The sequence below is a fragment of the Aethalodelphis obliquidens genome, unplaced genomic scaffold, assembly GCF_003676395.1.
Source record: "Aethalodelphis obliquidens isolate GAN/ISIS:26980383/991018 unplaced genomic scaffold, ASM367639v1 scaffold6, whole genome shotgun sequence".
NCBI lineage: Eukaryota > Metazoa > Chordata > Mammalia > Artiodactyla > Delphinidae > Aethalodelphis > Aethalodelphis obliquidens.
Window position 1 is genome coordinate 56,477,050 of NW_020837950.1, and position 144,179 is coordinate 56,621,228.

The 144,179-nt window shown below is 39.6% G+C and overlaps 1 protein-coding gene across 4 annotated transcripts; it reads right to left on the bottom strand.

Annotated features, from left to right (window-relative positions):
- Positions 1-552: 552 nt before the first annotated feature.
- Positions 553-82,069, bottom strand: TRPC3 (transient receptor potential cation channel subfamily C member 3). 4 transcript variants are annotated; one of them, XM_027103632.1, is made up of 12 exons: positions 81,471-82,069; positions 61,413-62,184; positions 52,949-53,137; positions 44,579-44,656; positions 41,531-41,747; positions 39,208-39,441; positions 37,055-37,319; positions 32,867-33,062; positions 31,339-31,548; positions 27,731-27,814; positions 4,119-4,194; positions 553-1,423 (listed from the first exon to the last, which is right to left on the bottom strand). In XM_027103632.1, the coding sequence occupies exons 1-12, from the start codon at positions 81,680-81,682 to the stop codon at positions 1,281-1,283; spliced, it is 2,676 nt and encodes an 891-aa protein (XP_026959433.1). In that variant the 5' UTR covers positions 81,683-82,069; the 3' UTR covers positions 553-1,280. The 4 variants fall into 4 exon arrangements, with proteins under 4 accessions (XP_026959433.1, XP_026959432.1, XP_026959434.1 ...); XM_027103631.1 differs by having other exon boundaries at positions 44,492-44,656; XM_027103633.1 differs by lacking the exon at positions 44,579-44,656.
- Between the last annotated feature and the right edge of the window lie 62,110 nt (positions 82,070-144,179).

Below are 144,179 nucleotides of genomic sequence, written 5' to 3' on the forward strand. Positions count from 1 at the left end.
AAACCTACCTGGTTAAAACAAATACTTTGACGTTTTATGGTCTGTGAAGAAAGGAGGGAACTTACCAGTCTGTAACCCCTTTCCTAGTAAAGTCATGAGGCATTGTGGATATTACCAGTGTTCAGCTCAGTTATATAGTAAGTCATACACATACATCACAATCTATTTTGTGTAGCCAGTGTAAGTGAAATGCCTTGATAAAGAAAAGGATGTCAATCATTGTAAGCAATGATGGCAAGAGATGCCTCAAAGGAAAATGAAACACACCTGGTGATGCTTGGACATGGCTTTCCAGGTACACAGCCATTGCTCCTTCCTATTCCTCCCCATAGCATACCCTCCAAAACTCAGAGTGGAGCTAACAGGCAAGATATGAAGTCAGTTGTTGATAACTTATTTAGCATTAAAGCATCAGAGGCAGAAATTAGGAGGTTATAACAAACTAACAACCCTGCATAACCCCCGACTCTACAAAATTCACCACCCCACTGACTAAAGTCACATTACTGAAAAAAACCAAATGAAAATCTAAGACAGTAAGCAAAAAGTATATAATTTAGAAAAATCTTTAATGTGTTGTTTTGAACAATTCTATGAAACAAATATGTAATGTAATTATATTTTCTATTAACCCATTTCATTGTGAAATTCTTCATTCAGGGCTCAAAGGTTCTAGGATTATCAGTGATGTCAAAAATTCTAAGAAAATCTGACCAAGTCATAGCTGTTTGTAAAATTTTTTCAGTTTATATTTTTCAAAAAAAAAAATCTCTTTAGCACTTGGACAAGGGAATATATGCTACATAGTGATGGCCTTTTAATTTTTATTTGTATTTTGTTGGCAGTTCAGTTCAGTTGGTTTTGACAACATTTATTGAGCACCTACTATGTACCAGGCACTGTACTAGATGCTGGAGACACAAAGATGAATAAGACATGGTCCCTGTCCCCAAGGAGCTTACAGTCTCTTAGAGGCAAACAGGTAGTGCAAAGACATAGAGTTTATTCTAAAATGGACAAAAATATCAATAATGTAGTAATATTGGGCCTTTAAATACAATGGCACGTCATTGTTTGTAATGTCAAGGCAGACAATTAAAATGAAGACCATCTGCATGTGATAAAACAGTAAAATCATTAAGACCTAACTTTTAAAGATTCACATGATAAAGGTAGTTAATACTAAAAATTTACATCATAGTTTTTCAAGTATTTCATACTTAGAAATATTATTGCCCACAATTGTGCTACAGTCAAAGCCATAATTCCAGGTTACTGAATCATTCACATCTCAGCACGCTGGGATTCAGTTTCTCACTGAGTTTATGAATTAGAATGGCTAATTCCTCAGTCGCTTGGCTCTTGTCCTCCAAAAGTTCATAGCGAAGGCTGGAGATATCTTGCTTGATTTCTTTTAATTCACCTACGGTATTTGTATTAAAAAACATATAGTTGGTAATTTGCCCTTCGTATTTAGAAAAAAACAAAGAGTGAAATTTATACATGAATGCATTTATCTCATAACATCTCCAACATAGTTACTTTAGGTGTTTTCCTTTAGAATGTTTAAGGAATGTCTGCCTTTAAAAATGTACTGGCTTTTGAAAAAAAGCTATAAAAAGTAGTTCAGCTATGTTTTAAAAGCAAAACTCAGCTAAAGTATTGTCCTGTGGCTCAGCCAATTTTTAACACAGGGTGATTTCTCTGTTAACTGGTCTATAATCAGAGTATCTCCTTTCTATCTTCAGGGAGTTTGTCTGGTTCCCTGAGCCATAAGGGTTGACACCTATATGGATCATCTCCCATTGCTAGGCTGGAAGGAAATCCTAGCAAAATGAAACATTTCTAAAAATGAATCAATCTATGTAACAGGCAAATACATGTAAGAAGTAAACTGAGGTCAAGTTTGAAGTAAGGGAAAGGAAGGAAAAAGAGTAGGGGTATTTCTTAGGGAAGGCGGTGGCAATGAACATGGAGCTAAGGAACAAACAAATTAGTTTCTGTGGCACAGGGGATGATGTATAAGGAAATAACAAGCAATGGTGAAATTAAGGAGTTTAGATGTAGTACCACTGGCAATGTTTACATACGCAGAAGTCTCCATAGGAAACTTCTGGCTATTAAAACACAACTATTCCCATAATTTAGCTTGGTAATACTTTGAGCATGTGTAGATTGCAATTAACAACTGGATTCTCTTGCAAATAATTGTAATGTAGATAAGCCATTGACTTTGAAAGGTAAACCTTGGGGCATGAATTTATCTTGAATCCAAGAAATGATTCTTTAAATCACTGGCACTTTAATAGCTTTCTATAATAGAATCATATGTAAAACATATCTTTCATGGTATTTCCTGGTATCTTTATGATGCTTTAAAGTATAATCTATGTTCTTTTATTATATAAACGTCAGAACCTTTTATTTTAAAGAATTCTAGCTCTTCCTCAAGAATACACACAAAACATTTGATTCTTTTTGTGGCAAAAAAAAGGTGTGGGGGGGGGCTTTTCCTTTCACATTTGGCAACGTAGAGGAAATAAACTGATCAAATTAGAAATCGCGAGGCCAGTCTTTGGTGGAAGAAATGGATTCTCACAGCATTTAATATCATATTTGGACCATAAGCCCAGTGGGCCCCCTTTCACCTCCCTACTACTACATTCTTCTTCCTTGTTTTTGAGTTACGGGAAGCCTACACACTAAGTGTTGTACTTAGTTTGCCAATAGAGGAAACACAAATTACTCAACCTCTTCGGGATTTAGCTTCTTCATTTATTCAGGGAACAGGTTAAATTATATGATATACTTTCTTAGTTAGAACTTTGTTCAAAACTCCAAATTTTCCTTAATTCACTTTCCTCTTTTGTATAAAAGGACTTGGAAGATGACTCCTTGTTTTTGATGCTGTCATGGTGGCCCATTGCCCCCTTCACTTAGTTTTTTTGTTTGTTTTCGGGGAGGTTATGGTACAACAGATAAGGTTTCTGCTTTCTAAACTAAAACTCAATTCCAATCCTGTCTCTCTGAGACTGTTTCTAGGTCACCATGATTGGGTTTTTGCTGGTTTCCAATCACACATTCTTGGATTTCTACAAACACATACCATTGTATTGACTCAAATTTGTAAGAGATTCCTTGTATTAATCAAGTAATGGCTTCAAAGCTCGACAGTTTAGTTTAGCCTTTTCTTATCAGCGTAGCTCTATCTAGTAGCATCTCACTGGTGTTGAAAGCTATAGTTTCTATTTTTAGGGCAACTTATTTCTCCCTGGTTGAATTCTTTCCATCTCTGGACCTGTACTTTGTCTTATACCCCAGCCTTTGATGAAAAACTGTTACAGTCCAGACAGACGTGCTGCCTAGGATATGCCTGGAAAACAGGTGCCAAGAAGAAAAGTGAAAGGCAAAAGAGAAACACCAGATGAGAAAAATGGGTTAGAGATTTCTTTCTGGACAACAAAGTAAAGATTTTTCTGAAGAAATGTGGATTCTGTTTGAGCCAACATTATTCTATCTGCATCACTGGAAAAATGTTAACACTCAATGTGAACTCCCTGAAACAGAAGTGAAACTACAGACTACTTATGTAATAGGGATTAAAAACTCCCAGAAAGATGGCAGACTTTACATTCTAAGAAATCAGGGCATTCTGTAGTGATAAACTGTCTCTGATTGACAATTTAAGTGACGGTTTCTTTAAAAAGAGTTTTAGAAATGTAGCGTAAGATTCTCCTGTCAATCTTGGAGGAACCCAGTTACCTGAGATTGGATTTTTTTTTTCACACGTTTTAATTTTAATTTATTATTAAAATGTTTTGTACTGAAATCAGTAATGCCCCCGTCTTTCCTACTGGGATTAAGTGGCTTAGTCTTGCTTTGATATATTATGATGAGTCAAAATACAAGGCAACTCCAAAATCAACTTAAATTTGTTTTCTTTTTTTTTTTGAAAGCAGGGTAAGAAGGAATTGCACTAACAATAGTTATTTCTAGTTGACTTTTACTTTCATTTCTTACTCTCCCATATTGGATTTTTAAAGTATCCTTCAATATGAAGTTTTCCAAGTTTATTAAATTAGTTGTAAAAGGATGTTTCTCAAGTTGAAGGTGCTTACCTTCATTAACTTCATCATTTTCTTTGTCTACTTGTGCTTTCAAAACATACCGCTTTATAAGTCTTTTCATTATCTGCTGTTGGGCCAAAAAAAAAAAAATTGTATCACCAATGATATACATAAGTAATCTGGATCCTATTTCCCAAAGAGCCTTACATACCTGTAAAGCAAAGAACCCAGGGGAGAGAAGCTGTATGTAACTATTTACAGAAGACTCACCCAGATTTCAGAGCCTCATCCCTTTTCACCTTGTACTGAATTTTACTGAATGATCCACAAACATTGCCCTGACCCAGGCTTCATTCACCCTCACTGCCACCCCACTCCGGGGATGCAAGAAGCTTCGAAAGAAGTTAAGCTAAAAGACTTCAATTCATGGCTTCTCTTTCAAATAATGATTCTCTTTAAGGCGCATTGACACTAAATTATCATCTATAGATACCACCTTATTTCTCACTGTTTAAAAAATATATAAATATATGTGCAATACGGAGAATTTGGAAAATACAGAGAACTAAACAATAAACGAAAATCATCAATGATCCCACCGTCCAAAGATAATCATTGCTGTTATTTTAGTGTATGTCTTTCCAATATCTTTAAATTTTGTATATATACTAATTACTATATGTATTACATTTTATGTTGTCTAAATACCATATATTCTGTTATATGTTTTCCTCTCATAGCGATATATGTTGTGAATATATTTCAAACTAAATAAATGCTCTTACAAGATAATTATTTACCATATGGAAAAAATTAAATTGGAGCCCTACTTCATACCATGCACAAAAAAAGGAACTCCACGTGCATCTTAAATATGAAAGACAAGGCTTTTAAATCCTTTAAGAGGAAGTATAGGAGAATATATTTATAAATTCAGTGTACAACTGGATGTTTTTTAAACAAGATAAAAATTCTAATTATAGTATTTCTACTATAATTATAATTCTATTATAATTTCTACTTTTCAGATTTATAAATTCAACTTCATTACAATTAAAACTTCATTAAAACTTCTGTTAATAAAGGTACCATAAAGAAAGTAAAAAGGCAAGCCACACACTGGGAGAAAATATTGATGATACTTACAACTGGTAAAGAATTTGGATCCAAGATATATGAAGAACTTTAATAAGAAAAACTCAAATAATCCAATAGAAAAATGGGCAAAAGACAAACAGGCACTTCATTGAAATGGAACTGTGAATGGCCAACATGCATATAAAACAGTCTCAAAATCTTTTCTTGGGGAAATACAAATTACAATTAAAAGGAGATACATGGGGGTGGGGAGGAGAATTGGATGAAGGCAGTCAAATGGTACAAACTTCATTATAAGATAAATAAGTACTAGGGATGTAATGTACAACATGATAAATACAATTAACACTCTTTTATATTATATATGAAAGTTGGTAAGAGAGTAAATCCAAAGCGTTCTCATCACAAGAAAAATTTTTTTTTCCATTTGTTTAATTTTGTATCTATATGAGATGACTGATGTTCACTGAACTGATTATGATAATCATCTCATGATGTATGTAAGTCAAATCATTATGCTGTACACCTTAAACTTATACAGTGCTGTATGTTAATTATATCTCAATAAAACTGGAAAAAAGGAAAAAAGTGATATAATTTTATATCTGAAAAGGGAAAAATTAATAAATCTTATAATGCCAAGTGTTGGAAAGGATATGGATCAATGGGACTTTTGTACTTCACTGGCATGAGTACAAGTACAGTAGAGCACTTTGAAAAACAAGTCGGCATCATCTTTTTGTAATTGAAGTACAGCTGATTTACAATATTATATTAGTTTCAGGTGTACAACACAGTGATTCAATATTCTTATAGAGTACACTGCATTTAAAGTTATTATAAAACAATGGCTATCTTTCCCTCTGCCGTACAATATATCCTTGCCGCTTATTTTATTCATAGTAGTCTGTACCTCTTAATCCCCTACCAATTTGGCATTATCTTTTAAAGTTGGACACTTGCATATCCTTTCACTCAGAAAGGCCACTCCTTGGTATAGGCCCTAGAGAAACTTAGCACATGTGGACCAAGAGACAGACATAGACAAGGTTTATAGCAATCTTGCCTGAGACAGCAAAAAACCTGGAAACAGTCCAAACAAATACCAACAGAAGAATAGACAAGTAAATCATGGTATGTTACACAGTGTAATGTCATTCTGTTCACTCATGAAATTAATTAATGCAATTAATGAACCATGGCCACACACAACAGTATGGATGAATCTTAGAAGCATAAATGTTGAATGACAAATTCAAGTTGCAGACTTCACAAAGTATGAAACTATCCTTATAAGGTTACTAAATAAAAGTAAATCCACAAAATGCATTTTTAGGACTATCTATATTTGTGATAAACCTATATTTGAAAAGAAAGCCAAAGGCAGAGGATGAGAAACCCAGACTTCCAGATAGTGACTACCCCTTAGGTGGAGGCAAGGGTGTGGCCTAGGGAGGGGCACCCATGCAGAGGCAGTGGACAGATAATGTTATCCCTCTCACGGAAGTGGTGGCTTCCTAGGTATGCATGTAATTATACTTCATAATTGACGTGCTGCACATATTCTTGTGCATATATCAAGCATTAAAAAGACAATAAAGAAAAGAAAAAAAAGTTCTAACTGAAATGCAGATATAGTGAGGGTGGAAAATGTACCTCAGTTTTAAGAAAGTATGAATTATGAACCAAAGTGACCTACTAGATGCCAAGGTCAAGTAAAAAGGAGAAATCTAGGATAATTCAAAATGTCTGTCTCAGAGAATAATGACAGATTGAGAGGGAGCCCATGCTATCAAAAAGGAAAAGCCCATTTTATCAGTCATAATAAAATATGTATAAAACTTGTTGAGTTGTGTGGAATCTGGACCCCAGGACAGACCTTAGGCAGGACTCATTCATTCATTCACCAAATATTTTTAGTGAGCGCCAGCTCTGTGCCAGGTACCATACTAGGCACTGGAGATGCAACAGTGAATACAATCCCTGCTCCAACGAAACCTCACTGGGACAATTCACTGTGGGTGGGATATAATTAAGTTTTGGGGACAATGCCGGCATATTCCTATAGAAAGAAAAAACAACGAAGTGTTTATCAGTGAAAAGCAGCTTGAAAGGCGGTAATACAAATCAGTGGGAAAGAAAAGACTGCTCAACAAATAGGGCCTAGACAATAGACTATCCTTACAGGGAAAGTTAAAATTAGACCTTCCTCACACCATATATTAAAGAAGAGAGCCAAATGGACGAAAAATCTAAATGTGAAAAGCAAAAACTTTGAAAGGAATATGGTGATGTTTCTTGAGAAAGCTAACAGAAAGGATAAGCCATAAGGAAAATGTTGATACATCTGACCATATTAGGACAATTTAAAACTTTCATACAAGGAAGAATATCAATAACATGTAATCTTATGTCCGATGGGATTTTTCCTGCTGTCCTGGAATTGTTGATAAACCCAAGACTGATGCAAAAGGATGCTAAGTACCAGGTCAGCCACCATGGTCTAAGACCACGTTGGCCCCTGCAGCTGGAGCCATCCACCTCCCCTCAGGGCTTACTGAGACTCACTAGATCAGTTTTGAACTTACCAACTACTTTCTCCTCACCTCACATTAGGAAAGAGAGTGAGACATGGGAGGGATCATGGGCTTTGCGGGGAGAGAGGTTATTCTCTCCCTTACCTGTGTGGAAGGGAGAAGGTGCAGCCCGCCTCCTAGAAGCGAAGGGAAGAAGGAAATCCAAGGCAATGTAAAGTTTAGGGTTGCCTGTACGAAAGGGAGCCTGGCATCCTGCTTCCAATTAGATGGCTGTTCTAGCAGGCTTGCTGGCCTGATCCTGGTAATTTAGTCAGAAAGGAAAAAGAACTATGATAAGAGAGGAACAGCCATTGGGTCAACCTGTACTCTCAATATTTGAGAAACAGAGACAAATTTCCACTATGTTGGGTGGAATACACATCAGTGGGAAACGATAATCTTTTCAATAAATGGGGCTTGGACAATGGGCTCTCCTAATGGGAAAGGTGAAAATTAGATCCACACCTCAAGTGAGAGCCAGATCTCTGCATCAGGGAGCTGTGCATCGCCTTCTCAAACCCTTTAAACGTGCCCCCGCCCAGTTAGACAGGTAGCAGTTTGGTGACGGCCACAAGCAGGACATCAGGATTTGATCAGTGTTAGAGCACTAGTGACGAACAACAAGGAAGAGACTGCAACCTGCAGTTAACTCAAGGGAAAAATGTTTACCTTTCAGCTTCTTCCCCTTGCCTCTCCACATAGCACAGGATGAACACCTAGAAGAGCTAACAGGAGGAGGTGTGGACAAAGCAGACCACAGCCTTCAGCCACTGGAATCACCTTCAGAGGTTTAGCTTGTGCTATAGGAGTGAGGAGAAGAGTGCTAGATTGATTTGGAGAGGTTTTCTTTCTTTCTTTCTTTCTTTTTCTTTCTTTCTTTCTTTCTTTCTTTCTTTCCTTTCTTTCTTTCTTTCTTTCTTTCTTTCTTTCTTTCTTTCTTTCTTTCTTTCTCTCTCTCTCTCTCTCTCTCTCTCTCTCTCTCAATAATTTTTATTTATTTACTTATTTATTTACTTATTTTTGGCCCTGCAGCATGGCCTGCAGGATCTTAGTTCCCCCACCAGGGACTGAACCCCGGCCCTCAGCAGTGAAAGCACCAAGTTCTAACCACTGACTGCCAGGGAATTCTCAAGTTTCAAAATAAACATAACTATCTCTTTAATTACAAACATGAGACTTTCTAATAACCCAAAGTCACTGGAAAGTTATGGAGCCTTGACAAGGTGTTGTAAAGGGCTCCTCCATTCAGTGGAAAAGAAGAGTTCAAAAGAAGACAGTTAGTGGGAAATTACTGAAAACAAAGTCACTTTCATACATTCACAGGCTGCGACTCCTTAGTGAACCATTACATGAAGTTAAAAGACAAACCAAAGAGGGAGACAGGCTGCTTGCAAAACATACTGACCAAGGATCAGTATCCAGGACATGATAGAATTTTGACAAGTCACTAAGGTAAAGACAAACAGCCAAGTAGAATTAGGAAAAAGAATTTAAATTCACAAGAAAGGAAAACTGAATGACCAACAAATGTATGAAAAGATGTTCAATCTCATTGGTAATCAGAGAAGAGTACATTTAAAAAATTAATACCAATTCACACATATACGTTTGGCAAACGTTTTTTCTTTTGAAAAAAATTCAAACGCACAGAAAAGTTGAAAGTAAAATAAAGGGACTTCAGACTTTTCACCTTGATTCACGAATGTTAGAAATTTGCCACATTTGCTTATCTTGCTCCCTGTGTCTATTATGATTATATTGCTAAAGCATTTGAAAATAATTTTCAGACATCATGTCATTTTATCCCTAAATATTTCCATGAGTATTTTCTAAGAATGTTCTCTTATATAACCATGCTACAATGATCAAACTTTAGAAAAATTAACATGGATCAAACTGTCTCATTTTCCCAATCAAGGATCACATGTTGCTTTTAGATGTCATGTATCTTCAGTCTCCTTTAATCTGGAACAGCTCCTTGGCCTTTCCTTATCTTTCATGATGCTGACGTTTTTGAAGTATAAAGGGAAGTTGTTTTGTAGTTTGCAAAATTTAAAAATTCTGATAATACCAAGTTCTTGTGAGAACATTGGGAAACTCTTATACCCTGTTACTGGAAATAGAAATTGATATTACCACTCCCAGGTACACAACCTGGAAAAACACTTACAAATGTGCAAAAGGAGACATTTACTAGAATGTTCAATACAGCATTATTTATAATAGGCAAAAATGGAAAATAAGCTAAATTTTCATCAACAGAGGAATAAACAAAAATTGTGTATTCATACAATGGGATATTATAGAACAGTTAGAATGAAAAACAAGACATATGTGTATCAATATAGATAATTCTCAAAAATATAAAGATAAGTGAAAAAACCAGAATATGTAATGTTATTTATATATATTTCAAAACCACATAAAACTAGTATCAATACATAATGGTATGAATATACTTATGTAAATAATAAAGTATACGTGGGAAGAACATACAAGAACTTCAAGATAGTGAAGATCTCTGGGGAGGGATGAAAGCCAATGTAATAGAGTAGGGGTATTTTAGTTGTATCAAAATTTCCTTACAAAAAAGATCCGAAAAGAATATGGCAAAATGTTAATATTTATTAAAGTAAGATGGTAGTGACATAGATGTCCAACAGGACATTTTGTGATACCTTTCTGTGTTTGAAATAGTCCATAATCAAAATTTAAAATATAATAAAATAAAAACAATTAAAATACTCTTATAAATAGGTTTTTAATGCTGCCTAGCAAATCGATGTGCCTCGCTAGCCTGGGCATTCATTCCATCTTCAGTAGCCAACAGTCATTCAGTCATGATAAACAAATATTTTTCACTTTTACAAACAAAGCTGTAAAAACTTCATGTTGTAAAGAAACTGAGAATAACTCAGGGCTTATAAGGGTCTTATTTAGTACCATTCAGAAGTGCATTATTTAGAAATACTATCTCCAGAAAAAATGAAACTTCTAAAAATGGAAATGAGGCAGAAGTTTGGAGTAAAAAACTTAGGAATTTGAGGGGCTTCCCTGGTGGCGTAGTGGTTGAGAGTCCGCCTGCCGATGCAGGGGACGCGGGTTCGTGCCCTGGTCCGGGAGGATCCCACATGCCGCAGAGCGGCTGGGCCTGTGAGCCATGGCCGCCGAGCCTGCGCATCCAGAGCCTGTGCTCCGCAACGGGAGAGGCCACAACAGTGAGAGGCCTGCGTACCACAAAAAAAAAAAAAAAAAAAAAAAACCCTATGAATTTGAATGTAGGCCTTTATTTACTACCTGAGTGAATTAAAGGTGCTTAAACTCTTTAAGCTTCCATTTCCTCATTTATAAAATGGGGGTAATAAAACTCAACTAATAAGTTGTACAGATTAAATAATCAAATGCATGTAAAAAGCATAGTTCCTGCTTAGAAAAGGACAGCTCTTGTTGGTATTACTTATAAAGTTTGAGGACTAAGATACTGCTACCCATATTCCCTAGCATAATACTCTAAAACATTTATGTAACATTATCCAAAACCACACTTAGAAAGTCTATGAAAACTTACATTTACTGCCAGAAGGGACAATAACAGGAAAATAAAATATTTTAAACATTCATATAGTGTTCAAGTTCCCTAGAAATATCCTGAACAAAACTATTCAGATTAAATTCCCTCATTGAAGGGAAAAGAAGAGGGCATATTCATCTCCATTTCATCTTTAACCCACAGGGAAAATGGTAGTTATAGGCCTAAATTTTTCCCTTCAAAATTTGATGTGGTTTAAGCTTTCCGTGCATCCCACAAAAATGTTCACCTTAATATTTATAGCTTAAATATACTTTTCTACCACTGCACCAAGTTGGAGTCTCTCTAAAAGGCAAGAAGACACCTGCTATTGGGCTGAAATCAGTTTCCCCACATATGACACTACCTGGTAATAGTCCATCCCTTAGTTCACGTTGGAAAGATAACTGATGTGAATTCCAAAATGATTTGCAGCTCAGAGAAGGTGCAAAGTTTAGCCATTTCCATTCTATTAGGTAGCTTGTCTGGTGAGCCCAAGGCAGTATTGTATAGCAGTTGAGAAAGTGGGCTACAAGGACAAATAGCTTGGACTTGAGTGTGTTTTGAGCTATTTACAAACAATCAAATCTTGGTGACAATCTGTGTAGTGGAAATGTTAGCATCTATCTTATAAAAGATAATACAAGTTAATTACATAGAAGGTGCTCAATTAATGTAACTATTATTCCTTATTATCATTTATGTTTCTTTTATAAAGAAAATTTTGATTAACCCATCTTAATAATGCTGGTACTATAGGCAAAGATCATGAAACTTGTGAGTAATAAGTAAAAGTATCATTTAAAATATTATCTTTACCTCAATTTCTGATGGATTCTTTAATCAAAGCCAGTACCACAAATTAAATCGATCAATAACAGAATCATCTTCTTTCCCTCTTGGTCAAATTGCTAACTAATGCAACAGAAGTCTATAAATTAACTTCCACATTCCACATACCTCCAGAAATTATCCATATTTCTCAATATGAGCATGTGAGTCACTGTTTAAGGAAGACATTGTAATATTATTGAGTGGACTATGGATTTCCTCTATCCAAGGTGTGGAAAGCTTGGTCCTAGTTACCTCAAACATTATCTCCTGCAAACAAATCCAAGTTCATTTCTCAGCCCTCCATTAAGACTGGGAGAAGGAATGAGATTCGGATGGTTGCATATGTGTGCATGCCCTGCCTTTCCAGAAAGCATCAAAGCTTTTCTTTGCACGTGCTTATTTTTTACTGATTCAAATTCAACTAACAATTGTTAAGTAATCTATCAGATACTTTTACATTTATTTCCTCATTTACTCCTACAGAGAAACCAAATTTGACTGACATCGGCAGATCCTATAATCTGAATTTTAGCAACCTATAAAGTGTGACTATAAGGTAATAAGATTGATTTGGACAAACACAAAGAACTTGGAAGTAGAGAGCAGAATTTTAGGGAGGGAAGGGTCCTTGGAAATCATGTGTTTTTCATTTTTTCTTACCACTCATTGTGACATACATACCCTGACAGATCACCATTGCACAGCCTCTGAATAAACATCTGTGATTCAGACCCCGCTACTTTTTCCAGACAGTTGGTTTGGTCTATTTTTGGACAATTGTAGCTGTTAAAAAATTCCTTTGTATTGAGTCAAAATCTGCTTCATTGTACTTTCTAACTACTGGTCGAAGTTTTGTTCTTTGGAGAAACAGAGAATAGATTTCCGTCTTCTTCTACTTGATCAGCTTTCAAATATTTTCCTCCTCTGGGTTTCCCTGGGTTCCCATACCATTTTATTTATATCTCACTTATACCACATAGCCATATCCCAAGGTTGTATGAACGTTCACCTACTTTTTTCTTTCCTTCCCTTCCTTCCACCTCCATGCTGCCCTTCCACTCCAGTGGAGAGATCCTTGAAGCCATGGACTGTATATTTGTAGTCTTACAACATAAGACCATGCATAACAGAGGATATCCTGAATGGGTCATGAAGCTTAAGGTGAATTCCTTATATTACCATGTACTTCCAGTAAAATCAAGACTACATGAATTAGATCAGAGACCATCATGTGGGCCGAAGACAGTCTAACACTATCTGAGCCAGAGGTGTTCCCAAGCCAAAGAAGGTTGTTAAAGCAGAGCTGCCACAGAAGAGAGCAGAGAGATAAGAACCTACAGCCCAGCTTTTGTGGAGGCTTACAATATATTCTCATTTCTCAAGGTCATATTAGCATATCTATGTACTTTTAACTTGAATTAACACAGGTATTCATGAGCAGAATTCAATCATAGCTATCCCTCCAAGTCTTTATGTTCTACAGAAAAATCATTCCCAGTTTTTCAAAAAAATTCTTTATATACATAAAAATTACCTCTGCATGCTTGTAATAATTAATGTTAATATAAATAATACTGCCATTAATTAAGGCACCTAAAAATTTTTCCTTTGTTGCCCTTTGAGACACATCTGAATCTCTTGTCTTTGAAGTAATTGTCATGGAGAGGAAACATTCATTTGAATGTAAAACATGTAAGATGATGACCTGATTGGTGATGGCCACATATTTTTTGAAGGTGGATGTAACTTTTTTTTTTGCCGAGCCCTGCGGCTTGTGGGATCCTGGTTCCCCAACCAGGGATCAAACCTGCGCCCCCTGCAGTGGAAGCGCAGAATCTTAACCACTGAACCGCCAGGGAAGTCCCAGGATGTGATTATTTTTGAAAAAATGTGAAGTCAGATGGCACTGTCTTGTTAATAAGGTGAATGATTAGCTGAGTTCAGGACTGAGAAAGTAACAAAGCACTTTTTTGTGTCTTATAAACTAATTACAGAAGTAACTCTTTAGAGATATTCCAAAAATATTCTGATCTGTGATATAAACCATTAGAATTAGTGTATTCCAAAGGTCACCCCTTTGAAGGAAAAATCCCCATTTAGCAGATTAAGATTTGGAATTTCTTTAAGGTAAATCACATAATCATACTACATGAAACAAAAATTCATAACAAATAAACCAATTGTTATCACTCATGGAGTTCATAACAGGTAGATTTTTATCTAAATGTAATCAAGACATTTATATGAAGTTTGGGGTATATATAGATGATTGAGACTTTTTCCCTCAGTTTCTCTTTTTCTGCTATCACTTTTGGGGAGCTACAGAAGACTATGCCACAGGCACAGGGAATTCTTCTCTTTAGAAAATACGAAATATACAGGATTCTGGAATCTCTAGGCATTTAGCAAGGATCATCTCATGCGGAGGCATAGCCATTTTCAATTTAACAATATACTTAGAAGTTTCTCCACTTCTTCCAAATCACTCAAAAGCAATAAGGAGAATAGGAAACAGAAACACTAACTCCCTCATTAATGAGACTTAAAGGAATCCATATTCTTTTTTAGAAAGGTTATATGTAAAGGTCAAATGGGGATATGGAGAAATGCCAAGAGCAGACATTCATGGCTGAGAATGTCCTTGACCTTTTGATACAAAGGCTACAGAAGCTTAGAATTATAGGGCTGAAGGAGAAATTATAAAGAAAAGCCATAATTGCTAGAAGTACTTTGTGAGTGAGGTGGAGAGGGAGAGTCTCCTTGTGAACAATCCTGCAGTGCTATTTTTGACAAGAGATAATAAAGAATAAGTTGAACTCACATACACAATGCTGTGCCTAAAGGCAAATTCCTACTAGTCTGGGACGGGCGCCCTGGAATTCTCTGGCCCGACTCCAACCTCCTGAAACCAGCTGGTCCGAGAAGAACTTACTTCATTCAAAACTGAGTAATAGTCAGTAAGGAATCTATAAAACATATACACTAAGACAGTCCAAGGAAAAAAGGAAACTAACAAATAGCAAATAGAGAACACTCACTAGAAAAATGCTAAAGAAGAGATGAAAACACATAACACCATTATTGAAACATAATCTTTTAAAAATAGGGACCAATCATGTCTTCAAAATAAGAGCACAAGGAAAATATGGTATGTCAAAGTAGGAAATGATATATAAGTTGGAAAATCTCAAGAAGAGGAGGAAGAAAAAAATTAAATCATCACAGAAATGAAAGATATATTTGAAGCAGCACATATGAAGACAGACAGGAATAAAAGACAGGATGGGAAAAAAAGGAGCCAAAGAGAGAAATGGATGAAAAATTCAAAAGGAATAGAGAAAAAAAGATTCAGTAGGCATCTAATTGGTATCTCTGAAGATGAGACCTCAAATAATGGAACAGAAAAAATATTTCAAGGTATAATTCAAGGAAATTTTTCAGAAATAAAAGAAGACTTCAATGTACAATTTGAAAGGACATACTCCATGCTAGGAAAAATTCATGCAGATCCACCTACAGAACAATCAATTGCAAGTTATTGGATTCAAAAGATAAACAAAGAAAATTTGGGCATTCAAATCAAAATCTCAGGTCAACTATATGAGAGAAATAATCAGGCTGGCCTCAAACTTTTCCATATCAACATTCCATTCTAGGAGCATTGGAGCAATGTTTACAAATACATCAAGAAAATAAAGTCATATCTAAGAATTAGTTAGTTATTAATTAGCTAGTTAATATGAATATATAGAAAATAGGAAACAGTTTAGGACATGAAATAACTCAGAGAACGTAGTTCCCATGAGCTCTTTTTTTTTTTTTTTTTCCCCCGGTACGCGGGCCTCTCACTGTTGTGGCCTCTCCCATTGCGGAGCGCAGGCTCAGCAGCCATGGCTCATGGGCCCAGATGCTCCGGGGCATGTGGGATCTTCCCGGACCGGGGCACAAACCCGTGTCCCCTGCATCGGCAGGCGGACTCTCAACCACTGCGCCACCAGGGAAGCCCCCCCATGAGCTCTTTTTGAAGAAACTGGAGGAAGACAAACTTTACCTGACAAAGAGATTAATGGAAAATTAAGGCCAAAAGACTGGTGGTGAGTACTGACTGTTTAGCTGTGGGACTAAAACTAAAACAAATGTGAATTATAATCTTACAAGGTAGTGAAGGGGATCAGAAAATATCACCCTCAAATATATCACTTTGACATAGGATTACTTTGAGCTGAAGGCAATTAAGCAGCAGAAGACACAGAAGGAGCTCACTGCCTTCTTCCCAACTGCCCAAGAACAGGACATAAATTTCCCTTTGTGAAGGTCTTCCCCCTCCCCTCTCCCATACCAAGAGGAAGAGAAACAAGCATCACCACTAGAAACAGAAAGTTGGCTCAGAGATGGCTCTGCACAAACACAAACCTTACTACAGTAACCCTAATCTTCCATTATTTCCCCATATATATACTCACGTTCCCACAATTTACCACCCCTGGGAGCCCAAAGACATCCTCTTTCCTTTGTCTTGTCACTTCTCCACAATTCATTGCCCTTTTTAGGATGATATATAAGCCTCAATTTCTAACTACCCCTTTGAGTTACTCATCACAAAATTCTCCCATGTGTTTGCACTTTGCATGCATAAATAAACTCTGGTTTTTTTTTTCTTCTGTTAATCTGCCTTTTGTTAGTTTAATTCACAGGCCCCAGCTACAGAACCTAATGGGTAGAGGAAAGGTTTTCTTGTTCCACCCCTACAATTCTAATGATTTAACTAGCAAAAGCTGGGAGGAGGAGGGGGAAATGGTGAAAGATAAAATAAATATACTGATTTTTTCATATTTTATAGCTGGAGGGTCAAAAGATAAAACTTGAAACTTATAAATCAAATAACAGATATAAGTATGTGTAAAGCACCAAGACAAATAATATAATCCACTTTGGCAGAGACTGCCAGTTCTCTTCCCTGGTTTTTTAGCTCAGCACACGGCCACTAGGAATTAAGACTTATTTTGTAGCCTCCATTGCAGACATGCTGTTTGTGTAACTTTACAGAAGTTCCTTACAGGAAGGAGGCATCTTTCTTCCCTATCACTGTCTGACTATATTTTGGAATGCAGATATAATAGCCAGAGCTCCAGTAGCTTTCTTGGACTGTAAGATCATGTTAGAATGAAAGCCAATCATGACAGAGTAATATTATAGAAAGAGCCTGGGACCCTGACAGTGGTGGGTACCATACCAGCCCTGGAATGACCACCTCCAGAATTCTTGAAGAGAAGAGAGAAACACATTTCTATGTTCTTTCAGCTACTAGTGGTTGGTATTTGGTGGTTCTGTGTGATTTGCACCACTTAATCCTAATTAAAATGAACACTCTGAGGACTACTTTAAAATGATATTGGGTACACGAATGAAGATCTGAACAAATGGAAAGGTGTGTCATATTCTTGAAAAGGAAGACACAACATTAGAAAGATGTCAATTCTTCTTAAGTTAACACAACCTGTAAAATACCAACAGAATATTTTGCAAATTATACAAGCTGACTCTAAAGTTTAAGGAGAAAAATAAACAAGAAAGAATAACCAGGAAAATTATGCAAAATAATTTGAGTAAGAGTCTCTTCAAGTAAGAGTCTTGAAGTAAGGACATATGTATGTGTTTATGTGTATTTTGTTTGATTTTGTTTTAAACTATAGTAATTAAAACAATATGGTTCTATAGCATATTGAAAGCCCAGAAATAAATCTAAGTAGATATGGGAACTTAGTAAATGATAAAAGTGATATTTCAAATCAAAAGAGAAGACAGATTATTCAACACACCCAGTTCTGTAATCATCTGGAAAAAAAATAAATTTGGATCTCCATCCACACATTGCATCAAACTATATTCTACACAGATCAAATATTATCATGTAAAAAGTGAAACCATTAGTGTACCAAGGAAAATATGGGTAAAACATTTCTTAAATATCCTCATATAGGAGAGGAGCTTTTGAAATAGGACACAAAATCTGAAGCCATAAACAATTTGTAATGCTGACTACACACAATTCTAAACGGTTGGGAAAAAATACCCACAAATATTAAAAAGACACTCAACAAACTGGGGGAAAAATTCTCAACTCCTATCACAGATAAAGGGCTGATTTTCTTAAAAGAATTCTTTATTCTTAAAAGAATTCTTAATTCTTAAAAGAATTCTGCCTAATTTATAACAAAGAGCCCATCAAGAAAAGCAAATAAATATTGGGTCTTAAGCATATAGAAAACTAAGTCTAAAAAGATGGTCAAATTCATTCATTACAAAGAATGCAAAGTAAAATGTGACACTGTGGTATCATTTTCACCTATCAATTTGGACAAGACAAAAACCTTTGGTAACATACTATTGGTAAATTAAGGAGGAAATGGGCACTCTTGTACGTTTATTGTTAAGAATATAAACCGGGCTCAGACGCCGGCCGAAGCCCCTGTGATGGTGCACTCGGGAGCAGAGAAGGTGAGTGCCCAGCGCCCCACATGACTCAGACCCCACGCCCGGCCCTCAGGTGACTGCACCTGACCGGGAAGCCCCTGACAGGAGGCCACCGCTCAGGCGTCTCTGGGACCTGTGGAAAGGAGCCCCAGGACAGGACACCCGGCCCTCAGGTGACTCTGTGACAGGACGGCTGCCCGAGGAGTGAACTTCCATTTTGGAGAGGGGCCCACATGTGAGGGAATAGCAGATGGTCTCTATCAGCTGAGGGCTTGAGCTCAACAACCAAAAGGAAGCGAATTCCAACAACAACCACGTGCCTGCTAGAGGATCTGGAGCCTTAAATGAGCCTCCAGTCCTGACCAGCAGCTCCCGTGCAGCCTCCTGTGTGAGGCCCCGAGCAGAGGACCCAGCTCACCTGCACAGGTACCCACAAAGAAATGGTATCCTGGCAAAATGAGGCAGGAGCAAAAGAGTTGAACATGCGTGAAAAGGAAAGTGACTCATAGTCCATTCGGTCTAGTATAAAAAGGGAAAATTGTTACAATCATTTGAAGACCCAAGAGGATGATAAAAGGCACACTATCAATAGAGAACTGTTTACTCATGAGAAACGGCTACCATGTAGGGGAAGGATAATAAACCTGACCTGGTTGTCTAGGAGCACTCAAGTACTTCCACCCAACCTTGCACAGAGTTAAAGACAGCTTCTTGGTGGCTGGCAGAGAAAACCAAGCAGCTTTGCTGGTGAGAGGATTCTAAGGGAGAAGGAGAAGGAAAGTAGCAGGAAGGAAAACAGACATCAAGAGGGTCTTGGTGCTCTGGCCTGGTGTCAGGCCTGAGCCTCTAAGGTGGAAGAGCCGAATTCAGGACATTGGACCACCAGAGACCTCCCAGCCCCATGTAAGATCAACTGGCGAGAGCTCTATAAAGAGACCTCCATCTCAACACTAAGACCCAGCTCCACTGAAGAGCCAGCAAACTCCAGTGCTGGATGCCCCATGCCAAACAACTAGCAGGACAGGAACACAACACCACCCATTAGCAGAGGGGCTGCCTAAATTAATACTAAGTTCACAGACACCCCAAAACACACCACTGGACGTGGATCTGCCCACCAGAAACGCAAGATCCAGCCCCACCCACCAGAACACAGGCACCAGTCCCCTCCACCAGGAAGTCTAGACAAGCCACTGAACCAACCTTAGCCACTGGGGGCAGATACCAAAAACAATGGGAACTATGAACCTGCAGCCTGTGAAAAGGAGACCCCAAACACAGTAAGTTAAGCAAAATGGAAAGACAGAGAAATATGCAGCAGATGAAGGAGCAAGGTAAAAACCCACCAGACAAAACAAATGAAGAGGAAATAGGCAGTCTACCTGAAAAACAATTCAGAGTAATGATAGTAAAGATGATCCAAAATCTTGTAAATAGAATGGAGAAAATACAAGAAATGCTTAATAAGGACGTAGAAGAACTAAAGAGAAATACAATGATGAACAACACAATATATGAAATTAAAAATACTCTAGAAGGAATCAATAGCAGAATAACTGAGGCAGAAGAATGGATAAGAGACCTGGAAGATAAAATAGTGGAAATAACTACCGCAGATCATGATAAAGAAAAAAGAATGAAAAGAATTGAGGACAGTCTCAGAGACATCTGGGACAACATTAAAGGTACCAACACTTGAATTATAGGGGTCCCAGAAGAAGAGAAAAAGAAAGGGTCTGAGAAAATATTTGAAGAGATTATAGTTGAAAACTTCCCTAACATGGGAAACGAAAGAGTCAATCAAGTCCAGGAAGCACAGAGAGTCCCATAGAGGATAAATCCAAGAAGAAACACACCAAGGCAATATTAATCAAACTATCAAAAATTAAATACAAAGAAAAAATACTAAAAGCAGCAAGGGAAAAGTGACAAATAACATACAAGGGAATCCCCATAAGGTTAACAGCTGATCTTTCAGCAGAAACTCTGCAAGCCAGAAGGGAGTGGCAGGACATATTTAAAGTGATGAAAGGGAAAAGCCTACGACCAAGATTACTCTACCCAGCAAGGATCTCATTCAGATTTGATGGGGAAATTAAAATGTTTACAGACAAGCAAAAGTTAAGAGAAATTGGCACCACCAAGCCAGCTTTACAACAAAGGCTAAAGGAACTTCTCTAGGCAAGAAACACAAGAGAAGGAAAAGACCTACAAAAACAAACCCAAAACAATTAAGAAAATGGTAGTAGGAACATACATGTCAATAATTACCTTAAAGGTAAATGGGTTAAATGCTCCCACCAAAAGACACAGACTGGCTGAATGGATACAAAAACAAGACCCATATATATGCTGTCTACAAGAGACCCACTTCAGACCTAGAGACACATACAGATGGAAAGTCTTTCCATGCAAATGGAAATCAGAAGAAAACTGGAGTAGCAATTCTCATATCAGACAAAATAGACTTAAAAATAAAGACTATTATAAGAGACAAAGATGGACACTACATAATGATCAAGGGATCAATCCAAGAAGACGATATAACAATTGTAAATATTTATGCATCCAACATAGGAGCACCTCAATACATAAGGCAAATGCTAACAGCCATAAAAGGGGAAATTGACAGTAACACAATAATATCAGGGGACTTTAATACCCCACTTTCACCAATGGATAGATCATCCAAACTGAAAATAAATAAGGAAACACAAGCTTTAAATGACATATTAAACAAGATGGACTTAATTGATATATATAGGACATTCCATCCAAAAACAACAGAATACACATTCTTCTCAAGTGCTCATGGAACGTTCTCCAGGACAGATCATATCTTGGGTCAAAAATCAGGCCTTGGTAAACTTAAGAAATCGACATTGTAAAAAGTATCTTTTCCGACCACAATGCTATGACACTAGATATCAGTCACAGGAAAAAAGACTGTAAAAAATACAAACACATGGAGGTTAAACAGTACACTACTAAATAACCAAGAGATCACTGAAGAAATCAAAGAGGAAATCAAAAAATACCTAGAAACAAATGACAATGAAAACACCACGACCCAAAACCTATGGGATGCAGCAAAAGCAGTTCTAAGAGGGAAGTTTATAGCAATACAATCCTACCTCAGGAAACAAGAAACATCTCAAATAAACAACCTAACCTTACACCTAAAGCAATTAGAGAAACAAGAACAAAAAAAAAACTCCGAAGTTAGCAGAAGGAAAGAAATTCTAAAGATTAGATCAGAAATAAATGAAAAAGAAATGAAGGAAACAATAGCAAAGATGAATAAAACTAAAAGCTGGTTCTTTGAGAAGATAAACAAAATTGATAAACCATTAGCCAGACTCATCAAGAAAAAAAGGGAGAAGACTCAAATCAACAGAATTAGAAATGAAAAAGAAGAAGTAACAGCTGACCCTGCAGAAATACAAAGAATCATAACGGATTACTACAAGCAACTATATTCCAATAAAATGTGCAACCTGGAAGAAATGGACACATTCTTAGAAAAGCAACACCTTCTGAGACTGAACTAGGAAGAAACAGAAAATATAAACAGACCAATCACAAGCATTGAAATTGAAACTGTGATTAAAAATCTTCCAACAAACAAAAGCCCACGACCAGATGGCTTCACAGGCAAATTCTATCGAACATTTAGAGAAGAGCTAACACCTATCCTTCTCAAACTCTTCCAAAATATAGAGGGAGGAACACTCCCAAACTCATTCTATGAGGCCACCATCATCCTGATACCAAAACCAGACAAAGATGTCACAAAAAAAGAAAACTACAGACCAATATCACTGATGAACACAGATGCAAAAATCCTCAACAAAATACTAGAAAACAGAATTCAACAGCACATTAAAAGGATCATACACCATGATCAAGTGGGGTTTATCCCAGGAATGCAAGCATTCTTTAATATATGCAAATCAATCAATGTGATACACCATATTAACAAATTGAAGGAGAAAAACCATATGATCATCTCAATAGATACAGAAAAAGCTTTTTACAAAATTCAACACCCATTTATGATAAAAACTCTCCAGAAAGTAGGATAGAGGGAACTTGCCTCAACACAATAAAGGCCATATATGACAAACCCACAGCCAACATCATTCTCAATGGTGAAAAACTGAAAACCTTTCCTCTAAAATCAGGACCAAGGATGCCCACTCTCATCACTATTATCCAACATAGTTTTGGAAGTTTTAGCAACAGCAATCAGAGAGGAAAAGAAGAAGTAAATTGTCACTGTTTGCAGATGACATGATACTATACATAGAGAGTCCTAAAGATGCTCAGTCTTAGAGGAGAACATAGGCAGAACACTCTTTGACATAAATCAGAGCAAGATCCTTTTTGACCCACCTCCTAGAGAAATGGAAATAAAAACAAAAATAAACACATGGGCCCTAATGAAACTTAAAAGCTTTTGCACAGCAAAGGAAACCATAAACAAGACCAAAAAACAACCCTCAGGATGGAAGAAAATATTTGCAAATGAAGCAATTGACAAAGGATTAATCTCCAAAATTTACAAGCAGCTCACGCAGCCCAATATCAAAAAAACAAACAACCTAATCCAAAAATGGGCAGAAGACTTAAACAAACATTACTCCAAAGAAGATATACAGATTGCCAACAAACACATGAAAGGATGCTCAACATCACTAATTATTAGAGAAATGCAAATCAAAACTATAATGAGGTATCATCTCACACCAGTCAGAATGGCCAGCATCAAAAAATCTACAATCAACAAATGCTGGAGAGGGTGTGGAGAAAAGGGAACCCTCTTGCACTGTTGGTGGGAACGTAAATTGATATAGCCACTATGGAAAACAGTATGGAGGTTCCTTAAAAAACTAAAAATAGAACTATCATACAACCCAGCAATCCCACTACTGGGCATATACCCAGAGAAAACCATAATTCAAAGAGTCATGTGGGCTTCCCTGGTGGCACAGTGGTTAAGAATCTGCCTGCCAATGCAAGGGACATGGGTTCGAGCCCTGGCCCAGGAAGATCCCACATGCCACGGAGCAACTCAGCCCGCTTGCCACAACTAGAGAGCCTGAGCTCTAGAGCCTGCAATCCACAACTACTGAGCCCACGTGCCACAACTACTGAAGCGTGTGCACCTAGAGACCATGCTCCGCAACAAGAGAAGTCATGACAATGAGAAGCCTGCACACTGCAACGAAGAGTAGCCCCTGCTCACCGCAACTAGAGAAAGCCTGCACGCAGCAGCAAAGACCCAACACAGCCATAAATAAATAAATAAATAAATAAATAAGTCTTGTACCACAATGTTCATTGCAGCTCTATTTACAATAGCCAGGACATGGGAGCAACCTAAGTGCCCAGCGTCAGATGAATGGATAAAGAAGATGTGGCACATATATATATACAATGGAATATTACTCAGCCATAAAAAGAAACGAAAGTGAGTTATATGTAGTGAGGTGGATGGACCTAGAGTCTGTCATACAGAGTGAAGTAAGTCAGAAAAAGAAAAACAAATATCGTATGCTAACACATATATATGGAATCTAAGAATGGATCTGAGGACATGAGGAGGGGGAAGGGTAAGCTGGGATGAAGTGAGAGAGTGGTACTATCAAATGTAAAATAGATAGCTAGTGGGAAGTAGCCACAAGGCACAGGGAGATCAGCTCGGTGCTTTGTGAATACCTAGAGGGGTGGGATAGGGAGGGTGGGAGGGAGACGCAAGAGGGAGGAGATGGGGATATATGTATATGTATAGCTGATTCACTTTATTATAAAGCAGAAACTAACACACCATCGTAAAGCAGCTATACTCCAATAAAGATGTTTAAAAAAAAGAAGATGCTATCAGAAAACTACTAGAGCTAATCGATGAATTTGGTAAAGTAGCAGGATACAAAATTAATGCACGGAAATATCTCGCATTCCTATACACTAATGATGAAAAATCTGAAAGAGAAATTAAGGGAACACTCCCATTTACCACTGCAACACAAAGAATAAAATACCTAGGAATAAACCTACCTAAGGAGACAAAAGACCTATATGCAGAAAACTATAAGACACTGATGAAAGAAATTAAAGATGATACAAACAGATGGAGAGATATACCATGTTCTTGGATTAGAAGAATCGACAGTGTGAAAATGACTCTACTACCCAAAGCAATCTACAGATTTAATGCAACCCCTATCAAACTACCAATGGCATTTTTCACAGAACTAGAAGAAAAAATTTCACAATTTGTATGGAAATACAAAAGAACTTAAATAGCCAAAGCAATCTTGAGAAAGAAAAATGGAGGTGGAGGAATCAGGCTCCCTGACTTCAGACTATACTACAAAGCTACAGTAATCAAGCCAGTATGGTACTGGCACAAAAACAGAAATATAGATCAATGGAACTCGATAGAAAGCCCAGAGATAAACCCACAAACATATGGTCACCTTATCTTTGATAAAGGAGACAAGAATATACAATGGAGAAAAGACAGCCTCTTCAGTAAGTGCTGGGAAAACTGGACAGCTACATGTAAAACAATGAAACTAGAACACTCCCTAACATCATACACAAAAATAAACTCCAAATGGATTAAAGACCTAAATGTAAGACCAGACACTATAAAACTCTTAGAGGAAAACATAGGAAGAACACTCTTTGACATAAATCGCAGCAACATCCTTTTTGACCCACCTCCTAGAGTAATGGAAATAAAAACAAAAATAAACAAATGGGACCTAATGAAACTTCAAAGCTTTTGCACAGCAAAGGAAACCATAAACAAAACCAAAAGACAACCCTCAGAATGGGAGAAAATATTTGCAAATGAAGCAACTGACAAAGGATTAGTCTCCAAAATTTATAAGCAGCTCATGCAGCTCAATAACAAAAAAACAAACAACCCAATCCAAAAATGGGCAGGAGACCTAAATAGGCATTTCTCCAAAGAAGATATACAGATTGCCAACAAACACCTGAAAGAATGCTCAACATCATTAATCATTAGAGAAATGCAAATCAAAACTACAATGAGATGTCATCTCACACCAGTCAGAATGGCCATCATCAAAAAATCTAGAAACAATAAATGCTGGAGAGGGTGTGGAGAAAAGGGAACCCTCTTGCACTGTTGGTGGGAATGTAAATTGATACAGCCACTGTGGAGAACAGTATGGAGGTTCCTTAAAGAACTGCAAATAGAACTACCATATGACCCAGCAATCCCACTACTGGGCATATACCCTGAGAAAACCATAATTCAAAAAGAGTCATGTACCAAAATGTTCATTGCAGCTCTATTTACAATAGCCCGGAGATGGAGACAACCTGTGTCCATCATCGGATGAATGGATAAAGAAGATGTGGCACATATATACAATGGAATATTACTCAGCCATAAAATAAACGAAACTGAGCTATTTGTAATGAGGTGGATAGACCTAGAGTCTGTCATACAGAGTGAAGTAAGTCAGAAAGAGAAAAACAAATACCGTATGCTAACACTTATATATGGAATCTTAAAAAAAAAAAAGGTTCTAAAAATGGTTCTAGGGGCAGGACAGGAATAAAGACGCAAATGTAGAGAAGGGACTTGAGGACACGGGGAGGGGGAAGGGTAAGATGGGATGAAGTGAGAGAGAAGCCTTGACATATATACACTACCAAATGTAAAATAGATAGCTAGTGGGAAGCAGCCACGTAGCAGAGGGAGATCAGCTTAGTGATTTGTGACCACCTAGAGGGGTGGGATAGGGAGGGTGGGAGGGAGATGCAAGAGGGAGGGGATATGGGGATATATATATACATATAGCTGAGCCTGTGTTCCTCTCCTACACTTGAACAGATACACACTACAAGTTCAGAGGGTATAGGGTATCATTTGGTATTTTGTAATCCTAAAACATGAGCCAAAACAAAACATCTTCCTAAGTATCTTGGAAGTACACTGTGCCAGGTTCAACACTTTGGAGAGAACTGGACTAAGGTATTTTGGCTTTTTTTCTTTTCTCTTTCTTTTCTTTGTTATACAGCAGAAACTAACACACCATTGTAAAGCAGTTATACTCCAATAAAGATGTTTTAAAAAAAGAACATAAATTGGTACAAGCTCCATGAAAATCAGTTTGATAATAGCTAAAAAATTAAAATGCACATATACTTTAACCGGACAATTCTATAGGCTTGCACGTTTCAAATATCATGTATAGAAGGTTACTTACTTGTATTGCTTGTAATAGCTAAATATTGGCAATATCCTCTACGTCCATCAATAGAAGGCTGATAAATTAAATACAACCATATAATGGGACATAACGTAACCATTACAAAGTAAGACTTTGACAGTCAGTGTGCTAAGCAATTTTGCAGAATGTGGTGTTTCCAAGAAAATCATATGAACAGGAGTACACCCATTAATTGACATTACCATTCATTATAAATTCTTTGATCCTCATTCTTGTGATCTTGTACTCAACAGAAACCTAAAGATTTGGTAGTCAAAGTGATCAACCAGATGGGAAGGACTATACCCTCTTCTGAGTTGGAAAATAGTGTTGAAATGTCACATCCAAGATCAAAGGGAAACAGGTATTTTAAAGTAGTACTGATGCAACAGTATAGCCTAAGATTCCATTTGAAAAACAGATTATCTGGCAAAATGTACCAGGTTTTTTTGTACTGTGAGAACATTATTTTCCTAATATACCACATCTCCCACTGCTTTCTCCAGCTCAAGGTGTATGAAAGTGATCTTCGGAAATTGTGCAACACTTCGCTTTCAATATCACAAAGGAACTATTCTTCCTCAATCAAACAAACAAATAAACAAAACAACAGCAAGAAGAAGAAGGAGAAGAAGAGGAAGAACTTGGACTCTGATTTCTAAAGTGCCCTCTAACATACCATTCTCTCTGTTCTGTTCTACCCTCACAGCACATCTGAAGAACAGAAGAATATAATTCTACTCACTTTTCTCACACACACACACACACACACACATGCACACACACACACACACGAACACAGAGACATATATGGAACTACATACAGATAAAGAGATATGTCTAATGAATGCTTACCTGATAACGTGTTGGCGGATTGAGAATGCTGTTAAAACTGTGTGATTCAAAAACTCTTGAGTTAGACTGAGTGAAGAGGTTTAACTAGGAAAAAATACAATTAGCCTAGTAAATTAGAATACATTTATTTGGAAATCATAAATATAATCTACTTTATTCTCCCTGATAACTTTTCTGGAGTCAACATTTCCGAGGGACATTTTGTGGAAGCTGAGTTTTATGAATGACTTCATATATTTCCAAAGGCAAAAATTAATGTGAGCAACACGCTCACATTTATCAAAATGTTGGACAGATGTACTGTAATAGAACTGTTTAACTGAAAAAATATTTTTAAAAGTTGTCTCACGTTAAACATAATTGTTCCTGGGGTCCTTGTACACTTTATCAAAATGTCTTCATGGCATCTAGAAGGAGAAATTGCACAGAAGCAACTCTATCTGCTCCTGAGCCTGTGTTCCTCTCCTACACTTGAACAGATACACACTACAAGTTCAGAGGGTATAGGGTATCATTTGGTATTTTGTAATCCTAAAACATGAGCCAAAACAAAACATCTTCCTAAGTATCTTGGAAGTACACTGTGCCAGGTTCAACACTTTGGAGAGAACTGGACTAAGGTATTTTGGCTTTTTTTCTTTTCTCTTTCTTTTTAAGGTTTAACTTTTGAGTGGGTAAGAACAGAAAGCAAGAGGAGACTGTTGTTGCTGTCTACCCTTCACGTATGTGAACGGGGCCTGCATCTTATTCACAGATAAGCTGCTACCTATACAGTGTGATTCAAAGGCAGGGCCCTTTATCCAAGAAAATGTATTCACTCCACCACCTGTCTTCCCACCATCATAACTTAGGAAGTGGTGGGACACTAGAAGGGAAGGAAGTGGCACTTATAAGTAAGGATCCTCCCGGTTTTGTCCTCTTTCGATTGTGGCAGGAGAAAACCTCAGCTAACAAAGTTAATTCTCCTATTTGCCACTAGAGGTCAGTCTCTGACTGTTGACTGAGGTTAGAGGTAAACGTTAGATTGATTTCTTGAGGTTCCTTCCTGTCCTCTAAACAAGAAAAGCAGAAACATAATTTCTCCAAATGTTTACTAAATTCAGGACACAGAGAGTATCTATAAAGATTAATAAGATTAAAGAGATAAAAACAGCTCATGAACAATTTAAGAAATAAAATCAAAACAGCAGGGCTTCCCTGGTGGCGCAGTGGTTGAGAGTCCGCCTGCCGATGCAGGGGACACGGGTTCGTGCTCCGGTCCGGGAACATCCCACATGCTGCAGAGCGACTGGGCCCGTGTGCCACGGCCGCTGAGCTTGCACGTCTGGAGCCTGTGCTCCGCAACGGAAGAGGCCACAACAGTGAGAGGCCCGCGTACCGCAAAAAGAAAAAAAAAAAACAGCAGGTTTTTTTTTTTTTTTTGGCCACACCATGCCACATGCGGGATCTTAGTTCCCTGACCAGGGATCAAACCTGTGCCCCCTGCAGTGGAAGCGCAGAGTCTTAGCCACTGGACCACCAGGGAAGTCCCCAAATGGCAGTTTTTAACCAGATATGGGGAGACTAGGAAGCCAAGCAGCGTGGCTCCTGAAAGATCAGTGCTCAACCTTCTTCTGTTTCCAGCAACGTCTCTGAAGAAAGCTATTCTTCCTGCTGCTGTTGCAATACAGGCAGGAGAGGACACCCTAAACAGAACACAGCTGCCCCCCTCACATCCCTGTGAGCAAGCTGGGTTTTTTTGTTTTTGTTTTTGTCTTATAACAGGGGTCTAGGTAGCCACAGCCAACTTGAATGTGCTCCTCTTAACCCGTTAGTGTTTCTCCCCTTCTACATTATGACAGTATCAGGAATGAAGTCAAATGTCAGTGAAATCATTTGCCTACAGAAAGAAAACTTGAGGGTGTGAAGTGCTGGAGCTGTGAGTTCCCATGCTTGAACAGCTTCCCTTTTAAATAATAAAGCCTCAGAGAATAATAATCAATCCCCAGAGAAACAAACTGCCTTCCAAACAAAGTCCATCTCAGCAGTAGCAGGAGCTGCCCAGGATGGCAATTAGAACCCAACCCCTTTAAGACACCAGCTAAGCTGCAGCTAAAGGCACAGCCCGTGGGGAGGAGGCGGGGCAGTAACCAAGCCAGAGCCACAGCTGCTCTGGGCAGGAGCAGCCAGGTGGGCAGGAGGCAGCCAGGTGCAGCAGAAGGAGTTAGACCTCTGAGGCCGGAAAACGCCAATTCCACGACTACCCCCACACTGGCTAGCTCTTGTGACCTTGCATAGGTGAGTTGTTTTAATGGCTTCAGTGGTCTTATCTATAAAATGGGAATAATAATACCTACCTCACAGCGTTGCATGAGGTTCAAATGTACGGCAGAGCACTTTGTAAACTGTGAATGAGGAAGGGCACTGATATTTGTTGAGGCTGGAATTTTGTGCCTCTCGTATCCTCCTCACAATAACCCTGTGAAGTTTTCTCTCTTTCAGGTGAGACAACTATGGCTTAGGGTAATGAAGTGATTTATCCATGTTACTTTCTAATAAGCCTTAAGCCAGAATTGAAACCCAGGTCTAATGCCAAGGCTCTCTTCCTTACATTATGCTGCTTCTCACAGTATACAGTGAGATATTATTTGAAATCATAGCCAATCACTGTCTTAAGAGCCTTAAGAGCCCATATTCAGGTCAAACAAAGAAGGTTTAAAAGGCTACCTTCTTAAAGAGTAAAATGTAGAGTATTACAAATCTTGGAAATGCACATCTCTTTTAAAAAATGAGAAATTAAATTGCACTAATCCTGTCTTTTTCCCCAGCATCAACTGAGAAAAAATATGTACTTCGTGGAGGTAACATTGCTATATCGTGGGCTCCATTTTCACAACTGTTAGGCAAAATTATATTTTAATTTTGCTCCTGTCTGCTTCACTCCCTATTATTTGAGGGTCTGCCAATATCCTTCTGTCTCCTATACCAATTCTACCTCTGCAAATTAAGTTCCTGATTCCTGATACTCAAGAGCTAGCATGGAACTCATCTTTGTTAAAATACTTTGACTCAATCAGTGTGACTCAAGAACAAACCATTCTTGATTATTTATAAAAGGGAGCATTTATGGTTAATATTTGGGGGTGCTCTTAAGCCTGTATCAAGTTTATGATATTAAAGGAAAAACGAGTATTTAGCCCAATAAAGGGTTTCTACAAATAAGAATAATATGTTGGTGGTGAACTATATATACAACCAAGAGAAAAATATGAGGATAGAACTATTTAATTTCAGAATAACAATTGAGAAGCATGGAACACACACAAAAAAACAAAGTGTTTTCTAGCAATAACTTTTCTGTTTACTTTTAACAAGTTAAAGAAGTTTTTTGTTTGTTTGTTTCTAATTTGGTAGTTTACATGAAATTCTGACCAAAAACAAGGCATAGACTAAGTGACTTCTTGATATATTATGAAGACATTAAGTATTAGTCTATGAAAGACTATGGAATGGACGGTTACTTTCAACATCTTCTAAGTTCACACATAAAAATTATTGAACAAACGTCAAAAGACAAGGAGAAAGACAAAACATTTATCTTCAGGTCTCAGAAAGCTTTTGATACCTACCCTGGACTTTGAGTTACCCATTCCCATTTCTATATCCTTCTGTAGCCTTCTCCTTCTGCATCTGGAAAAGTTAATGATCCGCATGATGAAATAAACAAATGACTTTGGACTAGGAACCAGACTGAAGGGTGGAGGTAATGTTTTTCCATCATCAAAATACGATAACCAAAGCTTTGAGCGAGCAAACTTCCATTCTACGTCACTGTCATCCTGTGTCACAAAAACAGAAAAAATATAACAACTGATTTTAAAAACTAAAAAGTCTAGTAATTGATTTCAGTAGGATCTTAACAATGAACATACATTATGCTTTTGAAATACAAAAGTGGCATATATACATTTATCTGCATATTATCTCTATTGGGCTATATATCTAAGTAATATCATTTTCATGATATTTAAAATTTTTTTCTCTTCCATATGCCTCTGTCTGTACCCACTGAAATTTAACCAGAATTTCCTGTCCCCTATCTAAAAAACAAAGCATAAGCACAAGAAAAATTCAGGGTCGAGGAAGGATGAAAAGATTAATTCCTCCCTCCCTCCCCACCCCCTCCAATTCTGTGTATTCAACAATAGTTCTCCGTTCCCCTCCTCATCTACACCCATCCAAGCCAGGCTGTAGACACAGCATATTATAAAGGGCAAAGGAAAAACACAGCAGCATTCAGATGAATTGCACTTTGGAGTTTATGTGTCTGCCATATGTACTCAAATGTCACATAAGGCCCCCAGTGGCCTGTGTCTGTCTTAATCTCCTTTTATCCTCAGTGCTGCCCCTGGTGGTGGGCATAAACATTCTATCTGGTAGGAAGAATGGAGAGAAGAAAAGGAGCCCGTCCATGATTGGAAGAAGTTGGCTCAGTCATTTCACACTGCCCAGTCTGCCATTGCTACACCCAAGCAGGTGTTCAGAGTACCAGTTTTCAACTCTGGAGGACCTAACTTCTGCTTGGAGAACACTATCTTATGCGTTTCTAAAACACAGAGAGAAAGACTCGATGGACTTAACAAACAGTAAAGCACTAAAGAGATACAGCACACTAAACTGGAGTACATAAGAAAATATATATACAGTGATGAAGAAAGGCACCAAATCGAGCCCAATCCCAAACAAAAATAAAGTGATTTCTAGAATACTGAAAATTCTGACTAGATAAAGAACATCATCAAAGTTTACCAGGCACCTAGTAGTTCCTCTACTGGGATCTTTCAGATGGTTGGCTGGCCAACATAGGAGAGAATAATTTCCCTATGGCCAATACTTCTTCTAGACACTAATTCAGCAATATACCCTGAGAGAAGGCAGAGTGATGGTAAATTCATGAGGACCCTGCTGTGCTCCTAGAATATACTAGAAGGTGTATTACCACCTATCCAGATGGAAAACACAGAGAAAGGCCCTGCTTTGGTCTAAGCCTCTTTGTTGACGAGATCAGGAGCTCCAGCACAGGGCACAAAAGCAGACACAGTGTGCTATTAGAACGAAATGGCAAGGACAGACACAGTGGGTAGGAAGCAGATTTACCTCAATTTCTTGATAGGAGCTATTAATCATAGCAATGAGCATGTTGAGTAAAACCACCACCATAGTTACATTGTATATTCCATAAAGAACGTATCCAATATTCTCTATGAATTTGTGATCATATTTGAGCACAACGGAAGTCACTTCAGACAACCCAAATATTGACCAAAACAAAGTCTTGAAACTTTCTTCTACACTGTTGAAAGAATAAGGTACAAAGTAAATAAATAAACAGTTTTCAGTATGAAAAAGTCAAAAGTAAAAACAAGTTAAGGTCTGAATACTGCACAGACGTAAAATGCTATTGTATTAAACTATCATCATAATACCCCGATCATAACAATTTTGTTATAATATTTAGTAGAAAATTTTCTCTCAGGTTTTTAGGAACTGGTGATTAAATGGTGCCGATACCTAGTTTTTCTTTAAGTTATCATCAAGTGAAAATTTTCCGAGCTTGGCAGGTGAAAGTTGAAGTCATGCCCCAATACCCATTCCTTTTTCCTAGAAGGATGGAAGTTTGGGGTTTGACTTTGTAGGTGGTTTAGGAATTTAAGTCGGGTTTTCTGGAGTAGAACAAGATTAGGATTAAAATTATATACCCACTTCAAAAAAGAGTATGTACAAACGTATTCCTTGCAGCATGGCAGCAGGGAAGAATGAAAACTAACAGAATATCTATCAATAGAAGAGTGGGTAAATAATTCTGGTACATCTATAAATGGATTGCTATGCAGCCACTGGGAAAAAAATGAGACCTATCTGGCTTTATGTGTTTATATAAAATGATATCCAAGATATATAAGAGAAAAAATGAGATGTAACAAGTGTGAAATAGTCTACTGTTTTAACAACAAAGAGGGTATACAAACTCTTATATTCTTGTTTATGCAAAAACCATCTCTGAAAGTAACCAAAAGAAACCATTGCCTCTGTACCTAAGGAGAACCTAAGAGACTGGTGTCCAAGGCTGAGGAAGGGGACAGGCTCTTCACTGTAGATACTGCTCTACATGTATTTTTCACCACAAGAATATATTACCTACCTAAAAGTTTTACTTAAGTGGAAGTGAAGAGAAGGCAACAGAATTAAAGATTCCTATTCTTTTCCCTTCATTTATATAGTCTACTTCCTGATTCTTCCATCACAGCAGTTAGCACTTAAGCCCTCCCCAGACTAATTACCTACTTGTATCCCTTAAATGAACTATGCCGACTGAATTTGGCTGGTTTTGTCATACAACCGAGTGGTAGTCACTGATCTGTGAACCATGAGAATAATCCTTAAACAGTTACACATGTAGAATTCCAGTAAAAAGGAGGGTTCCAAAGTAAGCCCTTTTTTTTTTCAAGGAAATAGTACTTTTTTTGGTTTGTTACAACAGATGCTAAACAACAATTTTATAGATTTGCAGGTTTTAGTACTAGTTTAATTCAATCATTCAACAAGTCTTGAAGGAGCACCTATTACGTTATAGAAATTGTGCTAGACACAATTTCTATAGAGGGTTCTGTAGAGGATAGAGGGTTCAACAGAAAGGTTCCTGTTCCTGTAGAGTTACTCTCGATTATGAAACATCTGATGATGTGACGTTAAAGCACAGATGCTAAAGGAAGAATAAGAAAGACTATTAGCCTCTTTGTTCCTGCCGTGAATTTAACAGCATCACAAAGTGTCCCCACTCCCTCCTCTTCCTTTGCAAACCTTCCCACCTCTAACGCTGGGAATATAGATTCCCAAGAATCCACACGTGTGGCGAGAGCGGGGGAGGGAAAAGGAGAGGACACTGGCAGTTCCTAAGCTCCTACTACGGGCAAGAGGCTTTACATAAATTACCTTCCATATCCTTACAATGACCTGATTCAAACCTTATTGTGCTTTTTTTTTTTTTGGCCTCACCACGGGGCATGGAGGAATCTTAGTTCCCGATCAGGGATTGAACCCGTACCCCCTGCAGTGGAAGCACAGAATCTTAACCACTGGACCACCAGGGAAGCCCCTACAATACTTATTTTGAAAACAAGAAACTAATACTGAGAAATGTTAAGATACTTAACCAAAGACCACAGCTAGAAAAGAGCAGACGTTGCATTCACAGCCAGGTCTGCCTGATTTTCCATATCGTGTTGCCAGGTCCTCACACAAAGCAGTGACGAAATGTAGTGTATAAGATGAGTTCTCATAGAGGTCAAAGGGGTACTACTGTGTGCAGGATCTCTCTGTCCCTCCCCCCTGGGTTCAAACAGAATTTTTTTTTTCATCAATAAAGTGAGTTTCAGTTCTCTTTCACCCCTACGATCTGCTCTATATTAACTACTTGGAAAAATTCATTTCAAAACAATTTAGATGCCTGGAAGGGCTGGATATTCTACTTTAGTCCACAGGGAACTTACTGAAGGTCTAGTTTGTTTTCAGCTGTGGCATTACAGGGCACAGAGGGTACAAACGGAGGCACGGAGGACCTTCTTATCTCCTCACCTGGAAGGACCACAGTACAGACGGAGGGCCCGCCTCCCTGACCGCTAAACAGCAATGGGTGACAGAGGATCTGGCAATGTGGACTTCTCCATGCTGAGGGAACTTAAAGGGACAATAACTAAAAAAGCTTATTCAAGGAAGACTTCATGTGGAAGGTAGGCCTCCAGTGCAGATGTCAGTATGATCAAAGGAAGGAAGTGGTACTACTGTATAGTGGATGGTACAACGTTTAGTTATAATTTCTTCTTCTTCAACTCCCTGTACTGATTAATGATACATTAACATAAAAGCCAATGCTCCAGGACTTCCTTTGTGGTGCAGTGGTTAAGAATTCACCTGCCAATGCAGGGGACACGGGTTCGATCCCTGGCCCAGGAAGATCCCACATGCCACGGAGCAACTAAGCCCGAACGCCACAACTACTGAGCCTGTGCTCTCGGGCTCTTGTGCCACAACTACTGAGCCTGCGTGCTGCAACTACTGAAGCCCACGCACCTAGAGCCCGTGCTCCACAACAAGAGAAGCCACCACAGTGAGAAGCCCACACACCACAACGAGGAGTAGTCCCCACTCGCTGCAACTAGAGAAAGCCCGCACGCAGCAATGAAGCCCCACTGCAGTCAAAAAAAAAAGAAAAGCCAATGCTTCTTTTTGAAATAATAGTAATGGCTACAAAATGATGAAACTAAATTTAACGTCATACATAATGTAAGAGATATCCAGTATTAAAAATTTGCTACCCAATTCTCTTAAAATAGCTAGTTTTATCTAGAATTTCCCTGAGTTTTGATCCACTCTGTGATCAAACATTCACTAAACTCAAAGAGATGAGCCTTTGGAGCAATGTAATCTCACACAAGCACTGTTTTTGTTTTTTGTTTTCTTAGGTTTTCTCCATCCCTTTCCTTTTTTTTCTTTTTTCGGTATAGCTGATGTACGATATTACATAAGTTTCAGGTGTACAACACAGTGATTCACGATTTTTAAAGGTTATATTCCACTTACAGTTGTGACGAAATGTTGGCTATGTTCCCTGTGCTGTACAGTACATCCTTGAGCCTATGTTACACCCCACAGTGTGTGCCTCCTAGCCCCCGCCCCCCGATTATTACACGCCCCCACTGGTAACCACTAGTTTGCTCTCTACATCTCTGAGTCTGTTCCTTTTTTGTTATATTCACTAGTTTGTTGTATTTATTAGATTCCACATATAAGTGATAGCACATGGTTTGTCTTTCTCTGACATTTCAATTAGCGCACTCCAAGTCTATCCACATCTTCTTCATCCATTCCTCTGTTGATGAACACTTAAGTTTGTTTCTATATCCTGGCAATTGTAAATAACACTGCTATGAACACTGGGGTGCATGTCTCTTTTTGAATTCGTGTTGTTTTTTTTTTCTTATATATACCCAGGAATGGCATTGCTGGATCATATGATAGTTCTATTTTTAGTTTTTTGAGAAACTTCCATACTGTTTTCCACAGTGGCAGCACCAATTTGCATTCCCACCAACAGTGTACAAGGGCTCCCTTTTCTCCACATACTCGCTAACATTTGTTATCTGAGGCACTAACTATGTTTAATGGATTATTTTCCTGCTCTTAAAAACATCTTTATGACAATCATTGAAAAAAATTTTTTTGCTTCATCTAGACTTGTTAGAATTTCCCTTCATCCTACCTTTTTTTGTAAAATGTTTTACTTACGTGGTAAAAGCAGCATTTACTTTAGCCCCAAGGTAGTAAGAATAAAGTATGAACATGCCAATCATAAAAGCAAGAAACACCATAATAAAGAGGACCATGAACTTAAATATGTCCTTCACAGTCCTTCCAAGAGAGATCTGTAAGGGGCCGAAGCTCTCATTCGCAGGGAGGATGTAGGCAATCCGAGAAAAGCTGAGCACGACAGCTATGGCATAGAGACCTTCAGATATGATCTGAGGGTCAGAAGGGAGCCATTTATCTCTGGCTGCAAGAAAAGAGACAGAGATTAAAGATGGAACTTTCTATTCATTGCTAACTACGTGGAATACCTTAAATAGGATCTACCTTGTAGGTAGGTGGTTATTATCTCAATTGAAACTACTCTACATTTAATGAACTGTCCAGGCACTATTTTTCATGTTAAACCAGAAACATATGAATTCTACATTCATATGTTTCTTTTAATGGAGGAAACACTATTATAAAGATACAATGCTGACTTCACATTGAGCAGAAGCAGAATATAGTACAAGAGATGAAAAAAGAGGAGAAAACACTTCATTAGATACAGACTGTGTCCAGGATGACAAAACAACTGACCTGACTGATTTGTCCCCTCAGTTACCAGATTTATTGACTGGCTATTTTATCATCCTATAGGCTCAGTTGGCACAAATCTTCTTTTCCCTAGTTCATGGGAAAACTAGGTCATCTATCAGTTTATGCAAGTAAAATGTCATATTATAAGAAGTGAGAATGTCACTGAATCACAATGGTGCTGTCAATGTGATGTCTGAGCAACACAGCTGGTTCCTGGAAAGTATAAAATGCTACTGAGGTGCAAAAATCTTGGCAACAGATTCTAGATGAGGACCCCCAACACCCCTTTCAAGGTTATTTTAGTAAGTTCACAGCAGACTACTGGATACTCATTTCCCTGGAAGATCAGCAAAACACTATGTGGTTAATTCTGTGAGAACTGGGTCACTCCCAGAAGGATGGTGCACGGCAGACATTTCCAACAACAACAAAAATGAACATTTATTGAATGTTTAATATGTACCAGACACTGTGCTTTCAGTGACTCTATGGATCTGAGGTTATTATTCTCTTCTCAAAGATGCAGAAACCAAGACTTAGAAAGGTTAAAAACTTGATCAAAGTCACAGTAAAGAGTGAAGCCTAAATTCACAAATTTCCATTCCTCCCGGTGATAGTCATTAGACACACACAAGTAAATTTAAATAAGAAGGTACTGAAATAGTCAAGATATATGTTACACACAAATACAATCTAAGCTATTTCCTTAATTATAAGTGGTAATCACTTGCTCATTTGATCCTTAGTATATAAAAATCTTTGCTTGCTGACAATAAGAGGTAATGTGTTTAAATTTCACAATGTGTGAAACGTGCACCTTCATTTTAGAGCATGCACTCAGCCTTCTTCAATAATGTTAACACGCTGCTGGTACGTATCACAGTGTACTTATAAAGAGTTATTCCTTACAATCAGAACGCATTTAAACTCTGTGCCTGAGTTTCCTTATCTGTAAAATGAGGGTTAGACAATGATTGCTAAAATCTTTTCCAGGTTTAAGATTTTGCAACTATATGAAAATTTGCTAATTGCGGCTTCCCAATTTCGCCTCAAGGGAAGGGAAGCTAACATTGCTTAATATCGGTTTGCAGTGGGCAACGAAGGCATCGGTAACCATGCACATCTGATGTCACTGGGGTCTCCTGCTCTCATGATCTACAGAAGCCTGGCTTCTCCATCCCATGTTGGTCGTAGGAGCACAACATCCTTCCCAGCATTTCTGCTGGTTCTGCAAAGCTTACATTCTCACTGTCACTTTAGCTCCTATTTCCTGCCTCTGCTGAATTTTTGTTCACTTCCCTCTACAGCAGTTTAGCACCTTTTATTATTTTATCTTCTCTAACCCAGGCTCTCATCTTCCACATCAAACAATTTAGCAAGCTATTTTTCCCCCCAATTAAAGACAATTTCACGTCCTAAGAATATATAAGCATAATCATGATGTTAGGCTTAAAGGTAATTTTCTCCCTCCTTTTTATAGATGTGAAAACTGAAGCACAGAGAAGTAAACTAATTTGATGAGACAAAAGAGGACTCTGCAGCTGATAACTTACCATAAGTGAAATACTGTATCTCTGGTGGAAGTGTAACTTCACTGAGGTCGCTCTCTTGGACATAACTGTCCACATAGTGTTGCGCTTTTGTCGCCTGAAGGAAAGCCAGGAATCTGGCTGTGAAAGCAGCAATGAAGATGGAGAGCATCCCAAAGTCTAGGACATTCCACAACTGCAAAATGTATTCCCTGGGTCCTTCCAGCCAGAGCTCCTTACACTCAGACCACATCATTCCTGTCACAAGATGCACAGATTACAGACAAGAGTTTACTGCTTGGATAGGGAAGCTACTATTTCGCCCACCATCTGTCCCCACCTATAAAATGCCCCAGTGTAAAGCATGCAACTGGGTACTGTAAAGCACTGATGGACTACAGCTCGGGAAGGGAGGTGCTGGGCAGAGTTAAGTGAAAGAAGCAGCTTCGACCAAAGGAATGATTCACTCCATCAAGTTAGATTTTGGTGAAACATAATTCTACATGTGGCACCAGAAATGGTGCTACTTTTATGGGGGTAGGGCAGGAGGGAGGGAAGGAAATAAGCAAGGAAGGCTCTTCACATCAAGTGATTTTGGCCCATGAAACACTTGGAGGAGAGGAGAAAATTCATCTTTATAAAATGACAATGGTTAATTATCAAATCATGGTGATTATTAGAGAAATAAGCCCCTAATTGAGAACCCTACTCTACACTTTTTTTCTTTTGCGGTACGCGGGCCTCTCACTGTTGTGGCCTCTCCCGTTGCGGAGCACAGGCTCCAGACGCGCAGGCTCAGCGGCCATGGCTCACGGGTCCAGCCGCTCCGTGGCATGTGGGATCCTCCCAGACCGGGGCACGAACCCATGTCCCCTGCATCGGCAGGCGGACGCCCAACCACTGCGCCACCAGGGAAGCCCTACGCTTTTAACAAGAACAGTTTTCCAGTCATCCAGGAACACTTACCTCATTCCCCTACCCTCTCTCCTCATTTCAGCTTCATGCTGAGAAGGTGAGGAATGTCATTGGAAAAAGAAGAAACCCTTAAGCAGGAGGCCCTAGGACATTATGAAGAAACTGAAAGCAGAAAATGTCCTTCTGGGAGAAGAGGACAAAATATGCCAGTTTAACAACTTGTCCTGACTATGTAAGGGGAAAATATTGTAGCGCTTTTAAAAGACATGTAGTGGGGCTTCCCTGGTGGCGCAGTGGTTGAGAGTCCGCCTGCTGATGCAGGGGACACGGGTTAGTGCCCTGGTCCGGGAAGATCCCACATGCCGCGGAGCGGCTAGGCCCGTCAGCCATGGCCACTGAGCCTGCGCGTCCGGAGCCTGTGCTCCGCAACGGAAGAGTCCACAACAGTGAGAGGCCCGTGTACCGCTAAAAAAAAAAAAAAAAAAAAAAGACATGTAGTGGCTCAAAATAAAATTTATAAAATAATTAATTGACTCAGGTTAAGGCCACAGGAGTGAATGAGGAGGAGAACCAACCCATTAATTTGGGAACTGAGAAGATAATAAGAAACATTCTGTGTGAAATAGAATATCCAAAAATGACTTTGGATTAGTGATCAATAGATAAACTGGTTCCAATCTTTATTATTTTCTCATATTGCTTAAAATGTTTACTTTAACATAGCTATTCAAAATGAGCTATTGTGAGGTGAAGTAACAAACATTCTGAAAATGGAAACTCTCCTTAAAAAAACCTCTGAAATGGAAGCAATAAATGTTCTTTAATCATCAGTTAATAGCCACTAGGTTATTTCAGAACTATTTCAATTAAATATTTGATCATCACAATGAGTCACATTTTATTTTTTTTAATTTATTTTTTAACGTCTTTATTGGAGTATAATTGCTTTACAATAGTGTGTTAGTTTCTGCTTTATAACAAAGTGAATCAGTTATACATATACATATGTTCCCATATCTCTTCCCCCTTGTGTCTCCCTCCCTCCCACCCTCCCTATCCCACCCCTCTAGGTGGTCACAAAGCACTGAGCTGATCTCCCTGTGCTATGCGGCTGCTTCCCACTAGCTATCTATTTTACAGTTGGTAGTGTATATATAAAAACGGCATTTTATTCAGTAATTGAAGTCGGATTTCTGAAACATGGTATATTTATAATTAAGCTTATGTTACTCATAAAACTTTTGTTTAGTGTTAAGGGATACCTTTCAGCATTATCAAGCTGCCACGTTATTCCAGTATTTGCTATTCTGCTTATCTTACAGTGGAGATGTTGTCACCATATAACGTACCACAGCATTTTAAATAGAACATGGCAATCATTATATGGATGTTATTTTGGTAGAAATTAGAATACTTGAAATAAAAGGCTTACCAAGAACCCAGACCATAATTAGCATTTCAGTCCATGTGAACTGGGTGGTTTTCACCCTGAAGATCTGTTTGGGATAGTCAATAACAGTGATATTTGGCAACGTGGTGATTCCTTCGAATCTGTCTGAGGCATTGAACACAAGCAGGCACAGGAAGATGATGAAAGAAGCAGCGTGTGCCACAAACTTCATAAAAGGGCTTCGCAGAATTTTCCCCAGCTGTAAGAAGGCAAACAAACAAACAAAACAAACAAAAAACACCAAAACCTTTTACTTTAGGAAATCTGGCTTCCACTTATGAAAACTACTATACAGGATAAAAAAAAAAACAGATAAAATGAGAACACTCTCAAAATTCTGCTTTTGTTTCTGAAGAGTTATACATTGTAAAAATTACTCCTTTTAGGGGATGCTTCCTCTAAGAATAATTTAAGAAGTCTTCAAACTTCATTGTTTCTAAATATCCAATTTGTCTTAGGATGTACTTCATTCACAGATGCATTTCTGGAAATTACAAGGCATATACTGGTTATTCTTATTTTTACGTGAAAGATTATGCAGTGTCAGGATTTTAGAGTCTAGGAAAAGAAACTCCAAATTTGTAATATGTAATTCTTTATAATTGAAATGTTATGATGAGTCTGTGGACTCATTCATTTATAACTGAAATGTTATGATGTTTTTGTAGCACATTACAAAGCCTTTGAAGATTAAAAAAAACTTACTACTACAGAAGTAAATTTTTGTTCTCACTTCTACATATTCCAAAATCAATTTGTACTTTGTATGATATAAAAAGGCAGAAAATATTATAATAAACATAAATATTTTATCTGTTGCTATCCAATAAGAGCAGAGAGATACACAATAATTAAAACCTCTAGGTAGGTTAACTTAATGAAAAGTCATCCCTTAGTTTGGAAAATCATATAAATAGTACAAAAGCACTTTTAAAATTCAGATTATAATGATTTTAAGGTAACTCTTTTTAAATCCCATGTGATATAATGTCCTTAAAAGCCATATGTTCTAGTAGAAATGAAAAACAATTCTTCCTGTCCCAAGAGCTTCTGCAGTCTAAGAATCAGGTATATTTGGTAGATTTATCAGAGAAGTTCTCTATTCTGCATACTCAGACCCTACTTTCAAACTCAGTCTGTGACCTTAAAAAGTACCAAGGTTCACATGTAAAAGACTGTCACTTCAAACAAATGTTTTTGTATGTCCAGAAACTTAATTTGATGTCAACAAATAACCGAAGAATGTCAAGCATTTCTGGGATTGGACATGAATGCACACAGACAAATGTCACATGTTCCATATTAGACACAGAAAAATAAACCACTCATTTACATAACACTGTGCTGTGCCCCAGCTGCCAAGGAGACACACTGGGGTAGCTCATCCACAGCACATCGTGATCTGGGGGGAGCTGCCAAGTCTGTCTCTCCTAAAGGTTGATCTTTGAAAATGTTAAATAACATAAAAAAAAAAAGAAGCAGCATGCCTATCTTAAGAAATGGGATACATGGGGAGAATTCTTACTACATTGTCCTTTCACCACAGGATAAGTGGTATATGGCAGGTACAAATGTGGGCTCCAGAAACGACTCAATTCCCTCCTTTCCCTTCTCTGCTGGGCAGAGTTCACCACATCATTAGCTGCACTTTTACAAGCGAAGAGAAAAAAGAATAGACTTCAAGATGCCTACTTCAAACTCAATATGTTTTAAGTGGGTAAGCTGCCCTAAGAGACAAACATGTATAAATCTGAACATTCCAATTCATTTCCCCCAAGAAGGGAAATTATTTGGGTGGGATATGATTTTTGCTTTAATGAATGCTCTCTCCTTATTTATAGTTTTCAGTTTTTAGTGTTTATGTATTAGCAGAATCTTGAGGTATTTGCCCATGATATATAAAAAAGGAACTTAGCTGAGTCATCAAAATTGATCAAAATGACAACATTTCTGCCTTAAACTGCATGGGCAGCTCAACGACGAAGTGAGATGGATGAATATTCTTACATGTATATGGGCCTGCGGAGCAGGACTCTGCAGGGGGAGACAGATGCGCCAGAGAGATGACGGATTTCCAGGGTCATTTGTGAGTGGCCTTGACTCATTTTGCCTGAAACTGCCTCTGACTTTAACAAAACCAGATTGTAGAATATAAAAATAAGACTAAAGGATCTCAGAACTGTTTCTTCTCCCTGGCAGTGTCCTTTATTAACCTAATACAGATTCTGTTAGCATGACTCCTATTCCTTTCCACATCTTGTTTAGCGGATCTCTTAGGCACAATTAAAATTGACTGTAAACTGGCAAAGTTGAGAGAGGGATAAAGGTAGTGAACGAAATGATTCAAACAAAACTAAATATATGAACAATCTAAAAAATCCAAAGCCCCCAAACCCAAATTCAACACTTTTTAGAATCTCCTGAAGGAACAAAGGGCTAGGGGCACCTGACATGTGCTTTCTTAAAGACTTTGGATAATACCACTGTTCAGAACCTAGCTTAATACACCCAGCCTCAGATCTTTTTGACAGGTTCAACCGAGCTGCCTTTTCAGTTCTCAGGTTAACTGTTTCTTGGAACCACTGCAGTAGGGCTCTTCCTCTTCCACAGGCCAGCCTGGTAGACTATTTATTAAGCTGGCAATAGAATCGGTACAATTGCTACTTCACTTAAGCAGCTTTTCCTCCTGCTTACCATGGGGATTTTATCTTAAAAGCCTAAGTATTATATGCCTGCAAATATGATCTATCCCACTAGTACCAAATTCTTTTCATCCCTTATTTGATCTAATCCAGTCATTAAAAAGCAGAATTCGTATTCTTGAGTCAATTAACATTCAGGGTAAAACTGATAAGAGCCTTAAGTAGGAAGCTTTTTCCTTTTTCATCCTCAAAGGACATGGCACACCAACCACAGAGGAAACAGAGGTGGAAAAGCCGGTACCCTGCTGCAAGGTGCAATCCAGTAGCCGATGGCAAGGAACGGAAGGCCCAAGGCCACGACCAGAACCACCAGACACTTGATAGCTACCGTCTGTTCCCGCAGGCCTGAGAGGTTCTCGTACCAGATTGTCAAGAGCTGCTGCTGGCAATTGGGGTGAGCCACAAACTGTTGGTCGGAACAGAGAGAGAGGGAGAAAGAGAAGTAGGTTACCATGCCATTGTCGACAGCTGGGCTACCGAATGCGTGTGCACCCTAAAGATGTTAGGCGCTGGATATAGGCACTGGAAGGTTTCTGGTAATATTCTTTACTTTCCCTTTGTTTTTCAAAATTGCTTCAGAACTATTACAAGAACTAAAGCGGAAACATGAGGGTAAAACTGACGTTGTCCTTAATCATAGTTCTTTCTCTCTGTATTTACAGACTCCTCTCTGGAATCTGGGTGACATACGCTTTCCTTTGCGGAAACGTGTCCCATGTTGCTGTCTGTCAGCTTACTTGCATTCAGTTCAAAATGGAAAAGAAAATAGTTATTTGGTTTACTGGATACTACAGCTAAAAGAGAAATGTTACTGTTTCATGAGCAACTCCTAAAATGATACATCTATGAAAAATATATACATGATATGTCCCATGTGGATGTATGCCCTACCATAGCAAATATGCAAAAGATTTGCAAAAACTCAGTGAACCTCCAAGTGTTATGCTTGATCCACGTTTGCTCTGCTTCCAGGAATTGGCATCAAATATCATGTCCATCCTATTTTAGTAATCTGTACTCTTTTTGTTGTTTCCTCTATCACAGGTGAAAAACACACAAACATTTATCTCTATCAATTCTTTTATAATTACAGCTCTAATCAGGAAAAACATGAGCAAATTATACTTATTTTAGCCCTGCTATTTTATTTTATTATTTTTTTATTTTATTATTGCCATCTGATTTTGCTAAGTCATCTGCCTACATCTATATAGAAGGACTGGGATTTCATTAAGGTCCTGTCTTCATTAAGGTAGCAGAATATATTTGTAGTCAGGCCCATGTGAAAAGGCCCCTACGTCAAAAGGTGCCTACCTGCAGCTGGATATGCCTTTCTTTGAACGGCCAGCTGCACTTTGCCCAAGCTTGGGAATTATTCAGGGTCATTCACAAATCAGCGACGAGTGTCAACATATTTTTAAAAAAGAGTGCTTAGCAACACAAAAATCAAGGTATAACTGTCTTCTATAAAATGCTATAAACAACAAAGAACCTGCGAGGAAGTACCCATGAAATGTTTTTGCAAATTCTGAGAGGCAAAGGAAGCAGCCGCAGTTCCCACTAAGCAAAGGGGTCAACTTTAATCAAGTTCTAGTTAATGAGCTGAATGCTTCTTAGTAACTCTAGGCAATTCCTCAAGTTACCTGGCTATCTATCAATAGCTTACTTATTTCTTCAAGGAAATGAACAGATTCCACTTAGTGGTGTAGAGTTTACCATCAGCTGTTCTAATTTTTTTAAAAAAAAAAGAAAAGAAAAAACAAAAGTAAAACCTCATCTCCCAGGTTGGGCAGTAGAGGCACAATTTTCCTCAAATTCTCACTCTTTTCCCCAGTGTGCACCCGCCCTCTGGGAAGTCCACTGACTTTGCTATGACAGCTGCCACCACTGTGCAGAAGGAAAACTTGACAATCCATTGACAGAGGTGGTGAGGATGAGTTTACAAATATCAGGTTTGAAATACTTAACTGAATTTTTTCCCAATAATACAAAGGAAATGAACAGCAGGATTTGGGAGATTGAAAGTACTAAAAGGAAGATGCTATTTTTTTCTTGCTTGATGAGTTCAATGTGAAAAAACATATTTTATCTTGTAAGTTCCTTTTAATTTAGTTATAAAAATCCCAGGTCCTGAGGCTCATGGGTCATTGCTAGTGGCTAAGTATACATTAGATCTTCTTTCCAAATTCAAGATTCTGTCACTCTTCCAAAGTTCTGATTTTTGAAAACAGTATTTCAAGATCAATGCAGTCATTATTTGAACTCATGATGAAATAAAATCAAGGTTGAAGGCTTCCTGGGGTCTATGTAACAATTTCCTAGGAGTCTTACTGAGAATTTCTCCAAACTTCCACTTGTGCCCCTGTACTCTATTGGATCAATATCTTTCTGCTTCACCCCTCCTTTTGTGTTAAGAATCTTCATCCCCTCTACGGTTCTTCTTCTTTTTTTTTTTTTTTAAGATTTAATTTTACTTAATTTTGGCTGCATTGGGTCTTCATTGCTGCGTGCAGGCTTTCTCTAGTTGCAGCTAGCAGGGGCTACTCTGTTGTGATGCTCGGGCTCTAGGCATGCAGGCTTCAGTAGTTGCAGCACGCAGGCTCAGTAGTTGTGGCTCACGGGCTCTAGAGCACCGGCTCAGTAGTTGTGGCACACAGGCTTAGTTGCTCCGCGGCGTGTGGGATCCTCCCGGACCAGGGATCCAACCTGTGTCCCCCACATTGGCAGGCGGATTCTTATCCACTGCACCACCGGAGAAGTCCCCGTTCTATGGTTCTTAAATGTCTGTCTCATTCATTCATTCATTCTTCAAAATGTCATAAGCCCCTCCTACACGCCAGGAAGGTATTTGGTACAAGAAAACCAAAACGGGAACATCAGTATTGCAGTAAGTGATAAGTGGTCCCTGTTCTAGAGCACACAGTAAGCTCTGCATAAATGTGAAGAAGTTATTATAATGGAGACTTGGATTCCATATGCTTGCCAAGATAAATAATCAGCATTTAAAATACTCTTAATTTGAAAGTTGGTCCAAATGTCTTGGTGTTTGGAGGATCTGCATTTGTGGGAAGTTGGAGAGATGTAACTAAAAGGCAGTCCTGTGACTCCAGCTAGGCTCAGCTTAGGAATGGGAATGTTGCATTCAGAGAAACCTACAGGTAGAGCATACACTGTCATCAGGTCAGATTACCACTTGGGAAGCCAACACGCACTTGTTTATAGGCCAAGGGTTTCTGTAAAACAGAAAATCCGCATGAAGTTAAGAGACACTTGGACATGTGTCCCTGTGAAATTGATGGACAAACTTCCCTTTTGTGGTTGTCCAGCCTTTCTCAGGTTTTAAACTCTTGAGTACAGAAATAGTAATGTAGTATGGCTCCATCTTCTTGCTCTTCCTCCTTGAGCTAATCTTTAAATTTGAATCTTTAAATGCTTTATGGGATTAATTATACTGTATAAAGTTTACAAGGCCCTCAAAGACTTGGTGGAAATCAATCCTTTCCATATGGCATTATGCAATGATCAATCTTTGACCTGGTGTGACTTGTACAATACAGTGCAGACACTTAACATATGTTAAATACTAGCCAAAATCATGGTGTTTGCACTTCACTTGTTACACTTTAAGATTCAACCTAACAGGTATATCTCCTATACCATTAATTCTACCCTCTTCTTAACTGAGATCACAATACGGCACCATATGGCATTTAATCCATGGAAAGCAAACACAAATAGATATTTTCCTCCAATGATTTAAAATCCTAATACAAGTACACAAGGAACATTTTAAAAAAGAAAATAAAACCAGTATAACAGTAGCAAGTGAGGGCAAAAGAGCTAATCCTTCTAGGAGCTGAGTTTTGCTCTTTTCAATGACTTCAAAATAGGGCAGTAACCTTTATCTCTTAAAACTGATTTACCTCCTAAAAAATGTCCTTATGCTGCCACACCAGTCACGGCCAGCTGGATAAAATTTGTATGCTGTTTCTTAACTTCAGTGGACCAACAAATTGAAACCATTACAGAAATAATACCCTTATTTGAGGTTTTCTGATATAAAGGGAAAATGCTTGACACACAAGAAAATCTCAGTCTTTCAATGGAACAAAACGACTGGAGCATAGAGAACAAACTCTATTCCCTACCAAATGACTGACAGATTGTAAACTGAACCACCAATCAGGGCAGCTGATAAATTTCAACCTAAAAAAATTACACTGTCTTTTTATCAAATTAGCTTTTCCAAGAACTATCTTCATGGGAATACTGTTGTACAAAAACATGGTAGGAACACTCTGTTTTTGTTTTTAATGACATTGCTGGAGCCACAGTTTACAATATTTAAAAGAAAATATTCTTGTGAATAAAAACTAGATCATTCATCTTCTTTTTAAAGTTCTTTGAATTGTGAAATATAAACTGAAAACTCCACTGTGCTGCACAGCAGAAACTGGCACAACTTTGTAAATCAACTCTACTTCAATAAAAAAAATTTTTTTTTAAAACCCCTGAAAACTTACATTGTACACGTTTTCTGGATTTCAAACCCACTGAGTTCAAAGTGCTGTTACCAAGAGCTAACCGACTGTTACCTTTCAGGTGCCTGAGCACAAACATGGCAGAAGCCCTACAGTGCAGGACCCCTTCCCGTGCCGGCTGCCACATGCACGCCAAAGTCTCTGCAGTGGATTTACCACTCTTTCATTGTACTGCTCACTTTCTGGGCTTTCTTTTCACACTTTCTGCCTACACAGTGGATAATTTTATGTGTCTATATTGCTGCATGTCTCATTTCTAGATGATCTTTCTACGGTTAAACCTAATCTCTCTCTGGAGGAAATAGAGCAAGGAGGAAGAACTCAGGAAAGGATTTCCTCTTTCTCAAGAGCTCGGTTTTCCAGATTTGATGATCCATCCAGTGCTAGTATCTTTTATCTCTGTCAGGGGCTTTCTTACAATAGAGAAAGCTCACTTGAGATAGGTAGGACTCCCGTTACTTCTATGGGGGGAGTGGATTGATATTCATCCTCAAGTCAGAGAAGATAGAGGTACAGTCATAAATAGAGCTCAGGACTTTTTGGAGGGCAAATAGTCCATTATTCTAATTGGAAAATAATGAATGGTTTGCCTAAAATTTAATTTTCTTGTACTTATTTTCAAAAAACCAAATTTCACCCTCCACTCTATTCCATTCTCTTTTGTAGAATAATGTGGGTAACTCTACAAACAGTAATAACATTTACTATCTTTCCAGTTTTATTATTTACCTTAAAGACCCCTCAGAAGTGAATCTGGGATGAATAAGCTTCAACATCCACTCCCTGATAGAAGATACATTATTGTTTGTTCCCCACTAGTAGTGTATGATTGCTCATTTCACCAACAGCACTGAGAATTGTAATTTTTTATTCTTTAATAATTTGAGTGAGAGGAGATGGTATCTGTATGTTAGCATGCATTTCTTTTATTACTAGAGGGTTTGAAATTTTAAAATATGTTTGTTAGCCATTTGAATTTTCTTTTCTGTGAATTACCTATCCAAGCCTTTTGCTTATTTTTCTACAGGGCTCTGGAAATTTTCCCTATAAATTTGTTTGCGTACTTTGGATATTAAGAATATCAATCCTCTGTAAGTTATAGTATAGAAAAAAATGTTCCCAGTTTGCCCTTCACCTTTTGTGTTTATGATCTTTCTGATGTACAGAGGTTTTAAGTTGCATGTGGTCAAACAATTTATATTTTTGTTTTTTATATCTTCTACTGCTTTTATATTAAAAAATCCTTTCCCACATAAACATTAAATTCATGTTCAGACCTCTCCTATTCAGATCTTTTATATTTTCATTTTCTTCATTAACTGTCATTGAGCCTCTAAGGCCTAAGGTGAACTCATGGTTATTCCTAGGGAAGACCTGAGCCCAGAAAGAACCCAACAGACTCAGAATCAGAGTTGGGGGTAGGTCTTGGGCAGATGGCAGAAGAGACATCCTGAGTTTCTTATGGGACCTAAACAAATTAACATTAATCAAATTGGCTTCCTTGGTGGAATTATGGGTTGATTTGAACATATACAAGTTTATTATATTATTAGGGGGGGAATTCCATAACATATAAAGTATTTTGAAATCCCAATGCCATGCATATAGCTATGGGCTACTTCAGTGTCACAGTGGGTAGGGTTCATGAATCATTATAACCCAAGAGGTTATTTTACTTGGGGACTAGAAACGAGATGATGGAAAAAGGAAGCAGCAGAAGTGGGTGGGGGTATTTTTGATCCTTGCTAGATGGAGATGGGTGAGTATTGAGTGGAGAATGAAGGAAGCCTTGGAGAGAAAGAAAGAGGAACTAGGGCTTTTGGGGGAGGCATTCCAGAATAAAGTTCTTATATACAGTTATTGGGTGAAGATTCCAAATCAAATATTTTAACTAATATTCCTTTTATGGCATAAAACAGACAAAACCAGAAATACCTGCAAAGTCATAAATCTCCTTTCAGTTCTGAATACATTTTTGTTGTTGCTGTTTCCTGATAGTTGACGGATAGCAAATTTATTATTAATTGACACTTCATACATTGTAACCTACACATCAATTTATTTAAAATCAACATGCAAGAAGACATTCACTCTGCAAGACAGTTTGGTTAACAGAAGCACATCTGTAGATGAGCTGTCTCTGCTAATACGACACTTTCAAAGCAATAATAAAGAACCAGTGACAACTGAAATCAATTCTCTCCTCTCAGGTGCTAAAGAGGAGAGATGCCTATTGCAAGATCTGTGAATAAATGTCCAGACAGTTTTCTAAAAACAGTTTAATATCAATCTTATGCAAAACTATCTTTTTCTTCCAATACAGCAAAACTTCAACTAGCAAGAATACTCTGAGAGGAGGGCAGTTAATCCAATTCATTTACCTTGTAACTGACACTTCCTTGAAAAGTTATTTTACCTCAGCATTTACTGAGAATCTTCACATTTCACTATCTTATAAAGTAGAGGGGAGATCTGTCATTAATGGCTGGCTATAATCTTGTGAACACTACAATGTGGAAGTTTTCTACATTGTGGTAGAACTGTGTATGTGTGTGTGTACACACATAGAAACACACACACAGAGAGAGAGAGAGAGAGAGAGATTCCCCCATCCTCATTTGCTACCAGGGTGCAAACTTTGGCCTAGGTTCCACGGGTCAGAGGCATATGTGCACACCTCTGATTTGGAAGAGGCTTTTTATAACAGGCAGCACTCAGCACTCAGCACATCCTTTCTGTTGGTGGGGAGCTGGCCATCTGCAGCAGAGGCAGAATTGTTCTGTTTGGGCCACAGAAACTCCCTTACCAGGTCAGTTCTGGGCCTGGTTCTGGGCAAGCTTTCTGCAAGCACAGCTTAGATAAGCTTGTTCCTCCACCTCTCCTAATGATTCTGTGAGCCTCCTAATATCCTTTACTGAATTATTTTCTGTTTAAATTGGCTATGGTCTACCACTAAGAACCAGAACCAGCACAATAAACATGAAATGTCGTTGATGACTAAGAGCTGAACTTGTTTAAGAGCCATCATTCTGAGAATGAATTTTCAAATCCAGAAATGTGATTAGCTAACACTTATTGATCAATCACCATGTACTATGCCTGTGCTAATTACTTTACTTGCATTAGCTCATGTAATCCTTAAAACAACCAGAACAGTAGTTGTCCCCACTACCAACGAGCAGAATGAGGTTTAGACTGATCAAGTGACTTGCCCTGTCACACACAGAAGACAAGTCAGGACTTGAACCCTTGCAAGTTGGCTCCAGGGCCTGCCCTCTTATGCACCATGTCACACTGCAGGAAGGACAGAAGATTCCATAGATTGACCAGTTCATGAAACCAGATCTATTCCCGACAACAGCTTACTTCTTCGTGATTTAAAGAGCAAAAATTTAAGTTGTATAAAATATGTATAAGCGATTAGATTCTGGATAACTGAGATTTTTATTATAAGTGAAACGTCCTAACTACAATTTACATGAATTATTTCAAAGGCCCATACAAGTAGCAAAAACATAATACATAACTGTTCTATCTGCAGTAACCAGAGTAAAAAAGTAATCATAATTTTTTTTTTTTTGGCAACTGCATAAAATTCCATAGCTGTGTGATCTGAGGCACGTCTTTTAAGCTTGGTGAACCTCAGTTTCCTTATAGAATAGAAATCTCATCATCGAACATTTATTTTATAGGTGAAATGGATAATAACAAAGGCTTACTGCAAGATTAACATGCGAATGTAAGTAACAGTGCCTTACAGAAATGTTTACAAGTAACAGATTTTATTATCATTAAATGCATTTTAATGAGCAGTTTACAAAGCTCTTTTGCATATCTTAATCCACTGAAATCCCACCAAGACCCTGAGACAGATAAGAGGTATTATTCTCCTTTTATATGAGGAAAAAGAAATTTAAAGAAGTTTTATGACTTATCCAAGGTCCAAAAATGGATAAAAAGTGGAAAGGATCGGAGCTAGATACTTGACTCACAACTTTACCATGATACTTCATTTAGTCTCTTTCATGAAGTGAAATAAATCTTCTTATCAATAACATCTATTACTGCTATTATTTTAAAATCTTTCCTGGGATTATGGCATAGTTGATATTACATGTTTATTCTAATACGGAGCTGGATGAAAGTAGGCCACTCACCTTTTTGACTTCATACTTAATGGCAAGTTTGACACGACTCAGTGAAGCTTTATGCCTGTGCATCTCCAGAGGCTCTGCTGATTCCAGATCTCCGTTCAGAATGGCTTCTACCTCTTCTGAGTCTCGGCAAAGATCCAGCACACCCACTACGAAGTCTTTGCATTGCATGGAGAGCTTGCGATAGTCATTCTAAGACCAAGAGGTTTAGAGTTTAATGCAGAGAATGTGCTTTAATTCAATGGAAAGTGTTTAGGGGTTTTGTGAATTAGAAAAAAGTCTCCCTACCTCTGGGTAGGAAGTTGCAGCCCCCAGGTGGGTGCAAGTTTTTTTGTTTGTTTGGGGGGTTTTTTTGGTGGTATGCGGGCCTCTCACTGTTGTGGCCTCTCCCGCTGCGGAGCACGGGCTCCGGACGCGCAGGCTCAGCGGCCATGGCTCACGGGCCCAGCCACTCCGCGGCATGTGGGATCTTCCCGGACCGGGGCACGAACCCGTGTCCCCTGCATCGGCAGGCGGACTTTCAACCACTGCGACTCCAGGGAGGCCCTGGATGCAAGTTTTGTTCAGTTCGATACCGGCTGGATTTGCTCCCACCTACCCCCGTAGCCAGTACCTTCCACAACCTGTACAACCATAGGAGACAGTTCTGAAAATGGTGTGCATGTCAGTGATTGATTTATATTAAGAGATGTTGGCTAAATGCTAATGCTGAAAGACTAAAGAATCAAAAGAATCTTTCTTGTACAGATGAACAATAGTTTTCTTGAAGCTCAAACAAAACCATTTCTACGATGAAAGTTCTTTAAATTAAGTGGCATTTTGGCATAGAAGATTGACTATGTATGAAAATAACCTGCCTGATTTACTATCCATTGCCTCTTTGGAGACAGTGCTTCTCAAATTGTAGTCCTCGGACCAGCAGCCTCAGTAGCACCTGGACATGTGTTAGAAGTGTAAATGCTCAGGTCCCACCCCAGGTGTCCTGAGTAGAAACCGACGTTGAGGGCCCGCAATCTGTGTTAACACACTCTCCAGGTATTCCTGATACACATTTATGTTTGAGAATGATGGTTCATAGTGAAGGCAAAGAGAAGGATAGGTACCAACATGGAGGGTATTTTTTCTTGTTTGTCTGAAGGGCACATTATAATGTCCTGCAGAGCTTCTAGAGAGAGAGAAATGTCTGATTATATGTAACTGAATTCTCAAGGGTTGCAGAATATCAATACCTGAGAGAAAAATTTTCAGGCTACTGGAACTAACACCTTGCTAAAAATAATCTGTGAATCTTTAATTTCACTAGCATATTTATATAGTGCCATGGACTAGTATGAGGAAGTCAGCTGTCAGCATTCCCTGTTACCTACTGAATGGAGCTCTATTTCTAGCCCATTGATTCCGGTCTAGGTGTCAATGGCCATCTCTTCGGGAAAGGGCCTTACTTTTGCAACCCCCAGCTCCACTTCTATGGCTTTCACTAAAATTTTAGCCCATTAAGAAAATTAATCAGATGATAATCTAATTTGGTGCACTTGAGGAAAATAGAATCCCTCATTCCAACATGTCCTGAGATACTGTATATGTCTAATAACTGAGTAACATTTAGCACAGCAGAATTTCTGGGCTTCCAAAAATCATACTTTAAAAATGATGTATAAAGAATTTCAATTTTTTTCCCCTTAAATGATTAATTAACTTGATTTGATGGGCAAAAATCATGTCACCAACTAAAATAAACAAGAAGAGGAGAGACTGTTTAAAGGCTACACAGACTAGAATAGTTTCCATTTCAGATATCAGAAATCCAGATAAAGAACAGTTGCAGTTAATCCTTTTCCCCTCATAAGGGAACAGATAAAATGAATAAAAACTTCAATCTTTGGTTTCCATTCAAGTTGGTACCATGCAACTGATAAAATTAATAAAATGTTCAGTCTCTGGTTTCTATGCAGAGTGTCAGTTAAATATCCATCTGCCTTCCATTCCTGAAAGACTAATGAAATATTTTATTATAGCATCCAGAAGAAGTGTTATCCATGTCTGTTTCCATATAAAGCTCCCCTTTTAATACAATTTTTTAGATGAAATTTCCTCATGTTACTCGTCAGTTCAGACTGTTCTGTAAGATTTGGTGCAACACAGGATGGCCAATCCTCCATTGATCAGAAATAAAAGAGACTATTTTCTATTCTTGAAGAAGACATAGGAACCAATTTTGCAGTAATACCTGAATAATAACTCATTATTTTAAAAAATTATAATCTGTAAAATTATCCGATCTTAAGGAAAGCTTTGTGGCCTTTTCATATCCACTAAAAGAACAGTCAAGAAGCAAAAAACAGGTAACCAAGTTGCAAGGACAACACTGTTTTCATAACAATTTAAACATTTCCTGCTGGAAGAAGTCTGCTATCCAAGTACAGAAAATAATCAGAGCTGGAGGTAATAGCGATTTCTTCTACTGGGGTTGTGGGATACCATTTGCCAATATATGCAGAGCTCTCAGGGAAAGATGGAGAGCACCACTAAAGATGGCCTTTCCTCAGCTGCAAAAGGAACTATCTAAAGTCTGAATTGCATCATGAGCTGACTCTGTCCGTTCTACCATGAGGTCCTGTCTCATGTTGCTTCACAACTCAGACCGTTTATCTGCTCTGAATTTTCTAATGATGCTGTCTTAATTTAGTTTTGCTTGATTATCTTCACTGTGCCGCTTTTCCATTACCATGGCCTTCCACAAAGTTACCAGATGGATCTGCAGCCCAGAGCAGGAACTCAAAACCTGGAAGAACTGCTCAAGCCAGAGGAAGAACAACGAAGCTCGCGCCTCATCACAACCTGTCTACAGGTTTCAGCAGGTTTTTAATGTGTATGCTTTAATCGTCATTCTAACCCCTTTTTATCCTTAACAGGAAAATTGAAATTCAACTCTAAGCAGGCGTGGTCCCGTCAGATCCTTTCCCTAATAATAAAAGAGGCAGGATAGTGTAGTGATTAAAAGGATAAATCTGAAACCAGACTTCCTAGGTTCAAACACTGCTTCTACCACTTACTGCTTCTACCACTATGTGATCTTATAGAAGTTACTTAGCCTCTCTGATGAGAATAAGCCTATCTAATATTGCTACTATGAGGATTAAACACTTTGAGTGTGCTTGGTACACATCAAATACTATAGAACTGCTTCAGTGTTACCAGGTACAGCATGTTACATAGAATAGCGAGGACTGGGACTCAAGGCACCCAAATCTAGGCTTAGCAGATGGGACCTTGGCTACAGTCTTTGTTTTCTCATTTGTAAAATGAGAGGTGTGTACAGTCAGATGATTCCTAGAGTATTTTCCTGCTATAAAATGCTATCTTGCTTTTGGATTACATTCATTTTCCTCTTCCTTACAGTCCTACTGTGATATAAGTTGAAATTGTTTTTCTGCTTTAAAGAGGGGAAATTTGAGGCATGGAGAAAAAAAAATGGCTTTTTTTTTTTTTTGCAAAAAAAGTGCATCATTGATTCAGAATTAGGAAATTAGTAAATTTCAGCTTAATAAATGACCAGCTTCCTTGCCACTGACATTTGAAGGATTAGACATGGAATCCATCCTGTCCAATATTCTGTTTCTCAAAATAGCTTCAGATAGCATTTGCACATCGAAAATACTTCTTTAATAACCTGTCACCAAGCTGTCCTCCATTAATCTATCTATATCTATATCCTAGAATGTTCAACCCTTGGGGTAATGACCTTCACATGTTTTCGGCACCATGCCTCCTGCACTCTTAAAGGAACTTTGAAAACTGCATGGTGGCTGAGAACCTTCCGTGAAGCATCTAAGTGATGGCAGTTTGAGGGATGAGATACTGGATCTTACAGGCCATTGATAAGATAAAATAGTCATGGGTGTCTGAAACGGAAAAAAAATCAAGTGTTTTTCACTAGGGAACACGTTGTCTTTTTTTTTTTTTTTCCATTTCAAGGCCAGTACTTTGAGCTCAAAGCCTCTATGGAAAGAATATAGTGAACACCATGGAATAGGGTAAATTAAGTGACCCTGCCACAGAAATAAGCTTCACTTCCTGCCCTTTCAGAGCTCCGAGTCTCTGGGTCAGTGCTGTGAAAGCACTATTTTCTCTGTCTGTCGAAAGTCCTGACGGGTGGACATGAGTGTGGGATGAGAAGGCAAAGAGGTGAAAGGAAGGCAGATAATAAAAGAATAACAAGGAGTAGTGAGAATGGGAAAGAAAAGGAACATTTAGTCAGGGGAGAGAGACCTGTAGTCCTTAGAGACTGTAACTTCCAAAGAAGTGTCTGTATTTTGGCTCAGAGATGGTTATGCTACACGACTGCTTTCCATATAAATCAGAAAAAGGAAGTGTGAGATTTAGATGATTTTTGCATACCCTTAGATATATGGCAGCTTTATGGATGCCCTCTTAAACTCAGCTGTGTTTTCTCCTCTTTTTGCCTCTTCACTTATAATAGTTTCCCACCTTTGAAAGGTTATCAAAGGTGACTCTTTATGTCAGGGTAAAGGAGATTCCAAGCATTATCAATATGGGTTTAGCTGGCTTCAAGGGGAAAACTATGAATAAATTTTCTTAACATTGCTTCACTGAGACTACTTCTCTGGACAGAATTGCATACGTCACCATCTTTCGGAAATTATTAAAACATAATCTAACCACAAAGCTACAGTAATCAAGACAGTGTGGTACTGGCACAGAAACAGAAATATAGATCAATGGTACAGGATAGAAAGCCCAGAGATAAATCCACGCACATATGGGCACCTAATTTACAACAAAGGAGGCAAGAACATACATGAAGGAAAGAGAGCCTCTTCAATAAGTGGCGCTGGGAAAACTGGACAGCTACATGTAAAAGAATGAAATTAGAACACTACCTAACACCATACACAAAAATAAACTCCAAATGGATTAAAGACTTAAATGTAAGACCAGACACTATAAAACTTTTAGCGGAAAACATAGGAAAAACACTTTTTGACATAAACCACAGCAAGATCTTTTTTGATCCATCTCCTAGAGTAACAGAAATAAAAACGAAAATAAACAAATGGGACCCAATGAAACTTAAAAGCTTTTGCACAGCAAAGGAAACCATAAACAAGACAAAAGGACAACCCTCAGAATGAGAGAAAATATTTGCAAATGAAACAACAGACAAAGGATTAATCTCCAAAATACACAAACAGCTCATGGAGCTCAATATAAAAAAAAACCAAACAATCCAGTTAAAAAATGGGCAGAAGAGGGCTTCCCTGGTGGCGCAGTGGTTGAGAATCTGCCTGCTAATGCAGGGGACATGGGTTCGAGCCCTGGTCTGGGAGGATCCCACATGCCGAGGAGCAACTAGGCCCATGAGCCACAGCTACTGAGCCTGCGCGTCTGGAGCCTATGCTCCACAACAAGAGAGGTCGCGATAGTGAGAGGCCTGTGCACCGTGATGAAGAGTGGCTCCCGCTTGCCACAACTAGAGAAAGCCCTCGCACAGAAACGAAGACCAAACACAGCAAAAATAAATAATAAATAAGTTACTAAACTCCTACCCCCAACATCTTCTTTAAAAAAAAAAAAAAGGGCAGAAGACCTACATAGACATTTCACCAAGGAAGACATACAGATATCCAAGAGACACACGAAAAGATGCTCAACATCACTAATTATGAGAGAAATGCAAATCAAAACTACAATGTAGTATCACCTCACACCGGTCAGAATGGCCATCATCAAGAAGTCTACACATTATAAATGCTGGAAAGGGTGTGGTAAAAAGGGAATCCTCCTACACTGTTGGTGGGAATGTGAATTGATACAACCACTATGGAAAACAGTAGGGAGGGTCCTTAAAAAACTAAAAATAGAACTACCATATGACCCAGCAATCCCACGACTGGGCATATACCCTGAGAAAACCGTAATTCAAAAAGAGACACGCACCACAATGTTCACTGCAGCACTATTTACAATAGCCAGGACATGGAACCAACCTAAATGTCCATCGACAGATGCATGGATAAAGAAGATGTGGCACATATATACAATGGAATATTACTCAGCCATAAAAAGAAACGAAACTGAGTTATTTGTAGTAAGGTGGACAGACCTAGAGTCTGTCATACAGAGTGAAGTAAGTCAGAAAGAGAAAAACAAATACCGTATGCTAATGCATATATATGGAATCTAAAAAAAAAAAAAAAAAAAAAGGTACTGATGAACCTAGTTGCAGGGCAGGAATAAAGAGGTAGACATAGAGAATGGACTTGATGACATGAGGTAGGAGGGCGAAGCTGGGGCGAAGTGAGAGTGGCATCAACATATATACACTACCGAATGTAAAATAGTTGGCTGGTGGGAAGCAGCAGCATAGCATAGGGAGATCGGCTTGGTGCTTTGCGACCACCTAGAGGGGTGGGATAGGGAGGATGGGAGGGAGGCTCAAGAGGGAGGGGACATGGGGACACGTGTATGCATATGGCTGATTCGCTTTGTTGTGCAACAGAAACTAACAAAGTATTGTGAAGCAATTATACTCCAATAAATATCTAATAAAAAAAACATAATCTAGAACATTCCCTTTTGTAGAATCTCTTCTACAGACTTTCAGTATATATCAAGCAAAATGCTTAAAAACAATGTTTGAGTGAAACTTGGAATAGTGAATTAACAAATTTAGAATTATATTTTTTATTACTTTGTTGAAATAAAGTGACATTTAGACTGAATGCTTTTCTATTCTCTTCAAACAGAATTTGAAGTTTTAAATTTGCTCTACATGAGTTCTGTCAAAAAATAATTCATTTTAGGTACAAGGAAATAAATCTTTTCAAATACCACATAATGAATCTTTTCAACGGGAGTAGATATCAGTGAGATTTATTTTCTTCTTTTTATTTTCCCACATTTTCCAAAAATTTTACAATAAATATGTGTAGCTTTTATATTAGAAAAGTATGTAATGGAATAACAAATAAAATTATACTAAGGCCAGATCTCCAGAAGGACAAGATGTGTGTTGATGGATGTAGAGGGAATGTGGCGCATACAAAAGGGAAACCCCCCCCCCACAAAATTTTCCTACCATTTTCTTTCAACTACTTACCTTGAATTATATTGCTAGTCACATTTGTGTAGCTCACACCTAAGTGTGAAAAGCTGCAATAATATCTGAAAAGCAGAATCATCACTTTTTCTGTGATCTGATACCACAACACTAAATTAAAAAGATTAACTCAGCATACAGAAAATAATTCAAGGAATCTATGCCTAGAATCATCCTCTTAGGTGGATAACGGGAGGCAAGAACCTGCTGAAAAACAGTCTGACTTGGACCCGATCTACGAAATCTCCTTTTGCCCCAGATTTAATAGGTAGAACCATCCAAAATGCACGGCAGACTGTAACAATTAAATTTAAAAAATGTTCCACGATTAATGTATAGGTTTTATAAAAATAAGTAATTCTGCTTGACTGGAGATGATGTCCAGAAAAAAAGTTCACTCATAAAAAAACAAAAAAATCTATTAAAGCAAATCACTCTGCTGTCCTTATTATTTCTGGGTTGACCTCATGTCTATGGCTCACCATTTTGAATACTGTGGATTTCACTTGTGGATTTCAGGTACAGCCGTTTTTGTCACAAATAAAATGACTTTAGTCATTCATTTAAAATTTTATATTAGCCTTTTGACTTTCAGTCTAAAGAGACACACAAAAGGCTTCCCTGGTGGCGCAGTGGTTAAGAATCCGCCTGCCAATGCAGGGGGCACAGGTTCGAGCCCTGGTCCGGGAAGATCCCACATGCCGCGAAGCAACTAAGCCCGTGTGCCACAACTACTGGAGCCCGTGCGCCTAGAGCCCGTGCTCCACAATAAGAGAAGCCACCGCAATGAGAAGCCCGCACACCACAGCGAAGAGTAGCCCCCGCTTGCCGCAACTAGAGAAAAGCCCACACATGGCAACAAAGACCCAATGCAGCCAAAAATAAAATAAATTTAAATACAATAAATTTTTTTAAAAAGTGATATACAAATGTTTGGGCCAATAAACAGTGCATGCAAAACTAATACTATTTCTATATTTTCTATATTGGGTGCCACCATACAATCAACTACAAAAGAGGAAGAATTTGGAAGGGAGACGATCACACCACATCCCTCCTTCAACAAAAGAGAAGTCTTGTGTACTACTTAACGCTTATCCAGAACACAGAGCAGCACCGTAATTACAGCTCTCTGATCTAGTATATACCCATCCTCAGAGCGAATTTATCACAGCTCCGTGGTGAGAAAGGAAAATCATCAGGTCGTTTCTGAACGACGCTCCCAGTCCCTCGTGGTTTTAAATCCGCTGGGCGAGACTGATTCGGGAGCAAACTACGGAAGGTGCCTGGTGGCAGCCTGGAAGCGGAAGAGCGCGCAGGGCAGCCGGGGTGGAGCGCACAGCTTACCTTGAACTCCTTCTCTATGTTGGCCAGCTTGGCCAGCTCGTTGCTGAGCTCCAGGGCGGTGAGCACGGGGTCCTCGCTGGACAAGGACAGATACGCTGGGCTGGCCAGCCCCTTGTAGGCATTGATCCTCGAGCGCGAGTGGCTGAAGGAGTCGTGCCTCTGCTTCTCCGTGCAGTCCCCGCACTTGCAGAAATAGTCGTGCGGCCGCTCGATCCTGGCGCCCTTCATCAGCAGCATGTGCACCACCTCGTACTTCTGGCAGTGCGCCGCCAGGATGATGGGGGTGATGTCGGGGGAGAAGCGCGTGCCGTCCTCGTCGTAGGCGTAGAAGTCGTCGTCCTGCAGCTCCTGCTCACAGGGGCTCAGGGTGAGGCGCTTGCTGGCCGCGAAACCCGGGTGGTTGAGGATGGCCTCCACGATGCGCACGTAGCCCTTGCTGATGGCGAGCAGCAGGGCGTCGCCGATGCGCGCCAGGTTCTCCTTCTTGAGCAGCAGCTCAGTCACCTCCAGGTGCTCATTGCCCACCGCCAGCTGCAGCGCGTTCTGGCCCATGTAGTCCACGCAGTTGACGTTCAGCGTCCTGGATTCCTCCAGCATCTTGCGCACCACAGGGATGTTACCGTACTCGGCGGCGTCGAGGAAGCGCTCCTCCTCGGCGGTGAGGCTGGTGCCCCGATCGTTGAACATGAAGGCCGGACCCCGGACAGCCTGGCGCCGGCCCTTCTCGCGCATCACTGTCTTGCGCCTCAGGGAAGGGCTTTCCTCCATTGACCTAATCAGCAACAGCAAGAAGAAGAAGAAAAAGAAAAAAAACCCAGATGTATAATATTAGGGCATATTGCTTCCTCCCAGATGTCGGGCCATTTCTGGAGTATACAGCAGCCACCGCGCACATCTGTGGCCCGAGGACAGCCAGGTCCGTTGCTGACACCCGCCTGAAATTTACACCTGTACCTAACACGGGGTGCTAGAACCCACAGAGGGGCCGGAAGCCCTTCAGAACAAGAGTTCCTGTTCCATAGAAAATGACATTCACAAGGAATAATAATATAAACGATTTCCAGACACCCCGCGTCTCCCTTGCGACCCTGGCAAAGATGGGACTCATCATACCTTGTGGAAATAACCTTACTACTGCTCTTAAAAGCCTTGAAAATAGGGGCGAGCAGGTACCTGGCACCAAAGCACTAGGCTTGAAGGCTAAAGAAATTAAAATTTTCAAGAATTAGGCCAGAACAATCCTCTCAAGTCACTGCATATTTTTAACTAAATAAAATCATTGACACACACACACACAAAGCCCAGTATTTAGGCCAAGTATTATCTTTCAGGATCTTAGATTTGCTATTTTTTTTCTCTTAAGGGTATCCCACTCCACTCCCACACCCCTCCAAAAAACTTACAAGATTCATTTTTTTCAGTAACACAGACAAGATTTAGCAATTATAAAATGAGAATATCAATCTAGATTTATTTTTTTGAAAATAACTGTGTCTTTGTAATGAGTTGTTTAATTACCAATATTATATAGTTACCTCTTTGAACTAAAAGGATATGGTATGATTTATGGTTTAAAAATCACTAGTATTACTTTATGAATAAAGCAACAACCATTGACAAAATAGCATTCACATAGTCAGGGGTTGAAAACTAACTAGAGAGGCACTGTCCTCCGCGGGGCACCTGGAGGTGGGCATTAGGGAGCATCTCTAGCAGGTGAACTCAGAGGCGGGTAGCAGTGTCCACTCAGTTCTCAGTTCTGTGGGCCCCAAATTAAGAAAGGATCACTGAAGCCACTGGCAGAGGTTTCCCAGATAGAGACCAAGGAAATGTGGCCAGGCAAACCTACAGAGGTAAGGAAACCAAAGAAATCCCCCGACAAGCTTGTAAACTTGTCCAAGGGCAGAGGGTGCTGTGACTGGCCCCCCATTCTAACGACTCAACTAGTGTCAGGTGATCAACTTTAAAAAATTAAATATAGTATTTATATATACACACACATTTATATGAATATACTTATATATACACATATGTACACACACATGTATCTATGTGTAGGAATTTCTAGAAAGCAATACAAGAAGCCTTTCATTGTATTTATACCTGGGGCTCTGGGGAGTGGAACTGAGGAGCACAGGGGAAGGGAGATTCTTACTTTTCACTTACAGCTTTTACACATTTTGAATAGTTTTAACCATAGTTTGAATATTTTTATTAAAAATAAAATTTGTTTAAATTTTAAAAAATCTTAATCCCTTAGTTGACAAATTTTTTTAAATATAGGTACATACTACATTATACATAACCATTACACTATAATCTTTCTGAAGCTAAATAAATGCCATGTGTTTGACTATTATTAGTAGGTGTGGTGTGTAGAATAGTGTGCGGAGTGAGGTGTGTAAAGTGTGTGGTGTGTGTGTGTGGGAAACAAGGAGGTGCAAGGCTGGTTGGGGGCGTGTGTTTTTTTTGTGTTTTTTTGTGTTGTGTGTGTGTGTCTTTGTTTGTAGAATGATGATTTTTTAGGTGGACAAGAACTGGGAAATAGCATTCACTGAACTGCATAGAAGAGACCTTTGTTTCAAGATCAAACTCTATGACAAGGGTCTTTTTAAAAATCTTAAAAATACTGTCATTGTAATAAATTGACATACTTATTACATTAGTAGTACTGACTTCATTAGCTTAAATATTACTATTAAGCTAAAAACCGGTACTCTTCAAATGGCTAGAACTTCCATATTGTATAAATGATGAATTTTGTGCTTACCATTGATAATATATTGACATTATTTACGACTACAGAATATGTATGCAGAATATGTAAGTCTGCAGAATTCCAGTCTATCTCAGACGGGTAATCTTTGGGGAAATAAACTCATTATTCAAGTGTCACATCTTAATGGAATAGGGCTTTTTATCTAATGATTGCTACCTACAAAGAAAATAACTCATAAAAACCCTACCTTTTCTCCCAAAAGAGAGTGATCTGAAAATACCAGAAAGTGATTCTTTCATAAATTTTTTCTTTGCATTTCTTAGTATTTTAAAGATTTTTTTCTTAGTATCTCTTCTTCTTTTGGAACCTATACCTACGTTTTGTGTATTTGAGCTGAAATGTGGGGTTTTAGTACTATACAACACAAGTGACATGAGCCCTTTTGATTTTGTCTTTAAAAGATTCTAACACTGAGTTAAGTGTGAAGTAAGTTTTTTCAGTTAGAACAAGTTATACTGCTATTTCAAAATAAAAGTACTGACTTAGTGCTACTTGTCTTCATGGTGAATCCACATAAGAAATGTCCTTTTTTTTTTTTTAACTTTCCTTACAGTATTAAGATAAGCTTCATGAATCTGGACTGATAAAATGGTATGAGCCACACAATCAGTTCATCCACAATGCATTAGCATGGCCTCAATCTCGGCTGGTCTTGACAATGCATCTCCTCTGGCATGAGAAATAAGGAAAGAGTGAGGGTGAATGGGAGAGGATGCCTAACCTTAGTAATGCTAACACTAAAATCACTTTGCCAGACATTTTCTTACCTTTAGATCCTCACCCAGTGGGTCAACTCATTCAGCACTGCAAGGGTGCATTGGACAGTAAAAGCATTGGAGAACCACTGACCTAAATCAGTTGCCCTACAAGCACAGTGTGCAAGCTCCTTCATGGCTGATATGGATGGCTGGTAATATCTGATTGCTATGGACTGCACTCTGTACCACCACAAATCCATATGTTGAAGCCCTAATCTCCAATATGGTATGTGGAGGTGAGGACTTTGGGAGGTAATCAGGGTTAGATAAGGTTATGAGTGTAGAGCCCTCATGGTGGAATCAGTGCCCTTGTAAGAGGAGAAAACAGAGAGCTTGCTCTCCCTACCCTCCCACCACCCCCTCCCTGTGAGGACACAGTGAGATGGCAGCCGTCTGCAATCCAGGAAGAGAGCACTCACCAGAACCTGACCATACTGGTACCATGACCTCAGACTTCTGGCTTCCAGAACTGTGAGAAAATATGTTTCTGTTGTTTAAGCCATCCAGTCTGTGGTACTTAGGCGTGACAGCCCAAGCTGAGTAAGACACTGACCATACATCTTAAGGCAAAAGAAAATGTTTTCGTGCTTTATGAAACAAACTTTGGATTCCTAGTACTTGTCCAAACACTTAAGCGGATAAAAAGTTCTTCCCGAGAAATATTTTTGTGCACCCAAAGGCAATCCTTTGCTCCATTCTATTCAGAGGCAAAAATATAAGCAATGCTCCTCAGTTTTCGTAACTTTGCCGTCCACTCATCTGACTTCTAACAGTGTGACTTGAGGCCCACCTGCCTCAAGATCACTTGGAATACCTGTTAAAATTCAGATTTCTGGGCCCCATTCTAGATGCACTAAATCACTCTCAGGGGTGGGGCCCTGGAATATATATTTTAAATGAGCATCCTTTGCAATTCCCGCACACACTGATGGTTGCAAACCTCCAGTATAAAAACGGCGATATCCTGGATCAATGACCCCAGGCTCAGAGGCCTGTAAACACTTGTCACACTGGCCCTGCCAAAAGCAAAGTTGGAATAACATGTTTGAGCAGTGCAGGCTAAGAGACAAGCAGCCTTACATTCACTTAGGTTCCCTACCCTTTATTACCACTTAAAATTTGATCTTCAGGACGCTATTCACCTGAATCACAGTAAATGAGAAGCCTGTAAAATGCCTTCACCAGTGACCATTTAAGGTCATGCTCTTTCTTTTACCAAGGATTGATATTTTTAAAGGGTTACTATGTTTCCTTCCAAACTGCCTTTAAAGGGTTAAAGAGGTTTTCCATTATAGTATCTATTGTACCTTTTATGAGGATTCAAGTGCTAAAATCATCCTAGAATTGTGTATCAAGAAGCCTGTCTCTCCAGATGAGTTTGCTTCCCTTGATCTAATAATATGAACTGTATACCCTTGTCTTTTTTTGTGGCCCAGGGTACCCAGGAATTTAGCTTAGATCTAAAAATGCTCAATTACCATCAGTATCCTAACCCAGGTTTCTGGCACAGTCTTTCTCCTTCTCCTAAATCATTTCTGACATAGATTTTAAATCAGTTATCCTGTGTTCCATGTGTCTTAAACCTATTTTATGGTTATCTAAATTCTTTTCTGAAAAGCAGAGTATTAATAAATACCCCCTCATTTAGGCCACCCCTGCCCACATTCCTGGATGGTAAGGTCATGCTTTATTTGTCATTACCCAATGCCCCACAGGGAGTAGATACTCAATAAATATCTATTCAACTGAGTATTCAAATCTCTTCCTGGGCCCTATCCTCTCCCTTGGCTTCAGCTCCCACATGTACAACTATCTGTCCTCTGGTCATTCTAAAATGCCCCAACTCACGTTCTCCCTTAAACCAGCTCCCCTCCTAACATTTGCATCTCAGGCTAGATATTCAGGCTTAGCAATTGCAAGGTCATCTGTGACTCACTGTCTTGATCCTGTCAGTCACAAAGTTCTGAAGCTTCTCCTTTGGAATGTTGCCTGTACCTGACCTTTCCTTCCAATTCTCATTGCCAACGCTATCCTCCAGATCTTTACCTCGTTGTGGCTGCATTATTAGAACAGCTCTCCGGCAGAGATGGCACAAGGGAAGGCAACGAAACTTTACTGAGTTCCTGGTATATGTGTCTGTTTCTCATGCACTCTCATATTTAATTCTCGTAACATTGCTAGGAAGCAGGTATTATTTTCTGTTTCATAAATAAGAAAACTGAGCTCAAAGGAAATTGCCCAAGGTAATACACAGAGTAAAATGCAGAACTGGGATTCAGCCTAGGGTCTGTCTGACTCCTATGCTTCCTGGCATTTCGTGCTGCTCCTGATTTCCTCTTTGTATCCCCACAGACATCCCCAGCACCTTGCACTTCTTAAATTCGGCTTTTACTGTCACACTTCTCTCTCTTTTTTTTTTTGTGGTACGTGAGCCTCTCACTGTTGTGGCCTCTCCCGTTGCGGAGCACAGGCTCCGGACGCGCAGGCTCAGTGGCCATGGCTCACGGGCCCAGCCGCTCCGTGGCATGTGGGATCTTCCCGGACCGGGGCACAAACCCGTGTCCCCTGCATCAGCAGGCGGACTCTCAACCACTGCGCCACCAGGGAAGCCCCACACTTCTCTTAAAACCAAACCAAAACCAAAACCAAAACCAACTAGGTCCTCCAGCTGATTTTCAGGGATGCTGACAGCCTGCCCCCCCATCCCTAACCAACCTTCTCCTCCCTGCGCTTCAGATTCATTCTTCACTGTCTTATAAACATATTATTCTGCTTATTTCTGTACTGTAAAGGGTACAGGTATAAAATATCCTATACCATCAAGGATATTTTTTTGAAAAATTAGCAAGGTGCTTTTCGATTTTGCCTTTCCAAATACCAGATCTTGACCCTGGTTAATTCAGGGACATCTTGCTTCAGCCTTGGGGTGTGGGAGGGATGCAGTATAGAGTTGCATGAGTTTAGGGGGAAATAAATTTTAGAGGAGGAGTGCACATAGAGAGATCAAGGAATTTTTAGTGGTTTTTTTTTTTTTTTTTGCAAGAAAAATGGGGTTTTGTAAGCAGAATTTGGGAAAAGGGAAATTGTCTTGGGGAAGAATTTGCTTAGTTCCTTTATTTCTCTAATTAATTCCAAAAGAACCTGATCGCTGAGTGCTCTCGTCACACAGACAAGATAATTCTCCCACTTTTGACACCAAAGCAATGGTGCTTACTGTCCTGGGAGAAGAAAGAAATAGCAGAAAGGAAGTAAAAGTCAAGATGTGGATTTAGTAAGGTGAGGAACTACTGAGGGTAGGGGGATTCTTGCCCTGCTTGTTTGATTTGGAGATCTGGAACAGTCCTGCCTGGTTAAGTAGGGAATGGTCTGGGCTTTCTCAAGCCACCCTCAGCTTCCATGTAGTGTGGACCCTGCAATGAGAGCCAGGGAGCCTGCACCCAGACTAAGGATGACCAGCTGTGAGCTGGATAGAGGATGTTGCAGGCACCCAGCTTTGTAGCCCCCAGGAGCTGAGCTGAAACCACATATGCCAGCGAGCACATCTGGGTGACAAAGTCACGTCAGCCAAGATCAAGTTACTGCCACTGACAAGCAGCACCCAGCAGACAATGAAGACTGCCCAGAGACCACAAGAGTCAGAGAATAGCACCCTTTCCTCCCTCCAGGGGACACATAAGTTCCCCTCCCCCAATGCCCAAATGCTACAGAGAAGAGCAGGGGAACCAGCAGCTTTCCAAGAGCCTGAGCAATTTTATCCAAGTGAGACAGTATTTCTTAAAAAGGAAACTTACTTTATATTATCAAACTAAGATGAGTGAAATTGGCCTCACAGCATCCCTCCACAGTGCCCTGAACCGGGGGTGGACATGCGGACCAGAAAGAGACTCCAACCCCTTATGGAGATTGCAGAGAGGAATCAGTAAGCAAAGGTCCCTTATACACCGGCTCGCAGCACAGGGAGACACTGTTCTAGTTGACTAGATCCCTGCGATAATGCAGGTCAAGGATTCCCTTCTTATTAACCCACATAATTGCTTAATTGCTTAATTAACTTAATTGCTTAATTTACTGATTGCTTAATTCACTTGCTGAATGAGAATGAATGTCTGTTTAGCAAGCAAAAAACAAAACAGAAGTTTAAAAATTAATTTAAACCACAGATTGAACATTTGGTCAACTTTTCTCCCCACTAGTCAGCAGGTAGGAGGCTCAGGGGAAAGGTCTGTTATGAGAGCTACATGCTGCCCATACAAGTTGTTCTGGTTTCTTGTTCCTGCTACACCTGCCTCTGGGATGTTCCTTTTGTTTCTATCCCTGGGCATACTCTTATTCTTGCCCTCTGCCAATTCAAATCCTTCCTACCTTCTGTGGCCCAGCTTACATTACACCTCTGGAAACAGAGGGTAAGGCTTCACATGGTAATAACTAGAAGACCTGCAAGGTTCCGTTCATTCTGAAATGTTGTCTTCTGAGAACCTTTCTGAAACCATTCCTGACCACTTCAGCCTGACCTTTTGCAATATTGCTAGTCTGCCCATAAATCTATACACTTTTTTTCCCTCTCCTTGATTCTGTCTCCTTGATTATTGTCTCCTATGATATTCATGTCTCCTAAATCTGGTTGAGAATAAATGCCCCATGCTTCCTATCTTATTTTTCATACTTCTTAGCCACCTCTATAGTGCCTAATATAGTGCAGTATATGTTCAAAAATACTTGTCAATTGATGCTAATTCTACAGATAAAGTGACTCAGTCAGAATGTTAACGTCCTTAAGGTCACTGAAAGGAAGAGAATTAGAAAGTGAGAGCTCAGAGATTCTCTCCTAGAGTCTCTCTACTTTACCATGCTGTCTCTAGGGAACAAGAAAAATGAATAACAAGTTGCAAATCAAAATAGCACTATTAAAATATAGGCTGAGCTTATGTATTGGAATACTTTGGTTCTATAATCACAAGCTCCGTAGCACTCAGCAACAAATGGACATTATTAAAGAAGTCCCCTCAAATCTTTTATTGAAGTGAGGTGAAGAATTCAGCAGCTACTCAATCTATCTAGCAAGCCAGCCAGCAGCGAGGCAAAGTAAACACCACCAACAATGTGAGCCAAAGCAGTAAGAATAACAGTCAAATTGCTTTGACTAATCAGTTCACCACACTGAAGGAGGCGCATGTGCCCACCGGCTAGGATCCGGTCCGTCCTTCTGTGAAGGGCAAGCAAAGCAGGAGGAGCCGCGGAAGATAAGTAGCGAGAAAGGCACAGAGGAGGGGGAGAACGTGTTGGAGAGCCACCACCGCATTAGCTACCGCATTAGGGTTGGTGATAATCGGAAGTGGTAATGAAGGTGGGAAGCAGCAGGCACCTGACGGAGGACAAGAAAGTCAGAGATGAAAAGTCAAAAAAGAGACAAACCCCACAGTCCCCCAGGGAAGCAGGCACCTGTCAGTCAGTGTGGTCGCCTCTGGAGACATCTGGAGACATCTGGAGACATCTGACACTATGCCTACGTGTGAGTGTGCTCGGAATGAGGAGAGGGCATCTGACAGCCTCGATAATGTCACGTTTTGAAAAATCTCTCATATGTGTATTTGTGGAGGGGAAGCAGTAGAGTGGCGGGGCACTCTGAGCTTGAGGAGCGCCGACGGGCACCAGCGTGCAAGGCTAGAGAGCGGCAGCCCAATCAGTCCGACTGTCTGGTGTACCGGGGACAGCGCTCTGGGTAGCGCCGCTTTCCACACCACCTGCTGCTGAGCCTGTCTCTACCATCACCACGCACAGTCCGACAACACGCTGTCACGACCGCGGCCACAGCAGCAAGACAAGGCACTCCGCTTCAGAAACAGGAACGCATCACTTTCATGCCTAAAGAGTCCCACCCCAGAAAACGGTTAGAATGTAGAGATTCCAGAACTTCTAAGTCTGGGGAGGGATTTGGATCTCCACAGTAATTAATTTCCTGAGAGTTTCTGTTGGCCAGGGTTACATTCAGAATTCTCCATGCATCATTTTCATAAATCTATTAGACATCTGCTAATTTTGATATATGCCCTAATGACTCAGTCGGAGACAAGAAGCCGTTGTTGGAGGGAAGCTCCTGTCTCTGCTCTTCATCGCTTTCCCCGTCATCCCTCTCAGGAAAGTTCTGGAGACCCTTTAGCAGCTAAGACCAGAAAAGCAAAAAAGCTTTTAAGAGTGCGTTGTTCCCTCTAAAAGTCCACTGGGAGCAGAGGTGAGGACCCCTAACCACTGCCTGCATGAGTTCTTGGTGATGCTTCTTAAACGTACGTGCCCAGAAAAGCGTTTAGGTAAATGCCTTCTAGAACTTAGATGTTTCTGTTTCCAGGAACTGCATTTTGTGTGTAACTCCATTGAGCTGACTTATTATGGTTTTGTGAGTAACTGCTTTCATGCCAGTCTCCTCAATAATACTGTAACATACTTAAGAGCAGAGACTGTCTGTCTATATCTCTATATGCCTGGCTGTTAGTACGTGGCTGATCAATATCTATCTCTTGGAGGCACAGATGTGTGTGTGCTTAAAGCGTTAAGACTGAAGACCTAGGGAACAGATACTTTTCCCCTTCAGATTCAAGCATACCCTTGGTCACATAAAATAATGTGTGGAAGTAGTGGTGGAGGGGAATTTGGAGTAATTCTTCTATAAAAAAGAATGTCATGAATACATTAATATAAGTTAATTATCAGGAATTAAAGTAATATAAACAATCATTCTTCTTTCAAAACAGATTTCTGCTTAATCACATTCAATTCTTAGTTACACCACAAAATAACTGACGAATCTTACAGCTTGTGATTTTGATCTTACATAAAGTTACATTTTGTCAGGATAATCTGAGGGCAAATGGAGGATACGTCTTAGAATTTATAAGCTTTTAGAGTTAATAATTAAGCTTGTCTTCAAAAACAAACTTATTTATTAAACTCAGTACTTTCTAAAACTAATTTTTATTATTTCAGGAAGATTAGTGACAATGAAATTAGAAATGAAGTACAAATTCAGTCTATAATTGATCAAGAACTTGAGATAAAATGAACTCAATAATAAAATCAAAAACCTCTACTGACCCAAGAGAAGTTCCTATTCGGCTATTTAAACATATTAGTCACTATCAATTAGATATATATTAACTTCTAATGTTATTAAAAGCAAAAGGATCTGGTTTTCTATCATTGTCATCCATATCTGAAGTCAAAAGCCTGAGGTTTTTAGATTCTTGTTCCCATCTCATCACCCTGCAACCTATTTTTCAACAGAGAACCTATATGCATCAGTCCTATTTGACAAAATGTATTTAGAAATGCAAAACTGGTGTAAAATATTTAGTAATGTCATGCTCTTTCCTTAACATGTCATGCACTTGTGGACATTTAAATCTCATTTTTTAAAAAAAGGCCTAGGGCCAAATTCATATAGTCACCTATTATTTGAATAGTGCAAAAAAAAGAGGGGCGTTTTCTTTTGAATAGGGGAAATTTTCTGACTAGATAAGTGTAGACAAATACCCCTGACCTAGATAATAAATTAAAGACAAAATGCTATAACAATCCTAATTATTCTCATAAAGTCACTGCTGAGCCCCTTATGCACAAGTGTGAATTTGGCACCCATAGCGCCCAACTCCAGACCTTCTATCTGGGGCCAGATTCCTCTGTGTACACCCTGAACAGGCCACTCTTCTGGCTCCCCTGTCAGACTGATAACTACGTAGTGTTGATTGCCTGAAGGGGGCTATATCAATCCTGAGCCAGGAAGTTGAAAGTATTCCTTCCTATGGAGAGCAGAGAGCTCTGCAAAAACAGTTGTCTTCCTCCCATTACATTTCCTGTGAAGTTTTATAAGGAGAAAACATGAACAGACAGACGTTTGCTATCCTAGCACAGTAATGAAAAATTCCTAAAGTTCTAACCTACTCTTCAGATGTTGTCCAGGATCCATTTACCTCTTTGATATTAAGAGAAAACCATAAATGATATTTGGCAGGGGTCAATTGTTCCTTGAGATATTCTTATCTCCACCCACCCCCCCCCGCCCAATTCTTTTTTTTTTTTTTTTCCGGTACGTGGGCCTCTCACTGTTGTGGCCTCTCCCGTTGTGGAGCACAGGCTCCAGACGTGCAGGCTCAGCGGCCATGGCTCACGGGCCCAGCCGCTCCGCGGCATGTGGGATCTTCCCGGACCGGGGCACGAACCCGTGTCCCTTGCATCGGCAGGCGGACTCTTAACCACTGCGCCACCAGGGAAGCCCCCCTCCCAACCCCACCCAATTCTTAATCCTCCTACTTAGTTTAAAACTTTCTCAAGTTGATCTGCCATCAGTAGTCAAATTGAAATGATGAATTAATTGAATCTCATAAATGAGTTAATACTAATTATTAGTTTCCTGTGTTGCTCCTCCTAGGAGTAAGTGCATCTAAAATCTCTTTGAGGAAGAGAGAAATGCTTAACCCAAACTCGGCCACAGTGTAAACATTACAGTCAAAGGAAACTGGAGATTTCACAAGGCCTGGGGCTGCTGTGAATTCAATGTCAACCTTCAGCTTCAGTTTCTCAACTGGACTAGATGAAATCCTTTTCGACTCAAACATTCTATTCTTCATCATATTCTACATCAGTTAAATTTAGGAAGTGTGATTCTAAGATGATTTTAGTTGGGGGAATTCAGATGATCCTCAAATCACACTGTACAGATTACTATCTACTTCATTTGCCTAATAAGATCAGTCATAATTAAGAATAGTCTTCCTTCTGCAACCTTGGTTCTGTTAATAATACTGTCTTCATCTGGGCTTAAATGAATATCTAAAACACAATTGTAAGCATGTTTGGTTTCAAGATGATGGAATAAAGGCCTTTCTCACCCCTTCACCTCTCAAAAATTACCCCCTAAACAACACAGAAAACAAAGAACACAAATTTCATCTTCCATGAAACCAGAAGTATTTGTAACTGCACTCCACAATATATGAAAAGGAGATAAGTTGGAAGAATGGTGAATGATTTAACAGAGAGAAGGAAGGTCTAACCAGAGTGCCTGTAACAAAAAATAAGCTGATCCACCCAATACCGGAAAAGACTTGGAAACTAAGGGCAAAAGAAATCTCAGAAAGCAGAGACAAGGCAGGAGCCTAAAATGGAGGAATCCGCTGAAATTTTGTGTAAGTGGTGTGTAGTAACCCTCCCCCTAGATTGCTAACCTCCAGCTGATATGATCAAGTGACAACCCTCCCACATCCCTATAAGAAATATAGGATACGAAATCTCTGGAGAAATAGAAACAGAGATTCTCTAAATGCGGGGATACCAGGCCCAGGGGAGGGTAGGAACTAAGAATGGGGGGAACCCTGGCCAGTTCCAGAATACTAGCAGCCAGGTTTATTATCTCCCAACCCCTACTCCCTTGTGACATTAAAAAAAAAAAAAAAAGATACTGCATCTCTGAAATAAGAAAGAATGCTATAACAAAGGAATACTCATAAGACAAAAAGAGCTCTTAGAGATTAAAAATATAATAGATAAAATGGAAAAAAATTCAGTGAAAGAGTTGGGAAATATAGCCAAGGAAATATCTCAGAAAGAACAGAAAAGACAATCACTGGAAAACAGGATAGAAGAGATACAAAAACTAGGGGATCAGCCCAGGAGATCCAAAGTCCAAATAATAGATTTCCAGAAAGAAAGAAGAAATATGAAAATAACAGGTAGGAAATAATAAAAGAAATAATACAAGAAAACCTCCCAGAACCAAAGGGCATAATCTCCAAATACTGAAAGGGTTTACCAAGTATCCAGTTCACTGAATGAAAAAAAAGACCCATATCAAGGCATATCATCTAGACATTTCAGAACAACACTAATTATGAGATCATTCTAAAAGCTTCCTGAAGAAAAAAAAAATTAAAAACCACAAACAAAGGAAGTCAGAGGGTTTTGGAAGGGATGTCTTCAGGAAAACACACACAGTAAGAGACTGTAAAAGGTTTTGCTAAAGAGGCAAGAACAAGATGGAACACATATTTACTCCATGAAAAACAACTAATTATAAAAGAAAAGAAATGCAATCATACTATACTACTTGACTCAGCAGTGAATAATAGTTACATGATCATAATAATGAAGACTTTAAGTAAGATATTAACCACAAATTGTACCAAACCATGTGATGGAGGATGGGGGAGAATAAAAGGTATAAGTGAGTGAAAATTGTTTCCTGAGAATACTGATGACATCTAAAAACATGAATAACAAGATAGCTATACCTGAAGGAGTTTTAAGTGGAATGAAATGGAGGGGACAAGCAGAAAAAAGAAAATCAGGGAACTGCTATGGGTTTGCTGTTGTTCTTATAAGCCACATTTTTTAGTATTAAGTTTTAAAACTATATTCCTGCATTATTTTGAAACTATATAAAATAATTTACAACAAACCAACAAAAATGACAACTCTCTATTGTACATAGTGAAATTACTACTCTACAGGATAAACTAAAAATACAATTCAAAGTTTCAGATTATTAAAGGTCTCAAGTCTAATGCCATGCTGTACTATTCTTGAAAATTATAACTATGGAGAAACCTGCCTCTTCCTTAATAATGCTAGTTTGACTTCAGTCCTTAAAGTCCAAATTCCTATCCCTGGAGATTCAACAGTGACTTGGCAAATCTCTGACTTCCACTCCAGCGGTGGAAGGGAAGTGCTACTTCCAGCACTTCTGAAACACAAGCCAACATGCACAGCACTGCTCTCAATCCCACAGCCAAGCTAAACCTAGACTGGAACATTTTCACAGGCCAGTACCATAGAAACTAACATCCAAGTAGACAATTTGGGTTACGAGGCATTGTGTACTCATCTTCAGATCCCCTATCATACAAAGTTGAGCATCAGAAGCTCTATTATTTTTTTAAATCTTCTAATCACTCTGTGGATTTATTTTATATAACTTTCAAAATAAAAATTGAATATATTTATGGTATATAATATGATGATTTGATATACATATACAGTTGACCCTTGAACAACACGGGTTTGAACTGTGCAAGTCCATTTGTACACATATTTTTTTAACAAGTATATTGGAAAAAGTTTTGGAGATTTGTGACAATTTGAAAAAACTCACAGGCAAACTCTGTAGCCTGGAAATATTGAAAAAACTAAGAAAAATTTAGGTATGTCATTAATGCCTAAGATATATGTAGATACTAGTCTATCATTACATAGGCATAAGGTGAGTGACATTTAATTATAATGTTTAAATAATTAAATAATATATTTTAAATATATTTAATAATAGCAATAATGTTAGTTTTCTTACTGCTTTGTAACTTTGCTTTCAAAGAATTACATTACCATATAGTATGCGTCTCTCTCTCTCTCTTTCAATTGGAGAAGACGTGTGTCAGCCTATCATCACAGGTAAGTGGTTTTAAAAAAACATAATTATGTTTCCAATACTGTATTATGAATATGGCATGGTAATAATACCATATGCCACAAGAATTTTATAACGGTTCATTCGTTATTTATAGGCTACTGTGAAGCAGCCATATTGATTACACCAGGCTACCATAAAGCAATCATATTGCTGCTTCTTCGTTATCAATGCATGAATCATTATACCTGCAAATAAATATGAATTTCTTTTTCACATAATTTTTGATGTCTAGTGTTAGTATCAATAATACATATAATGTCTGCAGTGTTTTGTATCATATAAGACAATATCGTTGTAGGTACTGACAGATGATTCATTTTGTAAACAGATGACATAAGCATGGTATCAATAGATACAGTACAATACTGTAAATGTATTTTCTTTTCCTTATGCTTTTCTTAATAACATTTTCTTGCTCTTACTCTATTGAAGAATACAATTATAAAATATGTACATATAACATACAAAATCTGCGTTAATCAACTGTTTATGTTATCGGCAAGGCTCTGGTCAACAGTAGGCTATTAGTAGTTAAGTTTTAGGAGGAGTCAAAAGTTATACATGGATTTTAGACTGTGCGGGGAGTCGGCACCCCTAACCTCTGGGTTATTCAAGAGTCAACTGTACATAGTGAAGTGATTACTGCAGGCAAGGTAATTAACATATCCAGCTCCTCACATAGTTACATTGTGTGTGTGTGTGAGGAAGAAACCTGAAATCTACCCTCTTAGCAAATAGTCCAAATATGGAAACAACCTAAGTGTCATAGACCCATGAATGTTAAAAGAAACTGTGGTATATATATATATATATATATATACAATGTAATATCAATATTATTCAGCCTCTACAAAGGAGATCCTGAGATTTGTGACAACATGGACGAACCTGGAAGACATTAGGCTAAATGAAATAAGCCAGACACAGAAAGAAAAAAACTGCATGATCTCACTTATAAGTGGAATCTAAAAAAGTCAAATACATAGAAGGAGAGAGTAGAACTGTAGTTACCAGGGGCTGGGAGGTGGGGAAACTGGGGAGATGTTGGTCAAAGGGTACAAAGTTGAAGTTATGTAGGATGCATAAGTCTAGAGATCTAATGTAGAGTATGAGGACTATAGTTAATAAGACTATATTGAATACAGAAGCTCTATTATTGATTTACTAAATAATCTTTAGAAATTGACTTAACTTCACTGTGTATCTATTTCCTCATTTGCCAAATGGGAAAACCTGCTTTAAAGAGGTGTGATTCAAGTTAATTCATTTAAATGACAGCATGAGGTATAATATAAACACAAATTACTGCTTTAATTATGACAAATTTTTGGCAGCACTTCCTCAAGAAAAACTAAACAGAATCCTCTCTCTTTTTTTTTTAAGTACGTTTATTATAATTTTTTTTTTTTGGCTGAGAGACTTGCGGGATCTTAGTTCCCCAGACCAGGGACTGAAGCCAGGCCACGGCAGTGAAAGCACTGAGTACTAACCACTGGACCACCAGGGAGTTCCCCAGAATCCTCTCTTCTAGAAGCCTTTCTCTCTTAAAGATAACACTGCTGAGAAATCTAATGACTTCTTGCATGTATGTTAATGAGTAAGGATTGAGTCTTCTTACTAAAAGTAAGACGAAACACGAAGTTTTCCCCTTTACTTACCAAATATTTGCCAACTATGGGTCAATTCTTCCCTTTTCTTGAACCTCTTCTCTCTAGGCAGCCTTGTCTTAGTACCACCTACTCCTTCGTCTTTTTCCGTGTCTTCTGCTTCCTACTCTTTCTTTCTGCCCCTCTAAACAAAAAAGTTCCCCTCAGAAAACTAGCTCAGGCTCCCTTTGTTTCTCTCTTCGCACTCCCTCCTTGGGTAATATCATGAACTCACACAGCTCTATAACAATTCCCATTAGACGCTCAAATTCTCCCAAGCTTTAAATGTGCATCTTCCTGCTTGACACTTCTATCAAAATTATCTGAAAACTCAGATTCTACTCTGTTTGTTCTTTTCTTTTCAACAATGACATCACGATCTTAGTCATCTCCATCAAAATCACCAAGTCATCTCTGACCCTGCTTTCTCTTTAAACCCCTGATGGACAGTTAGCTGCAAATTCCCATAGATTCTTTGTGTATTCTCTTTTCCTATCTCTCCCCATTCCATCCCACCAGTCCTACACGATTACAGATCCTAATCTCAGCCTGGAAAGCTACAATAGCCCCCTAATTTATTTATTCACATTCTGCCAATTGCCACTTCAATCCATCCTGTTCTCAGAGTGGCTTTTATCAAACTGTTGCCGCTTTGAAACAATCAGTGGCTCCCTATTGCCTCCCCTTGACATACAAGATCCTATACATTAATGCCCCAAATAAGCTATGTTTCAGTAAAACTCAATTAATATTCCCTGGACATGCCTGGCATTTTGGAAGTGGGAGGGCTTGAATTAATTGCCCATCCTGTCTCTGCCTCCTATCCTATTTACTTTTTAAGGCTCATAAAGGTTTTCTCGATTTCTCCACAACCTTGTGTTGTCTATTTCTTCTTTGCACTTGACTCATCAGAGCTCTATTCTGTGTGTATGTATTTAAGCACTTATTTTACTCTAACTTACAGCATAATTGTTCATACGTAGTTTCATTTCCATCTCTCCCTTATGAGATTTTAAACTCCTTGAGTGCAGTAAAGTTGGCGTACTCATCTTTGTGGCTTACTGTACCTAGTCTGCACTTTGCACATGTAAACGCTGAAGAAATGCCTTTGAATTAAAACTCATAAGAACTGCCTTCAAATGCTTTTGGAGTTCATCAGACATATTTAATAACTGAAAACTTCGAGAATGAGTTAATCTTGCCAGTGACGTACTACTTGGTCCTAGATTTGCAAACAATTGGGAAAAAAGAAGTTTTGTTTTGAATCAATGGTTGGATAAAGAGTTCTATTAAAGGATTAAAAAAAAAGTCTTCTTAGTGATATAGTAGATGACACTTTTCCTCCTAAGTCAGTCTGTTTAAAATTCCCAGATGTAATACTGGAGCATGGAGCAGTGAAATGAGCAACAGGGTTATGCTAAGGAATCCTTTTGGTAAAAGTGGGATTCTACCCTCGGCATTCTGCTGGATGTTAAATTCGGCTATTCTATTCTGCCTACTGAAAATGACCCTGGGGCTTTGGTAGACTGGGTATCCTTCTCCAATTCCATTCTGGGGCTGCATGCTTACTTTTTGAGCTATTAAACTGTGGCCATATTCTACTCAAAGGTGGAATAAAGAGCTAATCTCTGCTACAGATATCAAGTTAGTCTCTGCCGTTACCAAGTGACAGGCCTCAAAGAAACAAGAAGAGTTTGCTGCTCTACCTCTAGAAGGAACCTTTATTAATGGATATCGCCTTCAAATGACTGGGTCTTTTCAGCCAGCTGTATTTACTTTACAAAATAAGTACACTACAACATTTACCTGTTGAATTATGTAAAGTCAGAAGATAGATAGGAAAGATGTTCTCTTACGAGTTAGACATCGAGGCTACATTAGAATTTGTCCCAGTGCTTTGTGTAATTGACCTCAAGCTTCAAAAAGCAAAGTGTGTAATCTCTGCTCCCCCCCCCCCCGCACGTTCTCAGATAAGAGTGCTCTGGTGTCCCATTTATTGTGGATTTACGATAAAAGGAAAAAAAAAAACTAAAGAATCAAGAAGTTGAGCTGGGTTATAAAAACCAAATTGGCAAAAGGAAAAATGGACAACGTCTTAAAACCTTAGGGAGGCGGGGAAGCGAGCTGGCCGCGCTTTAATCCGAAAGGACCTACTTTCCCTCCATTTCCTGGGCCATTTCCAATCCAGGCTAAACTTCAGCAATAAGTGAACCACACTGGGAAGCGTCGCTCGTTTTAAATCAGAAACCTTCCCTAGACGACCTACTCCCAGCCAATGATCTGCGTTTTTAATAGACAAGTCCGGCCGAGCCAGGTGCGGGCTCTGACCAGCCGAGCAGTGCGCGACCCGACCGGTTCGAGGTCGTCCCAGAAACCTCGCACCCCGCCTGTGGGCAGCTTGCGGACAGCAGGGGGCGCTGCGGAACCTCCGTCCCTTCCCGGGAGAACCCCTTCCCCGGCCCAGGCGGTTAGTCCAGCCCGTCACGACTGGCCCCAAGTTCTCTACCTCCTAAAAAAGACGCCCAAGGTACGTGACAAAAGAAACAGCACGCTCCCTATAAAACGTCCTTATCCTCTCTGAGTCTCGCGGCTGGTTAAAGGCTGTTTCCAAGATCTAGCAATTAAGAAAAGTTGTTCTTTCTCACACATTAAAGCGCGGGCCTCTACCTTTCTTTAAAAAAGAAACAGCTACTGACCCTGAGCCGCCTGGGAACCACAACTAAGTACCTCAAAGCGGTGCCGGCGGCCGCCCCGCGGCCGCTCTCTCCCCGGGAGACCCGCTGGGGCTTCGGCTCCAGTTTACCCCCAAACTGTGACTGGACCGTCGGGAAAAGAGGTGACAGGGCAAACCTTCACCCCACACTCTGTATCGCACACCGCCCCCTCCCTTCTCCCCACGCCCGACGGCCGGGAGCGTCGGAGGGGACTGAGGCTCCCAGGGTGGCTTCACGCTGAACGCCGGGAGGAAGCCGGGGTTCGAGCTCGCGCCGGTGTCTAAGCACCCTTCCCCTTCTTTGACCTCCCGGGGTAAGCTCCGGGACCCCGGGGTCTATCTTCCGCGAGGTCCCCTGACCACAGGCAGGGGCACGCCGGTCCTCGGTTGCTGGAGAGCAGGCGTCTGCTTACTGGAAAGCGTGCCTGGCGTCCGTTGTGTCAGTCCGCGGGGCTGTTCCGTGCGCTCGAGCCGGGACGGACACCCCGGCCACGCCTTCGGCACCCCCAAGTCCTCTACAGAACAGCACCAAGGGTGCGAGACCCCGCCCTAGGTCTATCGTACACCCGAGCCGCCCCGCATAGGACTGCGGTGGAGGGTGGGCTCTGAGGGTCCGGGGCACATCGCGAGGCGGCTGTGGGCGCGCCTTCCCGCACCCCGCCAGGCGCGGTCCTCCCGAGGCGCGGGCCGCGGGCCGGCCGGGTACTCACATGTCGGGCCCCGGCGGGAAGGGCGGCAGGCAGTAGTCGTGCGGTTCCCGCTGCAAGGGCGCCAAGCGCGGCTCGAGCCCCCCGTTGACGCCCCTCCAGCCCCGTCGGCGGCGCTGCGGCTCCGCGCCTTCGTCCTCGCCCTCCTCCTCCTCCTCCGGCGCGGGGAAGGTCACCCTCGCTTGCTCCTTGCACTTGCTGACCTTGGTGGACATCGCGCCGGCCGCGGTCCGAGCGCGGGGATGCCGGCCGGCGGCCTCCTTCTCCACCGCCGCCGCCGCGCGGTCTCCCCGCGGCGCCCCTTCCCTACCTTCCGCGGCTCCTGCAGTCCCGGGCAGCCCCGGGCGTGGAGGCAGGAAGAGGGAACGGCGCGGCCCGAGACCGAGCAGTTAGAGGCGGGAACCAAAGCCGTGTCGCCGCCGCCGCCGCCGCCCACCATCAAACCGTGGGGGAAGCCGCCACGCCCGTGGCTGTGAGGAGGAAGCCCGGGGCCGAGCGGGCCGCTGGTACTGGGAAACGCTCTCCCGCCCCGCGGCGGCGGCGACGGCGATGCCCCCTCCGTGCCCGTCTCCTGTTTCCGACAGCATCACTTGCTAGGACAGTACAGTTACTCAGGGTGAAGGAGAGAGAGAGAGGGAGGAAGGGAGGAAGGGAGGGAGGGGGAGGGAGGAAGGGAAGGAGGGAGGGAGAAGAGGGGAAGAATCAATTCCTTATCAGACAGTGAGAGCTGGAGAGGAAATCAGACAGACCAGCAGGTAGGGAGTAAGGAATCAGAGAAACTTCCCTCCCCAATTTCCCCTTTCTCTTCCAAAAGAGCCTTTCTCCACTTAGAGATACAAGTTTCCCAAGGAAGGGAAAAGGAAGTCGTCTGGCTTGTTCATTTTCCTGCAGTTGTATTTACCCTGTTCAACTTTATATTTGTTTCAACAAGCACCGTTGCTTCGTTGTGTTACTTACTCTAAGACTTCGTTGAACCTACAGAGGTTTAAGTCCATTTCCCCAAGTGCCAAGAATGGTAATGTTTTAATCGTGCGTGATGCTTCAGGGGTTTTTTTGTTTGTTTGTTTTAAATGAATTTCAAAACATCTAACAAGATTTATATACTTTCCAAGAAATATTTTCCAGCAAAATTTAAAGTATTCTTTTTAAAACTTAAAAATTGCATTTTAAAATTCAAGAGCAGTATTTCTTCTGGGAGAAAAAACTTGTGGAATTTTAGTCAGAATGAGTTTTAGGGATCAAGGAATTTATCACTCGTTTTAGAAATAAGAAAACTGAGGCCTAGAGAGACTGAGTAAACTACTCAAGGTAGGTAATAGAAAACTCAGATGAGACCTAGGCAAGTGTATTTTCTAAAGTTTTCTATTGCCTCAAATAAACAGCTTTCCAGCAAGTCCAACTTGGAATAATCACAGAAATACCAGGTACGCTACTATGAAATAAGATACTCATTTTTACCGTTGTCCAATTATACTGTATTTTTTTGAAGAGCAATTCTTCTCAAATTTAAAGAAAGCACAAGAAAATTTAGCTCTTTTGAACTACGGTCTTAAAAAGTAAATAATATATTGTGTGTTTTATTAAGATGATAATGTCTGTATGTTTTAGGAAGCAATGATGTTTATTTATACACCTGGTACAGAAAAAACAAATAATGTCTGGTGTTTTACAGTTGGAAACACCCTTCCCATACCAGCACATATAGAAGTAGAAGTGTCAAAATCCTCACAATGCAAGTTTCCAGACCCCTTCAATTCCACCTCTGAACGATCTCTAAAGCAGGACTGCTTTCCGTACCCCCAAACCACTGCTTCAGTTAAGGCTCCCATCATCCTCCCTGCCATCTAGTCTTTCTGCAGCCCACCTCTCCCCACAGCATTTCATTCTCCACGCTGCTAGAGAGACCATGCTCAGAGCAAGTCTGATCATGAATTTTCACTGTAAAAATCTCTGGTGGCTTCCCACTGCTCTCAGGTTAAAATCCAAATTTGACATGCCCAGCCCTTTGTGGTCTGACCTTAATTCTTCAGTCTCTCCTCCCATCCTCCTTCGTATACATCCTAACTCCAATTACGCTGAACTTCTCACTCATCACCCTACATTCTAGCCACTTTCCTGTTTCCCTGCCTTTGTCTGTGGTATTCCTGTCACTGAAACATCTCTCTCCCCTCAGCCACCTGGCACACTTTTACTTTCCCTAAAGACCTAGATTAGGTACGGCATCCAATCTGATATCCCTCCTGCCTCCCAGTTAGTTCCCACAGCTCATGATCCGCACCCATGGCACTCTGTGCGTACCACAATCTTACCAGTAGTCATAGCACTTTGAAATTAACTCCTTATATTCCTGTCTCTTTTAAGACTGACTTCCTTGCGGGTGGTTTGGGGTCTTATATACCTTGAGCTTCTTGAGAGTTTATCTTTTCGTCTTTGCATTTAGCTCAGTACCTGATGTGCAGGAGAAGCTCAATAAATGTTGAATGAATTCAGGAAGTCTACAGGTTCTTTATAATTATGTTAACGACTGCGTGAACTGCTCTTATGAGGCTCTGGATAGAAGCACTGTGGGAATGCTGGACTCATGAGGGTTTACTCTTACATACGGTGTTAGTTTCCTAGGGCTGCCCTAACGAAGTATCACAGACTGGGTGGTTTAAACCATAGAAATTTGTTTTCTGATAATTCTGGAGGCTGCAGGTCTGAGATCAAGACGTTGACAGGGTTGGTTTCTTCCAAGGCCTCTCTCTTGACTGTCTTCTCCCTGAGTCTTCACATGGTCTCCCCTCTGTGTCTGTGTCCTAATCTCCTCTTCTTATAACAACACAAGTCAGATTGGATTAGGGTCCACTGTAATGACCTCACTTTTAGCTTAATTACCTCTTTAAAGACCCTATCTCCAAATACAGTCACATTCTTAGGTACTGGTGGTTAGGACTTCAACATATAAATGAGGGACAGGGGCACAATTCAGCCTATAACACAAACTAACTCTCCTGGGCTGAGGGAACTGTTTCATCCAGAGACTGCCAACATTTTTATTCTTAAGAAATGCATTCATGGGCTTCCCTGGTGGTGCAGTGATTGAGAGTCCGCCTGCCGATGCAGGGGACACGGTTTCGTGCCCTGGTCCGGGAGGATCCCACATGCCGCGGAGTGGCTGGGCCCGTGAGCCATGGCCGCTGAGCCTGCGCGTCCAGAGCCTGTGCTCTGCAACGGGAGCGGCCACGACAGTGAGAGGCCCGCGTACCGCAAAAAAAACCCAAAAAACAAAAAACAAGTGCATTCATGAGATTAACGAAAACCCAGAGGAGAGGAAATCTAAAGAAAGTAGGTTCTTACAAGAGAGAGGAAATGGGGACCTCCTTGGCATAAGCCAGCTTTGTCTTTTTGGTTTTCTTCTTTTGTAAAAGACGGTCTATCACTGTATGTATGTTGTTGGCTGTCTGTGTACTCATGAAATAAGTGCCTAACATGCATTCAAAATCCATTACTCCTTTGGAGAAAGACAACAACAAAATCAATATTCAGTATTCAGAAAATCAACTGTTGAGGCTGGTTATTTTCAAGTAGAGGTGGTCACTGAGGCAGAAGAGAAGCATAACTTTCATGATAAGTCCAAATTAAATAAAAGCAAATTTTTTAAAACTGGTAGCAGAAGATGGATTCCAGTTTTCCCTCTGAATCTCTAAGAAATGCTATACCTTCTTTAAAATCTGTTACACATACTGTGGAAGGCTCTGTTCTCTGTCTCTCTGTCTCCTCTCTCTCCCTCTCTCTTCTTCCAGGGTTGTCTGTAACACACCTAATAAGAAGACACTGTTGAGCAGTAATTCTTACACCCCAGGATGAAGTTTAGACTTAGCAGTTTTCTCAAGGGGGCAAGAGCATGGAAACAGGTATAATGTTCCAAGCAGCGCACATTTTAGAAAAAATTTTTATTATCATTTATTTTTGGCTGCGTTGCATTGCTGCGTTCATTGCTGCATGCAGGCTTTCTCTAGTTGCGGCGAGCAGGGGCTACTCTTCATTGAGGTGTGCGGGCTTCTCATTGTGGTGGCTTCTCTTGTCTTGGAACACAGGCTCTAGGCACACGGGCTTCAGTAGTTGTGGCACGCGGGCTCAGTAGTTGTGGCTCTTGGGCTCTAGAGTGCAGGCTCCATAGTTGTGGCTCTCAGCTCTAGAGCACAGGCTCAGTAGTTGTGGTGCACGGGCTTCGTTGGTCTGCGGCATGTGGGATCTTCCTGGACCAGGGCTCGAACCCGTGTCCCCTGCATTAGCAGGTGGATTCTTAACACTGCGCCACCAGGGGAGCTCCAGTGCACATTTTTTTCCTCTTTAAGAATAGAAGTTCTCTTCCAAGTGGATTTTGCTTTGCTTTAAAAAAAAAAACTTTATTTTTTAGAGCAGTTTTAGATTCACAGCAAAAATGACTGTAAGGTACGGAGAGTTCCCATAGACCCCCTACCGTGACACGCACAGCCTCCCCCAATACCAACACCCGCCACCAGGGCCGTATATTTGCTACCACTGATGAACCTGCATTGACACATTTTTATCAACCGGAGTCCATAGTTTACATTAGAGTTCACTTTTTGTCTTGTACATGCTACGGGTTTGGACGAATGTATAATGACATATATCTATCACACAGAGTAGTTTCGCTGCCCTAAAAATCCTCTGTGCTTTGCCTATTCATCCCATCCTTCCCCCCGTCTCTGGCAGCCACTGATCTTTTTACTGTCTCTATAGTTTTGCCTTTTCCAAAATGTTATATAGTTGGAATTATACAGTATGTAGCCTTTTCAGATTGGCTTTTTTTCCCACTTAGTGAGATGTATTTAAGTTTCTATCATGTCTTTTCATAGCTTGATAGTTCATTACTTTTCAGCACTGAATAATATTTCATTATCTGAATGCACCACAGTTTCTTTATCCATTTCCCTACTGAAGGACATCTTGGTTGCTTCAAAATTTTGACAATAATGAACAAAGCTGCTATAACGATCTGTGTGCAGGTTTTTGTGTAGACATAAGTTTTCAACTCCTTTGGGTACACATCAAGGAGCACACTTCAGTGACACAGATCTAGCACTTTATGTGTTACAAACTTCTTTATAAAATATTTTAGCAGTATTTTGATGGATTCAAAGGTTGCGAAAAATGTCAAATGGAGATTTTCTTTGCACCATCAACAAGATGAGACTAGGCCAATGAAACATGAAGTCCGAAGGTAATGCTCACCTGAGAAGAGTTTGTGGTAGGAATGGCATTAGCTGTCTATTGTTTCTTAGCAGTTGAAACAACACACATTTATCATCACGTCAGGGAAAAAAAACGTGTTCTCATAGTTGAGTTTTAAGAGTTCTTTGTAAATTTTGGATAACAGCCTTTTATCAGATATGTCTTTTGCAAATACAGTAGCCCCCGCTTATCTGCAGTTTCATTTTCCATGGTTCAAAAATATCAAACGGAAAATTCCAGAAAGCAAACAATTCATAAGTTTTAAATTGCACGCTTTTCTGAGTAGCATGATGAAATCTCGCTCGATCCCACTCAGGACGTGAATTATCGTTACTCAGGATGTAAGGTATCTGTTAGTCACTTGGTAGCCATCTCAGTTATCAGATCCACTGTTGTGGTATTGCAGTGCCTGTGCTCAAGTAAACCTTATTTTACTTGATAATGGCCCCAAAGCACAAGAGTAGTGGTTCTGGCAACTTGAATATGCCAAAGAGAAGCCATAAAGTGCTTTCTTTAGGTGAAAAGGTGAAAGTTCTTGATTTAAGGAAAGAAAAAAAGAAAGAAAGCGTATGCTGCGTTTGCTAAGATCTACGGTAAGAATGAGTCTTCTATTCATGAAATTTTGAGGAAGGAAAAAGAAATTTGTGCTAGTTTTGCGGTCACACTTCAAACTGCGAAAGTTATAGCCACAGTGCATGATAAGTGCTCAGTTAAGATGGAAAAGGCATTAAATTTGTACAATATTTTAAGAGAGACAGAACACATTTACATAACTTTTGTCACAGAATTTTGTTGTAATTGTTCTGTTTTATTAGTTATTGTTGGTAATCTCTTACTGTGCCTCGTTTATAAATTAAACTTTACCATATGTATGCAAGTATAAGAAAAGATTTAGTGTATATGTAGGGTTGGATACTGTCCACGGTTTCATGCATCCACTGGGGGTCCTGGAACATATCCCTTGAGGATAAGGGGGAACTAGTGTATTTTCTCCCAGTCTGTGGCTTGTCTTCTCATGCTCTTGATTTTTTGATTTTTAAAGGAAACATAGGTCATTAATTTTTTTAGCAGCATAAACTGGTAAGATGGGGAATGCTGCATATTGGGATAATTGAACCTGAAAAAGGAGGATCCCTGAATGTATGATGTGGTAATTAGTACTCTAGTGCTTTTTACGCAGAATTGGCAGGGTTCTATTAACAGGGTCTCACTGATGCTTGCAGCTCTCTTACAGGCCCAGGAGGCCTCAGGGAGTTTCCTACCCCTTAAAACGTTTGTTTTGAAAATTTGTTCATGGGTCACAAGTTTAGAACTCCACATTTACTTTATCACAGAAATAAGTTGTAAGTGATGGGTATAGTTCTTGGACAGCTCACAAAAGCTTACTTAACTTAAACTTGTTTCAGTGACAGTATAGAGAGGTATGTAAGAACATATACTCTAGGCCAGAGGCCTGGAGTCCAGTCCCACCTCTGCTGCTCTGTGACTTTAGGGAAGCTACCTAACCTCTCTGAGCTTCAGTTTCTTCCTCCATAAAATGAAGATATAATCATAGTACCTATTTCATAAGGCTGCTAGAAAGATTCTAGGTGTTAATGGCATGGAAAACTGTGCCTTGCACCTAACAGGTACTGGTAAGAATTATCTATTCTTAGTTCACTATTGTAAACTATAGAACTTACAATAGAAGTCTGAAGTCTGGGTCCTAAGGCAGGGAGGTGCCATGTCTGACTTAGATGCCCCTCCATATAAAAGCATTTACTAAATTGTATAATTGTATTTAGTAAATAGCATTTACTAAGCTGCATAACTGTTGACTTATTTGTCTGTCTCCCCCACTGGATGGTAAGCTCTATTGAAGGCAGGGACAGTGTCTTATCTGACACGGTCACACTGTGTAATCATAAACCTGAAGACAGCAAGTGTTCAGTAAGTGGTAACTAGTAATAGTAGCAGTGGCAGTTGCAATAGCAGATGCTCGATAAATATTTATGGAATGAAAATCCAGGTACGAGGAGAAGGAGGGAGAGAACTTCCTCTGCTTTGGGCACAGTGCCAACTTCAAACAAAATCTGGGAATGGGCAAAATTCCTCTCTGGTATCTTTCGACTCTTTCTCTCACCTCATCTTTTCCCACCTCATGGTGCCTGCCTTCCCTGGCATCTATGGACTCAGTGACTTCACGTTGCTTGAATTATCCCACAATGTTATTTCTCCGGCCTGCTGAACCCAAAAAGTGCTCCGTGCTTTACAATCACCCTTCTATATGCTGCCAGTCAAAATCGCTCGTCCTTCAGGGCAACCAACCTCAGCTAGCTATTAAAGGGAAAGTGTCTTACACAAATTCCCACTAATGTGTGTGAACATCTAAGAGCGCTTAATGCTCTGAAGGATTTACGTTTTTCAAAAACTGCAGTGAATGTCCATTTAGTGGAATTACTAGCTGTGTATTAAAGTGAAGTGAAAGGAAGATACTTTTTACAGGGGTGGGGAGGGGTGAGGAACTGCCAAGTAGCGAGCTGGCCAAGGAGGAACTTTCCTACAGGGTTTCTGACTTTTATCTTCCCTGTTACTAAAGTTACCATTCCCAAACATTTTACATTCACCTCCTCAGCCCGCTCATCAGCATCTTCCCACGGCACTGTCAAGAAAGGGTGCAGTTTGAGGAGGGAGTGCAAGAAGGGCTAAGAGGCAGAGCTCGCGACTTCACGTGTAGTCTCAATCTTGAGAAAATAGGAACAAAAGTGTATTATTTTTGGAAGACAGTTCTCCATGAATGCCTCCCATTTCTATACATCTTGCAAGCAGAGAGTCTGCCTTTGTTCTGGAATATCTTTTCAAGGGTGTTTGTAAGGCTAACAGCTTAGGAAGGCAGAGGGAGTATCCCTCTCTGGAGCAAAGACTAGGTTTGTATACTGTCCAGTATAATAAAGATGGTACTCCCACTGGGCAAAGGGCAGGGAGGCTTACTGATCCTTACAAAAGATTCAGTTACCTAAGTGTGGGGTTCCTCTCTTGTAATGCAACCCACTGCATGTACAGGGATCATCTGGCCCCCTTCCTGTTACTTTGTGGGAGTTGGGACTCAGGGAACTAGCACAAATGCTGACACTCTATCTACTGCTATGGCTGTGAGTAAAAAACTGTCCTTTATTTCTGGTCTGGGAGTTTTGTGCCTTCTGCCGGCATCCACGAAACTGTGACTGACCAACTTGTTAGCTTGCAAATAGTGTAAACTCTCAGAGCGCTTGACAATTATTATATTTTACAGGTGAAAAAATTCACAGCTCTCCTCAGAGCAGAAATCTCCAAGAGTATATTAGGTTCTGAGAGGGGTTGTATTAACTTTCCCACGAGAATAAATGCATTAATTTATTAATTAATTTTTTCAATATTTGCTACTGATTTTTATATGAAATCAGTACCAAAGGAAATCAATACCCTCTACTTTAAAAAAATTTTTTATAAGATTTTTTTTTTGATGTGAACCATTTTTTTTAAGTCTTTATTGAATTTGTTACAATATTGCTTCTGTTTTATGTTTTGTTTTTTTGGCCGCGAGGCATATGGGATCTTAGCTCCCCACCAGGGATCGAACCCACACCCCTGCATTGGAAGGAGAAGTCTTAACCGCTAGACCTCCAGGGAAGCCCCAATATCCTCTACTTTTTAAGATACAGACTTTATGACTGCTAATAGTTTTGTGTTGACAGTCTGAGGAGTGGCTTGACATTGCTACTCAGCCAACACTGCTACTCAAGGCTTAGAATGCTGTTGTGTTTGGAGACTTGAGGAGAGGTGAGGGTGAATACTTAGCTTTCACTTCCTCGACCTCTGTCTGCACGTACATACAGAAATCAAATCTGTCCAGCCTCTATTTTTGGCGTGGGCAAAAACAACTCTGCTTCATCCTAATCCCTAAGATTCCTGCCCACCCTCTTCCGAAACCTATTTAAAGACATGTTCCTCAAAGTTATATTTGTCCTTCCTTGAGGGAGGAAAAAGTACTGATCACTTACAAATGGAAAACTGGCAGAAATGTGTCTATGTAAGTCACCTGTCAGAAAGGGAGTTTGAGAAAATGGAGTAGTCAAGTTTTCCGATGATAGTATATTCACCATTAGTGAAACGAGCTAAAATCGTTTCTTATTCATATTATTTTTGTGCAGGGTGAATCCTTAGAACACATTAATAATGGTGATAAAAACTAAAGTGCAATTCTCTTTCCTTTTCCTACTCATATAGCTCTTTAATGTCAAATTTACTCTGTGCTACGTGCACATGACTTACAGGCTGCAAATGCAATCCCATTCTAAGGTCTGAATTGTTCAGTAATAGAATTAAGTTGTTAGTCTCCATATTACCAGTTTAGCTTCCTTTGTTTTGTTTAAAAGCATAAATATCTACTCACCACCAGTGGATGAAGAGAGACTTGACTTTCTGACGCCTAATCAGGTGTAACTAGGTATGGATTTAGGGAAGGGAAAGTGGGCCTCACTTAAACATTCTGGATATATAAAGGACAATGTTTCCCCACTGCTTTAAACCATGCCCTTCCTCCCCAGACCCCAATTAGCTATCCCTAATCTTCAAATGTAACTCCTTTATCTTGTAACTCAATTAAGGCAAAGAGTTAAGAGAATACAAAAGGAAAGAGAAATGGGAGAGAAGACACTGTTTTCTGCTTCTCCCTCCCTATATTCACCTGGACTAAATTATCTTAAATAGGTCGGACATATCCACATACATGGGATGCTCAGTGGTCTAATTTTAATGCAAACTTTGATTAAAAATTAAAATTACAAGATAGTCACACAGCAACATAAAACATATAGCTCGATTATTAATACTTTTGACATGATATTATAATCAGTAGAATGTCTTTAAGGACTTTAGGGATAAAGAGAAAGGAAGGAGATTATACTGTCTAAAAAATCATGAACTATGTGGCTTTGAAATGTATCTTAAAGGACATCTAGTCTGATCACATTATAATGCTTGAATCCCTCTGCACTGTCCTGGCTAAATGTTCGAACGTATATGTTAATATTTTTATAATGTCAACAGTTTTAAAAAACACCATCCACATGCCACTGTAGCTTCTTTTTTAGTTCAATAAATCCTTTCTTAGAAGAGTTTCAGATGCTGGGGAAAAAATTAATTGTGTGGACTACATCTTAATCAGTGAGTCAAATCTGTGAATAATTGCCTTTATAAGGAAAGTTGTTGAATCTCTTTGCGATGGAATAATTGTTCAAAGGGGAACTTTAAGTGATGCCTATGAGGGTTCCTGGGAAGCACTGATGTTCAACACCATCTAAATCTACAAGGCCTGGAAAAGTCCAATTGGACATGTACAAATCAAATGGGGACAAATGAGTCTCCATTGAAAGTTTGGGCTTTTAAAATTTGAGCCTTGGATACAACCCAATCAGAACTTCTTAGGATTATGAGTTGGAGATGGGAATGGAGAGCAATTACAAGGATCTGCATTATTATAAACCAAAAAGAAGACAGATTATAGATATTTTGCATACAATAGATTTCAGTTTGACTACAAAACAGGAGAGAATGGTCTAAAATATAATTTGAAAGTGGAAGCTTTGAATCTTGGCTTGAATTTAATTTATCCTGGAAAAGGAGCTTTGTCCAAGGGACTTTGCTGGGATCCTGTGAAGGTGCTACTTGCTGCGGAGCCCAGCCACAATAACAAAAGAACTGTATCTGTATCAAACAAACAATTCCTGCACACAAAAGTCTTCCTCATAAAAGTTAGACATTAGTCTTGGCTGCAGAACCACAAAAAGAAATCGTTTCTCTAGGATGTTCTGTTTCATGAGGACTTTTTTTTCTCTACTCAACTGTTTAGCCAGCAGCTTCAAATTCTGAAACCCCAAGGGAGAGAGAGGCTTCTCACACACCCAAAAGAAGATGGCAGGCTCCCAAACCATAAATGGCTTCAATTTTCTTATAAAACCAGCGTAGTGAATCACAGGTGGATTTTTACCAAAAATGCATTGATAGGCTTATGCTACCAATAATACCTTACTTAAAAAGAATCAGCTTTTTCTTGGCTAGAAATAGTATGCGTACTGTAGCCAAATACATTAGAACATCAACAAAGACAACTTTGGAGATAATTCAGGAAAAGCCCAATATCCACAAATGAATTGATTTCAGGAGGAATAATAAAAGCTCATAAGCTAACAAGAGTACATTAAGGATTTATAGTACTGTTAAGGGAACAAAATGGAATAGTGTAATTAGAATGACTTTCTGTGAGAGCATGTAAGATCTTATTCATGGGTTTTGATTTGTTTCAGAAGCTACTTTTATATAAATGCAAACTATAAAATTGAGTACAAAGCAGGAAAAAATCACCAGTACCTAAGGAAATGAAAAATCCCAAGGTATCAGTGTGGCCATGAACGAAATGATCTTATATACAGAACATATAGGACTGGTGTATCATGGGAGACAGTCATGATCAGAGTCCATGTACTTTATATCCCAGAATCTCACATCAGCAGCAACAACTACCCTTTTCTACTATTCCTTTCTGTTTAATGTGGAGTGAGCCTCTATAGAATGATGAGCCTAAATTAAACCCACAATCAAAGAATAGTGAGATGCCCACCACTTAAAACCCTTCAAAGTCTCCTGATGGCCTCCAGATAATGTCCTTTACCTAACACTTAAGACTTTTGGTAATCTGGCCCTTGCCTCTCTTTCTGGTCTTATTTCCTGCTACCTTCTCTTTGAGACTTTGTATATGTGTTCCCTCTGCCTAGAATACATCCATTCAAAAAAAGTTATTGAGCATCAATTATATGCCCTTCCTTAAATGTCTGCCTGGCAAACTCTTCAACTTTTAGAACTCAAAAATCTCCTCCTCCTTGAAGTTCCCTTCCTCAAAGCAAGTTAATAACCATCCTCTTACCCTTTTAAATAATGCCACCACTGTACCTTGTACACAACCCTTGTGGAACCATACAGCAACTCTCTTTTTTCAAGGGAGTGAAAAAAAAATTACACAAGTGAATGTATGCCAATTGTTAAAAGTTTTCAGTGTTCCAATTGTTAAAAGTTTTCTCCTTTTCAGAAATAACCACAGTTAAGAGTTAGGGACGTATTTTTTCAGGCTTTTTTCTATATACTTATATACCCGATAGGCAATTTAGTGTACTTAAAAACACAGACCTGGAGACAGGCTGTTTGGGAGAAAATTCAAGCTCTACCTCTTAACATTTTGGGGTTCTTGGGCAAATTACTCATACTCTTTGTGTCTCAGTTTCCTTATCTATAGAATAGCAATAATAATAATAATAATAGTACATAGCTGACTGAGTTAATACATAAAGCACCTAGAACAGTGTCCTGCACATAGTACATTCTTTAAAGTGTATGTAAAGATATGTTATGCAAGTATAGGTTTTTATGATGCTTTTAAAAATATATAAAGGAAATTATACTATACTTGCTGTTCTGCAACCTTTAACTTTGCTCACTATCTACCTTATTTTATAATATGGATTTATTATATGCTACTTAACCATTGAATATTTATTTTGTTTCTAGGTTGATTGCTACATGACAATATTTTGCAGGAAAATTCCTAAAATTTTTGAGTCAAAGTATATATTCACTCCTTGTTTACTTAGCTACTAAGGAATTGCCCTATAAAGAGTCTGTAAACAATTAAATTCCCATCTGCAGTCTTGACCGGCAGTGTCAAGGGTGTATCTAGTACACATTGAATAAGACACCTCTACCAGGTCACACACCCTCATCAATAGGTGTCAAGAAGCCTCTGAGATAGGGCTTCTCTGGCTCTTTATCTCTAACTCCTGAGGTCATGAAGGAGCCCTGAATATGCCGAATATCTTCTTTCCCTTCTCCTAACAGACACAGCCTTCCCATGACCTCACTGTCTGCCTTGAGTCTACCAGGACTATCTTCATGACGCCCTTTGTCTATATGTTTATGTCACTCACCATAAGAAACTCCATATTCCAGGTCACCCCTTCTCTCTCATCAGCTATGCCCATTTCTGCTTCTAACCCTGTCTCCTACCCAGCCTTCACCAAATTCCTGAATCCCTTTCACACTTCCTTCTGGAATTCAAGATCCATCCTCAGCAAAATCTGCTGTCTTCAACCTCCTTTCTGAAACTCTCCTTTACCTTCTTGCTTTACAGAAAAGCGGGCTGTCCTTCTGAGGACCCATCTTCCCCTGCAGTCTTCACAAGCGGGGACTGTTTTCCACACCCTTTGTATTTATAGACCCAGAATCAGGGTAGATTTCTCTGTAGCTTGACTCTGATGTCATCAAAAGGTATCACTGATTAACATCATTGGTGGGAGCATCTTCCTATGCCTGAGCCACTCCTAATTTCTCTATGATTTTAGCTCCTGACTCTCTGTCACTCTCCCCAGCACTTTTCCTATATTAATTTTTGAAGCTTCAGGATATATCGATGATATTTCTCTCAGTTTCTTGAGCTCCTTTCCTCTGTCTTGTCCTACACTCTACCTCAGCTACTCCTCTCAAATTCTACTCCTAGACGTTGTCATAACCATCCCTCAAATCCCTCCATCCTCGCAATTTCATGCACCTCACTCTCTGGCCTTACCACCCCCTATAGTTGCCATTTATTCTTTCTAGTAGCACAACTCTAACAATACTTCAATCTTTCCAGAATCTTTAATTCATTAATCCGACCCTTTTCCTTCTGTTCCACATGCCCCCTTACCCAACTTAAACTCCACAACTATAATTATTACCATTCCCCACATAATGCCTTCAACTCCCTTGCCCCCTTCCCTTCCTCCTAGTCACTTGGCAAAACTAATCTGCTATGTCCATGCCTCTACTTGTACTTGTACAGCTGAATAAGCCTGCAGGAAAACACAGTCCTGCTTATTAAATCACATTAAATCAAGACCACAGATATCAAGTGGGCTCTGAGGCTGTCTGACCATCACAACATGGAAGGCAGTGGAGGATGGAGGCGAGTAGAAACATGTGAAGAGTCATGTCCTGTGTGGAGGAAAGGTAGCAATATGGATTAACTCTGTAAGGTGAGGAAAAACAGACATTTAAGTATGCGTTATTTATGAGCAACCACTACTGTTTTTACAAATTGTTCTTCCTTCAGGATGTTACTCTTGAGGATGAGGACTATGTTTATTCATTCTTTTTTTTTTTAACATCTTTATTGGAGTATAATTGCTTTACAATGGTGCGTTAGTTTCTGCTTTACAGCAAAATGAATCAGTTATATATATACATATGTTCCCATATCGCTTCCCTCTTGCATCTCCCTCGCTCCCACCCTCCCTATCCCACCCCTCCAGGTCACAAAGCACCGAGCTGATCTCCCTGTGCTATGCGGCTGCTTCCCACTAGCTGTCTACCTTACAGTTGGTAGTGTATATATGTCCATGCCTCTCTCTCGCTTTGTCCCAGCTTACCCTTCCCCCTCCCCATATCCTCAAGTCCATTCTCTAGTAGGTCTGTGTCTTTATTCCTGTCTTACCCCTAGGTTCTTCATGACATTTTTTTCCCTTAAATTTCATATATATGTGTTAGCATATGGTATTTGTCTCTCTTTCTGACTTACTTCACTCTGTATGACAGACTCTAGGTCTATCCACCTCATTACAAATAGCTCAATTTCGTTTCTTTTTATGGCTGAGTAATATTCCATTGTATATATGTGCCACATCTTCTTTATCCATTCATCCAATGATGGACACTTAGGTTGTTTCCATCTCCAGGCTATTGTAAATAGAGCTGCAATGAACATTGTGGCACATGACTCTTTTTGAATTATGGTTTTCTCAGGGTATATGCCCAGTAGTGGGATTGCTGGGTCATATGGTAGTTCTATTTGTAGTTTTTAAAGGAACCTCCATACTGTTCTCCACAGTGGCTGTATCAATTTACATTCCCACCAACAGTGCAAGAGGGTTCCCTTTTCTCCACACCCTCTCCAGCATTTATTGTTTCTAGATTTTTTGATGATGGCCGTTCTGACTGGTGTGAGATGATATCTCATTGTAGTTTTCATTTGCATTTCTCTAATGATTAATGATGTTGAGCATTCTTTCATGTGTTTGTTGGCAGTGTGTATATCTTCTTTGGAGAAATGTCTATTTAGGTCTTCTGCCCATTTTTGGATTGGGTTGTTTGGTTTTTTGTTATTAAGCTGCATGAGCTGCTTATAAATTTTGGAGATTAATCCTTTGTCAGTTGCTTCATTTGCAAATATTTTCTCCCATTCTGAGGGTTGTCTTTTGGTCTTGTTTATGGTTTCCTTTGCTGTGCAAAAGCTTTTAAGTTTCATTAGGTCCCATTTGTTTATTTTTATTTCCATTTCTCTAGGAGGTGGGTCAAAAAGGATCTTGCTGTGATTTATGTCATAGAGTGTCCTGCCTATGTTTTCCTCTAAGAGTTTGATAGTGTCTGGCCTTACATTTAGGTCTTTAATCCATTTTGAGCTTATTTTTGTGTATGGTGTTAGGGAGTGATCTAATTTCATACTTTTACATGTACCTGTCCAGTTTTCCCAGCACCACTTATTGAAGAGGCAGTCCTTTCTCCACTGTACATTCCCGCCTCCTTTATCAAAGATAAGGTGACCATATGTGCATGGGTTTATCTCTGGGCTTTCTATCCTGTTCCATTGATCTATCTTTCTGTTTTTGTGCCAGTACCATACTGTCTTGATTACTGTAGCTTTGTAGTATAGTCTGAAGTCAGGGAGCCTGATTCCTCCAGCTCCATTTTTTATCCTCAAGTTTGCTTTGGCTATTCGGGGTCTTTTGTGTTTCCGAGTTCTAGCAGCCTATCACTCAGTAAACGCTTGGGAAATCATTTTTGACCAGAACATTCCTTTGTTATAGGTAACGAAGTAAACTGATAAAGATGGTGGTGGGGATGGGAGTGATGGTGATGATGTGGGTCTAGACACTTCCTAAATATATTTTATCTAAACATCATCCTCTCAGAACTTTGAGAACTTATTAAGCAATAACTGGTTGCATTTACAGGGCTAGATTTAAAATTTTAATTCTGAGAATATTGTGAATTCTTCAGTGCAGAAGTCCTAGATTCTTTGTGAATTTCTCCATCCCATGGCCTAACTCCATTTTGTTACTTTTCCTCTTGCTACTTTCTTTTATTACTATTTTATTTGTTGGCCCATATTTAAGGTATAAAGCTATTTTGGGTGCAAGGGATCAAATTGGATAAAATACTGATAATCTTAGTAATAATCCTTTCCCTTAAAGGCTTTTTTATTAATAATTTGATGTTTTATCTCCTATTAAAATTTTTGGATTAAAAAAAAAGGTCACTAGCTATCAGGGGGGCTAACCAATGAAAGGAAGTAGAAATAAATAGTCCACGCACTGATTCCTTTAAATGGCATATTCTGAGATATTTTTGAGGTTTTTTTCATCCATCTGTGTTGGTGATAGAATTATTAAAAAAAAACAAAAAACCTGATGTTGGCCTGTGATAGATAGTCTCATTATACTTAGAATTAAATAAATATGTAATTATAATCCAGAATTTTAGGCTTTTTAAAAAAGCCACATAGATTTTTACATGTGACACAAGTCACGATTGAATTGAACAACAATCATGTATCAATACATTCAGCATTTATATAATTTATATAGAATGCATTTGTCTTCAAACTTTCCTGAATTAGCAAGAATTCTTCCCATATTTATTTTTAGTAACTCACTGAGATATGGAAAATGGTGCAGAAAATAAATGCGAAGGCTTTTGTTTGTTCTATTGTTAACTGATTTAAGGCTTTGATTATCTATAGGCACTTTACACTGTAGAAAATGAAATTAGTCACTTTATCAAGGCATACATTTTTTTCTGTAAAGTCCTAGTATTTTATTTCTTAGTCACACTTCAAAACTCAAGAGATTAGTAATTTTTCTATATGAAAATGTAAAATATGTAATACATGATTATACAAACCTATTTAATTCCATTCTTTGTCTCTTTTTAATTAAACATCCTGCCTATCAGAGCTTATTAATCAATTACTTGATTAATTATTAATTGCTATGTGTATTTGATATGATATGAACATGGATAATCACAGTAGAATAATTTATACTGGAAAAAATTAGAAACAGTAAGATTTTGGCAAAGTAATTATGGTGCTCCCATGCAATAGAATACTATACTGGCACAAAAGTCATATTGTAGAAGGATATTTATTGTCATGGGAAGAAGTTCATGTAATACATTAAGTAAAAATTATGGGCCATTGAACTTTATGTGTAGCTTTATACCTTTTTTTCCCCTACAAACCAACATAGCAAAAAGATTATAAGAATTTTCACCTATTTCCAGTGGCAGAAGAGGAGTAGGGAAAAGGTTGTGAAAATTAATAAAGGGAAACCTCATTTAAAATGAAGTTGGGAAGCCTTGAACAGGGTGTTCTCAGGCTCCATCTGTCACAGCTAACTATGCATTCCTGGGCAGGAAGAAGGTTACTTTACTACCCTAGCAGGAAGAAGGAAGATTTTTTTCCTTGCCCAGTAACAACCCAGCCAATGAGAACAGCAAGTACGCAGCCAATGAGTAACCACTACCACCTTGAACTCTCACTTTCCTCCAATAGATTTCAGTTCAAAGCAGCCACTCCCAACTTCCCCTTTTTCTCTGTAAAGTAACATTCCTCTCCTTCTTTCTCTGAACTTGCCTACAGTTTGCCATAGTTAGCATGTCCTGAATTGCAATTCCTCTTCCATTTCTAAACAAACTCATTTTGCTAGTAAAATAACTGGTTATTTTATATTTAAGGTTGACAGGGTATTTAGGACTTGTGATGACTTTTAAGTTTTCCTTTAGCTTTTCTGTGTTTTTCAAAATTTCTCCACTGACCATATGTTATTTCTAAGTAGAAAAAAATGTTAAATGAATTCCTCAAATTAGAATCAGCTTTTGTTTCAATTTCACTATCCAAATCAATATTTATTGAACACCAACCTAGTGCAAGACATTGTAGGAAGATTTTTTAAAATTTATTTATTTTTGGCTGCATTGGGTCTTTGTTGCTGCATGTGGGCTTTAGTTGCGGTGAGTGGGGGCTACTCTTCGTTGCGGTGCGCAGGCTTCTCATTGCAGTGGCTTCTCTTGTCACGGAGCACAGGCTCTAGGCACGCGGGCTTCAGTAGTTGTGGCACACAGGCTCAGTAGTTGTGGCTTGTGGGCTCTAGAGCTCAGGCTCAGTAGTTGTGGCTTACGGGCTTAGTTGCTCCGCGACATGTGGGATCTTCCCAGACCAGGGTTCGAACATGTGTTCCCTGCACTGGCAGGTGGATTCGTAACCACTGTGCCACCAGGGAAACCCAGGAAGGTATTTTTAAAAGTCAATTTTTCCTGCAGTCTAGGAGCTTCCAGCCGTGTTGTAGAAGGATTGGATGTAAAAATAGAAAATGTTAAAAAATCAATACGGTTTAAATAACAAGTCAAGCCAGGAATAGAAAGAGGATAAGTACATTTGATTAATTATATTGATAATTATTGCTATGGGGAGAATCAATTCTCTGCTTAACATTCCTGTGTTCAATCTGACTCACCATGAATCTAACCAACCCTTGCTTTTCTCTTTCTTATTGGTACATAAGCCTAGTTGTGTTTCATTGATGACCTCATCGTTTGTGAATAATCCTGTTCTTGAGTTCAATTTCAGTGGCACTTAGCAAAGCACAATTCTGGAACCTCCTAGTTGTTTGACTGCAAGCCACTCAGTGACACGTGAGAACTTTACAATATACAGTTGCCATTTCAGTCTCTACCCTTTGTCTGAGATTTCAATTTAGATATAGCACGTAAAACTTTCTTCCTTCCCTATTTTCTGGTGTGGATTAAAAGATGAAGGAGAGGGGCTTCCCTGGTGGCGCAGTGGTTGAGAGTCCGCCTGCTGATGCAGGGGACAGGGGTTCGTGCCCCGGTCTGGGAGGATCCCACATGCCGCGCAGCGGCTGGGCCCGTGAGCCATGGCCGCTGAGCCTGCGCGTCCGGAGCCTGCGCTCCGCAATGGGAGAGGCCACAACAGTGAGAAGCCCGCGTACCGAAAAAAAAAAAAAACAAAAAACAAAGTTGCAGGAGAAAAAATAGTCATATATTTTTACTCTGTAGCTCTTGACATATTTTCCCAGCTAAAGAAGGGAGAGTACGGTAAGTTAATTCGTCATTTAGTCAATGCCTATTTCTTGAGAAGTATGTAGCAATGTACTAGTACCAAAGCATGATGCTGCACCGTCAGTCAGTGAAGTGGTAAAATAAAGAGGGTTAAACTGAGGGACCCTAAATGTGTTTCAAATAAGGACCCTAACCTTGGTTGTTTTCCTCCTTCAGTAATTAACAAACCATGTTTGTTAATTCTTCCCATGGGAAAGACTGGGAATGAATTATTGTCATTTAGAGAATCTAATTCCACTGTAAAGAAATACATTACTTAGTACAGAAAGAAAATTAATGTTGTTACCTATAATGATGGAAAATGTTGGTTTAAATTTCACTAAATGTTACCTATGGGGTAGGTAAGACAAGTAATTATTGAATCATATCCTGTTACATTATATAGATTTTCACAGATTTCCTTCCAGAGTGATTTGCAAAACCCTGCGTGAGGATGTATATTTCACCCCAGAGGGGACTTAAGTATAGGATAAATTTAAAAACTGATACAATTAAAATGATAGCAGGGTCTTAATGACATTTCTTCATGCCTGGTAAGTGAGAAAGATGCAGGGATAAATAGTTTCCAGTAGCATTTGTGAATTATATTTATCTAATGAAAATTTATTTTTTCCTCCTTATTATGGGTTTCTCCTTCCTTCCTTCCTTCCATCTTATTTTCTTACAATAATTTATATACACATGTTTGAAATTAGATTTCAAATTTATAAATCCTTTTGTCTGGGAACAAAGCAAATGGTAGCCCAAAGGAAAACAACAGTAGCCTCCTTACTGTAACAGAGCTTTTTAACAGCTCCTTTAAAACCTAAAAACAATTTATCTGAATTAAAATAAACATAACCAAGTGAATGCTTTTTTCAAGTAATGTATTCTGTGTAAAAATTTTTTAGATTACTATTTTCCCATAATACTAGAACATTGTTTCTCTGAAATTGAAATCTTTTTTAAAGAATGACTTTTTAACATTGCACTCACTCTTGCATAACTATAAGCCTGTTAAAACACACAAATTGTTCATTTAAGTGATTACATTATCATCTTCCCAAGATAATATTCATTGTGTACTTTTCTATACCTGAAGCTAGAAATTCTGCTTATCAAATTACTGATGGAATAGAGATAAACATTCTCCTAAGTGATTTCTCCCCACCCCCCAGAAGTCACTGTTTACATTATTCACTTCATATGAAGTAAATTTAGGAATTTTAAAAAAGGAAATAACAGTTGCTTTTTCTCTGCTGCTTTTGGCCAAGTTGAATATTCTTGATGTTATATTTTTACCTGAAATTTAAAAGTTCTGAATAATTTATTAGGCTCTAAATTTCTGGAAGACAACAAGAATAGAAAAAAGGAAACTATGATCTTTCCAAGGGACGTCTCAGCCTCAGGGAGATCTGAGCGGTAGATGTAATAGTGAGAATTGAAGGGCTTGGGAGGAAAAGCACCCTGACTCCAGACAGTGAGAACATTAGAGCTGGGATCTTCATCTCCTTGCCTGAAACCTTCATTTCACACGTGAAGAGAATGAGATATAAAGAAGCCAGCTGACTTCCTGAAGGTCACTCAGCTGGCCAGTTCCCTTGTAAACCTGCACCTCCCTTCATCATCCTCCCAGTCACTTGAATAAGTCGGCCCTAAGCTATTTCTCCTGATTTCTTGTGAGCTGAGCAATCCTCTCAAAAGCATGCTCTTAAAACTGCATTAAAGAGTTGGCAGTTTGGAGAGCTGTTCAGAGTATCTAGTCTGCCATCCTACCAGAATTGAACTCAGCCTCAGGATTGAATGACTCAGCCTGAAGTCACCTTTGCAGTCCCTACCCTGCTGCTTCTCACTCATTCAGTATCCTTCTCTCACCACACTCCTGTTTCTGAGCCTGGTCACTTTGCGTGACCACACCTAGTGCCTAGATGCCTTTGTTAGTGCTGTAGCCTTAATACCCATCCTCCTCTACCCTCGAGAATGCTTATGCTCTTTTCTGCCTGGAGAAGTTCTGCCTGTTAAGCCTGGTGCCCAAGTAGTGGATCTATTCAGTAAGAGCTCTTTCTCTTCCCTGTTCCCCCTTGTTTAAGGGTACAGATCAAGGTTATAGGAAAACTGGAGTAAGAATCTAGATCATCTGGCTTGCAGACCAGTTAGTTTCCCACTCATTCCCTTCAGCCAAGCTCTGAGGACCGTCCACTTCTTGATGGAGGTTTCTCCCAATCTCTTAGACATACAAGTAAAAGTCCCTTCACTGAGGGTGCTCTTGGCTGATGACAGATCGGGGCAATTCCCTTCTATGACCTTCCTTTGCCCTCAGGATAAAGTCCATCTCCTTAACATAACCTAGAAAGCCTCTGCTGACCTCTCCAGCCTTTATGTGTGCTCTCCCCTTAAAAACTCCGATCCAGTCATGCTGACCTGGTCTCGGGTAGTCTGTTACCTCTGCATTCACGGCAATCCTTCATCCTTCACCAGGCAAATTCCTACCCACACATTGTATTTGTTTCAACTGACATGTCATCCTTTTTGGAAAGCCTGTCCCAACCTCGGATTTGATGCCGCGTATCATAGAAAGTATCCTAACATGGTATAATAATGGGTTATGGGCATCTATGAATCTTCCATCAGCTATGAAGTGCTTGAATCTTGAAGAGACTTTATCTCAATATCAGTAATACCTGCCCTTTACACTATAATTTCATTTTTAAACATTTACTTTTTTAATTGAAGTAAAACATGCATCTCAAAAAGTACATAAATCATATATGCACAGCTGGATGAATTTTCACAAATGAAAGTCATGCTGTAACTAGCATAGCTCAAGAAAAGGAACATTATCCCTAGAATAACTCTTCATGCCCCTTTACAGTCTTTGCCTCTCTTATTGCTAACACAAAAGACTGTTGCCTGAACTTTGTATAAATGGAATCATACAGTACGTATTCTCTTTTGTGTCTATCTTCTTTCTCTCAATATTATGCTTGTAAGATTCTAAAAGCTTTTTTTAAAAAAAATAAGTAATATTGCAGTATCTAAGATTTTAATCAATGTATATGAGATGTTTTCCGTATCACCAGTTCAGAAAGAAGGCAGCTATTAAGAGGCATGCATGAAATTTCTCTCTAGAGGATGCCTGCTCAGCATTCTTTACTGTCATTCTTAACAGAACCCACTTTTGTTCCTGTGCCACATGCAACCCATGTGATTCATGGGGGGGCGGTGAGCCTGGTTGGTAATATTGCTCCTCCTTGCCAGTGATTGGCTGAGGAACGTGAGTCCGCATTTTGACCAATGAGACCTGAAGAGAGGTTTCCTGGGGCTCCTGGGAAGTTTTTTGCCCACTACTCCAGGAATGTTTGCAGAAGTGACCCCTTAGCTCTTTTTCTGGATGTATTGTCGTGTGTAGGTGTGAGACTCAGACCTCTAAGGACACCCCATCACCAGGCTCGAGGATGACGTCAATACAATGAGGAAGACAGTGCCAAGGGTCACAAGGAAATAGGGCTATCTACGGGGTTAATTCATCCTTGAGTCGATTCTACCTCTAAGTTTCCAGATATGTCAATCAGCAAGTCTCATTATTGTTTAATCCAGTTTGAGGTTTTTCTTGTTTGTTCATTTTCAGGGTTTTTTTGACCCTTAAAACTAAGGGCGTTTTTAACCAACCTGTCTCCTAAAGACTTTGATGCTTACCTGGAGGGCACATGTACCTGAATGGATAGTGATGTGAAGCTTTGGTCGTGGTAATGAGATGAAAGTCAGGCAGCAAAGCACAGGGTGGCATGGGATGGAGGACTCCAGCTAGATCGTGGGGCTGAGATGGAAGTCCCTCAAGAACAGGCTGTTCTGGCACTGCCCACACTACCTTGGGCAAAGGCTCTAGGGGTACATGTTGTAGACTTGAGGAACCAAGTAAGCAAAGTACAGCAACATTCTGAGTGGTAGGGGTTGAAGCCAGCTGTGCATGCCTGCAAGTAGAGAGGCTTTTCCTTCTGCCCCTCATTTGGAGAAAATGACGGTCAGAGCAACAAAGTCGTGTAATCCTAGGTGGCCCAAGGGAATTTCTTCAGAGGACAGGGATTGCACCGGCTGACTGGTTGCCAGATTTTGGTTGTAGTACATGTCCAAGATGACAAAGGATCCTCAAATAATGGACGTGAAGTGTGACACAGGTATAACCAGATTCTTGGTGTTTTCCCAACAATGTAATGTGATAATGAGAGCAACAAGAGTGACAGGAAAGGGCCTCTTGGCTGATGGGATAGGTTTTCTCTTTTTCTGCCCCCCCTGGAGATGAGAGCAATTAATATTGCCCCTGGGGACTGAGAAAGCATGCCTGGGGGTACTGGAGTTACCATGAAGGGACAACTGTCCAATGGGAAGGATATTCTGTAAGATAGAGCCTCTGAGTGATTTATGCGAAAATGAAAGGGAAAATAGTTCTTTCTTCCATTCAAGCTGGGGAAATGGGATAGATCAATTCCATTTACATGGGGATATTAGGGAGATTTTGTGAATCAGGTGGCATCTGATTTGACCTGAGAAGGAAAGATAGCATTTACGCTAGAAGTGATATTAAGGAAGATATTTCAGTTAAAGGGAACTGAACGTTCAGAGGCAGAAGGGCAGGAAAGAGAAGAGTGGGTATAGGACAGAGTGAGCAGATCAATTTGCCTCTGCCATAGGAGAGAAGCGGAGTGTGTGAGGGAGGAGAGAGCTGAGGAAAGTGGGAAAGAGGCGTTACGTCAAGACGGAGGGGTGCTGTGAATGCCTCAGAACAGGTGTGAATTTTCTCCTGTAGGTAATGGAGAATAAGCAAAGAATTTTAAACATGTCAGTGATAAAATTGGAGTGGGCCTCCAGATGATTAAAATCAGAATGGACAGGGAAGGGAAGGACAGGAACTGGGGGGACCAAATCAGAGCCCAAAGCCAAGGAACAGAGGACAGGAAGTGAATTAGGGTTGTGGTTGTAGACTGGAGAGAAATGGGAGAACTTATGGAGGTGAGCTTGACAGGAGTTGATATCTGATTGGGTGTGAGTGTTGCATGATTAAGAGGAACTGGATCATTGTCACAAAATCTAGTCCCAGAGGTTGATAATTTTTTCACACCACGTTACATTTTCCACACAACCCTCTTGCTAGTGAAATGATTCCCAATTTGCAGGCTATTTTGGGAGTGTATTTGTAACAAAATGAAACAAACAAAAAACAAAGTGATGAGGTGATAGATGTGAAAAGAATTTGCCTGAAGCAGACTCCTCTATTCCATGGGGTTAACAGTAGTACTGCTTTTGACCAAGCACAATTGTGCGTTCCAGTGATGGCAATGGAAAGATAAGTGCCTTTAGAGCTCTTTTGCACCTTCACTGTCCTCCCAACTCACTATCTGAACCTGCCAGAGCTCAGCCACTGATTGCCAAGCAATTAAACATGTACTTTTTAAAATCAGAATTTAGTTTATTGGCTAGAGTGCATTCATTTTCTTAAGCCAGAAAAGTGAGGTTGGAACTTGATGCCAAGGCATAATTCTCTTAATTATTAAAGGGGAGGAATTGTGAATGCACTCCTTAAAGAAAGGATGCCAAAAAGCTTTCTTGACGATGATAGAGGTAATAATACCTTTTAAAGTAGTGTCTTTCAAAGAATAACTTCAATATCTCTCTTCCTGAGGGAAGACCATAACCTCTTTATCATAGGGCTTAGTGCTGTAATCATGCTAGTTGCTCCATAAATATCTATAAGAGAAATAGCAGGACAAGGCTGAAGCAAAAAGAGAATGAGATGGGAGGAATACTAAGCAGTGATAGAATTTTAAAGCTTTTATGCCAGGAGAGCCCTCTTACGCTCAGGTAATAGATCTTCAGAGAAAAAAACAAAGAGGGAAGGCTGTTTACTCCTGAGGACTATTTGGTTCACTCATTTATAAGATTTGACTCAAGAGTTGGGATTAAGTTTAGAGGGAAATCTCAGTTCTAGAGATTCTAAACCGACTTAAATTACTCACATCCTTCACTTTTTATCTTGGATTCAAGGACATCATGGGGAATTATGAAGAATCCCCGAGGCCCATCACTTCTTCATCAAGAATTGTCTAGAGCTCCCAGTGATTAATTAACCATGACTTTGGCTGTTTAACAGACTATTTATCCTCTCAGATTTACATTGCTTTGTGTAATCTAAACTAGAGATCTAATTTTTATGGCACATAATAGAATGACTATCTATCCTCAAAAGATAACCTTGAATATCTCAGTTATATTTTACGTTGTAGCCAATCCTGCAGAGCACCATGAAAGGAAAAGTAGTAGTATTTAATGCAGAGCAATTAGTAACATGTAATAAAAATGAAAAGCATTGAGTAGTAAGGAGAAAGTGTCCCCCAAACCATCCTTCCAACTCCATAATTTGCTGGAAATTTTCCAAAAGGAAATGGAAATATAAGGACTCCATTTTAATTGCACAACAAGGGGGGAAAGCGCTCAACTGCCGTAAGAACATGTTGAAAAGTAGATGGATTTTGAACCAAAACATAAGTTAATATTATACCTCTAGAAATTCTATGTCTCCACTGTGATTTGAAGTGTTGTAGCTTATAGTAATCATCTTGGCAAAAGCAAAACATGAATAAGAAGCCTGAGTAATAATCATGGCTCTGCACTTCAAGCTCTGAGTGAGGGAAAAAGGCATAACCTAGCTAAAATTCTCATCCAAGCCGATTCTCCTTTAAATGCACCAAGGCGTTCTTAGAGATAATTTCATCATGAGATGAGGGCCCAAGTATCACTGTCCTAGGTCTGATCTAAAAACAATAACAAAAGCTCTTATTCATACAGATTAAGCACTTCATTACGTTTCCTGTTGTCACCATACAGAAATCTAATAGTGAATTGGATGTAACCTGAACTCCCTTCTTCTCCCTCCATCCTTTCCTCCCTGCCTTCTTCCTTCCTTCCATTCTTTTGAATGGAGGGATGAAGTAGCCAGACATTATCATTTCCAAAACCAAGAAAATCAATCGAGGATTTTCATGGACTTGCTAGCTGTATCAGTTGCTATTGTTGCATAACAAACAACCTCAAAACAATTATTTCAAACAACCATTTATTTAGTTCATGATCCTGCAAGTCAAGTTGGTAATTTAGTCTGGTATCTCCTGTGCTCCCTTATGTGTCTGCATGCAACCATTTGAGGGAGAGGTAAGTCTGCTTCCAAGGCTTGGCTGGCACCTCTTCCCTCTGCCCCACATGATTTCTCATCCTGCAGGAGGCTAGCCAGAGTCTGTGCTATTTTCTGTCCAAGACAGAAAGTGGAAGCATGCTAGGGTTCTTGGGGACTAGGCTTAAAACTGACACAGGTTCACTTCTGCCATATTCTGTTAGCCTAAGTAAGTAATAAGCAAGTAATAAGGCCAACTTAAGTTCAAGACGTGGGAGACAGATGCTACTTCTTGATGGGAGGAGAGGCAAACTCACATTAAAAAGGCATGAATACCAGGAGGCTGTTAATGGGGACTGTCAGGTGACCTCTACCATACTAGCTACTGTTCTTCTAACACTTTAAAACATTCATTAAAGAAAAATCTTTTTTATTCCCATTTTATCAAGACTTTTTATTCAGGAGTGACTATTTCGTGTTACTAAATGCCACCCCCCACCTTTATTTGCATATGTGAAGATGATCATGGATTGGAGTTTTTCTTCTTTGAAACAAAGGATTAATTATCTTAATAGATTTTCTAATATTGAACCTTCTTTGCATGCCTGGAAAGAACTGTACTTGATTGTGCTTAGAGTTCTTTTATTATACTGATTAATCTCTTTGCTGGTATTAAGATTTTACATGTTTATGAATGGAGTGTAGTTTTCCTTTTAGTGATACACTTGTCAGATTTTGGTATTGGTTATAACTCTGTCAGAGCAAAGTTTCCAACGTAACAGATTTTGTCCTAAAGAACTTTTTATCAGAGATTGCTAAATTCTGGCTGAGTTTTTAACCTCTCTTTCTCAATCCCTTTATTCTTTACTAGATAACCCACTCTCTGATTCCCCCAGACTTTCCTATCTCCTAAAGACTCCAAGCACACCTCTTTTATTTATTCATAGCGTGACACAGGTAGTTTCTGACTTGGCCTCCTGGTAGTCATGCCTTCGTGTAATCCCCTCATCTAGAATGTGAGAAGGACCTGCGTCTTGTTTCTAACCAACAGAATAGGGCAAAGATGATGGAATGTCACGTCAATGACTAGGTTACACAAGATAGTAACCCCTATCTTGTTAACAGACTCTCTCCCTTACAGACTATGATAACACAAGTTCCCATACTGGAGAGGCCCACATGCTAAGGAAATGAGGGTGACTTATGGCCAACAGCCCTCAGTCCAATAGCCTTTGAAGAACTGAAACAACTAGATCCTTCCCCAGTCAAATCTTCCGGCCCTGGCCAAAACTTAACTGCAACCTTGTGAGATACTGAGAAGCAGAGAACCCAGCTGAGCCATCCTTGGATTCCTGACGTACAGAAACTGTGAAATAATAAATGTGTATTGTTTTAAGCCACTAAACGTGTGGTAATTTGTTAGTAGTAGATAACTAATACACATTGAATAATAGATTCTCAGGGTGGGAAGAACTTTTTTAAGTTCACATGGTCCAGCCTTCTTTTTTTAATTAATTATTTTATTGGCGTATACTTGATTTACAATGTTGTGTTAGTTTCTGCCACACAGCAAAGTGAGTCAGTTATACATACACATATATCCACTCATTTTTAGATTCTAAAAAATCTCTTTTCTAGATTCTTTTTTAGATTCCCATATGGGTTATTACAGAACACTGAATAGAGTTCCCTGTGCTATTCAGTAGCTTCTTATTAGTTATCTATTCTATATATAGTAGTGTGTATATACACACAGTCCAACAGTCTAATGTGAATCTCCCCCAAGTACATGTCTAGCTTATGTTTAAATGGCGTAGATGACATAAAACTCACCACTCTAAAAGGTAGTGAAGATGGAAAAGTAGTCCATTCCATCTTCAGGAAATTATAATTTTTAGGAAATAGTTCACTTTAATAGGTTATATTTTATTCACAGGTCCTGAATCTTACCTAGGTGTCATAGCCATTTTTTATTCCACATCATAAACCTTAAATTATTTTAAGACAGTTATTATTTTTATTTCTAATCTTCTATTCTTGTTTACACTGTAATGAAACTATGAACATTCTGAGACTGGGAACCAGTCATGTATATTTCTGTATTTCCTTTGCCTATAACAATCTCTGGCATAAAGGAAATGTTCAACAAATATTAGTGAAATCAAATTGAATTATCAATGTTAAATATTACCAGTTCTTCCAAAATTCCTAATATGATGTGGTTTTGTGCCTCTCTCATCATCTTTGTCCCCCTTTTCTTAGCAAGGTGCCCATAAATGACCTTAACTTTAAGGTCTGTTTTAAGTAGTACAAAGAAATGCAGTACTATCATTTAGAGTAATTAAATGAGCCCACTGTTGAAATCACTGTTCACTCATCTTGGGCTCACTGTCAGAGAAAATCTCTGGTTTTTTCCCTTATGTGAGCTATACTAAGTCCTGTCATTCCTATGTTATGTTTACCCTGCTTAATTTCAGTTTATTTTATTTGTTCACACCAAGAAGTTGATGTCTTCCTGGGTACTAATTTATCACCTAAAGTAGTCTCCTTTGTTCCTAACTGCACATTATCCACAGATTTGATAGACATTTTTATAACTTTATCTATACTTTGAATATAGTGTTGAAATGTGGCCAAGACAAATCCATTGTTCTGGTTGATACCTATTTATACATTAATATTCTTTAAATAATATCCTTTGTGCAAACTATTACAATGGCCTTTTAATTGTGGTCTCTATCATTTTCCATCTTAAATTCCTTCTTTACAAAGCAGCCACTTTATAGTTTTCTATTTCCTACCGTTGTCTTCAAGCTTATCTTTTATTTGTTTCAACAAAGTCAGCATAGTTCTTTTACTGTCTCCCTCTGAAGTCTTTTGGGGTCGCAAGTCTAGTTTCCTTATATTCCTGGTTTTCTTTGTGTGTAGAACACTGTATTTGAAAATTATCTGTGGAAACAATTTGAGACCCACAGGTGAAGGTACTCAATTCCAGAGAGAATTTTTTTTTCCTGTTTTTGCTAGGCTTCTGGGGCGTTACTACCTTAAACCATAAGCCTAAGTCTAGAGATAGCAATTAAACCAGAGGCTTTAAGTTATCTTCTGGGCTGTTTCCCTTCTGATTCATGCCTATCCTGAATCTGCAGCCTTTTGGAGGAGGATTCTCAGTCTGTTGAAAGGAGGGTCTTCTACTAGATTCTCCACCAGGTCATTTCCCTTGTCCAACAAGGCCATCAAAACAAAGCTTCTGATCTACCCAGATTGGGAAGTGCCTTTAAGTCAAAAACAGTTTCAATGCTCACTTCCCTTCTGTATCCATTACCTTCCAGAGTTCTTATTTTCCCCTTACTTTTGGCCTTTTTAAAAACTGTCTTATCTTTTTCATGATGTTAAGAAGAAGTTTCTTTTAAGTGTTTTCGTTGTTTTCAGCAGGACAATTGATTCAAATATTATAGCCCACCATTACACAGGAATCTGCTTCACTTCTAATCCTTACTCTGTTACTTTGTAGCTGTGTGACTTTGGATAAATCACTTAAGCTCCATGTACCTCAGTTTCTTCATCCATAAAATAGGGATAATAATAGTACCCACATTACAGGATTACATGTAAAGAATGTAATATGCTGGCACATGATAAGTATTCAATAAATGTTAACTATTATTAGTATGTATTTTCATACCATCTTATTTATTTCCTTTAGGGCACTATGACTCTCAAAGATTGCCTTGTTTATTTTTTATTGTTGTTATTTTTTTCTTTCAATAAAACATAACCGCCATATTTTAATAGTTACCACTATAAATTGAACAATAACACTTTAAATGAATTAATGAATATATTCAAGTTTTTCACTAAAACATCAGCTTTGATTCAATCCCAATAACCGACAAATAAAAAGTAGGCTATTTTATGTGAAAAATGAAGTCTCTTCTGTAGCATATTCTTTTAAAAAGAGAACAAATTAAAAGCCCACCTTAATCCAAGAAAAGGAGAAGAATAATTAGGCCAGATTTTACAAGTTAATTGCCAAAATCACTTGGATATAAAGCGCATTACTTCTATGTTTGGACAAACAATGGTCCTCTTCAAATTTTAAAAATCAAGATACCTTAGTTTAAGTATCTTTTAAAATTTACATATGTTCTCATTTACAGAATGTCTCAGTCTTTCACCATTTATTATAATTCTAGAGACTTCTTATTCATTGGAGCCATTACTCCATTCACAGGAATTCAGGGATGTTCAGCATGTAATTTCTTTCATTAGAACCTTTTGATAAAACTACTGCATTATGTGCTCTATTCTGTGCCAGTGGATGGAGTGGAATGAACTATAAACATGTCTGTTTGTGTGAGTGCCTCTCTGTGGATGGAGATGCCATTTGGATTACAGTTCAGGGGGTGAAAACTTCCTTGTCATCTCTGTCTTCTCTCCATTCAGAGTCTCAGAAGGATGTGGATCATATTAGATATGATATTGGGCTTGTCTTAGGAAATGTTCCTCACTCTTTGACTTGGACACAGATGTCTCTGTTCTATTGTCCATGGAGAGATCAGGCAATGATTTCTTCTGCAAAGAGAGCCCAGGAAACCCCTTCCTTCAGGAAGCCCTCCTTAAGCTCTCTTTAATTGCTTTCCAATGGGCAACTTTATTGGCTCTAATTTTTTTTAGTTAGCATGGTGGGCTAATCTTAAACACAAAACTTTTATATTCTTTCTGCTTGCAGAACATATAGTACTTGGCAAAGAGAAATCTAAAAGTTAATACATATTTGTGTAGTATGCTCAGCTTTATGCAAATATTTTCCCCAAAAGTTATGCACATATTAGATTTCTGTAAATCAAATCACAGTCAATTATGGTCAGCGGTCTTTATATTAAAAAAAAACTGAGGTGAATTATTTTGGAAAGCATAGAGTGAAGGGGAGGAGTAGGAGGAGATGAAATTTTATAATTCTGAAGATAATTATATTTTATTACTTGTATGAAATAATAAGTTACATGCTAAACATTGCCTGACCAGCACTGTTATAATACAGGGTCCTGCTAGGGGTATTCTGTGGGGTATCTTTGTATCCCTCATGCCACAACATATGGTGATGTACAAAGGGAAGTATGCATCAATCTATAGAAGGGAAATGAAATGGCAATATTGAGAAATCAAACACAAATTAATTTCTTTTAGGGTATGTAGTCTTAAAGTCTTGAATAAAAGAAGAGAACTAGGGGAAAATAGTCTCTAATTGTGTCTAAATGAGGTTGTCAAGGAGATATGGCAGAAGTGAAATAAAGATGGTGCTGAACTTTCCTATTAAAACATTTTTTCTTGTGGGTGATTGATAGGGTGTCATCACATGGCTTGCAGGAAGGGAATAATGTGATAAGATTTTGTTTTATTAAGATAACACTGAGAGCCATCAGGTGAAGAATTAGAGGGAAAAGTGACTAGAGACATAGAATCCCACTACAGAGTAATTATAGTAGTTAAGGCAAGGAAAGTGAGAGCCTAATATGGGGGAAGAGATGGAGAGTTATTTGGGAGGTTGAGTTGATAGAACATAGACTTTGGTGAGACTCACAGTTTCTTGTTTTGCACTCTTGATGAATCGCGGTGCCATTTACTAAACTAAGGAATGCAGGACGTGGGGTAGCTTGGGTGCAGAGGAAGTGGAATGGAACTAAGGAGTAAAGATGATGAGTTCTGTCTTTGACATCCTGGAGCTATCTGTGACTACCTAGGTAGGGTTGTTCAGTATAGGTGTTGGATACATAGGACTGGAACTCAGGAGGAAGAACAGGGTGGAGATGAAGGTTTGAACACCATTGGCATGTAGGCTGTAGGTCAAAGCCATGGGAATGGATAAGATGACTCCTGAGGATCAGTGAAACAAAGAGAAGAGGAGTATGAGTAGGAAAGAATGGCTGGAGAAAAAGAAAGCTCAGCAAAAGAAGGTGTGTCTTAGAGGCCTAAGGGGGAAACGTGCTGAAGGAGAAGAATGTTTTAGGAAGGAAGGGTTGTCAGCAATGTCAGAAGGTCCAGAGAAATCCAGTATGATTAAGTTCTGAAAGATTTTCACTGCATTTAACAAGTAGAAGACCTTGTGGCCTTTGCCAGAGTGCTGGAGAAGTCAATTCAAAGTGAGATTCAAATCCTGCCCCCTCACCATTAGCCGTCTCCAGATACTCCCTGACTCACCCCACCCTGTTCTGTGTGTTGTCTGGAGTGGGTTCTTTACCCTAAAGTTTAAGGGCAGAATTTTCTCCTCAAAGCAGAAAAAGAGCTCATGTGTAGGGGAGGTGGTAGGGTGAAGGGAATCAGATTCTAGTTGTTTGAGAAGAGCCAAGTTTTGAGCCCTGGAGAAACCAAGTTCCAAGGGGTTCAAGTTGGGACTGCAGACCAAGGGTGTGAGGCTGGGTAGACAGGGTTAGAGGGAAAGCAGATTGCAGCCCAGGGAGAGAAGCTGGGGGGTTGCCGAGAGCTCTGGGCTGGGGGCGAGTGGTTCTAACTCTTCCTTATGGTCGGGTGTGTGTGTGTGTGTGTGTGTGTGCCATTCGATGGCACCTATTATCCAGGAGAAAAAAGGCTTAATAGGTAAGTCCAACATCCTCTTTACTTCACTTCTGCCGTATCTTCTTGATATGTTCATGTGTATAAGCTGGCTAGAAGCAGGGCAGTAAAGTGAAGAAATGGTGACTAAGTGTGAGCAACTTTTGAGGAGTTTGTCTGTGAAAGAAAGAAAAAAGAATGAAAGTTTTTATACACTGGATTTTAGTTTTTAAAATGCGCAAAGATGCTTTGCTTCTTAAATTTAGGAGTCACTATACCTTTGAAATAATGAATTTTTGAGGTTTTGGTGATGTTAACATAATAGGCACAATTTATATAAGTATATTTATTCTTCAAAAACTCTCTGTAGCAAGTGGGGCTAATTACCATAAAACAGACTTTAGTCTCAATGGTGATTAACAACAACAACAATTTTTATGTCTGTCTTTTTATTCTTATTTCTACTATAATAAGAACAAGAAGATAAGAAGAAGAAGGCTAATGGAACTCCAGAGTGGGTGAAATTGAGGGCCATGTGAAAGCCCTATAGGGAGTAACGACGTTTTCTAAGGTTGCCTCCTCATCTATCTATCTATCTATGTACATTTTTTCATATTTTTTCATAATCTGATTTAAAATCTGTCTTTTTCATTTTCTCCATGCCTTGAAGACATTCCTGCCATGGGTATAAGCTAAGGACTTTGGACTTAGTCACCTTTCAATTGATCTATGTTAGTTACGTAGGGCCACATAAATTTCCAGTGCACTGTCTCTGTGAGGTGTGAAGGCAAACAGTCCTCTCCTCCTGGCAACTGACGCCCATGTGCTGCTCAGTTCTGATTGGCTGAATCCACTGGCCTGATTGGACCTAGCCAGTCAGAGGGCACATGTGCAAGGGCAGGTCACACTTACTGTCCCTTATTTTTCTAAGTAGATATTAAACAGTTGGAAAGTTAGTAAATGAAATCTCCTTCAAAACACATCTCTTCCTTAAAAGTGGCTGAAAATATTTACACAGTTATATGTTCTGGTGGTAGCGATATGTATGAGTCAGATCTCTTTAGATTAAAAGTGACTGGATTAAACCAAACTGAATTAAACCAAAAAGGGAATTTGCTGGTCCTCATAATTGAAAGTCTTGGTGAGAGTTCAAGCTCATCTGAACCCAAATGCTCAGCTACTGTCATTAGAAATCTGTCTGCCTCCACTTCTCAGCTCTGCTTATCTCTATGCTAATAACTTCACTCCCAGTTTCTGAACAAGTCATGAGAAAAGTGGCAGCCAGCAGCTCTAGGCTTACATCCTATCAGTCCATGAACTCCAGCAAATAGTGGGCACCTCTTTCCCAATTGTTCTGGCAGATATCCTGGAGCTACGTTTTATTTAACACAGTGGTGAAATAAAGTGTCCATTCCTGAAAAGCCCTCTGAGTCCAGGGGACTGGGCTTTACCAATAGGCCAGGCTTACACCATGGGCCCACTCCTAAAAGGGGGGTTGGGAGTGGAAGTCAACCACACGAACAGCTGCATGGATACATGTGCTGCATTCCTGTGTTAGGTCAGAGGGTTTTATTAGCTCAAGTCCCATGTTCTCACCAGGCCTTTGCACATGCAGGGGAGGCAGGCCCCTTTTTACCTAACAGCAGAAACTGTTTTTGAAAAGGGGAAAGAGACAATAACTGATGTGAAGGAAGCAGCCCTCGAGCAGAAAAACTGAGAGACAGAAAGAAAAAGGAATAGCATGAAAAAGAAAGCAAACATTAAAAGAGAGGTTTAAAATAAACAGAAATAATTATAAACAAATATGAGGATTATTAAAAAGCTATAAAGTTAATCACAACATTTTGCCTTGACCAATTCCTGCAGAACGCACCCTCCCTTTGTAATAAGCCCCCTGAGAATGAGCTGTGTTGACCTGTTCCGGCCCATCCTCAGGGTATACTTCTTTCTGTCTTTTCCTGTATTCTACATTCCATCTTCCACCTCTTCTTTACTCTTTCTGATTGCTCACATCTCTACTGACAGCTTCCTCCTTCCATTCATAGCTACTGTCTTCCACCTTCTTTTGCCTAATTTTGCTTCACCTCTACACAGCAAAATTTTATTTCACATTCCTCCAAGGAGAGAAGGAAAAGAAAAAGATGAAGAAGACACTCTACCGAGCCCCTGGCATAGCTATTTGATTTACCACAGCTAAAACATGCTACATAATTTTCAGGGCCCCTTGTTCAAAATGTATCAAGAAATTCATGACAGCAGAGGATTAAACTAAGAACAGGGCCCTTCTGGGGCTGGTCTCTGTGCTGCTGTCCAGGATATACATTCATGACACTGACCCTGGGCAGAACTCTTTGGTTACTTCCCAGTGCCATCCTCAGATATTCCTTTGCTTTCACATGGCCATCCTTTTAGGTAGGGGGAGGCTTGTCCCATCCTCAAATCCAGGGGAGAGGAATAAGCCAATAGTATATCTCCATTTCCTTTGTCAGAAATTGGTTTAGGCCTGATCATATGATATGCTTCTAGCCAGTGAGATTTGATTTCATTTTTGATGAAAAGAGACACAGGAGAAGAAACAGATCTTCTTTCCCTAGACATTATTATCTGTGCAAGAATGCCCAGCATTGCCGTAGCCAGCTTGCTAAATGAGGAACCCTACTGAAGATGGCAAAGCGAAAAGAGAGAAGGAATCCACCAGTTGGCTGTTGAATTAACTAGCTATGAAGCCATTCCTGCTTAGCCTTCTTGCTATGTAAAATAATAATTTTTTTTAATTAAGCTGTTTGAGTTGGAGTTTTCCTCTTATAGCTAAAAGCGGCTCAATTTGTATGTCTTAGTAATCAAAGAAATTCTTACATAAAATCTTACATAAGAATGAGAACAGAAAATATTAGACAGAAATGTAAATTGTGATGCAGCACAGAAAGGCAAGCTTTCTTGAAAGTGTTGCTTCCCCACTAAAGAGACCCATCTCATACTGTCCAGTTTCTCTCTCTCTTGTGAGATGTTGAAACAATACATAGAAAGCTTAGAAACAGGAAGCAAAGTCTCGGAAAATAAATGAAATGCAAACCCAGATTTCAGGAACAGTTTTGGTAATAGAAACTTTTATTTATGTATAAGATTCCCTGAGGGCAACATGTGAGTAAAAGCCACCTACCACTCCAGAAGCAGAAACAATAAGTCCTCGAATGTGCTTCTTTGTGTCACCTTTGAAATTACCACTGTAAATGACTTATAACTAGCTTCAAGGACTCACTTATTGGCAAAATAGAGATAAACTAAAGGGACATCTTTCTCGAGATGTTGCCAAATATAATCGGAAGCTACTCCTTATAGTCAGGACTTTATCTATTTTAAGTAACGGGAAACCTAAGTGAAGCTAACTTAGCTTACATAATCAGGGGCTCCCAAGATGGACGAATTCTGGCCCAGCTGGATCCAGGCTCACATAATTAATGCTCTCTCTTTCTGCATCTCTTGGCTCTGCCCATCCTTGAGAGATACAGTGCTCTGATTGGGCGGGTCTCCTCACATACCCTGCGCCAGCAACAGGAGGAGTTCACCTACCCCAGTCGCCTAGACTGACAATGTGGGAGGGCTGGTTTCTGAAGGAGAACGTGGGTTTTGTCTCAGAAGATGAGGGAAAAGATTCTAGGCAGGCAAAACCAAGTTGCCTATGTTACTATTGTACAACAAACTAGTGCTGAAATTTTATTCTATTAATAGCAAGTATTGCAGGGGAAAACAAATGTATTCAGAAGTCAAAATAAAGAATTCTGAATCCAACACTAATTTATTTAGAAGTTAAGATTTTTTTCTTAATATACCAGTTAAGTTTGGAGAATTGAGTGAAAATTTTAGTCTTCTGTCTAATCATTCTAAAGACTCATTCTCTTTCTAAACTGAAAGGATATGTGAATTCACACGTCTAATCTTCAAATGTAAATTGAAAGAGGAATGAAATTGAAACCAGAGACATTATGTATATTACCAAATCAAAATGATGACAGATTAGAGATACAAAGCAAGATTCTTGAGTGGAACTATCTATTATGCTCCATCAAAGTGTCAGTTAAAAAGCCCTAATGTAAAGTCACATAACTTGATTGGGTTCATATCAACATTTCTGACTGCTTGTCAGAAAAGACAGTTTAGTTAGGGAGCTGACTTCATGTATTGGAAAGTAACAGCGTGTATCATACTTTCCTCTTAAGCAGCTTGTATTAAAATCTTCCAGTCACAAGATAGTGAATGAGCTGAGTTACTGGAAAAAAATCTAAAAAGAGTTCCTATGAAATGAAAGGCATACTTCAAATTTCTAACTGAACTTTTTATTTATTGTGAGTTCAGGGATTCACCTTTTTAAGAACCAGATCTCTAGACCTGCATGAATTTGAGATTGCCTCATTTTCACTGGCACAAAGACAAACACATTAGTCCTTATCCCAGAATAACAAGACGTCCTTTATTTCAAATGGTAGAGGTAACTTGGAAACATTGCTGTAATTTATAGATACTATCTAATTGTAAGACATGTTGTTATTCCACAGGCTGAGGAAAAATTAGCTATTTAAGAGGTGGTTTATCTGAGTGAAAATTATGGCATTGCTTTGCGAGGAGTTTCTTGCATCTGATGCAAACCCAACTCCTTTTTAAGTTATCACCTGAGGAGTTGTGCAATGTTACAGTCAGTGCAGATGGCAAGTTCTGGGATGGGAGTGAAGGTGTTGATCAAACGAAGAGCTATCTTAAAAAAAGCCCAAGCCATTCAATATCATCTTTTTTTTTTTTTTTTTTTAAATGATGACAATTGCCACTATTTTTTTTTTTTTTTGCGGTACGCGGGCCTCTCACTGTTGTGGCCTCTCCCGCTGCAGAGTACAGGCTCCGGATGCGCAGGCTCAGCGGCCATGGCTCACGGGCCCAGCTGCTCCGCGGCATGCGGGATGCGGGATCCTCCCGGACGGGGACGCGAATCCGCGTCCCCCGCATCGGCAGGCGGACTCCCAACCACTGCGCCACCGGGGAAGCCCTCAATATCATCTTTTAATATCTTGTTAAGCAGGCTGCATCCATCACCAGAATGTACAATAATAATATGTTACTAAGAGAAAAGCATGTATCTGAAACTAAAACTGGCTGTGGCCTGTTCTTCCTTACAAGGAAGAGGTGGCATAATTCATTTCAGTGGAGAAATCTATTTCTATGAATCTCTATATGGTTCCTTCCTCCTCACAGAGACTTTAGAGGAGGGGAGAGGAGAGTGAGACCTGGAGCAGGGACCCATCATTCATAGTCTTTAGCCATTCATGAAGGGCTTGGTACTGAGTTGGAGGACAGATGTTGGAGAGAGCTGCGGAGTTCGCTCCCACCCTGTCAACTGTAGGAAGAACCATTGTTATTGTTGTTGTTTTAGTCGTTTGTGGCAGCCAAAGAGGGAGGCAGAGCCACAGCTGGGCAACCTGGTGGGAAGCTAGAGTTAGTGAAACAAAGAAGGAAGCCTAGCATTATATTTTAAGTCGTCTGTCTTAGAAATCTGTGATGTAACCTTCTTGCCATTCCTTGGAATCATCAGTAATAATTTGCTGTACATTAATTTTTTGAGGGGGAGGGTGTGGTTAGAATTCAAGGAAAAACAGCCTAAGTTCCACATCCAAGGTAGTGTGACTCGAAGAAATGGAGGCAAGACTTCAATGAGACTGAGAGCTCCGTAGGGCAGGAACTCACAGAGTCACAAATAGAGCCCAAGGTTGGCACAGAAATTCCAAGGAGGGAATGGGATGATGGCTTGAGTTGACATCGGGGTTACTAAAATACTAATGATTACCAACATGTATTGAGAGATTTACTCTGTACCAGACCTTGGACTAAGAGTTTACTCGTGCTCTCTTGTGCATTCTTTGCAACAATCCTACATGGTTTTAATCACTTTCCCTGTTTGAGATGAAGAAATCGAAGCATAGAAATGTTAGATAACTTGCCTTAGGTCATAAATGCTGAAGCTAAACTGAGAACATAGATCTGCATGACACAAAAGCCCATGTTTTTTGTTTGTTTGTTTGTTTTTTGCGGTACGCGGGCCTCTCACTGCTGTGGCCTCTCCAATTGCGGAGCACAGGCTCCGGACACACAGGCTCAGCGGCCATGGCTCATGGGCTCCGCGGCATGTGGGATCTTCCCGGACCGGGGCACGAACCCGTGTCTCCTGCATCGACAGGCGGACTCTCAACCACTGCGCCACCAGGGAAGCCCAAGCCCATCTTTTTAACCAGCAACTTATACTACCTTTCCAGGGTCCCTATCAGCTCCACAGTACTGATTCTCACTCTTTGATCCACACTCCTTTCCCTTAGCAGAAGTAATTAAGTGATGCCTTTAAAAGCTGCCCCAAATTCCTAGATCTTTTTAGTTTTAAAAGAAATCACTCTTATCAGTGATGGTTATCGATTATGTAGTTAGTATGTGTGGAAGGAAGAAGAAGTCTAATACCTAGTTCCTAGCCTTATGAGAATCATAATCAAGTTGGATAAAAAAGCATTAAAATGGAAATAAAAGCAATATATGACACTCCAAACTAAAAACCAAGTCTCAGCTGATGTGGGGTACTGTAAAGTTATGGAGAAAGGTGTTATGGGATTCCTGGGTCAGCTCCTCAGAAGCTGTGCGGGTTTGGGCAAGTCTCCTAACCTCCCTCACTCACAGCTGCCCATTGGCAACATGTGAATAGTCATAGCCCTTGCTTTACCCACCAGAGCACTGACATGAGTCTCAAGTGACATGACGAATGGAAAACTGCTTTGTAAACTGCAGAGTTATTTTAAAATTCGAGTGCAAACACGATTGTCCCCCAGATATTTAAAAACAGCTCATCTTCTACATCAAAGGTCAAACGCCAGAAGATAAGACTATAACCAGTACATTCAAATGAGACACCACTTTTACTCCGTCACTTATGTGGGGAGAATTAGTGGCAGGGCAGCAGGCAGCAATTGTAGCAAGCAGCCACTGATGCCAGTGAGGAAAGACAGAAGAGCAAACACAGTCAACCCAGACCCTACCCTCTCCCTCGCAGTATCCTCTCCTCTGTTGGCAATGGAACCAGCCAGTCTTACACTTTGGATATTTCTCAAGTACACTGTTTTCTTCCACTCCATCACCACTGCTTTCCTTCAGGCACTCATTACCTCTTGCCTAGGTATTGCACCAACCCATCCGTCCATTTCCCACACCTCGATTTTCTTTCTAAGATGCAAATGTGGTCATGTCACTCTCCAGCTTAAACCCCCAGACTGCCTTCCCAATGCCTGGATGAAGTGTACAGCTGAAGCTCAGCCGACCCCTTCACAATCAGTTTTTCCCTCTTGGAGCTTCTCCAGTTGCACCCTACAGTCCAGCTTGACTCTCTGCCTCGCAGCCCTTCAAGTAAGCCACGATCAAAGCCACACCTTTGCACTTGCCCTTCCCCTTTGTTCCTCTGACAATTTTTCAGCCAACCATCAACATTCAGTGCAAGAGCAGCCTCCTCTTCACAGCCTTTCTCCCCATCTTCTCCCATCCTATCACCACACCCCACACACCCAGAGAAAGTTAGGGTTCTCTCTGACCCAGTGACACATTATGCATGCTCCCCTTAGAGCATTTTCCACAGGGAGTATCATTAATCCATTAATTACTTTTTTTTCTCCCCCACTAGACTGTGCACTCCCTGAGGGGAGGGGCTTCCTCACATTTGAATCCCTGCACCTAGTACCTAACAGCTCCTTAATAAGCACTGAGTGAAGAAATGTATTAACGCTGACTTAAAAGATCCCCATATTAGCACAGTTTTTTAAAAATGACTGCATTAGCAATATATTATAGAAGCACAGCTTGCTTGTAATTTTCTGTCTCACATACTCAGCATGGAAATTTTTTCAGTCGGAATACCTGAAGTTGTAATCATTTAGAAGAGGTGATACAAGCTAAATGGATTCTTGTGCTTAGAAAAATGTAAGAGAGTACAGTGATCAACAGAAAAGTCCCACCAGGACATTTCTTTATCCTCATTTTCATGTCACATCTCCTTGTTTTGGAACCTGCAGTAAAGTTTTGACTCTATTAATTATGACATTACTGCCTGCTGCTATCAACTTAAGGACAATGTCAAAAACGCTGAACTGTGAAAACCAGCAGGGGTGAAGGAGCATGGAAAATGGAATGTTTCAGTAGGAGAAACTCTCTAAAGGAAGCAATCCAGTGCCCAGAGACCATTATCTGGTAAAACCATTTGTCTGACTGTGGGTATAAGCCAAAAACATTTCATTTACAGTGGGCACCATAGAGGAGGCCAGTGCCAGACGTAACTATTTTAGCTGCTTTTTCTGTGTCATGGCAAGTATCACAGAATTCTATAGGAAAAGTAAGTGAAATGCATTAACCAGTGACTTACCCTCTGGGAAGCCACAACTTACAGCAGACTAAGTAATGACACTGAGGGGCCATGGCGCCCAAACTGGTCTGGCTTTCTTTACCAGTAGGATTTTTTAGGAAGGGAAATTGGTAGTCTTTTCCCCTTTCTCCATTTTTTAGAGGCTCCCTTAAGGAACATATTCTACTGAAGCCCACGAGTAAAATCTTGCTTTCTTACGAAGGCTGGGAGTGTTGCTCTTTTTAAAAGGACAGAGGAGACTTGCCTCTGAAGGGCAGGGCAACATGACATCTTTTCCTTTCCTCAGCATTCAGTACTCTAACCTGTGCCCTCATCATCCTGGGGCTGGTACACTGCACCTGCTTCAGACACCTCCCATCATCTCAGCCCACCTACTGTTCCAGGTTTTACTGAGCCACCCAGCTCCGCAGAGGATCACCTTGCAGCCCCGAGCGCAAGGTGCTCCGAGCTCTCTCACCTAATACTGTGGGGCTCCTCAGATGCCTCAATGTGGGATGCCTGTGGGACCTACGGGACTCACACCTGTGGCCCGAAAGTGTCTGTGCTTGGAGGCAGGGTAACCAAATTCCCTTCTCTTCCATCCCTTGGGTGGATAGATCTGAGCCATTTCTACATGGTTCCACAGGTGGTACCATTGGCAGGATGCCCCAGCTGCCCACAGTGGCAACCAACCGGACAACACACCCTTGTGTTGGCTCTCCTCCCTCCCTGTTTCCCACTACCCAGTTCCCCACTCTTGTTCTTCAAGATCACTTCTCAAAATGAACTACCTGCATGCAAGCTACGCCTCAGGGCTCCACTTTCTGGGAACACCCAGGCTAAGCCAGCCTCCTAACTGGTCTATAACAGATACACTTTTTTCATTACTAAATGTAACTTCTACTTTGTAATTGGGGTGGGGGAGTACTTATTTGGTCCAAGGTAACTCAGCATCTTTCGGTTAAAAAAGTCTCTTTAGGTTATTATAGGGTCAGTCCTTTAGCATTTAAGCTTGGCCAGTTCTGGATTCTTCCCCTCCCCTCCTCCTGCACTTCCCCCCAGAGACCATTTAAGTTCTCAGATACTTAAATATCACCCTAGCTTCTTTTACCTTCCCTAGGACAACATTTGCTTTCCTCTTCCCTAGGACAAAAGTCCAGAATCTCCTGGTTTAGTAATAGTAAGAGATTGTAGGGAGAAAAAAAGACAAATAAGAAAAATATGGTTTACAAGATTACAAAGATATTATGCTTCTTCAGGTCTCTACCCTCTTTTCAATATCTTGATACCACTGTCTACTAGCACCATTTTTTGCCATGTCAGTTCTCTAAAAAGGAAACAACAGTGGCTTCCAATTTACTATCTTTGATACCTAGTCTGAACTTCTCTTCTCCAGCTGTACTTAAACTTAGTGTCAATATCCCTTGAAGTGAAGGATTACATAGGGTACCAAAATTGGGGTAATATTAAGAGGAGGAAAGGGGACTAAGGACGTGACCAGCAATTGCCATTAAAGTTTGCCACCATGATATACTTTTCTTACTGTCTTTCACATGACCTCCTGCAGCAAAAACAATGCCTGGTTCAATAACTGAAGTTTACTCTCTAGTACACAGACAAACTACATTTCCCAATCTCCTTGCAGTCAGGTTGGAGCCATCTGACTGTGTTCTGCACAGTGGAATATAAGCAGAGCAATTTACACCACTGTGAGCCTTGGCCCATAAAACTCTTCCATCCCCAATCCTCCATTTCCTCTTCTTCTGTGGTAACCTTGGGAATCACACATGGAAGATGATGACATCAAAAGACAGATGAGCTTAGGTCTCTGAATGGTCGTCCTTTATTCTCCCCACACTACCACCCCCATCACATTAGATTGGGATGTAAATGAATAACTAAGGTTTATTGTGTTAAGCCGCTGAGACTCGAAGGTTGTTATAACAGTGAGTGCCGTTTACCCTAATGCAGCCCTCAGTGTCGTGCATGGGAATTCTCTTACCTAAAGTGTATACTCTCTTCCCTCCATTTTTTTCTAATCAAAATCCTACCAATGTGTAGAAACCCACCTGGAATCTTACCCAATCCACAAACTTTTTGCTGACCATTACAGCTCATGGTGACCTATCTCTTCTCCTAACTCCTAGGGCACTGTTACCCTATTTGGACCTTAAATAAGTACTGCTTTACTTTCTTATATGGCTTTTCATGTGCTACTTGCCCAACTAGATTATAAATTCCCCAGTGTAGAAGGCTATTTGTTATTATTATTATCATTATCGTCATCATCATTAGGTACCTAAAGCAATTATCAACAGTCTACGTAGGTGGTACATCAGGAATGAAAAGTCAGAAGTCACATAAGGCTTATAAAGGTCCTATAAATGTCATTGCATGATTCTAGCTTGGGCTAAATATAAGAACTCAGCCCCAGTAATTCTGGCTCACAGGCACAACAATGAATTCCCTGAGGATAAAATTAATTCCTATATATAAATGAGTTGTTCAGAAATACATTTAATTTTCTTTTTTCCTCAAGGGCTAATTAATGTTAGCATTTCCCCCAACTCTCCCGTAAAAGCATATTGAACAATATCACAAATTGTGAAAGGAAGGATTAGAACGTGAGATCTCTTTGAAAGTCCCCACACTACTGATTTTCTCTCACCCATATTTAGCTTCTCATTTGAAATGAAAGTCAGCAGGTTTAGTACAATTTGTGCTGGATATTATGAGTCTACTTTTCAATAATAACAACAGCAACAACAATAATAAGTACTTGTTTCCATTCCTGAATTTCCTCTCTCTGACCCTAAATGTTAAACAGTGATATTCATCATTTTTTGTTCTCTTTCTCTAATTGTGAGAAGAACAAGCTGCTAAAGTTTATCATTTCAGGTAGGCATGATTAATTTTGCAATTAAGCAAAGGGAGGTTTGGGAGTAAGTGTTTTAAGTGTAAAGACTAAGAACTTGAACCAAGCACATATTCACAAATTTTATACAAGTTGCTGTTTGAAGGTGCTGGAAACCATTTTAAACTGGAAAAAAAAAAGGTGACTATAAATTTTGATGCTGTTGAACCGTGCCTGTTCAGTAATGCAGATACCTCTGACTCCCTTATTCATGCCATGGGGCTTAGTGCTAGCAATTTGCTTTTCTGTCCAGTCAATGCACTTTCATTCTGAGCTGGAGAGAATACTCTGCAATTGTACAGTTCATGCCCTCCAGGCGTTAGTTTCTTCTCCATCGAAGCTACTTGTGTAGAGATCAGCGTCTGCTGGCTGTACCAGTGTTTCTAACAATCACACAGCATTCAGTCTCATCCTTTTCAAGTCCCAAGTACAACATGTTAATGATGAAGAATAAATTTTCTAGCCTTTCAAGGAACAGCTTGAAAGGACACAGCAACATGGGACAAGTATCTAAAAAAGCAAAGAAACATTTTTATGGGCAGTCTATCACCATTGCATCTGAATTTCTTAGCAACCATAATTTAACCTTTGGTTGACAGGAAGGAAGGACAAGAACTAGGATATAAATACACTGGTTCATATATTTTCCTCCTCTAAAAACTCTAATGTGAGAATTGCCTTTTAATATGTGGTTGAAGTTTTTTTTTTTTAAAAAAAATATAGCCACCATTAGAGATTTTCTGCAGAGGTTTTCAAAATATGTTTCTCAAAGCCACAGGTTTTCCATGGTGGTACCTCAGGGCTGCCAAAATTGGGGCTGAGTGTGTGTGTGGGGAGGGTTCTTTCCCCTTCCTACCCCAGGAGTTTTGCTTTTTATGTTTTACATTTGGATTTCTACATAAAATTTACAATAAAAAAATGGATTCTGAGGGGAAAAAATTTTTAAATCCCTGAGTGAGGGAATCGTGGAGACATTTATTTTTTTTTCCAATCGAAACAAATCATTTTTCTGCATTGAAATAACCAAAATATCATGTTTCAGGAATGTGTGGAGGATATTTGCCTGGGATATACTCCCTTTTTCTAGCAGCACCCTGATTTCCTTTTGGGGAATTACCTCTTTCCCACTGACTGTGATGCTGGTGGATGGTGAATCCAGGGACTTCCCTCTACAGGAGCTGAAGTGACCTGATCTTTCCTCTCAAAGCCCCAGGACAGCAAGGGCTTTGCTCCTTCAATCACATGGTCTCTGAATCTGGAGTGAGGGACATAACGAAGGAACACAGGGGCTTGATGCATTTCATCAGTGGTACCCTGACCTGTCAGGAGACCTTGCTAGGGTTCTTTCTTCTTGTTCTTCCAGAGCTGCCCTGGTGCCTGCCCATTTCCAACTCAGATAGTTCCACCTTCTGGCAATTTAGTGGCTCCCTGATAATCCTTCTACCTGAGGGTGTTTCTTTGCAGTGTGTCTTCATTTTCCTTGCCTTTTGCTCTTTCCCAGTCCCTTTTGGACCAGTCCATAGACTGCCTTATGGCAACGCTCCACTCAAATTTAGCTACTGGCTGATCCTTGGGACGTATCCTTCTTTTCTTATAAGAGCTTTGGTGGTCCACTTATACTCTATCCCTCTCTCCTCCAATATATTCGCCAACCCTTCCCTGTTTTCCATTTGCTCTTCCTGTGCCGTGCTGATATCCCAGTGTGTTCCTGCTTCTCTGTACAGTATGAGTTACAGCAGCAACGGTATGAAAGTATGGAGGCCTCAATTGTCTGGAGAGTCAGGAACACCTGCCACGAAGGTAAAAGTAGAGAAAGTCAGAAACAACAAGGATGTCAGGAACCTGAGAATCACAGCACAGACTGAGAGGCAGGAGGTATTAGAGAAGGGGCAGGGAAAACGCACAAAATCCAGACACACAAGGAACTTAGGGCCAGGTGCCACCATAATAAGGAAATTATTCTGCGGTAAGTCTAGTTTGCACAGGGCTTCTCTATATTCTGTGCCAGAACAGGGACTGCTCTGGTGAGGTACCTAAGCATCCCCCACCACCCATCGAAAGAAAACAATATAGATTTATCCAAATTCTGTTTGGTTTTCATGAAGACAGTCCACCATTTTACTAACACAATGGAGACAATGAGACCCTCTCCGTATGATTTTTAAATAATAATAGCTGTCACTTACTGAGTGCTTACTTTATACCATGCTTTTTGGTAAACTGCTTTGAGTACAATGAGAATTGATTTGAAGGAAGTTAAAAAAGAACTTGCCCAAGATCACACCCCAAGTAAATAGTAAAGCTGAGCTTTGAGCTCCTGTCTGTCGTCTCAGAGCCCAAGTTCTTAATCACTAAGCATCCTTCCCCTAAATGCCATTCATTGCACTGGGCTCTGGAATATACCCGTTAACTACGTCTTCCAACTCCAAGCTTCCTACCTGGAACTTAAGGAGGAGTTCAATAAATACGTGTGGAAGAAACATGAAGGAGGCTGTTAGCTCAACTCTCACCTGTTGGTGTAAGAATGGGCACAGTAACCATTGTTTGCCTACAACTGCAGGTCTTTCTTCTGGGAAATGCTCCTTCCCCTACTCTACCCATATGCAAAGAGGAGCTGCCCTTCACTCTCCCATCCCACTCTCTCGTGCCTCTTCTGATTGGCCCTACTTAGAGATGACTGGAACAGGTTTGGGCCCAGCTGGGTGAACACAAGCTCGGCCAATCAGAGTCCTCCCCTCTGATCTTGCAGCTGGGACCTTAGTCTCAGTCTCCCTCTGGTGGCGAAGCTAGAAGTCTGGCATGAGAGCAGCTGGTGTTTCTACATTAGGTCTGGGAATATAAAGCTGACCTTTATATTCCCAGACCTAATGTATATTATATGTAAATATATAGATATTTACATATATATAATGTATCTTATATGTAAATATATATATATATTTCTGTAGTCAGAAATTGAGAGATAGAAACCATGAGGAGAGGAGGAGAGATAGTAAGAATGGCAGAGTTTGAGACCTGGTATCATGTTGTTCTCAGGTCCCATCTCCACTCTTTTCCTTACATCCCCTCGCCAACTAGTTGGGTTTAGTCACTTCCAACCAAAATAGTTTTGACCAAGACGCCGTGATTACAAAAATTCTCACTAACACATTAAGTTCATGTTTATACTGAGAGAAAGGGGAAAGTACTTTTTGTCTTTTGTCTCTGAAGATGGCATATACTTCCTTATCGCTAAACTTAGACTCTGCAGCTGTAGATGGGAGGGTAGTGGTAAGGGTTGACAGAGCAGAGAAACAAATTTTTGGAATTCCACCAGTAGCACTCCTGTTTTTGTATATACCTTGCTGACTGTCAAGAATTTTATATTGCAAGGAGACTTTCCTGACCATCAGACAGTGAGAAATAAATTTTTATAGTATCACATATTTCTACATAATAGCTGGTAATAAAGTTTTTATTCTGAAGAACTCTGGGGCACATAAATAGAGGTTCTTTGCCACCCTGGACATGAGGAAGTGAGCTGAGCTTAATTTAATTCCTCATTAAATTATTCTACAATAATTAAATAATTGATATCATATTACTTATTGATTTGTACCATGGGTAAATTGTGAGATAATGCTTCATCTTAACAAACAATGCATCATGGAATTGCTGCAAATATTTGGTTTCAGAGTATAAAACACTGCCCTGACAATTTACAAAATCTCCCCTTATGTGGAAACCACAGATCATAGTGAGTCCACATACATTTAATTCACGCGCCACTTATTAAAAAACATATTATTACATGAAGCTAGGCTGCTGAGTACGGGTATGTAGTTTGTGCACTGCGCAATGACACCTAGCTTGGAGCACAAGTGGGAGCTGAAATCTAGCTCTCACTTCTCACCCTAAGCCATGTGCCCACGAGGCTGCCTGCACGCCTTCAATGGCACCATGTAGGCCAGCAGTGGCCCTACTGAAAACAAAGCAAACCTGCCTGGGACCTAAAACTCTTTTGAAGGAAAGATGCATTCTTCTGAAACACAGAACAGATAAATCATGACAGAAGTAACATTTTCCCTATAAAAGTTAAGCACATAAATGCCCAATAAGTGCTTATTAAACTAAATGAATACCTTATCGAAGAAGAAAGGTAATGGTTTTCTTGATAATATGCCAAAAGGAAAGTGAAAGCAAATGACTTAAATTATATGTTCTTATTTCTTTTCATGGCTTATTTCTTCCTTATAGCTGTTTTCGTTTTGGTCCACTCTACTCAACAGCATGAGTATTGATGACAATCCCATTGTATCCCTTCTCTTGTCACATAGGGATACCAGAAGAGTAAATACTTATTTTAACTTAAAAATTTTTTTTCTTACTATCACTGTTTCCCTCCTCCATCTCTACCCTCATAGCTGCCCTGATCCTCTTGGAACACGTGGCCGATGGGGGAAGTAGCCCCAGTGAGTCGCATAATCACATCCCCATCGCTGTGGTTTTGGTTTATCAACATGGACAATAAATTCCTTTCTGTGGCTCACCATAGTTTGCTTTTTTATACCACAGAAAGGTCCTGGACATGCTTACGGTGCTTTCTATAAATAACAGCCACACATTTCCAGCTTTCGAAGGAGCACAGTCTGCTAAACATAGACTGTGGAGACAAGCAATCCCTGTTTTTCTTGCTGTATATCATGGGTGCTAATTCAGGCTCAGTTTTCCTTATTTCATCTCAGCTTGGCCTTGATTACTTTGGGGTCCTTCCACAGAGGTCACCATATCACTTCTAGTGCTTCAAAATTAATACCCAGGCCAGTAGTATCTGCAGCCCTGGGGTTCCGGAGCCTCACAGCTACAATCGCCATTAACTGGATGAGCCACAGTGTTGTTAAATAGTCTCACGGATATTCTAAGACAAAAACCAGAAGTTTGGGAGTCTTTTGGTAATTACAAGAGCCATAAGCCATTTGAAAGTTGAGGTCTGGGTATTACTGACCTAGAACTTCCCCAGCTGAAGCAGGAAGACAGACAACTTGGCATGAATAGCTAGAGTTAGCCCAAGGGCTCCATGGAATATGTCACTAATACAAAAGACTTATAGTGTGGTTTACTCAGTTCTCCCAGCCAGTGCTAGCCTAGAGGATAACCTGGGTATTATGGGATGTAACTTGGTTAAATCTTTTCTTACTTTTTGCTTGTTTCCTTTTTTTCTTTTTGACTTTCTATTTTTTTCAAAAGCATATACCATTCAGCAGCAGGAATGTGAACCAGAAGTCTTTTGGAATTACTTGTTATTGGCTTTTTATTTTGGATATATTTTTTTGTTTAAGACCTTGCCCCTTTCTGTCTATAACCTTACATTTAGCTCTAAAATGCCAACAGGCCCATCAGTTACACCAGATCTATCGCCAGAGTATTAACGATCCATGCAGTGCTTTTCAGTTTACAAAATGTGACATCATGTCCAGCCCATCATGGAGCCCCAGAACAACCCTGTGGAGGAGGAATTGCTTTCCCACTTGAGAATTGAAGAAACTGAAATCAGATCGATTTTTATAACAGGTCCACAGAGGACAGCCAGAACCCACCCTCTAGCGCAGTGCGCTTTCTGTTTCAACTAGAGAGTCTTTTGTCTTTAGAACTGGAGTAACTTGGGTGGTAGAGAGGGTACTGGATCAGAGCCCCAGGACTTCCATTAAAGTCTCTCCTTGCCAGCCAGAGAAAGTTGCAATGATTGCTTGATCTCTGAGCCTCAGTTTCCTTTTCTGTAAAATGAAATCTCCTTTTGCTCTCACATTCTATGATCCTATGATAGGCAAACAGGACCATCAGGAATCTTTCCTACTCATATCAATACAAGTGTGATATGTGTACTTTACATGCAAAGGAAAATAGAAAAGTTGATAATTTTTCTCTTTCTGTGACTTTCTTCTGTCTTCATTTCTTTTACCGTTCCTTTAGTCTGCTGCAATGGGTGAATTATTTACTGCCATTCAAGTCTGCATTTTTGTTAACTGCTAAATGAAGAAATAGTGCTTTTCTCACATGATTTTATTGAGAGTTACTGCTCTGTATTCACCAAATAAATCATAATACAATGTCCATATAACACAGCAAAATCTTATGAAAAGTTAGATTGGCCTTTTGGGGGCTTTGGGGGGTTTCTCTTTTGGGGCTTTGATTTTAGGGTTCATCTTACAGCATTTTGTTGGCTTCTGTGTTTGGGTTGGAATAGAGATGCCAACACTTTTTTCATTTCTAAACCTCAACTCTCACCTTGTCATGCATGTGAAACTGGTCCTTGCTAGAAACATACGGAGAAAAAAGACTTTCCTGGGTGTCTCTCATCTAAGGCAACAGATCTGCCCATACAGTTAGATCAGAGATTATCAAAGTGTCTTCCCTGGACCAACACCATCAGCATCAACTGAGAACAAGTTAGAGATGCAACGTCTCAGGCCCCACCCAAATCCTGCTGAGTCAGAAACTCTGGGGTTGGGGCACTGAAATTTGTTCCAATCACTCTAAAGTTTGAGAACTACGGAGAATAGATTATTGTCCTATTAGAATATTTTTTCATTCCTGAACTCCTCAGCACAGCTCTGTGGAAGTGAAATCACAAAGAATATCTGTTAGGGGAATGGAAGAAACTTTATGTAGGGCCATTAAGGCACAGCTATAACTAGAGTACCACAGTTACCTACATTGTTAGTCTCCGTTACCTTTTTAATTTTCTTGTCACTGCCTTAGACATATACTATGAATGTCCTTTTCTGTATTTTAAATGTGTTTTAAACCTTAATCTCTCAATTAGCATCAATACATAGTATAAAATTTACAAACCTAAATCTTGTAACTACCAAACTATGTTCAAACCTTCATTCAATTCCACTGAACTGAGGCTGGTCATTTTTCAGTAATCATCCCTTTGGGCTGTTACTACATGGTAAATACTTTTTTGTCTTTTAGTTCTTGAGTGATTCTGGGCCAGTATGATCTATTCTTCCAAATATTTCTCCACATTGCCAATTTCTATTCCACACAATTTTGTAAGAGACCAAGCCTGATCTTACAGGCTTGTCTCTGTACCCTGAGGAACCCTGAGGAAAAAGTACCTTCTGAGGACTTTCCTGGTGGCACAATGGTTAAGAATCCACCTGCCAATGCAGGGGACACGGGTTCGATCCCTGGTCTGGGAAGATCCCACATGCCGCAGAGCAACTAAGCCCGCGAGCCACAACTACTGAGCCCGTGTGCTGCAACTACTGAAGCCCACATGCCTAGAGCCCATGCTCCGCAACAAGAGAAGCCACTGCAATGAGAAGCCCATGCACCGAAACGAACAGTAGCCCCCGGGGATTCCCTGGTGGCGCAGTGGTTGAGAGTCTTCCTGCCGATGCAGGGAACACGGGTTCGGGCCCCGGTCCGGGAAGATCCCACATGCCGCGGAGCGGCTGGGCCCGTGAGCCATGGCCGCTGAGCCTGTGCGTCCGGAGCCTGTGCTCCGCAACGGGAGAGGCCACAACAGTGAGCCCCCACTCGCCACAACTAGAGAAAGACCGCGTGCAGCAATGAAGACCCAACACAGCCAAAGAGAAATAAAATTTTTTTTAAAAAGTTTAAAAAATAAACAAAAAAAAAAAAGGAAAGAAAAGAAAAAGTACCTTCCAGAGGCACTCCATCTGGTTTGTTAATTCAGTTAATAGCAGAGTCCTTTTCTGGGGAAAACATGTTCTGTTTGCTTTTTTTAAAATAGGATTTACTTTTTTTTTTCTTAATTAATTTATTTATTTAGGGCTGTGTTGGGTCTTCGTTTCTGTGCGAGGGCTTTCTCTAGTTGTGGCAAGTGGGGGCCACTCTTCATCGCGGTGCACGGGCTTCTCACTATCGCGGCCTCTCTTGTTGAGGAGCACAGGCTCCAGACGCGCAGGCTCAGTAGTTGTGGCTTACGGGCCTAGTTGCTCTGCAGCATGTGGGATCTTCCCAGACCAGGGCTCGAACCCATGTCCCCTGCATTAGCAGGCAGATTCTCAACCACTGTGCCACCAGGGAAGCCACATGTTCCGTTTTGATCAGCACTTTAATTTCCAAGGTTAATGCTCACAAGTTTCTCAAACATGGAGGTTCAGCCTTAACCCATTGCAAACATATTATTATTCATCTCAGGATGGCAAGATTTGGGTTGTGCTACTTAATAATTGTGTGACTTTGAGCAAATTACTCAACCTCCAAGAACCTCATCTGCAAAATAGGGGCCTCATAGCCAGAGTTCAAAATCTGGAGGAGAATTCCATTTTTTAAAAATGCAACTCACCTCTTTCCCCACCCCAGGGTTTTCAGCTTTTGAGGGGAGACCCAAGGGCAGTCCCTTCCCATTTGTCCTGGGAAGACAATAGAGCTTTGGTGTCTATGGTACAGGTTTGAGTGCGAATTCTAATAACACTATCGTGTGTCTTTGGGCAATTTACTTAATCTCTTTAAACTTTAGTTTCCTTATCTATAAAATGAGGTAATAATACCATTTATCTTGCAGGGTTGGAGAGATAAGTATATAAAATGCTTAGCCTGGCATGGAGTGAGCATTCAAATGTAACTGTTATTATAATTATCATGATTGCCTTTCTTAGCATATGTCATATGGTACTGACCCCCTCTTTGGACCATACCATCCATTGATTTTCTTTTTTTTTTTTTATCATAGCAAGACAGAGTTATAGGACATCATTTCCTTCACTCTTTTTCATCAATTCAATGCCAAGCTATATGTGACTATTGGCCGCACTGTTTGAAGCAGACTTTTTCAAGATTAAGATGGGGCTTCTCAATCGATGATTGGTTTTGACTTCTGGAGCTGAATGGTTCATTTATGGGCAGATGACCACAGGCTTTTTCTCATGGCCCGTAGCCTGTAGCCAAGCCCGTTGTAGACCACTGGGTAGTTCTTGTCACCACCATCCCTGACGGTGGGGGGGTGGGCATGGGCCATGGTGAAAGCTAATCACAAAATTCTTTTGCCTTCTGTTGCCTTCCATTGTAACAGCACCCACCCTCACAGAAGCACCTTTTCATATCTTTCCAGTTGCCATCATCATGCCTTTGATCACTCCTCGTTTGGCGAGAGCTCTACACTAGCAGCATAAAATGGAACTGGATTCTGAACTGGCCTTCCAATGACAAGGTAGAGATGATCTCAAAACACAGGGCAGGAAGGACACTTTTGATAGCGCTTGCTATTTTGATAGCATTATTATCCTTAATTTATAAAACTTCTCAAACTTAGGATTCAGCTGGTCAAAGTGTGATTTTACAACCTTAAAAATATGCTCTCACGCTGCAACCTCTGCTTTATACATAGGCATATTCCCGTAATTAGATCATGAGTTAAGTTTTAATCGTATCAATCATTTATAAATTATATGGGCTAAAGTGTGACTAATGGCCCTAGTTATTAAGTGGAGAAATATGTTGGAACTTAAGTCATTTAACAGTACCCAAGCAGGTAAACATTTGATAGAAAAGCCTTAGCTAGCTTAACAGCTGTATAAAATAACACATCACATATTTTTGCAAAATGACTTCTGTATTCAAAATCAAGGTTAGAACTCAAGAGTGTTCTCTTTTGTCATGAATATATTTCAATTTTTGAAGCAGAAACAAGAGACTGCTTTTATTATACTATTTATGGTAGTTAATTATCTCTTTATAAAAGGAGGTTTCATATAACCTATTTTAGGAAAAATGGTTAAGAAGCTATTTTGGTTTTCAGTGTCCAGAGATTTTGCTCCTTAATTTTATACCATACTTATATATTGTAATCAGAGTGGCTTTTTGGGTATGGGTTTTATTCAGAGGAATTTACTGAAATTCAGAGAGGATATTAGTCCCTGCCAGCCACCAATATGAATATAGCTCATGATTGGTCAATGATTGTACTATTTCCAGGGATAGATTGGAATAGAGCCTGGTGGGGGCAGGGGTGGCTGGGGGAAACTTAGGGACAGTAACTTCACTTCATGAATACTAGGAAAAAATTTTGGTATGTGCACATTTGCTGTTATTCAGTTTCGTAGCCAAACATTGCTTCTTGGGTTTTTTGTCTTATCAATGAAGCCAAAGATATCCCAGTTTTCATTGGTGCTGTCAGTTTGATTCCTGACTTTATCAAAAAGCCATTCTAACAATCTCCATCCTAGTGTTAGCCTCAGCTAAATAAATTCTTCTTGAAGGTGTTATCTTCAGTCTTACAAGAGGTTACATTAGAGTTGAAGCATAGTAGTGATGAAGGTATAAGTCCATGCTAAACCAGCTTAGGGAAAAGGAGCTTGGCTTTCTGAGTGTCAAGGTGATTGTTCACAGAATCCTGACTCAACTGAAAGTTCTACATGTGAATGTGTCATGAGATGAAATTTTAACTGAAGAATTGAAATATTCTTCTACACTACTATACAAAATTCTGCCTCTTTAATAAAAAAATGCACTGTGAGGTAACTGGCCCTATTAACAGAGATAGAGGTATGTAAAACATTTTATAAGCAATATATTATCATGCAAACAATAATTATTATTACAGCTTTTAACAAGTGGGAACTTCATGGCCGAAACAGTGAAACAAAAGTTCCTATAAGGTATCATGAATAAATAAGCACACAAAAGGCCCAGCAGTGTTTAGCAATGTTCCCTAATGAAGGATGAAATATAATATCTATAAACAGAGTCCTGGGCCTTCGAGGTTATTTATAAAGTCTGTTTGGGATCGTGGTAAAGATGATTCTCAATTTCTGGAGCCTAAATCTCTCAAGGGCTTGTCCTTTTATTAATCATTTACATCATACATGATGTGTTCTAATGTATATGCTTTCCATCTGAGATATTACTGTAGCCAAAATACTTCAAAAATGTTAATGTATATTTATATTCTCTAGAAGTTGTTCAATGTAAGCAAGGAGCTAGTTTAGAACCTCCAACCCTTGTAGATCAACTCACCCAAAATCAATACTTTGAAAGACAAGATTCAGTTAATTGAATGACCAATTTGCCAAAAATTACTGATTTAGCAAAAATGGTTTTAATATTTGAAAAGGAATACTCAGTTTTAGTTACTGATGATAAAACATACACAATTAATGCTGATATGTCATTTGAAGAACTGGCCAAAAAAAGAAAACTCTAAAAATGCTTAAAGTTTGAAGAAATTGAAATTGTCACCCCCCAAAATAGTCAAAATAATTCCAGTACCTATAAAATGCTAAAAACTTGTTTTCAAATAAGGGGCAGTTGAAATATATATACTTTGTGGCAATTTGCTGAAAGGCTTGATGCGAAAACTTTACAGAGCATCAGAAAAGCTAGGAGGGTGCCCAGAGGGAGTATTATACTGGACCATGTGATTAACATGGGTAGAGAAATAAATGAGCTGGAATGTGACAGGAGAATCCACATCACCTCAGATGTTGACTATGAGTCATTAAGAGTTGAAGGTTGATATGCTACCTGACAAACTGGAAAAATATCTTTAAAATATTGCATGATTAGGAAAATGTAAAATGGCATTAAATGAGATCCCTAGTTACTTTATTGATTTTCCCCGAACTTTGAAGAGTTTTGGTCTGTTGTAAACTATACAGTTTTATTGTTGTTGTTTCTCCTGTGCATTGCTACAAAGTGAGTGTAACTGAATCTCCAGGACACTTCATTCTTTGGCATCCTGTGTTGTCAGCCATTGTACTCAGTAATCATCGGAATTGATATTTGTGTCCCAATGTGGATATTTCTCTCACAGTGGCAACTGTCCTAGAACTTCAGTTACCCGCTTCTTGATTCTTAGGGCTGACAATTCCTGTAGCCTTGGATGACTTGATGACACCAGCTACCAGAATCACCAATGCTACTTTTCTTAGGTATTATTAGTCGTATCTATTATTGCTATATAATATGGTTGGTAGTGGTCCCTCATGTGTTAGGCAAAAATAGTGGAAAGTTATTGCCAGCAGTCTGGAAGCCCAATCCACTTATGTTATCCTCAGGGAAAGTCGGGCTTCCCCTAGCATGATGTGACAGTCGGGAAAGCAGCAGAAGTTGATACCACATAAGCAACTGTAACAAACTCCAAGGCTGGAGGCATGTATCACAGTCTCGGGACATGGGCTTAGAAATATTTTTAGATGCAGGGAAGTGGGAAGTGGTGAGTGGTTTTGAAGTTTCCATCCTTACACTGCTGCCCCAGAATCTGCTAAGTTACTTTGATACATTGAACTTCAACTATGAAGATGAGAAGATAGTCTCATCTTTATACCCAGAATCTTATGAAGGGAAATTCCTGTCTTCTGACAGTTTGTGTCATCAGGAGTTATAACATTACACATTACAGCAGTAAATGAGGTTCACTATGTGTAGGGATTTTTTTTTTTAATTTCAGCTTTATTTATTTATTCCTCTTAAAGCATTTATTTATTTATTTATTTGGCCACGCTACATGGCATGCAGGATCTTATTTCCCCCACCAGGGATTGAACCCGTGCTCCCTGCAGTTGAAGCATGGAGTCTTAACAACTGGACTGCCAGGGAAGTCCCTAAATTTCAGCTCTGTTGAGGTATAATTGACCTATTAAGTTTTAAGATATTTAAAGGGTACATAGTGGTGATTTAATATACATATACATGATTAAAGAATCCCCCTTATCTAGTTAATTAATACATCCATTACTTTATTTATTTATTTGGTGAGCCCATTTAAGTTCTAATATCATATGATACCACTCATATGTAGAATCTAAAAAAATGATACAAATGAACTAATATACAAAACAGAAATAGACCCACAGACATAGAAAACAAACTTATGGTTACCAAAGGGGGAACGTGGGGGGTGGGATAAATTAGGAGTTTGGGATTAACATATACACACTACTATATATAAAACAGATTAAACAACAAGGACCTACTGTAGAGCACAGGGAACTTATATTCAATATCTTGTAATAACCTATAATGGAAAGGAATCTGAAAAAGTATATACATATATATATATATACATATATATGTATAACTGAAACACTTTCAGGTGCTGTACACCTGAAACTAACACAACATTGTAAATCAACTACACTTCAATTAAAAAAAATAAGTTCTACTCTCTTAGCAAATTTCAGTTATACAATACAGTGTTATCAACTACAGTCACCATGTTTTACCTTAGATTCTCAGACCTTATTCCTCTTATAGATGGAAGTTTGTTCAGGTCTTCTTTATATCTATGTGCCTCTTTATGTGGTTATTTGCCTACTCCCTATAGTGAAAAACTTTCAGCAATAGATGGATTCGCTCCCAAAGCCACAGAGGAGGTGGAATGTCCAGCTGTTTGGGAAAGGTTACCTAGATTCTTGATAGCTTCCATAATATTTCCTCATTTAACATGAGCAGAATAGCTTGAGTGGTCTGTGCTCACCAATGCCCTTACAATTTTGCCCTCTGGGATCATGTATGTCTTGAAATGCAAACTGGGTACATCTCAACTCTCCTGTACCTCTTTTCCACCACACACCGTTCCTCTGGTAAAATAAGCCCAGGAGCAGAAGTTGATACAAATTCCAGTGACATTGCATTTACACTATCACCAGCAACACAGTAACTGCCACATCATTTCAGAGTTTATCCTGAGAATCAAAGTCAGATGGGCAAATTTTGGGTAGGGCAAAAACTCAAGATTCATGAGTTTCCACCTCACTTCAAACCCACCAGTGTTTTCATTCTACATTCTGAGTGTTTGGTGCCTTTGTTCGAGATGAGATGGCAAGACAGACGTGCCAACACAGTTATACACAGCACATGAACATGAAATTATATAGAACATGTTAATTTGTTTAATGCATTGGGGGATTCAGACATATCTACTCAAGCATCTGACCAAAAAAGATGGGAAGTTACCACTGTCAGGTGATCGTATAAAATCGTATAAAGTGGAATGCCCAATTTTTGTTGAAATAATAGTATTTCACATGAAAATTATTAGATTACATTGATAAATTTTTTGAAATATTTTAACATTTCTAGGGTTCTTATTCCAGTATCTTAGGCAACATTAGTTAATATTTAAAGTGTAACTCAATTTGAATATCAGCAGTTACCAAAATTAATCATTTCTCTAAAAGTGCCAAGTTTATTAAAGCCACAATAATATAATTGTCCTGACTGCCAAAAGCACATGTAGAAACCGTCAAATGGGTCACAGATAATAAAACATGCAAAATTAAGGTGGATACTTGGTGCAGGGTCGGGCACGTGGTAGGTATCCAGTAAACATTTATGGAATTAAATACTGAAATAAATGTTGCTTGGGTGCTGTTGACGGGTCTGGCTTATCTTGCAAGTCTCCTTTCTCCCTTATAGAGAGATTCTCTTGTCATCCTCAGAACTATTAATCTGGTTTCCATTGCCCTTCATCTATCAGACATGTCTGGACTCAAACCATAGAAAGTGTTTAGTGTTTTTCTTAGCAACTCCTCAGCCCCTGTGCACATGAGTGGTTCAAAAAGATGGATATTGCCTACTTCCTCTGTTTCAGCCCAAACAAACAAACAAAAAACTTGTTACAGATGGATCTGTGGAGTGATGATTAAATTCAGTCATTCTGTAACTGATCAGAAAAGTGTAATTCTTACTAAGGATTGTGATTTAGGAAACCAACAGAAACGTGGTTCCAGTTGAGCCAGATGTGAGCTATTGGCCTATCGTCGCAGGCTGTGTTGGAAAACAGTGGGCACAGTACTGGTTGGTGAAGCTGCCGTGGGCGCACACCATGGTCATACTGAATGTGGTGGTAGGAGGGACAAATTTCTTTAGCTGTCATTAACACAAAGAGAAAGAAGCCACCACCTCTGCAAAGACTTTTCCTTTCCAAGTGAGAATTTTGAAGCCATTTGACAAGGGAAAGAAGGCGAAACTAGTTGATAGCCTTTGCTTCCTTCCCTAGGGTTGAGGGTTTATTAAAGGGCACTGAAAAGGGGCAGAGATCAGGAGGATGAATTTGAGGCAACATCTTCAGACTGAGAATGAGCTAAGTGATCTGGACATTGGGAATTCTGGCAAGATGGGAAAAGGAAGTGCTGCTGTTTCATTTACTGGTGTAGCATAAACCTAAGTAAACAGTCGTATCTCAGAGCATAAAGCACCCTCTATCCCCTACCCTTCCACACCCCATAAATATGATGGGGGAAAAGAAAGCTGGCGAGTAACTTTCTTTAAATTCTCAGAATACAGGGTATAATCATAACCTACTCTTTATTTTCATTTTGCTAGAATAAAGAAAATTAAAACTTTTTTTTTTTTTTTTTTTTACCATTTAAAAATGGACAAAGTGATGGAACACTAGAGTGGTTTACTGAAGAAAGAGGAAAAACGAGAAAAATTCAGTTATCCTTGGTCTCTTAAAGAACACCTCAGGCAGGATAGGCTGTATGCAACATACCCCTGATCTGTGAGAATCTCTATACTTACATAAGAGTTGTATTTATTTATTTATTTGGCCACGCTACATGTAAGGAGCACCGACCATGGTCCGCACATATGAGCGTCAGTCTCTCCAATACGCTTTGCTGTGTAATTAGTGGAATGAGAAATGAAGACATAAAAAGGCCAGGACTGGGCTTCCCTGGTGGCGCAGTGGTTGAGAGTCCGCCTGTTGATTCGTGCCCCGGTCGGGGAAGATCCCACGGGCCGCGGAGCGGCTGGGCCCGTGAGCCATGGCCGCTGAGCCTGCGCGTCCGGAGCCTGTGCTCCGCAACGGGAGAGGCCACAACAGTGAGAGGCCCGCGTACCACAAATAAATAAATAAATAAAAGGCCAGGACTCTGAGAAATTTGTACATGACTGTTACTGCTCGCATCTGACTCCGTTTCACTCTGAGAGCTCCTGTGGTCCCTGCTAAGGACTCTTTGCTGATCCAGAAGAACGTACCTCACACCACCCCGCCCTTTCTCAAGATTCATAATAAATGATTTGCATCAAGCCAGGCCTCCAAAAGAGACCTGCTGGGTGATGCGGAATGTGCAGAGAGCACAGCTGAGAAATAGACCGAGCAAGTGGCTGGGGTCATAGAGCTCGGCATTGCTGGGGTATGCACGGGACCAGAGAGACTATCATTTACTGGAATGGATCTTTCTGGGCTGTAAGGACTTGATATTTCAATGTTTATGAAATTACCTCACAGGGAGACAGAAAGCAATTAACTATCAGAGTAATTTCAAATAGCATTTTAAAATTCAGGATAACAAAAACAGGGAAAAGTGGATGTCATTAATGAATCACTATGGCAAGAGGAGAAATGAAAACACTCTTTTAAAGTGATCAGAAAGTATTTAGGAAACGCCTACTGTTTGCCCAACACTTGTGAGATTAAGAAAGTCATATAAAACATGATTCCATCCCTTAAGGAGATCATAGGTTTTATATTTGACTTAGCTATAAAAGCATTTTAAGTATACAAGACAGGTATGTTTACAAGTGTATGGGTTATAGGCAATGGTGAATTGGTAAATCATCTCTCTTAGAAAACATAAAACTCTGATTTGCAGTGTTTGCCAGTTTCTGTGGTACATATACTCCCACCATGGCCATCACTGAATGCAGAGTTGGAAAGGGGTGCGCAAAACTGTCTCTCACAAGCCAATCCAAGCCAGCTCCAGTACACATGGGTCATGTGTCTACATGAACAACACCTTAAATTATGTTATTTAGATGTCTAGATGAGGGAGGTCAGCCAGTCAGACTCCTATTAGGAAGACCTTAATGGGGGAAGATAGGATTTAAACAAGAGGAGGTCTTTGTATGTTGAACTTTAAAAGATAAGGCTGCTTGGTTTATTCTCCCCACCTTTTCACACCCTGGCACAGACTCTGGATGTAGTAGATACTCAATAAAGAAATGTTTGCTGAATAACAAAAACAAATGAAAGACTGAAAGCAATGGGGAGGTATTTTGGAGCAAAACTTTTTTTCTTCAAAAACTAAAATAAAGTTGGAGAGACCAAAGCAAGTAGGACCAAACATTAATGTCTATTAAAGCTGTTGGTAGATGCATACATATGGTTATTATGTATTTTATTTCCTGCTTTCTTCTGTGTATTGGAAATATGTCATAAAAAGTACTGAAATCTTTAAAAAACTGAGAGGAAAAGGGAATTATGCGAACAAAGGCACAGACGTAGGAATGAACACAGTCTGGTGGGTACCTAGTAGACACTTTGAACTGATCAGAGTGTGGCAGTGAAGAGCAAAGATCAAGGTTGGGTGTAAGAATGTGAATGAATGGAAACCTCACCCCAGTTAACTGCTGCCTTTCCCACTGCTTCTTAAGTGGTGCTACAGAACTCAACCCATTCTTTCTCCTTAGAATTATAGTTCATTTGTTAAATTTTGAATTTCTGTATTTGTGGAGGAAAAATATTAACAGTAATCAAAATTAGAATTAGATGGGGAGGGAAATATTTCACCTTATTTCACAGGGAAATGGACAATTAAATAAAAACATTTGCTTTTGTGACATGAGATCAGTGGTGTTTATTAATGCAGCCGCCTCCATATTGAACACAATCCAAGTTGTCCAACCCCCTTTTCCCGCCCTAAAGGCACACATATCCTGAAGCAGTCTAAAATAGTGTCCAGTTGGACAAATGTATAGAATGGCATGGGGTCCTCTGAATTAGAGTTGTGTTCTATTCACTGCATAAAACAAAGAATAAGTCAAACATAAATTTACACTCTTTTGGAAGTCTACTGTGGATAGAATGAAAGAGGACAGAATGCAATAATCACAGTAAGCTGGCATTCAGGGAACTGGAAAAAATATAGAGAAGGGCCTTCTCCAGTCTGCTCTGTATATCTCACATCTCTATATTAGCATCTTGTAGTGTTAAAGAGCACCTTAGAAAATAACTTAGAGCACAAACGTTCTCAGAAAATATTCACTGTACTTTCAATGCACTCTAAATAATGCATTTAGCACCTTACAGACATGCCATCAAATCACAGTAATAGGCAGACGACAGCAAATGCTTGCCTGAAACACAGGATTTCTAGAATTGAGGATGGAGCTTACTTTATTCTTTCAGGTCCTTATTATCTAAAGCTTGCTTAGATTAGCTACATTAGAATCTGTATTAAAATAAAGGCTATAATGGTGGCTATCTAGTAAGCAAATGGGGTCACAGATTAATCCCCAGAAACAATCTTCAAA

Coding starts and splice junctions, on each gene's coding strand:
- TRPC3 (XM_027103631.1), bottom strand. CDS start 81,682: ATGTCCACCAAGGTCAGCAAGTGCAAGGAGCAAGCGAGGGTGACCTTC. Junction 33,063..37,054: donor GTAAATGCTGCTTTTACCAC/GTAAGTAAAACA, acceptor TTCTTTCAACAG/TGTAGAAGAAAGTTTCAAGA. Junction 4,195..27,730: donor ATCCGCCAACACGTTATCAG/GTAAGCATTCAT, acceptor TTGGCCCAACAG/CAGATAATGAAAAGACTTAT.